We start from the raw sequence: 144,179 nt of genomic DNA on the forward strand, positions 1-144,179 counted from the left end.
ATAAAATTTTAACAAAATTTTCTTTAGACATAAAATTTTGACAAAATTTTCTATAGAAATAAAATTATTTTAACACAAAATAAAATTTTCACAAAATTTTCGATAGGAATAAGATTTTCTATAGAAATAAAAATTTGACAAAATTTTTTTTAGAAATAAAATTTGACAAAATTTTCTATATAAATAAAATTTTGACAAAGTTTTCTATAGAAATAAAATGTTCAAAAATTTTCTATAGAAATAAAATTTTGACAAAATTTCCTATCAAAATAAGATTTGACAAAATTTCCTATAAAAATAAAATTGGACAAAATTTCCTATAAAAATAAAATTTAACAAAATTTTCTATAGAAATAAAAATGTGCCAAATTTTCTCCAGAAATAAAATTTTGACAAAATTTTCTACAGAAAAAAAAATCACAAAATTTGCTATAGAAATAATAATTTGACAAAATTTACTATAAAAATAAAATTTGACGAAATTTCCTATAAGAATAAAATTTTACAAAATTTTCTATAGAAATAAAATTTTGACAAAGTTTTCTATAGAAATAAAATTTTGACAAAATTTTCTATAGAAATAAAATTTTCTATAGAAATAAAATTTTCTATAGAAATAAAATTTTAAAAAATTTCCTATAAAAATAAAATTTAACAAAATTTTCTATAGGAATTAAAATGTGCAAAATTTTCTCCAGAAATAAAATTTTGACAAAATTTTCTCCAGAAATAAAATTTTGACAAAATTTTCTACAGAAAATAAATTAACAAAATTTTCTATAGAAATAATATTTTGACAAAATTTGCTATAAAAATAAAATTTGACGAAATTTCCTATAAGAATAAAATTTGACAAAATTTTCTCTAGAAATAAAAGTTTGACAATTATTTGCTATAGAAATAAAATTTGGACAAAGTTTTCTCTAGGAATAAAATTTTCTATAGAAATAAAAATTTGACAAAAATTTCAATAGAAATAAAATTTAACAAAATTTTCTATAGAAATAAAATTTTGACAAAGTTTTCTATAGAAATAAAATTTTAATAAAATTTCCTATGAAAATGAAATTTTGACAACATTTCCTATAGAAATGAAATTTTGACAAAATTTTCTATAGAAATAAAATTTTAACAAAATTTCCTATAAAAATAAAATTGGACAAAATTTCCTATAAAAATAAAATTTAACAAAATTTTCTATAGAAATAAAAATGTGCCAAATTTTCTCCAGAAATAAAATTTTGACAAAATTTTCTACAGAAAAAAAAAATTAACAAAATTTTCTATAGAAATATTTTGACAAAATTTGCTATAAAAATAAAATTTGACAAATATCCTATAAGAATAAAATTTTACAAAATTTTCTATAGAAATAAAATTGTGACAAAATTTTCAATAGGAATAGCAGTAGCGATTTTACAAGGAAAAGGTGGATATTGTGGGCAGTTTTGCCCAAATCGGAAAAACATATTTTTGGGAGCTATATCTAAATCTAAACCGATGTAAACCAAATTTGGCGTGCATATCCAGAACGTTAATTCTACTCCATGTGCAGAGTTTTAAGCAAATCGTAGTAAAACTTTGGAATCTATGGTTATACGAGTGTAAATCGGGCAAAAGATATACAGTCACGCACTTAAGTATTGGCATACCAAACCAATTTGTTTAAAAAACACATGTTAAAAGTGGTATGAAGCTATCTAAAATTAAAAAAACAATATTTTAATTTGGATTGTAACTGCATTAAGATTCTAGATTATATTTTAAAAATTTTTGTTCCTTTAATATTTAAATTATAAAAAAAAAAAAATAATAAAAAAAACGCATTTTTGTGGGAATTAATGTATTGGCACAGATAGTTATGTTAGTTAGTTTTTTGTTTGATAACAGCATCAAGTAGTCTAGGCAATGAATAGACTAGTTTTGTTTTAGTTGTACCTATATTTCCCCATTCTTCCATCAACACTGTGCCAAATTTCATCGAAACCGGTTAATAATAGTGGCTTGAATACTGCGAACAGCAAATACATGGCCAGGCGGGCACTAAGGGCTAAATCGACTCAGGGGGTTGTTCTGAGACGATCGGTATATATATTTGGTGGAGCTTAAAATCAATATATCTGGTAGGCACATTTTTTCGCAGATACGCTGACCACTATGTGGTTTAGTGTGTTGTGCCAATACTTATGTGTGGCACCGTATATGGGAGCTATATTTAAATCTGAACCGATTGCAACCAAATTTGGCACACTATTGGTTGCACTCCTTGAGCTCTGACTTTCAAACTAAATATAAACCGATTTATTTCAAAGTCAATAGGGTTCTATTCTGACCCAAATTAGGTACATGTGTGAAATTGATTGGACCCAAACTGTGACCTAGAATTTGATTACAAAAATCTGTTCACAAACAGACGGACGGGCGGACATGGCCAGATCGACTCAGGGGCCAGCCCTGAGCAATATTATCAAAGACACCATATGCCCATCTCGCCTCCTTCTGAATGTTGCAAACATATATACTTTTCCACAATGTGGCGCAGCATATAAATCTAAAGAATTTTTTGTTTGCACAGTTTATTATATTTTCAAATACTTGAAGCAGAATATGTTTGGGAGTATATGTTACACATGTAGCCTTATACGAAAAGCAGGTCAATTCTGAAGTATATAAATCATATTGGTAAGAATTTTCAACAAATTTCTTTCCTGTTCGCAAAAACTGTCAACACAATTCATCAATGCTAAGGGCTCTAACATATTGGCCCAACAAAATATTGACTTCCTATATATGCTACTTTATGTAACTCTTAGTTCATTTCTTTACCTATTGAATTCATTGTGAAAAGGTTTGTCATGCAATTTAAGGTAGCAGAGAGAACACACAAAAAAATAAAACAGAAAACTTTACAAAACAAGAGGAAGAAAATACCATACACAGTGATGGCGATGGCAATGATGACGATGATGATAGTGGTGTCGTTGTCGACTTGCATGCAATGCACATAAAAATAAAAATAACAATAAAATCAAATAACAAATTACATGCAACACTGGTCACACGATCAACATCAAAGGAAGCCACATCACATACAAATGAGGATCACCAACAAGTAAACAAAAATCAAAAAACAACAAAAAAACCAACAGCAGTAGCAGCAACAACAACAGCAATGGTTGTTAACTAATCCAGATTCGTGCATTTTAATTCATCTACAAAATGCACTCTCAAATATGGAAGAGGCGCTCGGCTCATTCCACCCAAAAGTTCAATAGTGTGAGAACACGTTCTGCACTTGTCGATGATATGCAAGGTGTGGTGTGTGTGTGTGTGTGTGGTGTGTGCGTGATATTAACCACACCATGGTCCATTTAAATAAATGGGGAAGCAATGTAAATTAAAGACAAACAAAAAATCTGAATATTATAACCATAATCATTTAATTATACATACTTGGTAGGTAATATTTAATTTTTAGTAAAAAATTTATCAATTGGGCTTACAACTGCAATACCTACATGGACGACAAAGAGCCTTTTTCATTTAAATAAATGGAGAAGCAATGTGAATAGAAACACACAAAAATCTGAATATTATAACCATAATCATTTAATTATACATAGTGGGTAATATTAAATTTTTAGTAAGAAATTTATCAATGGGCCTTATAACTGCAATTCATTCATAGACGACAAAGAGCGTTTTTCATACACACATAGAAGAAATATGATCACCTCATATATGTTGCAAGAGCATAATGTCACCTATTCACGAGGAGCCTGGAACATAATTTCGAGAAAATAAAATGGTTGCGCAAACGTGTTATATGTTCCTCGTGTGAAAGTAACATTATGCTTTTGAAAAATATTTGAGATGATCATATTCCTTCTGTTACGGTCCTATGTTCCTCCTAGGAATTTCCGTCGTTGGAAAAATGTTCGTGAATTTTTTTTCTGTGTTGTATCCTTGTGGAAAGATGTCCATAGTCTGCGGTGGAAATGTTAGTCTGCTAATACTGTCTGCACGACATTTTTCCGATAATATTCAGAATTAACCCTTTCACTACCGAAATAAACCTGATGTTAGAAACTTTAATTTTTCATCTGTTTTTACTAGTACTAACAGCATGTAGAACAAAAATTTTAATTTTGAGAACCTACCACAATTACTTCACGACCTATATGGGCTTGTTCTAAAACCTTGATTCTTGAATTGTGACCTAATGGCCTTACGAAAATAAGCTCTATTTGGCTTATAATATCTTTCAAAGTGTGAGAAAAAATACAAAAAAGATCCCGAAAAAGTATCAGCTATAGTTTTTGTATGAATGTCCATTTACTAGAAACATAGAGAAGAAAAATTGTCTCAAAATTTCATATTTCTCGTTTATTGTTAAAGAAGTTTATAAAAATGTATTTTAGTGCTCACCAATATAGAAAATATTTATAGCTTATTTAGATTAAAGCCTCTACTTTAAAATAACATCAAGAAATAAATCGAAACTAAGTGGAAAAATATAATTTGTCTTTTTCGAATGTCCTTCTAAGTGGACATCGGTAGTGAAAGGGTTAATTTACGAATTCATTCAATACCAGCGGGGAACGAAAATTGGTCGTAAGGGCGGCCAAACTATTACCAACGTCGGCGCTTGAGTTTTGGTGGCCTTTCGAAGGTGAGAATTTTCAGCTCTCCTCGTAGGCAAGTAAGTAAGCCTAATAATTTTGTTTATTCACAAAATGCTCAATATGGAATAGTTTCTCATCGGTTTCCAAATTCGGTAACTGACCAAAGAACTCCTTGGCTCTTTCGAGAATAAGGTTTTCTATGCATCGGCAATCTCTTGCACTATGTTATTTGGAACATTAATGACTTAAGCGGAGCTCATTTTTCAATCCGTTTTCGCTATATGTTGAGCTCACGCACAAGCTTTCTAAAAGATGTTGGAGTCACTTGTGACTATTTTCTATAGAAATACAATTTTGACAACATTTTCTTTAGGAATACAATTTTTGACAAAATTTTCTATAGAAATAAAATTTTCATAGAAATAAAATTTTGACAAAATTTTCTACACTCTTAGAAAAATATGTTTTTCATATGTTCCGATATAAACAAAATGTGTTTCGGGCACAATTTTAAAACACAATATATTTAAGTGCAAACATGTAATGTTCCTAAACTAACACTAAATGTTTGGGATATCTATGTTAATATGTTAGAATATATTATGTTTGCGCATGAATGTTTCATAAAAATCATATGTGTGAATGCAAACAAATTTAAATTTACAAATTTCGACTAAACATATATATGTTGTGATATTTTATTCAAAGCGACAGATAGAGTACAGAGAAAGAAATAGAGATGGAAACCGGGAGAGTTGACAACAGATATCAACATAACACAGCGAAAGAATCAAAAGAGAACAATTTCTGTGAAACCGCTTGTATGTTGTTTCGGAAAACTGTTTTATGATAAGGCCAAACATTTGATATGCTTAAGTCTAAATATTATTTAATTTGAATAAAGAGAATGGGCATTCGGAACCAAGAGAATAGACATTTGAAAAACAAACAGCATTGTTTTCGCCTTGAGAGCAGCATTTTATGTTACGTATGTGTGGACATGTGTTTTGTTTAACATTTTGGCATTATGGGCACAATTTTTTTCTTGGTTCGTTAAAAGAAATCAGGGGTCTTCATAAAAATACCGAAAGGGCACTATACTCTTTTTTGAGGTGGGACAGTAAACTGAAATAAGGAGGAAATATTGAAAAATTACCCAGTAAAATGTATAAAAACAAAGTTTAGTTCCTCTATTAATAAGTAGTCCACGAGGAGTTGACGGACACCTTCAAATATAAAAGCGGACATTAAGTTCGAGTTTTGCAGCTAAAACAATTTAAAAAGATTATTTTCTTTAAAATGAATTATTAAAGAAAAATAAAAGGCATTTTAGAGCGATGGTGTTAAATGCTAGTAAAAAACTGTTCACGCCTAAATAAATTTATGTTTATATTATAAAATTATTTATGTATGTTTTTACTCGACGCCACGTCCTTCTCTTGTTAGAGTTTTTGAATTCCTTCCAAATTTTAAAGTTTTGTACCAAAAACAGTTTTTTGTTACAAAATTGTTATTTTGCAATAAAAAAATATTTTATTCAAAAATTAGTCAATTTCGTTTATATCAAGCACTGTTACTGACTATAAATCTTTAATAACCCACATTTCGAAGTTTCATTATAAAAATTTAATATAGTATAAATATAAATGTGTAAATTAAAAAAAAAAAGTGTTCGGTCGGAGCAGGGATTGAACCCACTACCCTTTGCATGCAAGGCAGACATGCTAACCACTGCTCCACGTGGCAAACAAATGTATGTTTCTGTTAAATAATGTTATGTTTGCATGGGCTCGTGGGCGCTGCAAACTATGCTATATAAATGTAACTTATAACGATAATTATCTGCTGGTGACTATAACAGCTACGTAGCCCAGTGGATAGTGTGTTGGCTTACAAACTGTATGGTCCTCGGTTCGATTCTCCGTGCAGGCGAAAGGTAAATTTTAAAAAATTTATAAAAGTGAATAAGTTCTTCAACATTATTTGTATTACAGAAAAAGGTGCCAAGAACTAAAATATTTCGTGTAAGTGAAAATTACGAATATGTTAGGGAATGAGCACAATCGTCTTTGGGAAAAATTCTTCCAAGCATATAATATTTTTGGACATATTAATGTTTCGGCAGTATCCAATAATATATGTGCTTCCTGCAAAATATGTTTGGAACATATGTTAAAGAAGCGATTTTTTTTGAGGGTGTATAGATATAAAATTTTGACAAAATTTTCTATAGAAATAAAATTTTGACAATATTTTCTATAGATATAAAATTTTGACAAATTTTCTATAGAAATAAAATTTTAACAAATTTTTCTATAGTAATACAATTTTGACAAAATTTTATATAGAAATAACATTTTGACAAAATTTTCTATAGATATAAAATTATAACAAAATGTTCTATAGAAATAAAATGTTGACAAACTTTTCTATAGAAAAAAAAATTGGACAGAATATTCTATAGGAATAAACTTTTAACAAAATTTTCTATAGAAATAAAATTTTGACAAAATTTTCTATAGAAATAACATTTTGACAAAATTTTCTATAGAAATAGAATGTTGACAAAATTTTCTATATAAACAAAATTTTGACAAAATTTTCTATAGAAATAAAATTTTGACAACATTTTCTATAGAAATAAAATTTTGACAAAATTTTTATAGAAATAAGATGTTCATAGAAATAAAATTCTGAAAAAAATTTCTATAGAAATAAAAGTTTGACAAAATTTTTTATAGCAATAAAATTTTGACAAAATATTCTATAGAAATAAAAGTTTGACAAAATTTTCTATAGATATAAAATTTTTACAAATTTTCTATAGATATAAAATTTAACAAAATTTTCTATAGAAATAAAATGTTGACAAAATTTTCTATAGAAATAAAATGTTGACAAAATTTTCTATAGAAATAAAATTTTGACAAAATTGTCTATAGAAATAACATTTTTTTCGTTTTGTTTGTTATTGTTGGTTTCTCTTCAATCGTTATTGTTTTTGATCTCAGCTTAAAGCCATGCATTGACTAAACTACAAGTGTAGCTTAACCAACAGAGGAAAAGTATGCTTGTCAAATTTTCTATAGAAAAAAAAAAAATTGGACAGAATATTTTATAGGAATAAACTTTTAACAAAATTTTCTATAGAAATAAAATTTTAACAAAATTTTCTATAGAAGTAAAATTTTTACAAAATTTTCTATAGAAATAAAATTTTTACAAAATTTTCTATAGAAATAGAATTTCGACAAAATTTTCAATAGAAATAAAATTTTGACAAAATTTTCTATAGAAATAAAATGTTGGTAAAATTTTCTATAGAAATAGAATTTTGACAAAATTTTCTATAGAAATAGAATTTTGACAAAATTTTCTATAGAAATAAAATTTTGACAAAATTTTCTATAGAAGTAAAATTTTGACAACATTTTCTATAGAAATAAAATGTTGGTAAAATTGACAAAATTTTCTATAGAAATAGAATTTTGCCAAAAGTTTCTATAAAAATAAAATTTTGACAAAATTTTTTATAGAAATAAAATTTTTGACTTTAAACTTCGGTGTTTTTAAATTTCGTAGACGTTTGGTAACATTTGGCACATTTAAAAGGGAAAACTTTCTGATTAGCCCTTGCTGCAATCGATGACACATGGCCTGGCAGATCAGCATTTTCGTTTATATGAGGAAACCAAAAATTGGGAAGATTTGCAGATGGAGTCAAAAGACGATTCGATTTTTCATATATTGACAGAAAGATGGGAAAAACTAGTGTCTAGCGATGGACAATACGTCCTTTGATGAGTCTATTTTCCAAATAAATTATAAAACATTTAAAAAATCTCTTCATTTACGCTCCCACTAATTTTCTAATAGAATAAGGTATTATTTTAGCCAATTTACACATTAAATACAATAATATAATGTAAAAACCTTATTTTAGCTATTCAATTAACCATAATGAGAATCACATATCGTACATTTTATTACAACTCATGGATATTGGTTTTGGTTTGGTATGATATCTCCATCTCTATAATAGCATGACAGACGACATATGGTCAAAATTCGAATATGAAACCATGACCAAAAGCAAACTAATTGATCATAAATCATAAATGAATTTCCAAAATAAAATAAAAGAAATCATAATAATCGACCTGATGAAGCACCGCCGCCGCTACAAGAGCAGCAACAATAACAGAGAACAAAAACTATATTCAGACTTGATTCACAGCCAACCAACGAACCAATCAGGCTGTCAGTGAGCCAAATTTGGTCAAACAACCAACAAAATGTTGGACAAGACCATTAGAAGTTCATTAGCCATTTTATGAGCAATTTATAGTCACCAACTATGGCAACAATGTAATAATAATTATAAAAAAACTAAAAAAATGAGATAAGAAAGAAACAGAAAAAACCTAGTCTGAGAAGAATACGAGTGTCATAAGAATGATGATGATGATGGTGATGAAGACGAAGACGAAGAACATTCAAAGAAAAAATACGAGTGAACAGCATTGCACTATGGGCTGGAATATTTTATATGTTATTGATGTTACAAAAAGCACACAGACTTCTATTTGACTTCATAATTCCTTTGATATATGATGTACTCGAAAACTTCTTGATTACAAATAAAACTTTTGACAAAATTTTCTATAGAAATAAAATTTTTACAAAATGTTTGTTGAAAATGGATTGCAACTAAATGAATAAAATGTTGACAGAATTTTCTATAGAAAAATTGACAAAATTTACTATAGAAATAAAATGTTGACAACATTTTCTATAGAAATAAAATTTTGACAAAATTTTCTATAGAAATAAAATTAAAAAAAAAAAGTTTATTTCTACAGACAATAGAAATAAATTTTTTTATAGAAATAAAATTTTGACAAAATTTCCCATAGAAATAAAATTTTGACAAAACTTTCTATTGAAATAAAATTTGACAAAATTTTCTATAGTAATAAAATTTTGACAAAATTTTCTATAGAAATAAAATTTTGACAAAATTTTCTATAGAAATAAATTTTTGACGAAATTTTCTATAGTATTAAAATTTTGACAAAATTTTCTATAGTATTAAAATGTTGACAAAATTTTTTATAGAAATAAAATTTTTGACTAAATTTCCTATAGAAATAAAGTTTTGACAATTTCTATAGAAATAAAATTTTGACAAAATTTTTTATAGCAATATAGTTTTGACAAAATTTTCTACAGAAATTAAGTTTTGACAAAATTTTCTATAGAAAAAAAATTTTGAAAAATTTTCTATAGAAATAAAATTTTGACAGAATTTTCTATAGAAATAAAATTTTGACAAAATTTTCTATAGAAATAAAATTTTGACAAAATTTTCTCTAGAATTAAAATTTTGACAAAGTTTTCTATAGAAATAAAATTTTGACAAAATTTTCTGTAGAAATAAAATTTTGACAAAATTTTCTATAGTATTAAAATGTTGACAAAATTTTTTATAGAAATAAAATTTTTGACTAAATTTCCTATAGAAATAAAGTTTTGACAATTTCTATAGAAATAAAATTTTGACAAAATTTTTTATAGCAATATAATTTTGACAAAATTTTCTACAGAAATTAAGTTTTGACAAAATTTTCTATAGAAAAAAATTTTGAAAAATTTTCTATAGAAATAAAATTTTGACAGAATTTTCTATAGAAATAAAATTTTGACAAAATTTTCTATAGAAATAAAATTTTGACAAAATTTTCTGTAGAAATAAAATTTTGACAAAATTTTCTATGGAAATAAAATTTTGACAAAATTTTCTATAGAAATAAAATTTTGACAACATAGAAATAAAAAATTGACAAAATTTTCCATAGAAATAAAAAATTGACAAAATTTTCTATGGAAATAAAAATTTGTCAAAATTTTCTATAGAAATAAAATTTTGACAAAATTTTCTATAGAAATAAAATTGTGACAAAGTATTCTATAAAATTTTGACAAAATTTTCTATAGAAATAAAATTTTGATAAAATTTTCTGTAGAAATAAAATTTTCACAACATTTTCTACAGAAATAAAATTTTGACACAATTTTCTATAGAAATAAAAATTTGACAAAATTTTCTGCACAAATAAAATTTTCTTTTTGTTATTTCAACTTAAAACCATGCATTGACCAGGGTTGCCAGTATTTTTCAGGCTCTTGTCCCCAAATTATGATGTTTTCCTCCCCAAAAATCTCCAATTTAAACTTAGATTCTTCACAAAAATCCCCAATACATTTTTGACAAGTTTTTTTGAAAAAAAAAAAATACATAAAGCAAAGTGCTCTGCTGTAGAAAATCAGTAATACTTTAAAAATTTAAATTTTGTCAAATCCAGCAAGCTGCAATAAGATCAAGATTTCGAACCACAACATCTGGAGACTGATGATCGTTTTCCAAATGCTGGAGATATGAAAATGGGAGTTTGGTCGCCTTGTATTTATGAACGTAAATTTACTTCTAAATATTCAAGTGGTAAAATTGGGTGGTAACACGTTGCCAAAATTGGTAGAATTCTACCAGAAATAGTAGATTTTTTATTGTTTGGTAGATTTGTAGAATTTTTGTTGTTTTGGTAGATTTTGCAAAGAGGTATTTCATAAATTTACTATAGAAATAAACTTCTGACAAAATTTTCTATATAGAAATAAAATTTTAAGAAAATTTTCTACATAGAAATAAAATTTTCATAAAATTTTTTATAGAAATAAAATTTTGACAAAATTTTCTATGGAAGTAAAATTTTGATAAAATTTTTTATAGAAATAAAAATTTGATAAAATTTTCTATAGAAATAGATTTTTGGCAAAATTTTCTATAGAAGTAAATTTTTGAGAAAATTTCCTAAAAAAATTAAAATTTTCGATAGAAATAAAATTTTGACAAAATTTTTGATAGAAATACAATTTTGAAAAATTTTTCAATAGAAATACATTTTTCACAAAATTTTCGATAGAAATACAATTTTGACAAAATTTTCGATAGAAATACAATTTTGAGAAAATTTTCTATAGAAATTAAATTTCGAGAACATTTTCTATAGAAATAACATTTTGTTAAAAAGATTAAATCGATTTCTCGAAAAAATCCCCACAAATTTATGGAAATTTCCCAACAATTTCCCAAGTCCCCAACTCAGAAATTTCGTCCCCACTCACGAAAAAATATACCCAATTTGGGGAAAAATCTCCAATACTGGCAACACTGGCATTGACTAAACTACAAGTTAGCTTAACCAACAGAGGAAAATAATGTTTGTCAAATTTATTTGGGCAAAGCCCTATAGACTGCAAGATGGTTGGATGGACGCACGTTTCGTAATTACCACATTCCTCATCAGCATCCTCTACTTGCAGCAAAACTATCAACCAATTATCAGAAAAAAACCAAAGTGAACCACACCTTCCGAAAAAGGTTTTTGATAGCCGGCCTTTGCCGAAATAAATTTGTTCAAACATATCTCTTTTCCTTTGCCACTGTCAAATCATCGATTTGAGTGCAGTTGGCTGGGTTTATTTTGAGCGTGCTTCCTCTACTATAGGGCTTTGCCCAAATAAATTTGACAAACGCTCTTTTCCTCTGTTTGTTAATCTACACTTGTAGTTTAGTCAATGCATGGTTTTAAGCTGAAATCAAAAACAACAAAATGATTGAAGAATAAACCAACAATAACAAAACAAAACGAAATAAGATTTTGACAAAATTTTCTATAGAAATAAAATTTTAACAAAATTTTGACAAAATTATCCATAGAAATAAAATTTTGACAAAATTTTCTATAGAAATAAAATTTTGACAAAATTTTCTATAGAAATAAAATTTTGACAAAATTTAGTTTTTTGGTAAAAAAAAAGGTTTTTTGGTAAAATTTTCTTCAAAATTTGGTAGATTATTTTTGACTCGAGTGGCAACCGTGGTTATGATTTCACTTGAAAATCTAATATAACAAATTATTTTTTTTTTTCATTATATCTTTGAGCATAATTTTTTCTTAACTTTAAGCAATATTTGCCTTACTTCCAAGATATGAGGGATGGACGTAAATTTCATAGATACGTGTCCTAATTTAACAAAAAATAAAACTATTTGTTAATCAAAGATTATGAACTTCTCTTTAATTACACTACACCGAAAGAATTCTCTTCGTTAATTTTACGAAGAATTCTTCATTAACTATTCTTCCTGAATTCTTCATTAAAATAACGAAATTTTCATTCATTTTCGTAAATTTTACGAAGAACATTTTACGAATATACGAAACTTCTACGAAACATTCTACATTAACTTTTCTTCGTAGAAAGTTCGTACTTTTAACGAAACTTTCTTCACATTTCATGAATTTTGTGAAGAAGTTTTTACGAATATTTTACGAAACATTCTGCGTGAAAATTTCTTCATAAAAAGTACGAAACATTTTCTTTGAAATAACGAAGAAGTTTCATTGAAGTTGTAAAATTTCCGTTCGCGGCATTAAATTGTCTTTTATAATGTGCTTGAGTGTATTCCTTTATTCTATTTTTTTATGCAAGTCTATGCTACTTCTCATTTGGGTGATAGCGCGCTATGAATAAAAGTGAAGCAATAAAATTAAAAATTATTCAAAAACTTAAGATGTAAAGAAGTGATGTCATTTTTCACACTTGCAACTACAACCAAATGCACTTTCGACTATAATTTTTTTTTTAAAGTTCGAACATTTTTCAGAAAAAAGTACGAATTTTTTTCATAAAAAGTACGAAAATTTTTCATAAAAACTACGAAAATTTTTCATAAAAAGTACGAAACATTTTCATAAAAAGAACGAAATTGTTTCATAAAAAGTACGAAGATTTTTCATAAAAAGTACGAAGATTCTTCATAAAAAGTACGAATTTTTTTCTTACAAACTACGAAAATTTTGGAAGAACTTTTCTTCGTAAAAAGTACGAAATATTTCGTACTTTTAATGAAAAGTTTCTTTGGTTGTAAAACAATGACAAATTTCGTACTTTTAACGAAAATTTTCGTTCTTTTTACGAAGAAAATTCTTTCGGTGTAGCCAACAGACGTTTTGTGAATTGGTTCTAGCATAATTTTTCTCATTGAGTTTGACCTACTAAACACGAAAATGAGTTATTTTCAAGTTCAAAAATTTGTATCTCGAAAAACCAATCGACAGAAAATTTTTTAAAACTCATTTTCATGTTTAGTAGGTCAAAATCAATGGGAAAAAGTATGCTAGAAACAAATAACAGAGAAAATTTTATTATTTGTGACCTAGTGTTATAATATCTTTATGCAACCTAAATTTTAGTATGTGTCCTACAATTTAGGTTGCATAATTTTTAATTTTTTTCAGTGTACTATTACGTTTGAATTTCATCACGAATTGTCTTCTCTTTAAATAAACTCAGAAGCTAATGCTTTTGGGAGTTTGTTAATAATATAATGAGATGTCAATCAAACAAATATCATATAGCATTCATTGATAGTTTACTTGGTAAAACATCTTGCAGCTAATCTGCATAGTCATATTCAGAAAATGAAAATTTTCCAAATTATCCCACTGTGTTTCACACAGGTATTTGAGGAATGACTTAGAATGGGGAAGACATTTAAAGGCAAAGGGTAGAGAACGTTTTGATGAATAGAAGAAGAATTCTTTTCTTTAAATAGACAAGATGAGTTTGAATCGATCTCTACGATTAAAGAGAATAAAATTCCTATTTGCAAAATTTGAGACAAGAGAACACACATTTTATAATCTCATTTAAATGTTCTAAATGCCCACTACTCTCTCTCAAGAGCCTCTCACCTATGAAGCTAATGTGGAAAAAAACTTAAGAGTAAAATAAAACGGAAACAAGCTTAACTCTTTTATGATGTTGGCTTGCTGGCTTCGTGGTTTGCTGGTTGGTTGGGTGTGTTTTAGACCGCCTTGGATTCAGCCAAGACGGGAAACAACAATAAAAACAAGAAAACAAAAACACACAATCAGTGGATCGTGCAGCGCAGACAATCTGGGTCACAATTTGCCATTGAACCGGTGACGTCACATGGGGCCAATGACCGTAGTCAAGCAGCCCAACAGCACTGGCGCAGCAGCAGCATCAACCGTAGCCGCAAACCGCAGCAGAAAAGTAAACAATGATCGCATCACTAGCCATGATCATGATAGTGTACCAAAACGACCAAGAAGTACTACTACTATACTTTAACCAAGTAACGATGCATGAATGTAACAACAGCGAACATTTGGCTTAAATAAACGCGGACAAGAAACCAACTCTCTACCAATACACGAAGAGGAGACCTTTGTGATCTGTTTGTTGGTGTTGCCAATAAAAAAAGAAAAATAAATAAAAAAATAATTTAATTTATTTAATATAATTAAAGATTTTATTTAAATTTGCTTTAGTTAAATTTAAGTTTGATTCAGAAATGCATTTGAATGGATTTTGAGTTGGGTTTAAATTAAATATCAATTCAATTTTGATTAAAGTTAGTAATTTAAGTCTTTGGGGCTTAAATTATTTTACACTTTTATTTAATTCATATAATGACAAGTTTGATTTAATTTCATACATAATTCCATTCATACTTAAATTTTAATTAATTTGAATTTAATGGGAATTCAACTTGACTTGCATTTGAATTGAATTTGAAATCATTTTGAATTGAATTTGTCTTGGGATCATATTTAATTATGATTAAATTTGTTTTCTATTTAACTTAATTTAATGTTGTACGATTTAATTTAGTAAAATTCTTTCGATTTATTTAAATATTTTCACACTTTATCAGCTAGATAACTTCTTTCTAGTGTGCAGGTGATATAGGACCTTTTGATTACAAACCAGCCGAGTACCAAGGAGATCATTTTACACAGCAAATGAATCATTATGAAATAAAAATAAGAAGTGTGCAGAAAAAATAATTTAATTCATATAATACTTAATTAAATTTCCTTTACATAAATATGAATTGCAATTGAATTCAATTTGAACTTAATTTGTATCGAATTTGAATAGGTTTTAGATTGGGATTATATTTAATATTTAATTTTGTTTCATTTCAATTTAATCTTATGTTTTATAATTTTTTTTGAGTGTACTTATTACATTAAATTATTTTACAATTTTTAGCTTGATAACTCTTTTCTAGTGTAAAGGTATACACAAAAAAAATATTTTTTGTCTTCAATTAATTGATCCAATTAATTTTTATTTCAAGTGTCTTCAATCACAGAAATGATAGTATCAATTAAAAAATTAATTGAAAGCCAATTAACAAATTTATTGATCCAATTAAAAAATTAATTGATATTATTAATTTTTGTTTCAATTAAAAAATTTGTTGAATCAATTAAATTTTTTGAATTGAATGTTCTTTTAAACTCAATTAAGATTTTAATTAGAAACATTTGCGTGAATTTTTTTTTCTGTGTAATGTTGGATATTTAATGACAAACAAGCAGAGTAACGAGGTGATCATTTTCAAGTGATCATTTTCAAGGGGAAATTAATTTAATTTACACAGAAAAAAATTTCACGAATATTTTTCCAATTAAAATCTTAATTGAGTTTTAAAAAATGTTCAATTAAAAATTTAAGTGGATCAACACATTTTTTAATTGAAATAAAAATCAATCACACAAATTAATCGTATCAATTAATTTTTTAATTGGATCAATTAATATTTTAATTGACTGCCAATTAATTTTTTAATTGATACTATCATTTCTGTGATTGAAGACATTTCAATTAAAAAAATTAATTGGATCAATTAATTTCGTGATTGAATCAGAAAAAATTTTGTTTGTGTGTATAATGACAAACGTAGTTTAATTATACCCTCCACCATAGGATGGGGGTATATTAACTTTGTCATTCCGTTTGTAACACATCGAAATATTGCTCTAAGACCCCATAAAGTATATATATTCTGGGTCGTGGCGAAATTCTGAGTCGATCTGAGCATGTCCGTCCGTCCGTCTGTTGAAATCACGCTAACTTCCGAACGAAACAAGTTATCGACTTGAAACTTGGCACAAGTAGTTGTTATTGATGTAGGTCGGAAGGTATTGCAAATGGACCATATCGGTCCACTTTTAGCCCCCATACAAACAGACCCCCAAATTTGGCTTGCGATTGCTCTAAGAGAAGCAAATTTCATCCGATCCGGCTGAAATTTGGTACATGGTGTTAATATATGGTCTCTAACAACAATGCAAAAATTGGTCCATATCGGTCCACTTTTACGTATAGTCCCCCATATAAACGGACCCCCAAATTTGGCTTGCGACTGCTCTAAAAGAAGCAAATTTAATCCAATCAGGCTGAAATTTGGTACATGGTGTTAGTATATGGTCTTTAACAACCATGCAAAAATTGGTCCATATCAGTCCACTTTTACGTATAGCCCCCATATAAACCGACCCCCAAATTTGGCTTGCGATTGCTCCAAGAATTTGGTCCATATCGGTCCACCTTCAACGTATAGCCCCCATATAAACGGACCCCCAAATTTGGCTTGCGATTGCTCTAAGAGAAGCAAATTTCATCCGATCCGGCCGAAATTTGGTACATGGTGTTAGTATATGGTCTCTAACAACCATGCAAAAATTGGTCCGTATCGGTCCACTTTTACGTATAGCCCCCATATAAACGGACCCCCAAATTTGGCTTGAGATTGCTCTAAGAGAAGCAAATTTCGTTCGATCCGGCTGAAATTTTGGTACATGGTGTTAGTCTATGGTCTCTAACAACCATGCGAAAATTTGTCCATATCGGTCCACTTTTACGTATAGCCCCCATATAAACGGACCCCCAAATTTGGCTTGCGATTGCTCTAAGAGAAGCAAATTTCATCCGATCCGGCTGAAACTTGGTACATGGTGTTAATATATGGTCTCTAACAACCATGCAAAAATTGGTCCATATCGGTCCATAATTATATATAGCCCCCATATAAACCGATCCCCAGATTTGAACTCCGGAGCCTCTTAGAGGAGCAAAATTCATCCGATCTGGTTGAAATTTGGTACGTGGTGTTAGTATATGGTCTCTAACAACCATGCAAAAATTGGTCCATATCGGTTCATAATTATATATAGCCCCCATATAAACCGATCCCCAGATTTGAACTCCGGAGTTACTTGGACGAGCAAAATTCATCCGATCCGGTTGAAATTTGCAACGTGGTGTTAATATATGGCCGCTAATAACCATGCCAAAATTGGTCCATATCGGTCTATAGTTATATATAGCCGATCCCCAATCACACAAAAATTGGTCCATATCGGTTCATAATCATGCTTGCCACTCGAGCAAAAATAATCTAGCAAAATTTGTCGAAATTTTATTCCTATAGAAAATTTTGTCAAATTTTATTTCTATAGAAAAATTTGGTAAAATTTTATTTCTGTAGAAAATGTTGTCAAAATTTTAGTTCTATAGAGAATGTTGTCAAAATTTTAAATCTTTTGAAAATTTAGTAAAAATTTTATTTCTATAGAAAATTTTGTCAAACTTAATTATATACGTATTTAATCGGACATTTTAGGTTTAATATATACCACGTATGGACTACGTGGTATATATTACGGTATTAGGAAGTTTTAAGATACCTTGTCATCGGCAAAAGTTACCGCAACCCAAGTAAATTGATTGTGGATGACAGTCTTCAGTAGAATCTATCTAATCTAATATTATATTATTTAGTTTAAAGTATTTGCCTTGAAAAATAAAATAATTTTCCTTACATAAATTTCATTTGAACTTGAGTTCAATTTGAATTCAATATGTATTGAATTTGAATCAATTTCTTATTTATTGGTTTTAATTTAATCTAATTTTATAAATATTATTTAATTTCGTGTATTTCACTTGAAGAATACAATAAAAAAGGGAAATTGATAATAAAAAAGTTCAGAGAAATTAATTTAAATTATATAATGACGAACTTGATTTAATTTGTTTTACATAAATTTCAATTGCATTTGACTTCAATTTGTATCGAATTTGAAATCAATTTGATTTGAATTTGGATTTGTAGTACAGTAAACATTTAATTTGGCATCATTTATATTAATTTAATCTTGTTATATTTTTTTATTATTAGCTAAAACTAAATATATTTTTTTTTTATTTCAATTTTATTTCTTTTGAATTGAATTTGATATGATTTTGAATTGAATTTGTATCCGATTTGAAATCAATTTGAATTGTAATTTAATATTTATTTAATTTGGTTTCATTTTAATTTTAAATTAATTTAATCTAATGGTAAATTATTTAATTTGTTGTACCTGGCAACTCTTTTCTAGTGTGAAGGTGATGTTGAAACTTATGTTTACAAACCAGCCGAGTAACGAGGGGATCATTTTACATAGGAATGGATGGATGGATGGATTGGGATGGTTAGTAGTTTGCCAGAGTATGGAGTAGCGATTTATTTCTGGTTTCTAGAGGCCAACCGATCATCTGGTTGGGTCGTGTTGTTCTCAGGTTTGTTGTGATTTTTCAGTTTGTTGGATGGATTCTGGGGCTGCCGCAACGCTGCCACTCTCCTCAACTAGTGTAGTGCTGCGACAGTTGTTTCTGTTGGCATTTTCATATTCCAAAGTTGCACCTAATTTTTTTGCTTGCCTTATTTTGATGCCGTAGGCTTTGACTGCTGCATCGTGTGCCAGTGCTGCTGCTATGCAGTTTGGCTTTGAATGAATCTTGCTGCTGATGCTTGATTTGGGTTTGGTGTAGCTAGTGTGGTTCAACGAATAGGAAGAAGTTTGTTATGGATTTCCTTGTTGTCATTGTAGATGGGTTTGTAGTTGTTGTTGTTGTTGTAGTCTAACCAAAGGTCGCATTTTTCTATTCAGCTTGATTGCAGGCATGCTTGTTTTGATTTTACAGAGATTCCAGTAAAATTTGTCTTGCCATATTTTTTTTTATATGTGATGAAAAATTCACATATCTTTTGATGGGAAATGAGAATGATGCGAGTATACGTATGGGGATAATTATTGAATTCTATAGAAGAAGTTTTTGAATATTGGTTATGTTATATGAGCATTTATTTTGAGTGTCATTACCCTACGGGAAATGGATCAACCCCAGGACCAGTACAGGACTAGTCCCTGGTGTGTATGGACCAGTCCCAGTTCTGGTCAAAACGTATAGAAGGCACCACTCACTTTAATATCGGTTTTGTCATTGACGGGACAAATTTACTATTAAGGACATATCTTGGACTCATTCCAAAGGACACGTCCTGGGACAACTTAGTAGGATTATCCCATAGACAGATCCCCATGAACTAGTCTGGGACAAATTATCCAGTACAAAGGAAAAATATTTGGAATACATCTTACAATAGATTATTCCGATAATCATCCAATAAGATTTTAATATCAAGAGTGTATAGAAATCAATTAATTAATTTAAATCACATAATGACGAATTTGATTTATTTTTTTTTACATAAATTTCAATTGATTTTGATTTCAATTTGAACTGAATTTGTATCGAATTTGAAATCACTTTGGTTTGAATTTAGATTGGTAGTAAATTAAAAATTTAATTTGGGTTCATTTATTTCAATTTAATCTTATGTTATATTTTGAAAAGACGGGGAATTAAATAAAATAATTTATCAATGAGGGGGAAAAACAAATAAAAACGAAATCAAATGTTGGTTTGAAAAAAATAAATTCAAATTGAATTTATTTGGCGGGGGTAATAGTACCTTCGGGTATATAAATGAGAGAGTAAGTGAGAGCAACTTTCGTTCAATTATATGTCATTTTTTCAAACATCGTTATAAAGTGCAGGGGTGTATTTTGCAATTCATAAAAACTTAAATCTAACAGGGTGTCAACCTGAACATCCCGCTCCCTTGCAGGAATCCAACATAGGGGCAAGCAGGAGCTAGGGGACAAAACAAGATTTCATTTTATAATTCAGAAAATATACAAATACAACAAGTAAGGAAAGTCTAAAGTCGGGCAGGGTCGACTATATTTATTATACCCTGCCCCACTTTGTAGATCTAAATTTTCGATACCATATCACATTCGTCAAATGTGTTGGGGGCTATATATAAATACATATATTTAAATATCACTCGATCTGGACAGAATTTGATAGACTTCTCCAAAATCTATAGACACAAAATTTAAGTCGGCTAATGCACTAGGGTGGAACACAATGTTAGTAAAAAATATGGGAAACATTTAAATCTGAAGCAATTTTAAGGAAACTTCGCAAAAGTTTGTTTATGATTTATCGCTCGATATATATGTATTAGAAGTTTAGGAAAATTAGAGTCATTTTTACAACTTTTCGACCAAGCAGTGGCGATTTTACAAGGAAAATGTTGGTATTTTGACAATTTTTGTCGAAATCAGAAAAACATATATATGGGAGCTATATCTAAATCTGAACCGATTTCAACCAAATTTAGCACGCATAGCTACAATGCTAATTCTACTCTCTGTGCAAAATTTCAACTAAATCGGAGTTAAAAATTGGCCTCTGTGGTCATATGAGTGTAAATTGGGCGAAAGCTAAATATGGGAGCTATATCTAAATCTGAACCGATTTCAACCAAATTTGGCACGCAAAGCTACAATGCTAATTCTACTACCTGTGCAAAATTTCAACTAAATCGGAGCAAAAAATTGGCCTCTGTGGTCATATGAGTGTAAATCGGGCGAACAATATATATTGGAGCTATATCTAAATCTGAACCGATTTCAATAAAATTTGACACACTTGACTACACTACTAATTGTACTTCTAGTGCAAAATTTCAACCAAATTGGGGTAAAACTCTGGCTTCTGGGACCGTATTAGTCCATATCGGGCGAAAGATATATATGGGAGCTATATCTAACTCTGAACCGATTTCACCGACCTAGACTTTGATTACAAAAATGTGTTCACGGACAGACGGACATGGCTATATTGACTCAGGAGCCCACCCTGAGCATTTTTGCCAAAGACACCATGAGTCTATCTCGTCTCCTTCTGGGTGCTGTTCCACAGTGTGGCGTATAAAGGGTATAAAAACTATAAACATTAATTTAATAATGGAGGTGCTGGTCGAATTGTAACCACGGGTGCATCGTCCACTGTCATTTCGTTGCGAATCTCTGGAGTTTGCGATGTCCTATGGGATCCATTATTGCGGCGACGTCTACTTCTGCCTCAAGGCGTCCGTTGGTGAGACGACGGGATGGGCCAGACATGTCTGGAACTACGAAAAATGAAATGGGGACAGCACACACACCCAAAGAAAACAAGATGTTATTAATTTTGTACATCAACAGGTAACAGTACGAGCTTGACAACGGGTCTTCTAACAGTACAATTTACAACCCTGATGTCAACAACTCGCACCTTGTTGTCGGGACCTAAGTAGATCTTTTCGATTCTACCTACTTTCCACTCTGGTGGAGGCAAATTATCCTTCCTGATTACTACCCGGTCACGAAGTGTAAAATATCTTTGCTGAAATTTCCACTTATTTCGCTTATGGAGTTCAACGAGATATTCCTCTTGCCACAATTTGGCGAAAGAATGATAAAGGACCTTAAGTTTCTGCCATCTATTCACATAACTTAACGACTCAAATGACGTGTCGGGCTCCGGTGGGGAGAGAAGGGCAGAACCTATAAGGAAGTGTCCTGGGGTTATAGGGACCAAATCGGACGAATTGTCGCTCATAGGACTAAGGGGCCTAGAATTAAGGCATACCTCGATTCTGGCTAACATCGTTCTGAACTCTTCAAAAGTGAACTTTTGAAAGTGAGACATCTTCTTAACTTTTAACTCCTGCCTCCCAAAGACCACCCATAACAGGTTGGCTGATAAGTACCCGGTCTAACAAAGAAAAACACATTTGTTTTGTCAAAATTCGTTTTTATTATTCAACATAGTTCCCTTCAGGAGCGATACAAGGATTATAACGACCTTTCAATTTTTTGATACAATTTTGGTAGTACTCCTTCGGTTTCAGTTTCAGGCCTCAGTTTCGGCGATCACCTCTTCATTGCAGCCAAATGTTTTCCCTGCGAGCATCCTTTGAGGTCTGAGAACAAAAAAATCGCTGGGGGCCAGATCTGGAGAATACGGTGGGTGGGGAAGCAATTCGAAGCCCAATTCATGAATTTTTGCCATCGTTCTCAATGACTTGTGGCACGGTGCGTTGTCTTGGTGGAACAACACTTTTTTCTTCTTCATATGGGGCCGTTTTGCCGCGATTTCGACCTTCAAACGCTCCAATAACGCCATATAATAGTCACTGTTGATGGTTTTTCCCTTCTAAAGATAATCGATAAAAATTATTCCATGCGCATCCCAAAAAACGGAGGTCATTACTTTGCCAGCGGACTTTTGAGTCTTTCCACGCTTCGGAGACGGTTCACCGGTCGCTGTTCACTCAGCCGACTGTCGATTGGACTCAGGAGTGTAGTGATGGAGCCATGTTTCATCCATTGTCACATATCGACGGAAAAACTCGGGTGTATTACGAGTTAACAGCTGCAAACATCGCTCAGAATCATCAACACGTTGTTGTATTTGGTCAAATGTGAGCTCGCGCGGCACCCATTTTGCACAGAGCTTCCGCATATCTAAATATTGATGCATGATATTACCAACACGTTCCTTTGATATCTTTAAGGCCTCTGCTATCTCGATCAACTTCATTTTACGGTCATTCACAATTGTTTTGTGGATTTTTTTGATGTTTTCGTCGGTAACCACCTCTTTCGGGCGTCCACTGCGTTCACCATCCTCGGTGCTCATTTCACCACGCTTGAATTTTGCATACCAATCAATTATTGTTGATTTCCCTGGGGCAGAGTTCGGAAACTCATTATCAAGCCAAGTTTTTGCTTCCACCATATTTTTCCTCTTCAGAAAAAAGTATTTTATCAAAACACGAAATTCCTTTTTTCCATTTTTTCACAATAACAAAAGTTGCTTCACAAAAGACGCTCTATCTCACAAACTAATTGACTTACAGACGTCAAATTTTGACACGAATCATTTGAAGGTTGGTACTATATAAAAATTATATGCATTTAATACTAGCGACTCCATCTATGAGTCAGACCGGGGACTTATCAGCCAACCTGTTATGTGGGGCACCAGGGGGAATAAATTTCCATTCCAATACTTGGAAGGTATTAAGCGAAGTAAGATTTTGCTCCACTTCAGCAAGAAATCGGGCTTGGTCTCTACCAAGAACATTAGAAGCTCCTACAAAAGATGTCCCATTATCAGAAAACATCCTAGAAAGACAGCCTCTTCGGCAGAAAATCGAGTGAACGCAGCAATAAAACAATCAGTCGACATATCATATGTCGCTTCCAAATGAATTTCCTTAGTCGCAAAGCAGACAAACACAAGCACATATCCTTTAGTGATACGGCAACCTCTACCTATGTAGGTCTTAATATCAAAGGGGCCTGTAAAGTCGACTCCACTGTATGAAAAATGACGAGACAATGTAGTTCTCTCAGGGGGAAGAGGGCCATAATTTGGTCGACAGTTTTCTTTCGAAACAATACGCATGTACGGCAATTATGGATGATTGTCCTGATGAGATTCTTCAGTCTGGGCACCCAAAATTCTAATCTCATTAATCTCAACATTAATGAATTTTCACCATGTACATTATTCTTGTGAATATACTCCAGGTACAATTTGATAAACCGGACATCATAGGGTAGAATTTTGGGAAATCTCTCGTCATAGGTGATTACTATTTGCATGGGCAAATAGTAATCGGTCTCTCTTATTCTTATATGGCTTCTGGGGTCATATAAGTCCATATCGTGCGAAATATATATATATGGGAGCTATATCTAAATCTGAACCGATTTCTTCCAAAATCAATAGGGTTCTATTCTGAGCCAAAACATATACTTGTGTCAAATTTGAAGTCGATTGGACTAAAACTGCGACCTAGACTTTGATTACAAAAATGTGTTCACGGAAAGACGGGCAGACGGACATGGCTATATCGACTCAGGAGCCCACCCTGAGCATTTTTGCCAAAGACACCATGAGTCTATCTCGTCTCCTTCTGGGTGCTGTTCCACAGTGTGGCGCAGGGTATAAAAACTATAAACATTAATTTAATAATGGAGGTGCTGGTCGAATTGTAACCACGGGTGCATCGTCCACTGTCATTTCGTTGCGAATCTCTGGAGTTTGCGATGTCCTATGGGATCCATTATTGCGGCGACGTCTACTTCTGCCTCAAGGCGTCCGTTGGTGAGACGACGGGATGGGTCAGACATGTCTGGAACTACGAAAAATAAAATGGGGCAGCACATACACCCAAAGAAAACAATATGTCATTAATTTTGTACATCAACAGGTAACAGTACGAGCTTGGCAACGGGCCTTCTAACAGTACAATTTACAACCCTGATGTCAACAACTCGCACCTTGTTGTCGGGACCTAAGTAGATCTTTTCGATTCTACCTACTTTCCACTCTGGTGGAGGCAAATTATCCTTCCTGATTACTACCCGGTCACGAAGTGTAAAATATCTTTGCTGAAATTTCCACTTATTTCGCTTATGGAGTTCAACGAGATATTCCTCTTGCCACCATTTGGCGAAAGAATGATAAAGGACCTTAAGTTTCTGCCATCTATTCACATAACTTAACGACTCAAATGACGTGTCGGGCTCCGGTGGGGAGAGAAGGGCAGAACCTATAAGGAAGTGTCCTGGGGTTATAGGGACCAAATCGGACGGATTGTCGCTCATAGGACTAAGGGGCCTAGAATTAAGGCATACCTCGATTCTGGCTAACATCGTTCTGAACTCTTCAAAAGTGAACTTTTGAAAGTGAGACATCTTCTTAACTTTTAACTCCTGCCTCCCAAAGACCACCCATAACAGGTTGGCTGATTAGTCCCCGGTCTAACAACGAATAACACATTTGTTTTGTCAAAATTCGTTTTTATTATTCAACATAGTTCCCTTCAAGAGCGATACAAGGATTATAACGACCTTTCAATTTTTTGATACAATTTTGGTAGTACTCCTTCGGTTTCAGTTTCAGTTTCAGGCCTCAGTTTCGGCGATCACCTCTTCATTGCAGCCAAATTTTTTCCCTGCGAGCATCCTTTGAGGTCTGAGAACAAGAAAAATCGCTGGGGGCCAGATCTGGAGAATACGGTGGGTGGGGAAGCAATTCGAAGCCCAATTCATGAATTTTTGCCATCGTTCTCAATGACTTGTGGCACGGTGCGTTGTCTTGGTGGAACAACACTTTTTTTCTTCTTCATATCGGGCCGTTTTGCCACGATTTCGACCTTCAAACGCTCCAATAACGCCATATAATAGTCACTGTTGATGGTTTTTCCCTTCTAAAGATAATCGATAAAAATTATTCCATGCGCATCCCAAAAAACGGTGGTCATTACTTTGCCAGCGGACTTTTGAGTCTTTCCACGCTTCGGAGACGGTTCACCGGTCGCTGTTCACTCAGCCGACTGTCGATTGGACTCAGGAGTGTAGTGATGGAGCCATGTTTCATCCACTGTTACATATCGACGGAAAAACTCGGGTGTATTACGAGTTAACAGCTGCAAACATCGCTCAGAATCATCAACACGTTGTTGTATTTGGTCAAATGTGAGCTCGCGCGGCACCCATTTTGCACAGAGCTTCCGCATATCCAAATATTGATGCATGATATGACCAACACGTTCCTTTGATATCTTTAAGGCCTCTGCTATCTCGATCAACTTAATTTTACGGTCATTCACAATTGTTTTGTGGATTTTTTTGATGTTTTCGTCGGTAACCACCTCTTTCGGGCGTCCACTGCGTTCACCGTCCTCGGTGCTCATTTCACCACGCTTGAATTTTGCATACCAATTAATTATTGTTGATTTCCCTGGGGCAGAGTTCGGAAACTCATTATCAAGCCCAGTTTTTGCTTCCACCATATTTTTCCCCTTCAGAAAAAAGTATTTTATCAAAACACGAAATTCCTTTTTTCCATTTTTTCACAATAACAAAAGTTGCTTCACAAAAGACGCTCTATCTCACAAACTAATTGACTTACAGACGTCAAATTTTGACACGAATCATTTGAAGGTTGGTACTATATAAAAATTATATGCATTTAATACTAGCGACTCCATCTATGAGTCAGACCGGGGACTTATCAGCCAACCTGTTATGTGGGGCACCAGGGGGAATAAATTTCCATTCCAATACTTGGAAGGTATTAAGCGAAGTAAGATTTTGCTCCACTTCAGCAAGAAATCGGGCTTGGTCTCTACCAAGAACATTAGAAGCTCCTACAAAAGATGTCCCATTATCAGAAAACATCCTAGAAAGACAGCCTCTTCGGCAGAAAATCGAGTGAACGCAGCAATAAAACAATCAGTCGACATATCATATGTCGCTTCCAAATGAATTTCCTTAGTCGCAAAGCAGACAAACACAAGCACATATCCTTTAGTGATACGGCAACCTCTACCTATGTAGGTCTTAATATCAAAGGGGCCTGTAAAGTCGACTCCACTGTATGAAAAATGACGAGACAATGTAGTTCTCTCAGGGGGAAGAGGGCCATAATTTGGTCGACAGTTTTCTTTCGAAACAATACGCATGTACGGCAATTATGGATGATTGTCCTGATGAGATTCTTCAGTCTGGGCACCCAAAATTCTAATCTCATTAATCTCAACATTAATGAATTTTCACCATGTACATTATTCTTGTGAATATACTCCAGGTACAATTTGATAAACCGGACATCATAGGGTAGAATTTTGGGAAATCTCTCGTCATAGGTGAGAGTAGGGGAACGCGCAAGTTCTCTCAGGGGGAAGAGCGGCCATAATTTGATCGACAGTTTTCTTCCGAAACAATACGCATGCACGGCAATTATGGATGATTGTCCCGATGAGATTCTTCAGTCTGGGCACCCAAATTTCTAATCTCATTAATCTCAACATTAATGAATTTTTACCATGTACTTTATTCTTGTGAACATACTCCAGGTACAATTTGATAAACCGGGCATCATAGGGTAGAATTTTGGGGAATCTCTGGTCATAGGTGAGAGTAGGGGAACGTGCAAGTTCACTCAGGGGGAAGAGCGGCCATAATTTGATCGACAGTTTTCTTCCGAAACAATACGCATGCACGGCAATTATGGATGATTGTCCCGATGAGATTCTTCAGTCTGGGCACCCAAATTTCTAATCTCATTAATCTCAACATTAATGAATTTTTACCATGTACTTTATTCTTGTGAACATACTCCAGGTACAATTTGATAAACCAGGCATCATAGGGTAGAATTTTGGGGAATCTCTCGTCATAGGTGAGAGAGAACGGATTGAATTTCAACAAAGGACTCTTTCGAGATAACTGCGCATTGTTCTTCAGCGCCAAATTGTCAGGAAAATGACGACGCTGGCAGAGGACAACAAGACGGCCTTTAACAAAGTTGATGGAACAGGGTGATCCAAATTGAAGGATGAATGCGTCCATTATAAGCTAAAACTTAATATAATTTTCTTTATTTAAATTGGACGCCATTTGAATTGTAAATTATATAAAAATTGAAAAATTGCGACAAACTGCAACAATGTTAAAAGTCCTATAATAGGTCCGTTAGTTGCAATTTGCATCAATTTTCCGTAGGGTAGTTACTTTTGAAGAGATAGTTAACCATAGAATTCTTTACTTAAATGAATGCAATATCACATTATGGGTATGTGTAGGTGTGAACTAAAAAACCTTATAGAAATGTATCAAATATAGACTACACATTACTCAATGCCCCATCGTGATCTCGAAAAGTCACTTTGTATATCAAGACTGATAAGAAATTTATATTTGAATAGATAGCAATTTATGTATTCTTTTGTTTTTGGTATTAATGAAGATTGATGCATTTTTAAAAAAACGTCACACTTCTAATTAAATGAAACGGCCAATAAAAATTTTTAAATGCTGCAGTAGAATATCTTCAGTTCTAATATACGTAAGCCGAAATAGCTCAGTTGGGAGAGCGTTAGACTGAAGATCTAAAGGTCCCCGGTTCAATCCCGGGTTTCGGCAGAATACATTTTTCATCTACGGACTTAAAGAGAAAAGTAATTACTATATGATACAAAAAGTAGACAAAGTTATAAGACAAATTTTCATTAAAAATAATATCTTTAAAAATGCTCAAACAAATAATGCATTTAGAAGAGAACTTAAATTGTCGCAAAATTGTTAGTATGAAGGCATTTTACATAGAGACAATTTTATGGTTGCAGTAAACTTTCGCATGGTTACTACAAATAGTAAATATTGGCAAAAATATTTCCGGTGACATCAGTTGTACTGTTAAACAATAGATGGCGGTGGCGTAGAGCTGAACTTTATTCAAATGTTCAAAAATAGCAAATTTTTTATGGACAAACTGAAAGACTAGATAGGTGTATTAGGAGACATATGGATTCAGAATTCATGCACTTTGACAAAGAACAACTTCATTATTGATAAAAACTGTTAAATATTTTGAAATTAATTTAATATTTGCCGTCCTTATATATTTACGTAAGCCGAAATAGCTCAGTTGGGAGAGCGTTAGACTGAAGATCTAAAGGTCCCCGGTTCAATCCCGGGTTTCGGCAAAGTATATTTTTGGATAACGAGATGAGAGTGTTGGTAGGGGCTGATTTCACTGACAGATTTAGAGTGATATACGCAAATAAAGACAAACAACAATTTTGAGAATATCGATTAATTAGTGCCAATGACGATCGTTATATAATAAAGTGTTTACTGCGAACAAATTATTTTGGAGCGAAAAAAGTGTATGTTGTGCCTGCTAGCACTTGTGTAGGAATCAACTAGCTAGAAAAATGCTAATTTTGAATTAAGGGAGGCTATGAAAATTTTTTCGATGACTGAAAAAATAAAATTTGAAAAAGAAAAAGAAATTTGGGAGTGATAGAAAAAAAGGATAGACATTTGAAGATTGGATTAAATTTTTTTCTTGTGAGAAAGAAGAAAAACATAATTTGAAAAAAAAAAGACAATGGAATTTATTTTTTTTTGAATGGTGAATAAAAGATAATAATTAGAAATTGAAGCAAACGAGTCGATTTTAATGCTGAAACGAAATTATTTGGAATTGAAATATATATTACGAATTGGAACCGACGAGAATACATTTTGGAATACAAACAACTTAGAAAATCATGTTTGGATTATATATCCTGAAATTTTAATTTATCTGCTATTGGAACGCCATAATCCAGTTATAGTGCCAAATTGGCAAGTCGGACAGAAGCGACCTTTGTGTGCTTGGAGTTGGTGAAAACGGAAAATTTACATACAACGAAATATTGGTTTGCTTGAGTTATGTCTGATTTTAATTAGAAGAGAAAATTGCGAAGACGACAAAAATTTATATTCATCAGTCGAAGGCTATGTATATTGCGATATCAAATTTTTGACAAAACGAAGACGCCATGCTATTTCTAATTTTCGGAACTATTCAAGGATTCATATATAGAATCATACTTTAAGGATACACAAGACACATAACTATTTGTGTTAGCTTTAATATTTGATAGAGTGGAAATTTTAGCCTCATGGATCAAGATACGACAACAGGCCTGCGGTCATCTTCAACGATCTAATAGGTGAGTTTTAATTTTAATTTCTGAAAATCAAAATTTCCACTCCACATAATTATTAATATTCATTTTAATATTTGGTTTTTCCAAAATAAAATATATCATTCCTTTCGTGTTTGTGTAAATACTTAAAACTTAATTTTTCTTCATAAAATTTAATGGATGTAAAATTAATTATTTGCTTTTGTTAATACTTAATGGAATTAATATATTAATTATCAACAATACTTAAAAAAAAAAACTAATATTTATAAAATTAAATTTCAATAGATAATAAAGGGTGATTTGTTAAGAGCTTGATAACTTTTTTTTTTAAAAAAAACGCATAAAATTTGCAAAATCTCATCGGTTCTTTATTTGAAACGTTAGATTGGTCCATGACATTTACTTTTTGAAGATAATTTCATTTAAATGTTGACCGCGGCTGCGTCTTAGGTGGTCCATTCGGAAAGTCCAATTTTGGGCAACTTTTTCGAGCATTTCGGCCGGAATAGCCCGAATTTCTTCGGAAATGTTGTCTTCCAAAGCTGGAATAGTTGCTGGCTTATTTCTGTAGACTTTAGACTTGACGTAGCCCCACAAAAAATAGTCTAAAGGCGTCAAATCGCATGATCTTGGTGGCCAACTTACCGGTCCATTTCTTGAGATGAATTGTTCTCCGAAGTTTTCCCTCAAAATGGCCATAGAATCGCGAGCTGTGTGGCATGTAGCGCCATCTTGTTGAAACCACATGTCAACCAAGTTCAGTTCTTCCATTTTTGGCAACAAAAAGTTTGTTAGCATCGAACGATAGCGATCGCCATTCACCGTAACGTTGCGTCCAACAGCATCTTTGAAAAAATACGGTCCAATGATTCCACCAGCGTACAAACCACACCAAACAGTGCATTTTTCGGGATGCATGGGCAGTTCTTGAACGGCTTCTGGTTGCTCTTCACTCCAAATGCGGCAATTTTGCTTATTTACGTAGCCATTCAACCAGAAATGAGCCTCATCGCTGAACAAAATTTGTCGATAAAAAAGCGGATTTTCTGCCAACTTTTCTAGGGCCCATTCACTGAAAATTCGACGTTGTGGCTCGTTAGTAAGTCTATTCATGATGAAATGTCAAAGCATACTGAGCATCTTTCTCTTTGACACCATGTCTGAAATCCCACGTGATCTGTCAAATACTAATGCATGAAAATCCTAACCTCAAAAGAATCACCCTTTATATATGCTTTATGGGGTTTGAGACCAATATTTCGATGTGCTATGCACGGAATGACAAAGTTAGAATACCCCCTATCCTACACGGATGAAAAAGACTGTTTTTCATATGTTTGGCTATAAACATTATATGTTTGGAACATAAATTTTTAAACACAATATTTTTGAGTGCAAGCATATAATGTTCATAAACTAGCATAACATGTTTGGGACATATATGTTAATATGTTGGAACATATTATGTTTGGGACATAAAATGTTTGTTAATATAATATGCTTGGATGCAAACATATATTAATTTAGAAATAGCCTATAAACATATATGTGTTTAGTAGCTTGGAGCGCTATTTAACAGGGAGCGATATTGAATTAAGTTGGTGGTTGTTGCTTGTTATTACAAAATTAACATTTTATTTTTCCTTGGGCAATTGATCAGCTACTTCTTTGATCCTTACAAACTGTGTGGTCCGCTGTTCGAATCCCCGTCCGGCAAAAGGTAAAATTAAAATAAAAAAAAAATCATACAATTGAATAATTTCTTCTACAATGTTTGTATTACAGAAAAAGGTGCTAAGAACTAAAAAATCTCGTGGAAGTGAGAAAGATGTGGGGGAATATACAATTGGGCAGAAACAAAATTTTGAGCATTCAGGTCGAAAACCTATGTTGTTAGCACCTATATTACCTGTTTATTTTCATAATTCATTATGATTGTAAATATATAAATAAATAAAGAAAATTTTGAGCACAATATTGTTTGGGAGAATTTTTTTAAGCATATAATATTTTTGGGTGCAAAATGCTTCCAAACATATTATATGTTCACATAATAACATATTGTTTTTTGGAAGACAACATTATTGAATTTGGATCCAAAAATACAAAATGTTTGGAAATTGACTACCCAAACATATATTGTTTAGACCAATATGCTTTCAAACATATTATATATTGGAAGAGATCAAACATATAAATGTTTGGGTAATAGCCAAAAATGTATATGCTTGAAGCAAAATATGTTTGGGAGTATAGGTTACAGAAGCGATTTTTTGTGAGCGTGTATGGTGGAGTGTATAAAAAGTGGCTACTGCGAACAAATTAGTTTGGAAAACGATAAATTCGATGTGCTATACACGGAATGACAAAGTTAGAATACCCCCATCCTATGGTGGAGTGTATAAAAAGTGTCTACTGCAATTTTTTTGCAAAGCGATAAAAATGATACTGCTATTTAGACAAGAAAAATATTTACGGTTCATTAAAGGACCTCGTAATTTATTAACTCTCTTTCAAGTTACCATGCAGTTTGGCAATAAATGTTATCGTGACATAAGTTGCACTAACAACCACCAGATGGCGCTGCTGGTAACTAGCTCTTCTAACGAATAAGAAACCTTTTCGAAATATTATATTTTAAAAATTAATTCTAGAACTGATAACAAACACATATTTGGAGAAATAACGATTTAGGATTTTATTGAAACACATGCATTATGATGCATTCTGACAAAGACCATTTTTTTCTATTTATTAAAATTGGCAAATATTTTGAAGTTTGATTAACATCTATAGTTTTAATCTACGGAAGCCGAAATAGCTCAGTTGGGAGAGCGTTAGACTGAAGATCTAAAGGTCCCCGGTTCAATCCCGGGTTTCGGCAGTATATCTTTTAGATCTTGATGTCTGAAAACGAAACTAATTATAATTTTAGTCTCTTACGCCCGGTATAAAGTTCGTAATTCAGGTGAAATCTGTGAAAGTCTAAGATTTTCACGGTTACTTTTGCTTAATCTTCTTCTATATACAATAAAATTCGAAGTATGTTTGTTTGTATGTTCCGGGTAAGCTCGCCCGACTTTTTGAAAATTGGAACAAAATTATCCGATTTGCTTGAAATTTTCAGGTTAAAGTGGGCGTCTAATCAACAAAAGACTACTTTATTTTTCGATATTTGGTCGGGGAGGAGGACCTCCGCTTTGCCCGACTTTTTTTTTTAAAGTACAGTGAAAACAAAACTAAACTCCCCCGACTGAAATTTTACGGAAAAAATGGGTGAGATTATGAAATTTATATCAGGTTCCTAATTTTTTAATATTTGGTGGGGGAAAAATAAAAGGGCATAGGGAGATATCCGCTTCTTCTTAAGTACATACAGGGAAACAATTAAACTTTTCCAATTTACTTGAAATTTACAAAGGGGAGAGGTTATTAAATTAATATTGCATACCTGATTTTGTGATATTTGGACGGGAAGAGAGGCCTTCCTTGCCCTGCTTTTTGAAAATTGGGCTTATAATTTGCTTGAGATTTTCTGAGACGTTTCCACAAAATACGCTACATCACTTTTGAATATTTGGTCGGGGAACCTCCTCTAAAACTGAAAAAACTAAAATTCTTAAGTTTTCTTGAAATTTACAAAGGCCGTGGGGGAAGATTATGAAATATGGTGTACCTTTTGTTTGGGTATTTGTGCGGGGAGGGAACTTTCTCCTTTCCCCACACTTGAAGGAAAGTTTCTAGTTTTTTTTTTTGGAATTTTCGGGGAATCGACATCCCTTTAAAAAAAAAATAGAGCAAAATTTAACCTTCTCCGATCTACATGAAATTTACAGGGAACGTGGGGGGAGATGATTAAATTTCTACAGGGTACATGATTTTTTGATATCTGGTTGGGGAAGGGGAATAGTGAAATAAACGTTGTCGATTTACTTGGAATTTATAGGGACCGTTGGGTAGTTTGTGAAATTAATATAGGGTTCGTGATTTTCCGATATCTGGTCGGGGCGGGGCGAAGGTGGGAAAAGGGTTCCTTTTGTCCGATTTGTTGAAAATTGAATGTAGAATGTTGGCCGTAAATGCGAACTCGGTACAAAATTTTATGATTTTTGCACAGGCTTCAGCCAGACTTTTTAAGTTACTAGCGTAACCCGACCCGCTTCGCTGAGCCAGCCCTCCAAAGCATATTTGGTAAGACGGACCGTTATACATATGCATATTCGCCGTATTTCTGTATATACACGCTCACAAAAAATCGCTTCTGTAACATATACTCCCAAACATATTTTGCTTCAAGCATATACATTTTTGGGTATTGCCCAAACATTTATATGTTTGATCTCTACCAATATATAATATGTTTGAAAGCATATTGGTCTAAACAATATATGTTTGGGTAGTCTAAGTTCCAAACATTTTGTATTTTTGCATCTAAATTCAATAATGTTGTCTTCCAAAAAACAATATGTTATTATGTGAACATATAATATGTTTGGAAGCATTTTGCACCCAAAAATATTATATGCTTAAAAAAAATTCTCCCAAACAATATTGTGCTCAAAATTTTATTTATTTATTTATATATTTACAATCATAATGAATTATGAAAATAAACAGGTAATATAGGTGCTAACAACATAGGTTTTCGACCTGAATGCTCAAAATTTTGTTTCTGCCCAATTGTATATTCCCCCACATCTTTCTCACTTCCACGAGATTTTTTAGTTCTTAGCACCTTTTTCTGTGATACAAACATTGTAGAAGAAATTATTCAATTGTATGATTTTTTTATATTTTAATTTTACCTTTTGCCGGACGGGGATTCGAACAGCGGACCACACAGTTTGTAAGGATCAAAGAAGTAGCTGATCAATTGCCCAAGGAAAAATAAAATGTTAATTTTGTAGTAACAAGCAACAAACACCAACTTAATTCAATATCGCTCCCTGTTAAATAGCGCTCCGAGCTACTAAACACATATATGTTTATAGGCTATTTCTAAATTAATATATGTTTGCATCCAAGCATATTATATTTACAAACATTTTATGTCCCAAACATAATATGTTCTAACATATTAACATATATGTCCCAAACATGTTATGCTAGTTTATGAACATTATATGCTTGCACTCAAAAATATTGTGTTTAAAAATTTGTGTTCCAAACATATAATGTTTATAGCCAAACATATGAAAAACAGTCTTTTTCATCCGTGTAAACGAAAAAGCAATTTGTCCGAATTCAAATCTCTTTGTTTTCAGCTCGAAGAATATGGCTGGCTAAGTTAACGTAAAATGTTCCTACAAATATGCTTCGGAAGCCGCAGCGAAGCGGGCCGGGTTAAGCTAGTTCGTTTATAAATAAGGAATGTCTAAAGTCGGGTGGGGCCCATTATATCATACCCTTCAGGACTTTGTAGAGCAACAGTTTTGATACCATCTCAAGTCCTTTAAATTTGTTGGGAACTATATAATTTAAATCTCAACTGATTTATACAAAATTTTGCACTTTTCTAAAAAATCTCTAAAATTTTAAACGTCTGAACTTTGCACGTTCAGATGAGCTTAGGTTAGATATAGTGGCAGCACGATATTTCCAGCCTCACTTGGATTATTCAATCCATTGTGATACCACAGTGGTGAACTTCTCTTTTATTTCTGAGTGTTGCCCGATTCCATGTTTGAATGTGGAACGCGTTGAAACACTTAAAATGTCACCAGCATTACTGAGAGGGGATAATCCATCACTGTAAAACTTTTTGGTGTTCGGTCGAAACTGGCGTTGAACTCACGATTCTATGTATATATTGCACCAATATGTGGTCAGATGAGATAAACATCGATCGAATTTTCTCAGATGGATGGCAGTGGACATGGATAACAGGTTGGCTGATAAGTCCCCGGTTTAACAAAGAAAAACACATTTTTTTTGTCAAAATTCGTTTTTATTATTCAACATAGTTCCCTTCAAGAGCGATACAACGATTATAACGACCTTCCAATTTTTTGATACCATTTTGGTAGTACTCCTTCGGTTTTGCCTCAAAATAGGCCTCAGTTTCGGCGATCACCTCTTCATTGCAGCCAAATTTTTTCCCTGCGAGCATCCTTTTGAGGTCTGAGAACAAGAAAAAGTCGCTGGGGGCCAGATCTGGAGAATACGGTGGGTTGGGAAGCAATTTGAAGCCCAATTCATGAATTTTTTCCATCGTTCTCAATGACTTGTGGCACGGTGCGTTGTCTTGGTGGAACAACACTTTTCTCTTCTTCATATGGGGCCGTTTTGCCGCGATTTCGACCTTCAAACGCTCCAATAACGCCATATAATAGTCACTGTTGATGGTTTTTCCCTTCTCAAGATAATCGATAAAAATTATTCCATGGGCATTCCAAAAAACAGAGGCCAGTACTTTGCCATCGGACTTTTGAGTCTTTCCACGCTTCGGAGACGGTTCACCGGTCGCTGTCCACTCAGTCGACTATCGATTGGACTCAGGAGTGTAGTGATGGAGCCATGTTTCATCCATTGTCACATATCGACGGAAAAACTCGGGTGTATTACGAGTTAACAGCTGCAAACACCGCTCAGAATCATCAACTCGTTGTTGTTTTTGGTCAAATGTGAGCTCGCGCGTCACCCATTTTGCACAGAGCTTCCGCATATCCAAATATTGATGAGTGATATGACCAACACGTTCCTTTGATATCTTTATCATCTCGATCAACTTCATTTTACGGTCATTCAATATCATTTTGTGGAGTTTTTTGATGTTTTCGTCGGTAACCACCTCTTTCGGGCGTCCACTGCGTTCACCGTCCTCCGTGCTCATTTCACCACGCTTGAATTTTGCATAACAATCAATTATTGTTAATTTCCCTGGGGCAGAATCTGGAAACTCATTATCAAGCCAAGTTTTTGCTTCCAGCGTATTTTTTACCTTCAGAAAACAGTATTTTATTAAAACACGAAATTGCTTTTCTTCCATTTTTTCACAATAACAAAAGTTGCTTCACAAAAGACGGTCTATCTCACAAACTAATTGACAGACGTCAAATTTTGACAAGAATCATTTGAAGGTGGGTACTATATAAAAATAATATGCATTTAATACTAGCGACGCCATCTATGTGTCAGACCGGGGACTTATCAGCCAACCTGTTAGATAAAAGCGTTGGAGTTAAAGAGCGAAATATTTGACAAACATTAAAGTTTGGTGGCGACTCATTGATGGCTTGAGGTTGTTTTCATGGAAAATAGCTTGGAGTACTTTTTTGACTAAGAGGTAAAATTTGTGCTGCGGACTATAACACCATTCATGGAGAGTCATATCTTCCATGTCTAGACATATTCGGCTTGGAACCAGGACAAAACGATACCTTTTCTGCAGGATAACGATCCTAAGCATATTGCGAAAAACACTAAGAAATAGAAATCGAAGATTCACCTCCTCAATCAACGGTTTTCAACCCAATCGACCATCTTTGATCCGTTGTAAAAAAAAATCTTTTCTAAAAAGGATTCGCCTAAGATCGTTGATGAACTTTTGGAAAATTTTTATTCAGAAGTGCTACATAATCTCTTAAAAAGTATGACAAATAGAGTAAAAGAAATCACGCGGTTCTCACACAAAATACTGAGGGAAGACAGAATTAGCTGATAGTTTGCATATTTTGCGAGGCTCACAAACCATTCGAATGTATGAACTTTTAAGAATATCGGTATGTCACCTATATCTAAATCTGAAACTTTTTTCCTAAATCAATAGAGAGTGTCATTGGGTCGAAGTTAGAACCTATGCCAACTTTGACGATCGCACTTAAATTGTACTCCACATTATGAGATTTGCTCGATACTTTGTGAAAACTAGGAAAATGTAATGTCCTGATATGTTATTTACGAACACTGAAAAAAATTGTAAACCCTTTTTCCACACTGAAAAAACAGTGAACCCACCAGGAAGATAATTTTTGGTTAATTGTAGAAAATTTTGAATATTTTTAGAAAATTTTAACTAAACAGTATTACAAGCGCTGACATGTCGCCGATATCACAAAAATAAGTAAATATTTTTCGACAAATGCAAGAAAATTTATTAGGCATAATTAATTTTTTTTCACTTGTCAAAGAAAATTTTGTAGTTTGAAGGAAAAACTTGGAGTTAAAAAATGCAAGAATGTCTTTAGTGATATACGAAGTTCATGATGAACGCATTTTTGGTAAAATTTACAAATTTAAAGAAATAATGAACTTTTTTGTGGGAAGCGCGAATTTAGTAAATCTTTTTGCTTAATTTGAGTATAATTTTTTCCCGTTTTTTAGTTCATTTAACTAACGTACGCAAAAAATTATTAGAGTAAATGAAACTTTCTCCAAACATAATAATTCCATGAACTAAAATAAATTTAAATTGGCTTTAGTGAAATAGAGAGTTCACTTTTTTTTGAGTGCATTGTAAAATGACCTAAACTGAAAAGGCATGGCCATTTTAGCCCTTATTTGGGTATCGCAAACTAAATTTATTGCAATTAAATGTTTATTCTTTGTAGGTCTTCAGCACTGGTAAGAAGTGACTGTTTGGAAAAAAAAAACAAGTATATACAGCAGTAAGTTCGGCCGTTCTTAACCCATTTACGCCGGCTCCCTTATTAGTGGGAGAAAAATGTTGAAACAAAAATTGAGCCCCCTACCTCTACCCCTTGTTCGTGCAGGGGTTGGTGCGTTTTCGCACCCGTCGGCGTTAGTGAGTACAATTTTAGTACTAGAAAATGTTTTAATAAATTAATAGCATTGTAAAGGAAAATACATGAATTAAGTTGAAGTTTTAATAAAATTACTCAAAAATTAAATGATAATATTAAAAAATAGTGAAGTAATGCATGTTCCAAAGGTTGCACGTTATTTATAGTTTCCGGCATGATAGTCTGAGAATCATTTTGGATACACTTGGCACAGTAGTAAATGGTATGCGAGGCACAGTGGCGACAGCGAATGCGTTTTTCTCTTTCTCAATGTTGTGGCCAACATTATCCAGTTTTAATCGTTTTTGAGCTGGTGTGTCTTGAGTTTTTGTACCACGATGATATGCCACTGTCTCAATTTGCAGCAACGAACCAGTCACAATGTTGTCCCATCTTCTTGAATTCCTTCTTGGAGCCATCCTTATTTGTCGTTGCGTTTTGGCGCTGGAAACTACGAATGGCGCAAAACAGCTTCCAAGCATTGATCATTGCAGCATCAAGACCATTTGTGAGTAATGGCCAATACCATTTTTTACCACGGAGGGAAATCCTGTAGTTGTTCGTTGCGTTGTCGAAAAGGTCAACGCCTCCCATTCGTTTGTTATACTGCTGAATGATGTCTGGTTGCTCAACCATTGCACGTTCGACGTGCATTTCGACGGAACCACAAATTTCGGGCATACTTGCTAAGGCACTATCAGTTTTGTTAGGTCCAGGATCATCACAGAACATTTGGTCGTCCGGGACATCTTCGGTATCTGTCATGGTGTCCACATCATTCGGAGGCAAAACGGTTATATCAATGGCCAAAGCGTTCGACAACTGTTTTCGTGGCTCGCTTTCATTTTTATAATTTTTTTTTTATAATTTTTTTAAATTTTTAATGGATTCTAACGCTTGTCGGAAACGTTTGACCTCAAATATTTTCAAAAATTCAACATTTTTTCGTATTGGATTTAGCATTTTTGTCGACAAAATTTAAATGATTTGCATCACTTTATGAATTCTTATTCTGTTTTTAACCTATTTGAAACAAAAAAAGTTAAAATTATCCATTAAAAGTATGAAAAAACCAAGTTATAAAAAATTGAATTAAAAGAACTTCCTGGGTAGTTTAAGTAAAGAACAGCATTGGGAGTGCATCTTCTGGAAGTGCTTTTAAAGTTGTGCCTTTGGAAGAACTTACACATTTTTTTGCTGGGTATGTAATCTCTTTAGATAATTTTTAAGCGAAATAATGCATTAAAGAGATCGTGACAGAGAGCAGACGGTGTGACAGCTATTTTGATTGGGAGCGCTTCATTAGTGTTCGCACATATGGTTAACCGAACATAATTTTCTTAGTGCCAGAGCGCCCATTAGTGCCGACGGGTGCGAAAACGCACAACACGTATATATGCAAAAACGTTTATATGTACAATTTTCAAAATTTTATGAGTTAAATATAGGGCAGAGGGCTACCGATCCATACCAATATATATTTAAAAAATATTTTTTTTTCTATATGTTTTCTTTGTATAATAGGGTTATTTTTTGCGTGTGGGAAAACCTGTACATGGCGATGCGTTTATCATAATGTAGGTGACGTCTGATGAAAAAACAGCCCAAGTCAAATAAATAGACCCATCCATCTACTATCTATACCAAGAAACAGAAAAGCGATATCGAATATGAGACCTTTTCTATGCATGCTCAAAAACACCTCTATTTTTGGTGCGTTTTCGCACCCGTCGGCGTTAATGGGTTAAATACCCACCAAGAATCAAATATTAGGATTTCTTTTGAAATTTCAGGGGGGTTTGAGGACAGATTAAGCAGAGCAGTTCAACCAGTACACTTCACGAAGATAAATTTAAAGATTTTACCTATGAAGACTATATCAGATTTTGGATTTATAAGAATCATTTTTGTTTGAGTTTTAGAGGAATCATTAACATCTCTTGTAAGTGTGCAAGAAAATTATAAAATAATGTCTTCATTTGAAATCTTAAATCTGTAGTTTTTCACCCGAGAAGTAAAATTTGGAAATTTTGCATTGTGTTTCAAGCAATTTTCATAATACCCTCAAGAAGTGAAATCAGTCCATATGGAGGCATTAACAAATATACCGATAAAAACTTAATCCGATACACGTTTTTGTGAGCCTTAAATACCAGAATATTTACAATTTCAGGCAAATCGGATAAAAACTACGGTTTCTACAAATCTAAAGAGTTAAATAGGAAGATCGTTCTTATGGGAGCTATACTAAAATATGGACCGATACTCCCCGTTTTTGGCACACCTCTTTATGGCCCGAAAATACTTCTAGATTTTCAATGTCAGACAAATTGGATAAAAACTACGGTTTCTATAAGCCCAAGAAGTAAAATCGGGAGATCGGTCTATATGGGGGCTATACCAAAACATGGACCGATACTCAACCCTTTCGGCACACCTCTTTATGGCCCGAAAATACCACTAGATTCTCAATTTCAGGCAAATTGGATAAAAACTACGGTTTCTATAAGCCAAAGAAGTAAAATCGGGAGATCGGTCTATATGGGGGCTATACCAAAACATGGACCGATACTCAACATTTTCGGCACACCTCTTTATGGTCCTAAAATACATCTAGATTTCCAATTTCAGGCAAATTGGATAAAAACTACGGATTCTATAAGCCCAAGAAGTAAAATCGAGAGATCGGTCTATATGGGGGCTATACCAAAACATGGACCGATACTCAACATTTTCGGCACACCTCTTTATGGTCCTCAAAAAAAACCTCTAGATTTCCAATTTCAGGCAAATTTGATAAAAACTACGGTTTCTATAAGCCCAAGAAGTAAAATCGGGAGATCGGTCTATATGGGGGCTATACCAAAACATGGACCGATACTCAACATTTTCGGCACACCTTTTTATGGCCCGAAAATACCACTAGATTTTCAATTTCAGGCAAATTGGATAAAAACTACGGTTTCTATAAGCCCAAGAAGTAAAATCGGGAGATCGGTCTATATGGGGGCTATACCAAAACATGGACCGATAGTCAACATTTTCGGCACACCTCTTTATGGCCCGAAAATACCTCTAGATTTTCAATTTCAGGCAAATTGGATAAATACTACGGTTGCTACGATTTATATAAGCCCAAAAAGTAAAATCGGGAGATCGGTCTATATGGGGGCTATACCAAAACATGGACCGATAATCACAATTTTTGGCACATCTCTTTAAGGTCCTAAAATACCTCTAGATTTCCAATTTCAGGCAAATTGAATAAAAACTACGGTTTCTATAAGCCCAAGAAGTAAAATCGAGAGATCGGTCTATATGGGGCTATACCAAAACATGGACCGATACTCAACATTTTCGGCACACCTCTTTATGGTCATAAAATTCCTCAAGATTTCAAATTTCAGGCAAATTGGATAAACACTACGATTTCTATAAGCCCAAGACCCCAAATCGGGAGGTGGACCGATATAGCCGATCTTCGAACTTGACCTGCCTGCAGACAAAAGAGGAGTTTGTGCAAAATTTCAGCACGATTGCTTTATTATTGAAGACTGTAGCGTGATTACAACAGACAGACGGACAAGGTTATATGGTCTTAGAATTTCTCCCTGATCTAGAATATAACATATATACTTTATATAGTCGGAAATCGATATTTCGATGTGTTACAAACGGAATGACAAACTTATTATACCCCCGTCACCATTCTATGGTGGTGGGTATAAAAATGCATTTACATTTGTGTAGCTATTCTAAATTTAGTTAATTTTTGATGCAAAGTAAATTGTCTATATATGGTCAAAGGTCAAATTTATTATCTCATAAAAGAACCTAATAATCGAAATTGGATCCAAAATCTATTGCCTTAATACATATAAGCCGAAATAGCTCAGTTGGGAGAGCGTTAGACTGAAGATCTAAAGGTCCCCGGTTCAATCCCGGGTTTCGGCATAATTTATTTTGGTCTCAATCAATGCTGAAGGAAATGCTCCCATTCATAAAGAAAAAGAAGGCATATGGGTTCCAAAGAGATAAATTGCATTCAATCAATTATCCTTTTTTCCGCATCCAAATGACCAGCAGTTGAATATGGTCAGGAGAAATAAATGTTTAGCACCTTTTTCAGCTTAGCCACAAACAATGAAAGGCCACTTTTGTATTTCGTTAGGATTTTAGGCGTGTGCTCAAGCGTTTTTGATATGCTTGCAAATAACATAAATGTCTTGGCCAATTGCATTTACCTGCTGTATTATTTCCAGCAATTGATGCACTCACTCACTGGTTCATTCATTGATTCTTTAACTACAGCCGGTAGGTAGCCGGTAGCATATAAGTGCTTCTAGGACTAGGACAATGAATCACATACACGCACCCAAACCGAAAGCAAAAAATCGGTTTAATAGGACAAATGTATGTGAACGCATTCGAGCACATCACTCACTCACTTACTTACTTGCGAAAGGTATGCAGTTTAGGCATTGTTCCCGTGGCCGGTGCTAGAGGTGGACAAAACAATGAGCAGCGTATCAAGGTGGCCAATAGGTATGGCCAACAGAACAATGATTAAATGATGTCTTCGTTTTTTGGACGTGTGCTACTTTTTCTAGGTATTTTTCCAATCATCATTGCAGGCAGACCAAATGGAAGCGCATTAACATAATCGTCCACATGAATAAATGCTAAGGTCTTAATTCAGGAAATTGATTGGGGTGCACAATACCATCACAAATACTATCCATAAGGGAGTAGTTGTTGGAAACGAAACTAGAGTCTTTTGTCATATCTCTCATATGCTGTATTTAAGAATTATAAAATGCTCTATAAGAATTATAATAAAGGTAAGAACTGGATTTTGGAAGTGCAAAACCTAAAGTAGTGGAGAGAAAAATAGCAAATTTTACCGGAATGAAAATAACTTTCACTGAGGTATCATACATTGAAAAAAAAAATATTTACGTGATACCAAAAATTACGCAACCTAAATTTTAGGATGTGAAATTTACAAAATATTAAGGACAAATTTCTTTAAAATAATGAAATTTTAATTAAAATAAAGTTTGTAGTTTTTGCTTCAAAAATATTTTTTTTTATTGAATTTAGGACACAAATTTTGGAAATTTGCGTCCGTCCGTTAAGGTCGTATGTCTTTGAACTAATTTTTCTTAAAATAAACAAACACATTTTTGTCTTAAATAAATCGTCCTGAAATTAACTGAAATTTTGGATCTTTACATTTAAGATAAAAACGCTTCAAAAATATATGCTTATTTTGGGGATATAGCATTTTTAGATTAAAATTTTTTTTTCGGAAGTAAGAAAACATTTTTTACTTTGAAGTAATCGTTATTATTTGGATTTTTAAACTGTCATTTGTTTGTACGTGAATAGTTTTATTAATATACCGGGAAAAAAGTATGAAAATTTGATAATTGAAATCTTTATTTTATTTAATAATAATTTTATAATTTTATTTTTATTGATCCTAGATTTAAAGTCACATAGGCCAATGTCTCTATTTTAATGAAACCGCATCTTTGGCTCAGGATCAATACCAAAATCCTTAACCAGGGCTGTGGAGTCGGTGTCGGAGATTTTGCTGGAGTCGGAGTCGTAAAAATTTTTCTGCACTCCGCAGTCGGAGCCTAACCAAAATTCTAAAACACATTATATTTTTGTAACTAAACATATAACAGGTTGGGTGATAAGTCCCCGGTCTGACACATAGATGGCGTCGGTGGAAGCAAATACTTGGCTTGATAATGAGTTTCCAGACTCTGCCCTAGGGAAATCAACAATAATTGATTGGTATGCAAAATTCAAGCGTGGTGAAATGAGCACGGAGGACGGTGAAAGCAGTGGATGCCCGAAAGAGGTGGTTACCGACGAAAACATCAAAAAATCCACAAAATGATTTTGAACAACCGTAAAATGAAGTAGATCGAGATAGCAGAGGCCTTAAAGATATCAAGGGAACGTGTTGGTCATATCATTTATCAATATTTGGATTTGCGGAGGCTCTATGCAAAATGGGTGCCGCTCGAGCTCACATTTGACCAAAAACAACAACGTGTTGATGATTCTGAGTGGTGTTTGCAGCTGTTAACTCGTAATACACCCGAGTTTTTCCGTCGATATGTTACAATGGATGAAACATGGCTCCATCACTACACTCCTGAGTCCAATCGACAGTCGGCTGAGTGGACAGCGACCGGTGAACCGTCTCCGAAGCGTGGAAAGACTCAAAAGACCGCTGGCAAAGTAATGGCCTCTGTTTTTTGGGATGCGCATGGAATAATTTTTATCGATTATCTTGAGAAGGAAAAAACCATCAACAGTGACTATTATATGGCGTTATTGGAGCGTTTGAAGGTCGAAATCGCGGCAAAACAGCCCCATATGAAGAAGAAAAAAGTATTGTTCCACCAAGACAACGCACCGTGCCACAATTCATTGAGAACGATGGCAAAAATTCATGCATTGGGCTTCGAATTGCTTCCCCAGAAGCATCTACATTCATTCGATTTGACTAAATTGTGAATCGCAGGCTTACTTTGGGGGCACAAAATCAAATTAGTACATTTTTATAGATATTAGCTGTTTTTAAGGGATATTTATACACCCGTCATACCCATAGTATGACGGGTGTATAAATATCCCTTAAAGTGTAAATGCGTCGAATTTTGATTTAATGAATTAGTTTGCACCAACAAGGGAAAGTTACCACTTCCATAAAAAGGGGGAAAGTTATTTAACATACATATCGACTTTAACGAAATGGACCAACATGATAATTAACAAGTATATACGGCCGTAAGTTCGGCCAGGCCGAATCTTATGTACCCTCCACCATGGATTGCGTAGAAACTTCTACGAAAGACTGTCATCCACAATCGAATTACTTGGGTTGTGGTATCTTAAAACTTCTTAACATCGTTTTCTAAATTGTGACTTAGTCCATACGTGGTATATATTAGACAAAAAAAGGTATGTATAGGTAAGTCTACAAATAATTATGAATCGGTATGGACTTTTTGCCCGGTACGTAGAGAGCCAGAATTGAAATATGGGGGTCGCTTATATGGGGGCTATATACAATAATGAACTTAATATGGACCAATTTTTGTGTGATTGGGGATCGATTTATACGAGGGCTATATATAACTATAGACCGATATGGATCTAGTTAGGCATGGTTGTTAACGGCCATATACTAGCACAATGTACTAAATTTCAACTGACTCGGATGAATTTTTCTCCTCCAAGAGTCTCCAAAACCAAATCTCGGGATCGGTTTATATGGGGGCTATATATGATTATGGACTGATATGTACCACTTTTGGCATGTTTGTTTAATATCATATTATATTACCACCACGTACCAAATTTCAACCAGATCGGATGAATTTTTCTTCTCCAAAAGGAACCGGAGGACAAATCTGGGGATCGGTTTATATGAGGGTTATATAATTATGTTATGGACTGATATGAACCAATTCCTGTATGGTTGTTGGATACCATATACTTACATCACGTACGAAATTTCAACCGAATCGGAAGAATTTTGCTCTTCCAAGGGGCTCCGGAGGTCAAATCTGGGGCTCGGTTTATATGGGCCTATATATAATTATGGACCAATATCGACCAATTTTTGCATGGGTGTTTGATGCCATATATTAACACCACGTACCAAATTTCAATTGAATCAGATGAATTTTGATCTTCCAAGAGGCACCGGAGGTCAAATCTGGTGATTGGTTTATATGGGGGCTATATATAATTATGGACCTATGTCGACCAATTTTTGCACGGTCATTAGGGACCCTATACTAATATCATGTATCAAATTTCAGCCGGATCGGATAAAATTTGCTTCTCTTAGAGGTTCCGCAAGCCAAATTTGGGGGTCCGTTTATATGAAGGCTATACGTAAAAGTGGACCGATATGGCCCATTTGCAATACCATCCGACCTACATCAATAACAACTATTTGTGCCAAATTTCAAGTCGATAGCTTGTTTCGTTCGGAAGTTAGCGTGATTTCAACAGACGGACGGACGGACGGACATGCTCAGATCGACTCAGAATGTCACCACGAACCAGAATATATATAAAGGGTGATTTGTTAAGAGCTTGATAACTTTTTTTTTAAAAAAACGCATAAAATTTGCAAAATCTCATCGGTTCTTTATTTGAAACGTTAGATTGGTCCATGACATTTACTTTTTGAAGATAATTTCATTTAAATGTTGACCGCGGCTGCGTCTTAGGTGGTCCATTCGGAAAGTCCAATTTTGGGCAACTTTTTCGAGCATTTCGGCCGGAATAGCCCGAATTTCTTCGGAAATGTTGTCTTCCAAAGCTGGAATAGTTGCTGGCTTATTTCTGTATACTTTAGACTTGACGTAGCCCCACAAAAAATAGTCTAAAGGCGTCAAATCGCATGATCTTGGTGGCCAACTTACCGGTCCATTTCTTGAGATGAATTGTTCTCCGAAGTTTTCCCTCAAAATGGCCATAGAATCGCGAGCTGTGTCGCATGTAGCGCCATCTTGTTGAAACCACATGTCAACCAAGTTCAGTTCTTCCATTTTTGGCAACAAAAAGTTTGTTAGCATCGAACGATAGCGATCGCCATTCACCGTAACGTTGCGTCCAACAGCATCTTTGAAAAAATACGGTCCAATGATTCCACCAGCGTACAAACCACACCAAACAGTGCATTTTTCGGGATGCATGGGCAGTTCTTGAACGGCTTCTGGTTGCTCTTCACTCCAAATGCGGCAATTTTGCTTATTTACGTAGCCATTCAACCAGAAATGAGCCTCATCGCTGAACAAAATTTGTCGATAAAAAAGCGGATTTTCTGCCACTGATTTTGGTAATAAAATTCAATGATTTGCAAGCGTTGCTCGTTAGTAAGTCTATTCATGATGAAATGTCAAAGCATACTGAGCATCTTTCTCTTTGACACCATGTCTGAAATCCCACGTGATCTGTCAAATACTAATGCATGAAAATCCTAACCTCAAAAGATTCACCCTTTACTTTATGGGGTCTTAGAGCAATATTTCGATGTGTTACAAACGGAATGACAAAGTTAATATACTCTCCATCCTATGGTGGAGGGTATAAAAAAATATGGAATAGATAGAAAATTTTGTCAAAGTTTAATTCCATAGAAAATGTTGTCAAAATTTTAGTTCTATAGAAACCTAAAAATTTTAAATTTTATTCCTATAGAAAATGTTGGCAAATTTTATTTCTATAGAAAATTGTTACAAAATTTTATTTCTATAGCAAATTTTGTCAATCTTTTTTTCTATAGAAAATTTTGTCAAAAATTTATTTGTATAGAAAATTTTGTCAAAATTTTATTTCTATAGAAAATTTTGTAAAAATTTTATTTCTATAGAAAATTTTTGTCAAAATTTTATTTCTATAGAAAATTTTGTCAAAATTTTATTTCTATAGAAAATTTTGTCAAAATTTTATTTTTATTGAAATTTTTTTTCAAAATTTGATTTCTATAGAAAATTTTTTCAAAATTTGATTTCTATAGGAAATTTTGTCAACATTTTAGTTCAATACACTCAAAAAAAAAAGGTTTACTTGGATCCAAAGATTTTGACCTTCCTTTATGGATTTTGGTATTGATTCCGAGCCATTTGTTTTGTGACCTATTTGGCTTTAAATCTATGATCTATAAAATTAAAATTAGGATCTAGATCTCATTTATCATTTATATTTTTCCGGTATATTAATAAAGAAAGAAAGAAACATACACACAAATGCCAGTTTAAAAATCCAATTTAGGACGGATACTTCAAAGTAAAAAATATTTTCTTGATTCCAAAAAAACTTTAAACCAATGATGCTAAATCCTCAAAATAAGTCTTAGCCTATATTTGAAGCGTCTTTATCTTAAATCTAGGTTAGGTTAGGTGGCAGCCCAAAATATCAGGCTCACTTAGACTATTCAGTCCATTGTGATACCACATTGGTGAACTTCTCTCTTATCGCTGAGTGCTGCCCGATTCCATGTTAAGCTCAATGATAAGGGACCTCCTTTTTATAGCCGAGTCCGAACGGCGTTCCACATTGCAGTGAAACCTCTTAGATAAGCTTTGAAACCCTCAGAAATATAACCAGCATTACTGAGATGGGATAATCCACCGCTGAAAAACTTTTTGGTGTTCAGTCGAAGCAGGAATCGAACTCACGTGTATGCAAGGCGGGCATGCTAACCATTGCACCACGGTGGAATCTAAAGATTCAATATTTCAGTTAATTTAAGGACGATTTCTTTAGATCAAAAATGTGTTTCTTTAATTTGCCTTAGACATGCAACTTTAACGAAGGGACGAAAATTTCCAAAATATGTGTCCTAAATTTAATGAAGAAAAAAAATTAAGCAAAGATTATAAACTTTCTTTTAATTAAAATTTCATCATTTTAAAGAAATTTGTCCTTAACAGAGAATGAAGCCGCCGAGTCGCGCCGCCAATTTTAGCCGCCGCCGACCAGTTTTTGCCAGTCGAAGCCGCCGCCGAATATGTCGACTCATCTCGACTCAAAATTAGCCGCCAATTAATCATAAATATTGATTTAAATCAGAAAAATTTATTAAAAATTTTTGCATTTTTTGTCAAAATGTTTAACTTTCCACCCAAAATAAGTCAGTATTAAGTTGTTATAATAATTTTGCAAAATTTTAGCTCAGAAAATTTAAATGAAATGTAAATGCGATTGTAAGATTGGTTGTACAACTAATCTCATTACCATTCGGATAACTTCAAATTGATGTTATAATGGATAATTGTCTTCCGCCGAATAGACAAATTTATACTGGCTTAGTCGTCAAGCCGCTGCCGGCGGAGGCATAAAATTAGTGTCAGCCGCCGCCGACAAAAATGGCCCGGCTTCATACTCTGGTCCGTAATAGTGTGTAAATTGTGAATCCTAAAATTGAGTTTGCGTAATCTTTAATATCACGTAAATATTTTTTTTCAGTGTCGAAACCTATAGAAAATTTTGTCATAATTTTATTTCTATAGAAAATGTTAACATTTTATTCTAAAGAAAATTGAAGTAACTCTTAGTTGGAGAGGAATATTTTAAAAATTCTACCAAATAATGAAGAATTCTACCAATCTACCATTTTTGGTAGAATTCTACTAACTGTGGCAACCATGATTCTGAGTCGATCTAGCAATGTCCGTCTGTCTGTGAACACCTTTTTTGCTCAAAATAGAACCCTATTGAGTTTGGAAGAAATCGGTTGAGATTTAGATATATGTTAGCTCCCATATACCTATACGAGTATATATTTCGTCCGATTTACACTCAAATGAGCCCAAAGACCAAAATTTTACTCCGATTGTGTACAGGGAGCAGAATTAACATCCTTACTACGCAAATGTGGTCAAAATCGGTTCAGATTTATATAAATTTTCCCAGCCTATAGACTCAGATCAAAATTTCTCTCCGATTTACTTGAAATGAGAATAACAGTTTGGCTGATAAGTCCCCGGTCTAACAAAGAAAAACACATTTTTTGCCAAAATTCGTTTTTATTATTCAACATAGTTCCCTTCAAGAGCGATACAACGATTTTAACGACCTTCCAATTTTTTGATACCATTTTGGTAGTACTCCTTCGGTATTGCCTCAAAATAGGCCTCAGTTTCGGCGATCACCTCTTCATTACAGCCAATTTTTTTCCCTGTGAGCATCCTTTTGAGGTCTGAGAACAAGAAAATGTCGCTGGGGGCCAGATCTGAAGAATACGGTGGGGCGGGAAGCAATTCGAAGCCCAATGCATGAATTTTTGCCATCGTTCTCAATGACTTGTGGCACGGTGCGTTTATTTGGTGGAACAATATTTTTTTCTTCTTCATATGGGGCCGTTTTGCCGCGATTTCGACCTTCAAACGCTCCAATAACGCCATATAATAGTCACTGTTGATGGTGTTTCCCTTCTCAAGATAATCGATAAAAATTATTCCATGCGCATCCCAAAAAAGAAAGGCCATTACTTTGCCAGGGGACTTTTGAGTCTTTCCACGCTTCGGAGACGGTTCACCGGTCGCTGTCCACTCAGCCGACTGTCGATTGGACTCAGGAGTGTAGTGATGGAGCCATGCTTCATCCATTGTCACATATCGACGGAAAAACTCGGGTGTATTACGAGTTAACAGCTGCAAACATCGCTCAGAATCTTCACCACGTTGTTGTGTTTGGTCAAATGTGAGCTCGCGCGGCACCCTTTTTTGCACAGAGCTTCCGCATATCCAAATATTGATGAATGATATGACCAACACGTTCCTTTGATTTCTTTAAGGCCTCTGCTATTTCGATCAACTTCATTTTATGGTCATTCAAAATCATTTTGTGGATTTTTTGATGTTTTCGTCGGTAACCACCTCTTTCGGGCGTCCACTGCGTTCACGGTCCTCCGTGCTCATTTCACCACGCTTGAATTTTGCATACCAATCAATTATTGTTGATTTCCCCGGGGCTGAGTCTGGAAACTTATTATCAAGCCAAGTTTTTGCTTCCACCGTATTTTGTCCCTTCAGAAAACAGTATTTTATCAAAACTCGAAATTCATTTTTTTCCATTTTTTTCACAACAACAAAAGTTGCTTCACAACAGACGCTCTATCTCACAAACTAATTGACTTACAGACGTCAAATTTTGACACGAATCATTTAAAGGGTGGTACTATATAAAAATAATATGCATTTAATACTAGCGACGCCATCTATGTGTCAGACCGGGGAATTATCAGCCAACTTGTTAATTAAGATTTGAGAAATGTATGCCAAATTGGCTCAGATTTGTACAAAGTCCCATACACTGAAAAAATTATTGTCGTGAGGTCAAAGATTTCATGTCTTTAAAATACGAATACAAAGTTTGCTTAGCATAGAAGACGCATTTCTCTAATATAAAGTTATTTTCCTTGTCCAAAAGTCGATAAACTTTTCAATGAAGTCGTATTGTCCTTATAATTAAGTGATTTGGCTTAAAAATGGGTATCTTAACATGAAAGAAAAAATGTATAGGCTAAGGTCAACTTGACTTTAATAATTCAGAAAATTTCTTTAAATTTAATGAAATTGTCTTTAAATTTGTTGTCTTTTTGCATCTTGACTACAAAGCAAAAAATCGTTCAAATATAGGACATGTTTTTCAAAACTTTATTTTAAAGAAGTTTTTTACTTCAAACATAGCATAATTTCTACTGGAAGTCGAGTCCTAATTTGGAAAATAAAGTTGCCGTTAACTCGTTTTTAAAGGACTTTGATAGCATATGAAGAAAAAAAGCTGAGAAAGCGAAAAATTAAATTTTGCTTCCTAGAAGCAAGTACATAAAACCTAACTTTAAAAGAGAATTGTATCTTAAAAGTATCCTTACTTGTAGTCTCCGCTTCTTTGGCTCGGAATCAATACCAAATTTTTTAAAGTAAAGACAAAATCTTTGGAACCGAGTATGCTTTTTTTCAGTGTACATAATATAAAAAGGCTCCGCCCCAGGGAATTAGTCTATTTAAATTTTAATTCTAGGGTTTTTGTTCAACTCGATTCAGATTTCAATATATGTATACGGGGACATAAAGCTTTGTATACAGCAACCAACAAATTTGAAGGATTTGATATGGTATCGTATGATATGGTGGTTCAGGTCCAGGTATAAAATGTGTTTTTATAAATAACTATATATGCAGAAGATTTTTGGTATCTGTTCATATTATGACGGGGCCTCTATGTAAGTTAATGTCATAATTTAATTTATGGACAATAGTAGCCAATTGGTCTAAATTTCTTTTAGACTTCTAAAATTCTAACGTTTGTCGGTATGCAACTGGCATCAAATATGAAATTGAGAGCTAGAAATAAGATAATTTATATCGGTCCATTTTTTGTGGAGGGTATATCTTATAATTACAAATGAAAGTTATTAAAATGGGATTTACTTATACTACCCGGGATTGTGGCTAATGATAAATGTTGTAGTCGGAGTCGAGCAAAATTGGCTCGACTCCATAGCCCTGCCTTAAACGAATGTCAAAATCTTTGGATCCAAGTAAACTTTTTTTCTTGAGTGTAAAAAATGATTCCTAGATTCTATGCAATCGAAGTATTGACAAAAAAATTTCATTGCGACGTGGAAAATTCCGAAAAAAAACATAATAAAAATTAATTACAAGCAAATATTTTTTTGGAATGAAAATAAGTTAAAATTAGCGTTAGTTTTTCGGTGTGTGTGCTCTTTCTTAGTCCCCTACTGTTCTTCTGTCATAGATCACCAGTCACAATGGAATACACCTTTTGATTGCTTGATTGGTATAAATCTCTATGCTCCCCCACCATCCATTCTCCAATGCATTAACAATCGTCCAGTGGCTACATATGATTGACTAGTTTTGTTTTTTCTTTGTTGGCGGTCATTTATGATCTGGCTCTATGGCTTTGTTGTCTCGTTCCTGCAGTATGATAGTTTAAGCCCTATTAATATTGGCCATGTGTTTCATGTCATCCCTGATTAATATTGCACGGAGATTATAACAAACTGACAGTAGTCCAGATTTTGTCCATTGACACGTGATGTGCATGTTGACAGACACATAGGCAGACGGACAAAAGGAGCTGACGATTTCGATGTCAGACATGTACAAAATTGACATATTGTATTCGTAAATTAAATGAATTAGGATGGCAAGGGAATCCGGACATTTCTGAATGTACAAAAAGCTAGAGTATTTTATAGCCGAAATAGCTCAGTTGGGAGAGCGTTAGACTGAAGATCTAAAGGTCCCCGGTTCAATCCCGGGTTTCGGCAATACAGTGACTTTTTACAATTGAAGAGTCGAAAAGAAGGAAGAATAATTTGAAAAACAATTGTATTCGAAAATTATGTAGAATAGTGGCAACTAATTGATAGTAAAAGCTCTTGATCTTTCCTAGAAACTGAATATTCAATCAAATAGAAAAATATTTGAGATGCTTTAGTCCATCATGTATCCATGCGATACTAGGAGGATCCATGCGATACTACCCAGCAAAAACTCCTATTACCAGGTATAAGTAAAAGTATGCCTGCGCCAAATGGGTAACAACTTCTTCGTATATATATCAGCAGAAAACTTTTACATGGGCATGACATTGGAGGAAAGTACATCGGTGCAAGCATACCAGCTGTCGAAAAATAAGTACTTCGTCACAAACATACCAACTCTCCAAAAATAATTATATAACAGGTTGGCTGATAAGTCCCCAGTCTGACACATAGACGACATCGCTAGTATTAAATGCATATTATTTTTATATAGTACATACCAAAATGATTCGTGTCAAAATTTGACGTCTGTAAGTCAATTAGTTTGTGAGATAGAGCGTCTTTTGGGAAGCAACTTTTGTTATTGTGAAAAAAATGAAAAAAAAGGAATTTCGTGTTTTGATAAAATACTGTTTTCTGAAGGGCAAAAATACGGTGGAAGCAAAAACTTGGCTTGATAATGAGTTTCCGGACTCTGTCCTAGGGAAATCAACAATAACATAATTGATTGGTATGCAAAATTCAAGCGTGGTGAAATGAAATGAAAGCAGTGGACGCCCGAAAGAGATGGTTACCGACGAAAACATCAAAAAAATCCACAAAATGATTTTGAATGACCGTAAAATGAAGTTGATCGAGATAGCAGAGGCCTTAAATATATCAAAGGAACGTGTTGGTTATATCATTCATCAATATTTGGATATGCGGAAGCTTTGTGCAAAATGGGTGCCGCGCGAGCTCACATTTGACCAAAAACAACAACGTGTTGATGATTCTGAGCGGTGTTTGTAGCTGTTAACTCGTAATACACCCGAGTTTTTCCGTCGATATGTGACAATGGATGAAACATAGCTCCATCATTACACTCCTGAGTCCAATCGACAGTCGGCTGAGTGGACGGCGACCGGTGAACCGTCTCCGAAGCGTGGAAAGACTCAAAAGTCCGCTGGTAAATTAATGGCCTCTGTTTTTTGGGATGCGCATGGAATAATTTTTATCGATTATCTTAAAAAGGGAAAAACCATTCAACAGTGACTATTATATGGCATTATTGGAGCGTTTGAAGGTCGAAATCGCGGCAAAACGGCCCCATATGAAGAAGAAAAATGTGTTGTTCCACCAAGACAACGCACCGTGCCACAAGTCATTGAGAACGATGGCAAAAATTCATGAATTGGGTTTCGAATTGCTTCCCCACCCACCGTATTCTCGAGATCTGGCCCCCAGCGACTTTTTCTTGTTCCTCGAAAGGATGCTCGCAGGGAAAAAATTTGGATGCAATTAAGAGGTGATCGCCGAAACTGAGGCCTATTTTGAGGCAAAACCGAAGGAGTACTACCAAAATGGTATCAAAAAATTGGAAGGTCGTTATAATCGTTGTATCGCTCTTGAAGGGAACTATGTTGAATAATAAAAACGAATTTTGAAAAAAAATGTGTCTTTCTTTGTTAAACCGGGGACTTATTAGCCAACCTGTTAACTACCCCTTTCCAGAGAATGAAGCCGACCCATTTTTGTCGGCGGCGGCTGACACAAAATTTTTGCCTCCGGCGGCGGCGGCTTGACGGCTAAGCCGATAAAAAATTGTCTTTTCGGCGGCGCAATATTAGTTATTATAAAATCAATTTTATGTTTTCCGAATTGTAATGAGATTAGTTGTACAACCAATCTTACAATCAAATTTACATTTCATTAAAATTTTTGGAGCTAAATTTTTGTAAAACTATTATAGCAACTTGATACTAAATGATTGAAGGTGGAAAGTTCAAAATTTTGGCAAAAACTATAATAAATATTATTAAATTTTTCTGATATAAATCAATATTTTAGATTAATTGGCGGCTAAATTTGAGTCGAGATGAGTCGACGTATTCGGCGGCGGCGTCGACTGCTAAAAACAGGTCGGCGACGGCTAAAATCGGAGGCGCGACACGGCGGCTTCATTCACTGCCCCTTTCTCTCCCTCCGTTTATATTTATGGTACAATGTGTACTTTGAAAATCTCTATGACGCCAGGATGAATCGATTTCAGACCTGTTGTTTTGTAATCCAACACACTATACCCTACTCCACGGTATGGATTTATTCATGATGTAATTTTACTTTATAAATGATGTACTATAAAACTTAAGAAAACAAGGGTATTTTTATTGGCATTATAAATTAATATATTGCAATTTTTTCTGAAATCTAATTTTCGCTACTATTAACGCTGCCCACAATCGCTGTAGAGGTTATCCTATTTAAAAACAAGTATATACGGCCGTAAGATCGGCCAGGCCGAAGCTTATGTACCCTCCACCATGGATTGCGTAGAAACTTCTACTGAAGACTGTCCTCCACAATCGAATTACTTGGGTTGCGTAACACCTGCCGATGGCAAGGTATCTTAAAACTCCTAACACCGCAATATATACCACATAGTCCATACGTGGTATATATTAAACTAAAAAAGGCCGATTAAATACGTATATAATTAATTAATGGAAGTAAAATTTGGAAAAATTTTTCTATAGAAATAAAATTTGGAAAAAATTTTCTATAGAAATAAAATTTGGAAAAAAAATTCTATAGAAATACAATTTTGACAAAATTTTCTATAGAAATAAAATTTTGACAAAATTTTCTATAGAAATAACATTTTGACAATGTTTTCTATAAAAATAAAATTTTGGTAGATTATTTTTGGCTCGAGTAGCAACTATGATTATGAACCGATATGGACCAATTTTTGTGTGATTGGGGATAACTATAGACCGATATGGACCAATTATGGCATGGTTATAAGCGGCCTTATACTAACACCACGTTGCAAATTTCAATCGGATCGGAGAGATCAAATCTGGGGATCGATTTATATGGGGGCTATATATAATTGTGGACCGATATGAACCAATTCTGGCATGTTTGTTGAGACAATATACTAACACCACGTACCAAATTTCAACCGGATCGGATGAATTTTGCTCCTCTAAGAGGCTCCGGAGGTCAAAACTGGGGATCGCCTTATATGGGGGCTATATATAATTATGGACCGATATGGACCAATTTTGGCATGGTTGTTAGAGACAATATACTAACACCACGTTCCAAATTTCAATCGGATCGGACGACTTTTGCTCCTCTAAGAGGCTCCGGAGGTCAAATCTGGGGATCGGTTTGTATGGGGGCTATATATAATTATGGGCCGATGTGGACCAATTTTTGCATGGTCATTAGAGAACATATACCAACACGATGTACCAAATTTCAGACGGATAGGATGAAATTTGCTTCTCTTAGAGGCTCCGCAAGCCAAATCTGGGGATCGGTTTATATGGGGGCTATATATAATTATGGACCGATATGGACCAATTTTTGCATGGTTTTTAAAGACCATATACTAACACCATGTACCAAATTTCAGCCGGATCGGATGAAATTTGCTTATCTTAGAGGCTCCGAAAGCCAAATCGGGGGATCGGTTTATATGGGGGCTATATATAATTATGGACCGATGTGGACCAATTTTTGCATGGTTGTTAGAGACCATATACTAATACCATGTACCAAATTTCAGCCGGATCGGATGAAATTTGCTTCTCTTAGAGGCTCCGAAAGCCAAATCGGGGGATCGGTATATATGGGGGCTATATATAATTATGGACCGATGTGGACCAATTTTTGCGTGGTTGTTAGAGATCATATGCTGACACCATGTACCAAAAATCAGCTGGATCGGATGAAATTTGCTTCTCTTAGAGTCCCCGCAAGCCAAATTTGGGGGCTTTACGTAAAAGTGGACCGATATGGCCCATGTGCAATACCATCCGACCTACATCAATAACAACTACTTGTGCCAAGTTTCAAGTCGATAGCTTGTTTCGTTCGGAAGTTAGCGTGATTTCAACAGACGGGCGGACGGACATGCTCAGCTCGACTCAGAATTTCACCACGACCCAGAATATATGGGGTCTTAGAGCAATATTTCGATGTGTTACAAACGGAATGACAAATACCCCCATCCTATGGTGGAGGGTATAAAAATGTCAAAAAAATCAAATTTTCAACAAAAATTTAATTAATTAATATTTAATACGAATAAAAAACACAACAAAAAAAAAAATAATTATAAAATAGAGTCTTAGCAGGTTTCGAACCCGGACTTCAAGCTATGATTTTAATTACTGGTACTAAGAAAGGGAATCACTTTTGGTCTACACAGGTAAGTTATTATTTTTAAATCCCAGGTAATACTACAAGTAGTAGGTTTTTGATTACCATTATTACTGGAAGAACCACTAGGGCTTACCCAGTTTTTGCTGGGTAGGGGAATAATTAGGTTAAAGTGGCAGACCGATTAAGTTTCAGGCTTACTTAGACTATTCAGTTCATTGATATATTTAATTTAAAACATTATGTTTATTATCCTTTACCAGGAAGTTAAGAATAAATCCATTGTAAGAATCTGCCGAAATAGCTCAGTTGGGAGAGCGTTAGACTGAAGATCTAAAGGTCCCCGGTTCAATCCCGGGTTTCGGCATAGCTAGTACTTTTTAAAACGATAGATTAAAAATGATATAAACACTGAATTAGGAAAAGTCCAATTGAATACATTAAGCCACTCTATAAATTGTGATCTGAATCGTGTTTGACTTAAAAATAATAGAGCATTATAGAAATTGGCAGCAGATACTACCATATTTTGACCACTTGCAGTAACTAAGTTTGTTCTTTTTTTTAATTAATATAAAAAATTTATACAAAGATAAATGCATCGTAGAACTAACATAATATAAATATTATTCTGTTTTCAATACGATTACAAAAATTATTAATTTTTCAGTATATATATTTTTTTAATTTTTCCAATAAATAAAGTTAGTACAAACAAGTAAGTAAAGTAGAAAATCGGGCGGGGCCGACTATATCATACCCTAAACCACCCTTACTGAATTAGTAATCATAAGCATTTGTGGGGTAATATTGATATAGGTCTGGGAGATAAGCCGCAGTTGCATATTTAAGAAAATTAAGGGGTACATGTTTATGGGTGCTTTGTCTCAATCTGAATATAGCTCATAGTCAGTGTTGCCAGGGAAAATCTTCGGTTTGCCCTACTTTCCCATACATTCCCAAACAATTTTCCCTACAATATTTTCGTTAAATTTAAACAAATTTTACAAAACAAAAATGGTTCTTAGAACTTTATTATCTTAAAATATGAAAATGAAACTTATATAACCTAGAAAATAAATTTGTGTAACACCACGGTTGCCACAGTTGGTAGAATTCTACCAAAAATAGTATTTTTGTTTTTTTTTTGCTAAATCTCTATAGAAATATAATTTTGGAAAAAGTTTCTATAAACAATTTTTTTGAGGAATTTTTCTGTAGAAATAAAATTTTGATAATAAATTCTATAGAAATAAAATTTTGAGTAAAATTCCATAGAAATAAAATTTTGAGAAAAAAATTCCATAGAAATACAATTTTGAGAAAATTTTTTATAGAAATAATATTTTGAAAAAAAATCTACAGAAATACAATTTTGACAAAATTTTCTATCGAAATAAAATGTTGATAAAATTTTCTACAGGAATAAAGTTTTAACAAAAATTTCTATAGAAATATTTGTGTGGTAGATTTGTGGTAATCTTCAAATTTTGTTAATTTTTTTTTGGCACGAGTGGTAACTGTTGTTACCACATATTGTTAAAGATCAAGCCTTGCCGGCATCTAATTTCCTCCTCTAGAGCCACCAAACATAAAAATTATTACAAATTGTGTTGAGTGGAAATGTCCCTACATTGTGGCCCTACACGGATGAAAAAGACTGTTTTTCATATGTTTGGCTATAAACATTATATGTTTGGAACACAAATTTTTAAACACAATATTTTTGAGTGCAAGCATATAATGTTCATAAACTAGCATAACATGTTTGGGACATATATGTTAATATGTTAGAACATATTATGTTTGGGACATGAAATGTTTGTAAATATAATATGCTTGGATGCAAACATATATTAATTTAGAAATAGCCTATAAACATATATGTGTTTAGTAGCTTGGAGCGCTATTTAACAGGGAGCGATATTGCATTAAGTTGGTGGTTGTTGCTTGTTATTACAAAATTAACATTTTATTTTTCCTTGGGCAATTGATCAGCTACTTCTTTGATCCTTACAAACTGTGTGGTCCGCTGTTCGAATCCCCGTCCGGCAAAAGGTAAAATTAAAATAAAAAAATCATACAATTGAATAATTTCTTCTACAATGTTTGTATTACAGAAAAAGGTGCTAAGAACTAAAAAATCTCGTGGAAGTGAGAAAGATGTCGGGGAATATACAATTGGGCAGAAACAAAATTTTGAGCATTCAGGTCGAAAACCTATGTTGTTAGCACCTATATTACCTGTTTATTTTCATAATTCATTATGATTGTAAATATATAAATAAATAAATAAAATTTTGAGCACAATATTGTTTGGGAGAATTTTTTTTAAGCATATACTATTTTTGGGTGCAAAATGCTTCCAAACATATTATATGGTCACATAATAACATATTGTTTTTTGGAAGACAACATTATTGAATTTGGATGCAAAAATACAAAATGTTTGGAACTTAGACTACCCAAACATATATTGTTTAGACCAATATGCTTTCAAACATATTATATATTGGTAGAGATCAAACATATAAATGTTTGGGCAATACCCAAAAATGTATATGCTTGAAGCAAAATATGTTTGGGAGTATATGTTACAGAAGCGATTTTTTGTGAGGGTGTACGACCTACAAGACGCTAAATATTAGAAAAAAACCTACATATAGGGAATTTCCCCTACTTCTAGAAACACTGGCTGTAGTTGATATTGCACCTACGGTTTGGTATGCCACTAATATTGAGCCCATTATTAAAAAAGAGAAAATCGCTCAATTAGTGTGGGTAATAAATCCAAATTTGTAAAAATCGAGCAATATTCTTATGTAAGAGCTACAAGTACGTATAAATACGATCGGCTAGTACATCAAAATTTGAAATTTGAATAACATTGGTATTATGGCCAAATTTGGGAAAATCGAGCGATGCATATATATGGAAGCTATATGTAAATCTGAACCAATTTACATAATATTTTGCGGGTTTGTTTAATATCACAAAAGGTTACCTTGTGCAAAATTTGAGTAAGATCAGTTACGAAATGAGGTCTCTATGGTCAAACGTAAGGTTATTAGGGACAAATTTTTAAAAATCGGGCTATACATATATATGGGAGCTATATCTCAATCTGAACCGATTTCGATGAAATTTTGCACATACAGTTAGTGCTATAGAAGATTACATATGGAATACTTTGAGTACTATCGATTGATAAATAAGGATTTTATAGCCAAATTTAGAAAAATCGGGCGGTACATATATATGGGAGCTATAGCTAAATCTTAACCGATTTCGATGATATTTTGCAGACTTGAAGGGCGATGAAAAAGATTATTTTTTGCCAAATTTGGTGACGAGCCGTTTATAAAAAAGCGCAACGTATCCCCATTTGTCGAAATCGGGCGATACATATATATGGGAGCTATATCTAAATTTGATCCGATTTCTTCCAAATTCAATAACGTTCGTCCTTGTGCTCAAAAAGCTCCCTGTAGCAAATTTCATCAAAATCGGTTGATAATTGCGGCCGGAATCCTGCGAACAATAAATACATGGACAGACGGACGGACTGACGGACACCAAGCGCTAGATCGACTCAGGAGGTGATTCTGAGATGATAAAAATTGGCATCAAAGATTAGAATAAACAAGTATATACGGCCGTAAGTTCGGCCAGGCCGAAGCTTATGTACCCTCCACCATGGATTACGTAGAAACTTCTACTGAAGACTGTCATCCACAATCGAATTACTTGGGTTGCGGTAACTTTTGCCGATGACAAGGTATCTTAAAACTTCCTAATACCGTAATATATACCACGTAGTCCATACGTGGTATATATTAAACTTAAAATGGCCGATTAAATACGTATATAATTAAGTTTGACAAAATTTTCTATAGAAATAAAATTTTGACAACATTTTCTATAGAAGTAAAATTTTAACAAAATTTTCTATAGAAATAACATTTTGACAAAATTGGTCTGTTGGTTAAGCTACACTTGTAGTTTAGTCAATGCATGGCTTTAAGCTGAGATCAAAAACAACAATAACGATTGAAGAGAAGCCACACACAAAAAAATAACTGCAAATAAATATTAACAACTTTATTTGTATGTAAAATCTGCTGATGCTCAACAAATTTGTCTATTGAATATGAGGCATTTGTTGTTGAAATGTGTTTGTAGATGCTTGACAGAGGAAATAATAGAAATATTCAGAATTTTCAACAAATTGTTTTGTTGCGAAAATAGTTGACTGCTATCGATATGAAAACAAAAACAACAAGTATATACGGCCGTAAGTTCGGCCAGGCCGAATCTTATGTACCCTCCACCATGGATTGCGTAGGAACTTGTACTAAAGGCTGTCATCCACAATCGAATTACTTGGGTTGCGATAACACTTGCCGCAAGGTATCGTAGCCACCGTGGTGCAATGGTTAGCATGCCCGCCTTTCATGCACAAGGTCGTGGGTTCGATTCCTGCTTCGACCGAACACCAAAAAGTTTTTCAGCGGTGGATTATCCCACCTCAGTAATGCTGGTGACATTTCTGAGGGTTTCAAAACTTCTCTAAGTGGTTTCACTGCATTGTGGAACGCCGTTCGGACTCGGCTATAAAAAGGAGGTCCCTTGTCATTGAGCTTAACATGAAATCGGGCAGCACTCAGTGATAAGAGAGAAGTTCACCAATGTGGTATCACAATGGACTGAATAGTCTAAGTGAGCCTGATACATCGGGCTGCCACCTAACCTAACCTAACCTAAGGTATCGTAAAACTTTTTAACACTGTCTTCTAAATTGTAAGTTAGCCCATACGGGGTATATATTAAACAAAAAAAGGCCGATTAAATACGTATATAATCGAGTTTGACAAAATTTTCTATAGAAATAAAATTTTGACAAAATTTTCTATAGAAATAAAATTTTGACAAAATTTTCTATAGAAATGAAACCTTGACAAAATTTTCTATAGAAATAAAATTTTGACAAAATTTTCTATAGAAATAAAAATTTGACAAAATTTTATATAGAAATAAAAACTTGACAAAATTTTCTATAGAAATAAAATGTTGACAAAATTTTCTATGGAAGTAAAATGTTGACAAAAATTTCTATAGAAATAAAATGTTGACAAAATTTTGTATAGAAATAAAATTTTGTATAGAAATAAAATGTTGACAAAATTTTCTACAGAAATAAATTTTTTACAAAATTTTCTATAGAAATAATATTTTGACAAACATTTATATAGAAATAAACTTTTGACAAATCTTTCTATAGAAATGAAATTTTAACAAAACTTTCTATAGTAATAAAATTTGACAAAATTTTCTATGGAAATAAAGTTTTGCTAGATTACAAAATTGTCTATAGAAATAAAATTTTGACAAAATTTTCTATGGAAATAAAATTTTGACAAACATTTGTATAGAAATAAACTTTTGACAAAACTTTCTATAGAAATGAAATTTTGACAAAACTTTCTATAGTAATAAAATTTGACAAAATTTTCTATGGAAATAAAGTTTTGGTAGATTATTTTTGGCGATATGGACCAATTTTTGTGTAATAAGTCATCGGCTATATATAACTAAAGACCGATATGGACCAATTTTTACATGGCTGTATCGGATGACTTTTGCTCCTCCAAGAGGTTCCGGACGTCAAATCTGGGAACTATATATAATTATGGACCGATATGGACCAATTTTTTCATGGTTGTTAGAGACCATATACTAAGACCACGTACTAAATTTCAACCGGATCGGATGAATTTTGCTCCTCCAAGAGGCTCCTGTGGTCAAATCTGGGGATCGGTTTATATGGGAGCTATATATAATTATGGACCGATATGGACCAATTTTTGCATGGTTGTTAGAGACCATATACTAACATCAGGTACCAAATTTCAATCGGATCGGATGAATTTTGCCCCTCCAGGAGGCTCCGGAGGTCAAATCTGGGGATCGGTTTATATGGGGGCTATATATAATTATAGACCGATATGGACCAATTTTTGCATGGCTGTTAGAGACCATATACTAACATCAGGTACCAAATTTCAATCGGATCGGATGAATTTTGCCCCTCCAAGAGGCTCCGGAGGTCAAATCTGGGGATCGGTTTATATGGGGGCTATATATAATTATGGACCGATATGGACCAATTTTTGCATGGTAGTTAGAGACCGTATACTAAGACCACGTACCAAATTTCAACCGGATCGGATGAATTTTGCTGCTCCGGGAGGCTCCCCAAGCCAAATTTGGGGATCGGTTTATATGGGGGCTATACGTAAACGTGGTCCGATATGGCCCATTTGCAATACCATCCGACCTACATCAATAACAACTACTTGTGCCAAGTTTCAAGTCGATAGCTTGTTTCGTTCGGAAGTTAGCGTGATTTCCACAGACGGACGGACAGCCGGACAGACGGACGGACGGACAGACGGACAGACGGACGGACATGCTTAGATCGACTCAGAATTTCACCACGACCCAGAATATATATACTTTATGGGGTCTTAGAGCAATATTTCGATGTGTTACAAACGGAATGACAAAGTTAATATACCCCCATCCTATGGTGGAGGGTATAAAAATACAACACTGGTTACGCGCACATCGCTGAGAACATGTACGAAAGCTAAAAGAAGTATGCGAAGAATACCGTTAGAACAAAATGAGTATGAGCACATGCTCGTGTATGATAGCAAGCAAAGAGCTCATTAATCAGAGAATAGTTTCTTAAATGTGTTTGTTGTATGAGATAATTAATAAAACCATATTAATATCGGGATTAGAGTTATTACAATTCTAATTAACTAGAATATATATCACTGGGCAAAAAGTTGTCAAAATGCTTGCTAGACCCTGGACTACTTAAATTTAAAATCGACACAAAAAAGTTACATTTTCCCCGTCCAAAAATAGCATTTTGGTCATATTCCTTCTCTGTATGTACTTAACAAAATTTCTCCAAAATTGTTCCAGCAATTTTGCAATTTTGGTGCAATAATTCTGTCAATTTCAATTTAATTTTTGTCAATACACCAATAAATTTGTTACAGGTCATTGATAAACTCCAACAAACCACATACAAATTTTTTCGTTCAAATTCAAAAATATTTGTTGAGGATTAAACGTAACGTTCAACAACAAATATTTTGTACTGTTGGAAGCTCAACAAATTACTTACAAATTATGTTATTGAGAACACAAATTATTTGTTGCCTTCTGATGGTAACGATTGCTAACAACTTTTTTGTAATAATGGTTATTAAAAGTACAAATTAGTTTGTTGCAGGAAAATTAACAAATTTTGTTATTGGTTTTCCAAAAAAAGTTATTGGTTCTCAAACTTATTTTTATCTGTGCAATAATAACAAACAAAACGAATGAAGATAGAGGAAGCACGCTCAAAAACAAACCCAGCCAACTAAATACAAATCGATGATTTGACTTTGGCAAAGGAAAAGAGATATGCTTGTAAATTTGTTTAGGCAGTAGTCGACTATTAAACCCTTTTTCGGAAGGTTCAAGTGTATTTCACTTTGGGTTGAGTGAATTACCCGAATTTATTCTGATAATTGGTTGATAGTTTTGCTGCAAGTAGAGGATGCTGATGAGGAATGTGGTAATTCCGAAATAGCGGTACATCCAACCATCTTGCAGTCTATAGGGCTTTGCCCAAATAAATTTGACAAACATACTTTTCCTCTGTTGGTTAAGCTACACTTGTAGTTTAGTCAATGCATGGCTTTAAGCTGAGATCAAAAACAACAATAAAAATTTTCTATAGAAATAAAATTTTTACAAAATTTTCAAAGGATTTAAAATTTTGACAACATTCTCTATAGAATTAAAATTTTGACAAAATTTTCTACAGAAATAAAATGTTGCCAAAATTTTCTATAGAACTAAAATTTGACAAAATTTTCTATTGGAATAAAATTTCGACAAAATTTTCTATAGAAATAAAATTTTGACAAAATTTTCTATAGAAATAAAATTTTGCTAGATTATTTTTGCTCGAGTGGCAAGCATGATTATGAACGATTTATATGGGGGCTATATATAATTATGGACCGATATTGACCAATTTTTGCATGGTTGTTAGAGACCATATACTAATACCTGTACCAAATTTCAGCCGGATCGGAAGAAATTTGCTTCTCTTAGAGCAATCGCAAGCCAAATTTGGGGGTCCGTTTATATGGGGGCTATACGTAAAAGTGGACCGATATGGACCAATTTTTGCATGGTTGTTAGAGACCATATACTAACACCATGTACCAAATTTCCGGATCGGATGAAATTTGCTTCTCTTAGAGGGTGTGCAAGCCAAATTTTGGGGGTCCGTTTATATGGGGGCTACACGTCAAAGTGGACCGATATGGACCAATATTTGCATGGTTGTTAGAAACCATATACTGACACCATGTACCAAATTTCAGTCAGATCGGATGAAATTTGCTTCTCTTAGAGCAATCGCAAGCCAAATTTGGGGGTCCGTTTATATGGGGGCTATACGTAAAAGTGAACCGATATGGCCCATTTGCAGTACCATCCGACCTACATCAATAACAACTACTTGTGCCAGGTTTCAAGTCGATAGCTTGTTTCGTTCGGAAGTTAGCGTGATTTCAACAGACGGACGAACGGACAGACGGACATGCTCAGATCGACTCAGAATTTCACCACGACCCAGAATATATATACTTTATGGGGTCTTAGAGCAATATTTCGATGTGTTACAAACGGAATGACAAAGTTAATATACCCCCATCCTATGATGGAGGGTATAAAAATGTATACAAAGATAAACGCAATGTAGAATTAATATAAATATTAGTCGGTTTTCAATACGATTACAAAAATTATTAATTTTTCAGTATTTATATTTTTTTTAATTTTCCAATAAATAAAGTTAATAAAAATTAGTTTTCAATATTCAGAAAGAAAAATTGTTATCCAATATTTAAACTCCTTCCATTTATTTTTGTATACAATCCACTACAAAGTTAAGAATCTGCCGAAATAGCTCAGTTGGGAGAGCGTTAGACTGAAGATCTAAAGGCCCCCGGTTCAATCCCGGGTTTCGGCAATACAGCGACTTTTTAAAATTGAAAAGTCGGAAAGAAGGGCAGGAATAACTTGAAACACAATTGCATTAGCAAGTTATGTAGAATGGTCATAAATAACTGACCGTAAAGGATTTGATCTTTCGAAAAAAAAACTGAACACTCAACGAATTAGTAAAAATATTTGAGATTCTCCGCCTTACTTATGTTATATGCCCATATTAGGCCATAAATAAACCCTTGGATAGTAGGAGGAGCTAACTGACAATAAAAGTAAATATTTAACTTAAAACATTCTATATAATACCCTTTACCAATGGCGTATAATACCATTGAAAGAATCTGCCGAAATAGCTCAGTTGGGAGAGCGTTAGACTGAAGATCTAAAGGTCCCCGGTTCAATCCCGGGTTTCGGCATAAATAGTACTTTTTAAAACGATAGATTAAAAATGATATAAACACTGAATTAGGAAAAGTCCAATTGAATACATTAAGCCACTCAATAAATTGTGATCTGAATCGTGTTTGACTCAAAAATAATATAAGATGATAGAAATTGGCATCACCACCATACTGTTGACCATTTGCGGTATTAGATTTTTTTTTTTAAATTTAAAAAAAAAAATTATACAAAGATAAACGCAATGTAGAATTAATATAAATATTAGTCTGTTTTCAATACGATTACAAAAATTATTAATTTTTCAGTATTTATATACTTTTTTTAATTTTCCAATAAATAAAGTTAATAAAAATTAGTTTTCAATATTTAGAAAGAGAAATTGTTATCCAATATTTAAATTCCTTCCATTAATTTTTGTATACAATCCACTACAAAGTTAAGAATCTGCCGAAATAGCTCAGTTGGGAGAGCGTTAGACTGAAGATCTAAAGGTCCCCGGTTCAATCCCGGGTTTCGGCAATACAGCGACTTTTTAAAAGAAGAAGAGTCCGAAAATAGGTGGAATAATTTGAAACACAATTGCATTAGCAAGTTATGTAGAATGGTCGTAAATAACTGACCGTAAAGGATTTGATCTTTCGAGAAAAAAACAAATAGAAAAAGATTTTAGATTCTCCGCCTTACTTATATGCCCATATTAGACTATAAATAAACCCTTGGATACTAGCAGGAGCTAACTGACAATAAAAGTAAATATTTAACTTAAAACATTCTATGTAATATCCTTTACCAATGGCGTATAATATCATTGAAAGAATCTGCCGAAATAGCTCAGTTGGGAGAGCGTTAGACTGAAGATCTAAAGGTCCCCGGTTCAATCCCGGGTTTCGGCAAGATAGTACTTTTTAGAATAAAGCTTCTAAAGGTCCCCGGTTCAATCCCGGGTTTCGGCAAGATAATACTTTTTAAAACAAAGCCTCAAATAAACTAAAAACTGCATTGGTTTCGGAAAATCCAATTAAATTATATGGTTTGAATTCGACTTAAAAAAATTAGCAGCATATCGTTGACCAAACTTATCGTACCCAAGTTTATTTATTTTTTTTTCTTCAAAAACTAATATAAACAAGTATATACGGCCGCAAGTTCGGCCAGGCCGAATCTTATGTACCCACCACCATGGATTGCGTAGAAACTTCTACGAAAGACTGTCATCCACAATCGAATTACTTGGGTTGTGGTATCTTAAAACTTCTTATTCCTGCATGGTTGTTGGATACCATATACTAACATCACGTACCAAATTTCAACCGAATGGGAAGTATTTTGCTCTTCCAAGGGGCTCTGGAGGCCAAATCTGGGGATCGGTTTATATGGGGCCTATATATAATTATGGACCGATATCGACCAATTTTTGCATGGGAGTTTGAGGCCATATATTAACACCACGTACCAAATTTACACTGAATCAGATGAATTTTGGTCTTCCAAGAGGTTCCGGAGGTCAAATCTGGTGATCGGTTTATATGGGGGCTATATATAATTATGAGCCGATGTGGACCAATTTTTGCATGGTTGTTAGAGACCATCTACTAACATCACGTACCAAATTTCAGCCATATCGGATGAAATTTGCTTCTCTTAGAGGCCTCGCAAGCCAAATCGGGGGATCGGTTTATATGGGGGCTATATATAATTATGGACCGATGTGGACCAATTTTTGCATGATTGTTAGAGACCATATACCAACACCATGTACCAAATTTCAGCCGGATCGGATGAAATTTGCTTCTCTTAGGGGCCTCGCAAGCCAAATCGGGGGATCGGTTTATATGGGGGCTATATATAATTATGGACCGATGTGGACCAATTTTTGCATGGTTGTTAGAGACCATATACTAACACCATGTACCAAATTTCAGCCGGATCGGTTGAAATTTGCTTCTCTTAGGGGCCACGCAAACCAAATCGGGGGATCGGTTTATATGGGGGCTATATATATTTTTTTGCGTGGTTGTTAGAGACCATATACTAACACCATGTACCAAATTTCAGCCGGATCGGATGAAATTTGCTTCTCTTAGAGGCCTCGCAAGCCAAATTTTTGGGTCCGTTTATATGGGGGCTATACGTAAAAGTGGACCGATATGGCCCATTTGCAATACCATCCGACCTACATCAATAACAACTACTTGTGCCAAGTTTCAAGCCGATAGCTTGTTTCGTTCGGAAGTTAGCGTGATTTCAACAGACGGACGGACGGACGGACGGACGGACATGCTCAGAATTTCACCACGACCCAGAATATATATACTTTATGGGGTCTTAGAGCAATATTTCGATGTGTTACAAACGGAATGACAAAGTTAATATACCCCCCATCCTATGGTGGTGGGTATAAAAATTATGTATATTCACATCGTAGAATTAATAAAAATTTTAGAGTGATTTCAGTAGTATTTCAAAAACAAATTATTTTTAATTTTTTTATTTGTCAAATAATTGAAGTCAACAGAAATTAATTTGTAATATTTAGAAAGAGAATAACAATCATTTATTTTTTTGTTATGGCTAAACACAAAAATTGTTACCCTAAATTTATTTTTATATACCATTCGCTATAGCGCTAAGAATGTGCCGAAATAGCTCAGTTGGGAGAGCGTTAGACTGAAGATCTAAAGGTCCCCGGTTCAATCCCGGGTTTCGGCAATACAACACTTTTTAACAGTAAAGAATCCGAAAGAAGGAGGACAAATTTGAAAAACAACTTAATTATAAAGTCATGTAGTGCGGTAAATAACTGATCGTAAAGAGCTTGTTCTTTGGGAAAAACGCCTTCACCGAAATAGGGAAATATTTGAGATGCTCCTCGTACTGTATGTATGTCCATATTACGACATAATATATCCATGCAATACTAGGAGGATCTCTAACTCGCACTAAAAGTGAATATTCAATTTAAAACATTACATTTATTATCCCTTAACAAGGGGAGTACGATAAATACCATGATAAGAGTCTGCCGAAATAGCTCAGTTGGGAGAGCGTTAGACTGAAGATCTAAAGGTCCCCGGTTCAATCCCGGGTTTCGGCAAGTTAACACTTTTTAAAATGTTGCTTCCGATAGACTACAAAATACACTGGATTAGAAAAAAATTGTATGCATTAAAGTCTCGCTTTACAAAATTTGATACATATCGTTTGACTCACTAACAAAAGAAAATATGAAAAACTAGAATCAAATATACTATATAGTATTTGACCACATGTTGTATCAGGATTTTTTTAAAATTAAAATAAATAAATTATATACGTCACATATAAATGCATCGTAAAACTCATATAAATTTTTATTATTATTTTTTTTAATACGATTACACCATTTTATGATTTATTTATTTTTTAATTTGTGGCATAACTAAAATCAATAGCTATAAGTAATGAATATAATTTCTTTTGTTGTCTGTTTTAAAAATATAAATTTTTATCCAATTGCCAAATTCTATAGATTGTCTTTTGTATACAATTAACTACAGTGTTAAGAATCTGCCGAAATAGCTCAGTTGGGAGAGCGTTAGACTGAAGATCTAAAGGTCCCCGGTTCAATCCCGGGTTTCGGCATAGTATTTTGGTTATTGGTATTGTTATTATTATTATTATTATTTTTTTTTTTTTGGAAAAGTAGAAGTTTTGTTTAAATTGCTTTTGTTAATGTGACCAAAAGTCCCAAGAAATACTTATGATAATTTTATATTTTAATATTAGCATTTTTAACATTGTCATCGAAGCGCCGAAATAGCTCAGTTGGGAGAGCGTTAGACTGAAGATCTAAAGGTCCCCGGTTCAATCCCGGGTTTCGGCATAATATTTTGGATATTTTATAATTTTTTTTAATTGCAAATAAAAGTTTTATTTCAACTGTATTGGACTAAAACCATAAATTAAATTTATTTATTTTTTTTTTATTAAAAAAAAAAAAAAATATGTGTGATAATTTGTAAAATAATATTATTTTTTTATCTTTAACGTTGTCTGTGCAACGCCGAAATAGCTCAGTTGGGAGAGCGTTAGACTGAAGATCTAAAGGTCCCCGGTTCAATCCCGGGTTTCGGCAATGTAATATTTTTATTTAATATTATTTAATTAAAATTTTTGGTTCTTTAACAATATATTTATATATTTATATAAGCTAGCTTTAGTGGCTAGTGTTTATTTTTTTTATTTATTTTAATTTTTTAATTATAATAAATAATTAAATAAATAATTAAAAATAAGTTCTCTTATTTTATTTATAATATAAGAATAATTTTTCGCATTTAAGGATCTATTTCAAACTTTATCGCGGGTATATAATATTGACCAAAGTAAAGCTGGCGATAAATTAAACTTATTTTTTATGGAAAAACATTTATTGGGTTAACTTTATTATTTTTTCGAAATTTTCTTCAGTCCAATGAAATATTCTTATATCAAAACTAAACATTATTACCAATTCAAGAAAATTCATTAGGCATAATTAATTCATTAAAAAATTTTTTAGTTTGAAGGTGAAATTTGTAAATCTTTATGCTTCATTTGTGTACAATTTTTCCATCTTTTATTTCATTTAAGTAACGTACACAAATATTATTAGATTAAAAGAAACTTCCTCCAAACATAATAATTCCATGAACTAAAATTAAGTTAAATTACCTTTACCCCCATTTTCATGAAGCTCCGTTAGTGCTACGTTAGCAAACGAACTTTTAAACCGTACTATAGACATACCTGTCATCCCGCCAATATATTCTATATATCATTTAGGCACCTAACTGCTAATAAATTTTCAGTTAAAGTTAACCGGAGAGAAGATATTTCCATTTTACTTTCTATTAACTGGAAGTTAAAGTCTAACGGAGCTACATGAAAATGGCCGTTAGTGAAATAGAGGGTTTATTTGTTTTTTTTTTGAGTGTAGACTCTCTTATTAGCCTGATACATCGGGCTGCCACATAACCTAACCTAACCTAACTCTTCACACTAGGCCTAAATTATTATGATTTAAGAAAGTTTCTTCACAAATTAATTAAAAATATTTTCTAAATTCATGTCTCCTACAAAATAGTTCAAAATTTCATAAAATTTGTAAATTTCACCAATAATACGCCCATCATGAACTTCGTATGGTACTAAAGACATTTTTGCAATTTTTAACTCTAATTTATTCCTCAAATCTTCGAAATTTTCTTTTACAAGTGAAAAAAAAAAAATAATTATGTGTAATAAATTTTCTTGAATTTACTTAGTTTTTTAAAAATCGGCACGACATCTGCGTTTGTAATACAGTTTAGTTAATATTTATCTAATTTTCTAAAATTAAACAAAACTTTCCTTTTTTATTATTTTAAAGTGTATAAATTATTTCGTTATAGATTGGCTTTTAGGCTATGTTAGAAATTGCTAACCTACACTCAAAAAAAAATTGAACTCTCTATTTCACTAAAGCCAATTTAACTTTATTTTAGTTCATGGAATTATTATGTTTGGAGAAAGTTTTCTTTACTCTAATACCGTTAGTTAAATGAACTAAAATACGGGAAAAAATTATACACAAATTAAGCATAAAGGTTTACTAAATTCGTATTGCTCATAAAATAGTTCATTATTTCTTAAAATTTTTTAAATTTTACTAAAAATGCGTCCAATCATGAACTTCGTATGTCACTAAAGACATTCTTGCAATTTTTAACTCCAATTTTTTCCTTCAAACTACAAAATTTTCTTCAACAAGTGAAAAAATTTTTTTTTATGTCTAATAATTTTTCTTCAATTTGTAGAAAAATATTTACTTATTTTTGTCGTATCGGCGTGTTGCAAGCGTTTGTAACAGGTTGGCTGATAAGTTCCCGGTCTGACACATAGATGGCGCCGCTAGTATTAAATGCATATTATTTTTATATAGTACCAACCTTCGAATGATTCGTGTCAAAATTTGACGTCTGTAAGTCAATTAGTTTGTGAGATAGAGCGTCTTTTGTGAAGCAACTTTTGTTATTGTGAAAAAAAATGGAAAAAAAGGAATTTCGTGTTTTGATAAAACACTGTTTTCTGAAGGGAAAAAATACGGTGGAAGCAAAAACTTGGCTTGATAATGAGTTTCCGGACTCTGCCCCAGGGAAATCAACAATAATTGATTGGCATGCACAATTCAAGCGTGGTGAAATGAGCACGGAGGACGGTGAACGCAGTGGACGCCCGAAAGAGGTGGTTACCGACGAAAACATCAAAAAAATCCACAAAATGATTTTGAATGACCGTAAAATGAAGTTGGTCGAGATAGCAGAGGCCTTAAAGATATCAATGGAACGTGTTGGTCATATCATTCATCAATATTTGGATATGCGGAAGCTTTGTGCAAAATGGGTGCAGCGCGTGCTCACATTTGACCAAAAACAACAACGTGTTGATGATTCTGAGCGGTGTTTGCAGCTGTTAACTCGTAATACACCCGAGTTTTTCCGTCGATATGTGACAATGGATGAAACACTCCTGAGTCCAATCGACAGTCGGCTGAGTGAACAGCGACCGGTGAACCGTCTCCGAAGCGTGGCAAGACTCGAAAGTCCGCTGTTTTGTCTCAGTTTTTTGGGGTGCACATGGAATAATTTTTATCGATTATCTTGAGAAGGGAAAAACCATCAACAGTAACTATTTTATGGCGTTATTGGAGCGTCGTTTGAAGGTTGAAATCACGGCAAAACGGCCCCATATGAAGATGAAAAAAGACAACGCACCGCAAAAATTCATGAATTGGGCTTCGAGTTGCTTCCCCACACGGTTGAAAAAGACTGTTTTTCATATGTTTGGCTATAAACATTATATGTTTGGAACACAAATTTTTAAACACAATATTTTTGAGTGCAAGCATATAATATTCATAAACTAGCATAACATGTTTGGGATATATATGTTAATATGTTAGAACATATTATGTTTGGGACATAAAATGTTTGTAAATATAATATGCCTGAATGCAAACATATATTAATTTAGAAATAGCCTATAAACATATAGGTGTTTAGTAGCTTGGAGCGCTATTTAACAGGGAGCGATATTGAATTAAGTTGGTGGTTGTTGCTTGTTATTACAAAATTAACATTTTATTTTTCCTTGGGCAATTGATCAGCTACTTCTTTGATCCTTACAAACTGTGTGGCCCGCTGTTCGAATCCCCGTCCGGCAAAAGGTAAAATTAAAATAAAACAAAAATCATAAAATTGAATAATTTCTTCTACAATGTTTGTATTACAGAAAAAGGTGCTAAGAACTAAAAAATCTCGTGGAAGTGAGAAAGATGTCGGGGAATATACAATTGGGCAGAAACAAAATTTTGAACATTCAGGTCGAAAACCTATGTTGTTAGCACCTATATTACCTGTTTATTTTCATAATTCATTATGATTGTAAATATGTAAATAACTAAATAAAATTTTGAGCACAATATTGTTTGGGAGAATTTTTTTTTAGCATATAATATTTTTGGCTGCAAAATGCTTCCAAACATATTATATGTTCACATAATAACATATTGTTTTTTGGAAGACAACATTATTGAATTTGGATGCAAAAATACAAAATGTTTGGAACTTAGACTACCCAAACATATATTGTTTAGACCAATATGCTTTCAAACATATTATATATTGGAAGAGATCAAACATATAAATGTTTGGGCAATACCCAAAAATGTATATGCTTGAAGCAAAATATGTTTGGGAGTATATGTTACAGAAGCGATTTTTTGTGAGCGTGCACCCACCGTATTCTCCAGATCTGGCCCCCAGCGACTTTTTCTTGTTCTCAGACCTCAAAAGGATACTCGCAGGGAAACAATTTGGCTGCAATGAAGAGGTGATCGCCTAAACTGAGGCCTATTTTGAGGCAAAACCGAAGGAGTACTACCAAAATGGTATCAAAAAATTGGAAGGTCGTTATAATCGTTGTATCGCTCTTGAAGGGAACTATGTTGAATAATAAAAACGAATTTTGACAAAAAAAAAAGTGTTTTTCGTTGTTAGACCGGGGACTTATCAGCCAACCTGTTAGGATTTGTTTTTTGGTTTGCCAGAAGAGTATTTAAATCTCAACTTAAACCTAAACTTTATGCGGTCTGAGCTCAATACTTCGATGCGTTTCGCACGGAATGACAAAGTTAGTAAACTCCTGATGGATGGAACGGTAATTCGTAGCCCGATTCGACCCATTTCGTCTTACTTTAAAATGTTGCAAAAAATATCTCTTAATTTGAAAAGTGGGTCCGTTTTTTTCATCGAATCTTGCCAATAAATCTGCATAGTACAGGCCAGTAACAGATTCACGTTATTGGCGGCAGTCGATCTGCACCTCACCCTGTGAATCCGCGAAAAAGGTGGCCATCAATTTTCATTACCTTTTTACAGCACGGATGAAGTTCACAAATTTAACTTTTCCTTGGTCTCCAAAGTGCATGAGTTGATCTATGTTGGTAGATCGACAGTAATGATATGGCAACCACAAATATTTGCTGATTTATTTTTCTCCACTATTAAAATAACCAAAAAATCCTCTATCTTGTATGTTAGACAGAAAGACAATTTGCCGATACGAGACCGTGGAGTGGGGGTTGCCGACGCTCTTCAATTGCAATGCACGATTTACATTTCAAAATACTTTTCTCAGTAAAATTTAACACCAAAATAACCCTCTTGGATAATGCCTAAATATGAAGATTATAGTTATTAAGAAATATTTTCGTAAATTTTATGAAGAAATTGTAATGCTGAATGTTATGTAACATTTAAAACAAAATTGTAAAAAATTCTCCACAACAATAATGAATTGTGCAGAAAGTTTCGTTAAAAGTACAATTTTTTTTACGAAGAAAAGTTGTAGATTATTTAAAAGTTTTTTTTTGTAAAATTTTCGAATATCAATGAAAATTTCGTTGTTGTAATGAAGAAGAACTTTTCTTCAAAAAGTAAAAAAAAATATGTTTAACAATTTTCTTGAATTTGTTAAAAAAATATGCGCTCTCATATTTCTCCAGATAGGTAAATTTTATTATATAACTTACTTTATAGGTATATAATTTAATTCATGAATTACTTAATTATTTTTTTAATTTTAATCTAATGTATTTTCGGCTTGGTATATCTTCACGCAATAACCATGCAAAATCATTTAACTCATACAGTTCCGAGTATATGTATCATGAGCCATATATAATTAATGCAGATCCACGCTAATGTTTATTTCAACAACAATGAATGAATGAACATTTGTGAGAATGTGGTTTTATATACATACGAAGTCCACAAACACACATAGTTTTATTTTTTTTATTTTTAAACCACAAGACAACAGAGAGCGTTGAGAGCTCTGACTGAATGATAATCTTATCACAGCAACGATTAAGCAAACGAGATGTCTATTTTTGTTTTAAACAATGAGTAAATGTTTACGACTGTGGCATGTATGCTTGTGTGTGGTATTCATACCGGTGTGTATTTAACACACCGCCACCATGTGCGCCGAAATAGCTCAGTTGGGAGAGCGTTAGACTGAAGATCTAAAGGTCCCCGGTTCAATCCCGGGTTTCGGCAGATTTGTTTTTTTTTTTATTTATTTATTATTATTTTTTTAATATCGGGAAATTTATTTAAACGTGTTTTGTTTATAAATTAAATATAATACTTTCACAAAAAATGATAATATTAATAAAATAAACACATTGTTAAATTAGCAAATGAGATAGCATTAAATTCAGAGGGATTTAACTAATTTGTAAATAATTTTAATAGCATGATAAACAAAAATATGTGAGACTCATAAGGTTTTATTTAATTTTATGGGATTTATATAATTTTTAATTAATTAAACCCAAAAAAGTGAACCTATCATGAAAGAAAATGTAGGTTTTATTTTTGAAAAGTTTAACTATAATAATTTTTTAATTGCAATATACTACAAATAAGTTAATACTTTTTGTCAAATTTAAGAAAATTTCATATGTTGAAGGGAAAAATTGGATTTAAAGCTTGTTAAAATGTCTTTAGCGCAGTACGAAGTTCAAGAGAGGTATAATTTTAGTAAAATTTACTTATAACCCTTCTGTGCGTGATGTGGTCCCGCTGGACCTTTTTGATTTTTATTCCTACATAACTTTATCTTTTGCATGATTTGCAGCGTGATGGTTTATGACTTCTTGTATTAAAGTGTTTTAAGTTGAAAACTGTAAATTTTTATGTGATTGAATCGTTAAATTGGTTTTTATAGTTATTTTAAAAAGTTTAGTGCGATTCTGCGTGATGAGGTCCAATGGGACATACCACTAATTGCATTAGTGATTTCAGCGCAGTTTTAAAAGCAGCGTAAAGATATTGCGATTTTTGTATTTGGAACAATTAATAACAATAACAAAATACCGTTATTTAGAAGAATTTGTTATTTTTGAAGTTTCCATGGATTTCGTTGCTTCGTAGTACATAATTTTATGTCTTTCGAGGATATATCCACTGTAGCGAAAATACAAGTTTTTAGCGAGCGAAAATACAATTTTCTGTGGAAATAAAATTTCGACAAAATTTTATGTTGAAAAAAAATTTAGACAAAATTTTCTATGGAGATAAAATTCTGACAACATTTCTTATAGCAATAAACTTTTGACAACATTTTCTATAGAAATAAAATTTTGACAACATTTCCTATAGCAATAAACTTTTGACAAGATTTTCTATAAAAATAGAATTCTGAGAAAATTATCTATAGAAATAAAATTTTCTACAGAACAAAAAAAAAAAAAACAGAAACAAAAAATTTTAAATAAAATTGTGACAAAATTTTATGTAGAAATAAAATTTTGACAAAACTTTTTGTAGAAATAAAAGTTCCACAAATTTTTCTATAGAAATACAATTTTGAAATAAACTTTTTTTCTTTTTGTTTGTTATTTTTGGTTTCTCTTCAATCATTATTGTTGTTTTTGATCTCAGCTTAAAACCATGCATTGACTAAACTACAAGTGTAGCTTAACCAACAGAGGAAAAGTATGCTGGTCAAATTTATTTGGGCAACGCCCTATAGACTGCAAGATGGTTGGATGGACGCACGTTTCGAAATTACCACATTCCTCATCAGCATCCTCTACTTGCAGCAAAACTATCAACCAATTATCAGAATAAATTCGGGTAATTCACTCAACTCAAAGTGAACTACACTTGAACCTTCCGAAAAATTTTTGAGAAAGTTTTTTCTCAGAAATAACATTTTGACAAAATTTCTGTCGAAATAAAATTTTGAAAAAATTTGCTACAGAAATAAAATTTTGGCAAAATTTTCTAAAGAAATAAAATTTTGGGAAACTTTTTTATAGAAATAAAATTTTGACAAATTTGTCTATATAAATAAACTATTGATAAAACTCTTTATAGAAATAACTTTTTGACAACATTTTCTATAGAAATAACTTATTGACAACATTTTCTATAGAAATACAATTTTGACAAAATTTTCTATAGAAAAAAATTTTGAGAAAATTTTCTATAGATATACAATTTTGAGAACATTTTCTATAGAAATATCATTTTGACAACATTTTCTACAGAAATACAATTTTGTGAAAATTTTCTATAAAAATAAAATTCGGAGAAAATTTTGTATTGAAATAAAATTTTGAGAACATTTTCATGAAATCCCTACTTTTGAGAAAATTTTCTATAGAAATACAATTTTGAAAAAATTGGCAACCGTGATACGGAATAATACTAAAGACTTTTATTTATAAGTTTCTCTATACCGAAACAAAAAGAGTTCGTGAGATTTACAGAAATTTGCTATTATAAACACATTTCGGAAAATCTACAACAAAATCGGAAAATTGCTGGAAACCATAAAATCCTCAAATCAAAACTGTCATCCCCATTTATGGAAAGAAATTACAAATTTGGGGAAAGTTCTCAAAAGTCTACTTTTCAACTAATCACTAATCAATTGTAGTCGAGATCAACTTTTTCACTAAAATACGCCTTTTGGTTTGTTTGAAAATCAACTCAACTCCACTAATCGATTGCTGATGTTGGACGAAGTCGACTAATCGAAGTTTACAACCACATTAATCCTAATGTTAAAAGCTTAGCGAAAATTGTAATTTTGAGTGGCTACCCGAATTTGTTAAAAAGCTATGAGTTTGTTCTGAAAACTTAATTCTTGAAGTGTTTATTGGATATATATTTGAAAAATTTGTTGATACGTTACATTTTCGGAATTTATGTGAAACAGAAATGAACCAAATTTTACATCAAAAACTTAAGTTAGAATAGATCTCATAAACTAATAAGATTTGTGTATATTTCGATTTGCCCCTTACCTATGATTGTCTTGTCCAAAGATTGGCGAAAGTTAGATAATTCTTCCTCATCCATTTCTCGTATTACAATTTAAATTCCATAGAGACTCTTAACTTTTACTTTTATCACAATTAAAAAAAAAAAACATCCGGCTTTTTTTTACCAGCAAAAAAAATCTGAATCCCCAGCAAGCTGACATTTAAAAGTACAAAGAGTCCATTAACATGTCCTCCCATATTGTGTTAAGGGTCTACCGCAACCGCATATTCAGGGGGTCACATTAAAAAAGCGACCCTCTTAAGAAATAAATAAAAAAATACCACATGCCTTCACAGCATTTGAAAGCAAAAGGAAAGGAAGTCCTTTTAAAAAAATCATGCATATGCGCAAAAAAATGAGGCACCCACAGGATCTGTTTATGAATGATGATGATCAACCACACAAACAAAAAATAATATCTACAGCACCAAAAAGAAAACAAAAAACATGGGTCATAAAAAGGGAAAACATTTCCGCGATAATATCAACATATGCATGCATAAAAAGTTAAACCTCAAAAAAACTAAACGCTCAACAAAAGAGGACCTATGCCCAAATAAAAAAAAAAAAAAAACACGAAACCCTTAGTGCTGACTGGAAGATCACAGATCCTTTCACTTTCAGCAGCCTGTATGCCACGAGCTCTTCTTTCACTTTTGCTGATGAGAGATACTCCTCCTTCTTCTACTGCAGCTATCAGATGTTGCACAAGATGTTCTCAATAATGTTTCACAAAACGAAACAAATTAAGGGTGCTTCTCAAGAAGCTGGCCGCGCATGCGCGCACTCTTACTCTAGGCGAATAGCAATCGCACAAGGAATAACGACTCGCCTTTGGGCCTTTTCACAATTTCACTTTCATTCATAAAAAAACAAGAAACGATAAACGTCTGTTGGTAGTCTTAACTCGAAGATCATGGATGGACTCATCGTCATCATCACAAAAGATTAGAAACCTGATGTGGTACAAGAAAAAAAATCATTGCCGTCCTTTACCTTTCACCGGGAGAGCGGAAGAAAGGCGAGTCGCCTCATTTTTTATAGCCTCAATCAAAAAATTCTGGTCTATTCATTTTTAATAGCAGCGTGTGCTAGAGTGGATTAAAAATAAAGTGGAAATTATTCATCCATCATTTGGTGTTTTTTCTTCACCATTCAAATGTTGAAAAAATGAGGTAGCAATAAAGAATGTATTTTTTTAATGGTTCAAAGCTGTCATGTGGCATTTGGATCGTGCTATGGTTATTTTTTTTTTGTATTATTTTCTTTAGATTTTTAGCAATAAGCACGAGCTGAAAAAAAAAACATTTGGTGGAGTACCAAAAAAATTTGTGAATGCTTCGTAATAAATTCTGGGTATCGTTTATTTGCAAATCTTATTGTGTCCATGTGTGATAATAAGAGCTATACTTGCTTAAGAAATTTCTTCTCGGTAGGAATCATTTTTTATCATTATCGATATTTTATATATAACAAGCATATACAGGAGTAAGTTCGGCCGGGCCGAATATTAAATACCCACCACTATGAATCAAATATAATAGTTTCCTTTGAAAATTTCAGGGGGGTTTGATGACAGATATTTTCCCAAGCAGATCAGTTCAACCAGTATGCTTCCCATTGATAAATGTAAAGATTTTACCTTCCTTTTTTCGACGATGAAAAAAGTTTTTTTTCATAAAGATCAAAACATTTTAGGTTGTGACCATTTTATTTTAACTGGAAGAAAAACATTTTTGACGAATACCATAACATTTTAGATCGTGGCCATTTTCTTTTGATTCAAACAAAATTATTTGTATCAATATAATAACATTTTAGATGAGGACAATTTGATTTTTCTTAGAACCATGTTCACTGAGCCAACATGGTTGCAGGTGAAAATGTTACATGGTCGCTGCAAAAATAGCTCCTATCATATTATTTTGCTCTTCGAATATGATTGTGACAATCATGTTTCTTCTCTGCGTAGATATAGAGCTAAATGCAAGGGACGAAATATGCCCACAGTTAAGTTAGGATTTTAATATATTGAACTAAAGCAAAAGAAAATTTTCGTACGATTCCCAAAAATATAATGAATGAACTACAGTCCATTCTTACTATTCGTTCATTCGTACAATTTTTGGGAATCGTACGAAAATTTTCTTCTGCTTTAGTTCATATTGAACTTATATGTACGGTCATTGAACTTTATACCCATGTTTAGTTCATAAAATGTTTGAGATATACTTAAAACAGAAAAATTTCATTGGGATGTGGACATTTTCGCAAAAAAATAAAATTTAACTTCAAACAAAAATTTTTTTCCAATGAAAATAAGTTAAATTTAGCGTTCGTTTAATTACGGAAATTTTTTTCGGTGTATAAAGCTAAATATATTGTATCGAAATTAAATTAAATTGTATCGAATCAAAATAAATTAATTTTATAAATTAATTAAACAAACGAGTGGTTAATTATAATGTGCCAATTTTTCATACTTACCGGTGTAATTGTTTGAAAAATACCTAAAAAACAATAGGAAAATAAAAATTATTAACATGTTTAATACGTTATTGCTAAATTTTCTAAATTTTTCTATTTTTATACCCTCCACCATAGGATGGGGGTATATTAACATTGTCATTCCGTTTGTAAAACATCGAAATATTGCTCTAAGACCCCGTAAAGTATATATATTCTGGGTCGTGGTGAAATTCTGAGTCGATCTGAGCATGTCCGTCCGTCCGTCTCTTGAAATCACGCTAACTTCCGAACGAAACAAGCTATCGACTTGAAACTTGGCACAAGTAGTTGTTATTGATGTAGGTCGGATGGTATTACAAATGGGCCATATCGGCCCACTTTTACGTATAGCCCCCATATAAACGGACCCCCAAATCCGGCTGAAATTTGGTACATGGTGTTAGTATATGGTCTCTAACAACCATGCAAAAATTGACCCACATCGGTCCATAATTATATATAGCCCCCATATAAACCGATTGCCAGATTTGACCTCCGGAGCCTCTAAGAGAAGCAAATTTCATCCTATCCGGCTGAAATTTGGTACATGGTGTTAGTATATGGTCTCTAATGACCATGCAAAAATTGGTCCACATCGGTGCATAATTATATATAAACCGATTGCCAGATTTGACCTCCGGAGCCTCTTGGAAGACCAAAATTCATCTGATTCAGTCTATATTTGGTACGTGGTGTTAATATATGGCGTCAAACACCCATGCAAAAATTGGTCGAAACCGGTCCATAATTATGTATAACCCCCATATAAACCGATCCCCAGATTTGAACTCCGGGGCCCCTTGGAAGAGCAAAATTCATCGGATTCGGTTGAATTTTGGTACGTGATGTTAGTATATGGTATCCAACAACCATGCATGAATTGGTTCATATCAGTCCATAATTATATATAGCCCCCATATAAACCGATCCCACATTTGACCTCCGGTGCCTTGTGGAGAAGCAAAATTCATCCGATCTGGGTGAAATTTGGTACGTGGTGGTAGTATATGATATTTAACAACCATGCCAAAAGAGGTCCATATCAGTCCATAATCATATATAGCCCACATATAAACCGATCCCGAGATTTGGTTTTGGAGCCTCTTGGAGGAGTAAATTTCCTCCCGAGTCAGTTGGAATTTGGTACATTGTGCTAGTATATGGCCGTTAACAACCATGCCTAACTAGGTCCATACCGGTCTATAGTTATATATAGCCCTCAGATAAATCGATCCCCAATCACACAAAAATTGGTCCATATCAAGTTCATAATTGTATATAGCCCCATATAAGTGAACCCATATTTCATTTTGGCTCCCTACGTACCGTGCAAAAGTCCATATCGATTCGTAATTATGAATATCGATTCGTAATATAATGTAGGCTTACATACCTTTTTGTCTAATATATACCACGTGTGGACTAACTCACAATTTCGAAAACGATTTAAGATACCACAATCCAAGTAATTCGATTGTGGATGACAGAACTATTTGTTTGCAGGCAGGTCAAGTTCGACTATATCGGTCAAAGTTTTGATATAGTCCCCATATAAACCGACCTCCCGATTTGGGGTCTTGGGCTTATAAAAACTGTAAATTTTATCGAATTTGCCTGAAATTGAAAATCTAGAGGTATTTTAGGACCATCAAAAAGTATGCCGAAAACGGTGCCTATCGGCCCATGTTTTGGTATAGCCCCCATATGGACCGATTTCCCGATTTTGCCTCTTGGGCGTCTAGAAAGTGTATTTTCTATCCGATTTGCCTGAAATTGGAAATCTAGAGATATTCTAGGACCATAAAGAGATGTGCCGAAAATGGGGTGTATCGGTCCATGTTTTGACATAGCCCCCATATAGACCGATCTCCCGATTTTACATCTAGGACCATAAAGAGATGTGCCGAAAATGGGGTGTATCGGTCCATGTTTTGACATAGCCCCCATATAGACCGATCTCCCGATTTTACATCTTGGGCTCTAGAATCCGTAGTTTTTACCCAATTTGCCTGAAATTGGAAATCTAGAGGTATTCTAGGAAAATAAAGAGATGTGCCGATTATATTGAGTATAGGTACAGTTTTTGATATAGCCCCCTTATAAACCGGCCCTCCGATTTGGGGTCTAGATTCTAGAACTACAATTAAATGTGCTGAATACTGTGTGTTCTTCCATGTTTTTGTATAGCCCCTATTACACCGAACTTCCGATTTAACTTCTAGGGTTTCTAGAAATTGTAGTTTTTATCCGGTTTGCCACAAATTGAAAATATACTGGCATTTTAGACCCATAACAAAATGTATATTTTTTAGTTTTATCGGTCCATTTGGTAAGGCCTCCAAATAGACCGATTTTACTTATTGAGGGTATAGAAAGCGCACTGATCATGAAAATTGCGTGAAACTGAATGAAAAATTTCCAGATTTTACTTCTCGTAGTTACTTAAGTAATTGGGATGAAAATCTACAGATTTTAGATTTCAAATCAAGTCGTTATTTCATAATTTTCTTGCACACTTACAAGAGATGTTTATGATTCCTCTAAAACTCAAACAAAAATGATTCTTATAAATTCAGAATCTGATCTAGTCTTCTTAGGTAAAATCTTTACATTTACCAGTGGGAAGCGTACTGGTTGAATTGATCTGCTTGGGAAAATATCTATCATCAAACCCCCCTGAAATTTTCAAAGGAAACTATTATATTTGATTCATGTTTGTGGGTATGTAAGATTCGGCCCGACCGACCTTACTACTGTACATACTTGTTTTGTGTATGTGAGGATATCCCCCATTAAAACAAATATAAACTGCTGAAAATAGGTCGATTGGAATCTCAAATACAGGATCGCATACAAAAAAGACACCTCTTCGCAAAAAATTATATGAATCAGTGGACCTATAAGAATATGGTTTCTATAGATGTAAGAAGTTGATTTTATCGAGCCTTTGCCCTCAGCAGCCATAAATTTAAAGTAAATCATTTCAGGTGACTTTAAAGACCAGTCCAGATGCTAGGTTTCTAGAAATTAAATTTAAAGATGCAAGATCCTATTTTTATTCCAACCGATATACAGGACCAATAATCAGTGTTGCCAGTATTGGGGATTTTCCCCCAATTGGGGATATATATTCGTGAATAGGGACGACATTTTTAAGTTCGGAACTTGGGGATTTGGTGGGGAATTTCTAAAAATTTGGGGATTTTTTCGAGAAAATGTTTTAAACTTAAAAAAATATTTCTATACAAAGTTCTGTGAAAATTTTACTTCTACACGAAATTTTGTCAAAATTTTATTTCTACAGAAAATTTTGTCAAATTTTAATTTCTATAGAAAATTTTGTCAAAATTTTATTTCTACAGAAAATTTTGTCAAATTTTCATTTCTATCGAAAATTTTGTCAAAATTTTATTTCTACAGAAAACTTTGTCAAAATTTCATTTCTATAAAAAATTTTGTCAAAATTTTATTTCTACAGAAAATTTTGTCAAATTTTCATTTCTATAGAAAATTTTGTCAAAATTTTCATTTCTATAGAAAATTTTGTCAAAATTTTATTTATACAGAAAATTTTGTCAAATTTTCATTTCTATCGAAAATTTTGTCAACATTACAAACTATACAAAATTTAGTCAAAATTTTATTTCTACAGGAAATTTTGTGAAATTTTTTTTCTACAGAAAATTTTGTTAAAATTTTATTTCTATAGAAAATTTTGTCAAAATTTTATTTCTACAGAAAATTTTGTAAAATTTTCATTTCGATAGAAAATTTTGTCAAAATTTTTTTTTTCTACAGAAATTTTGTCCAAATTTTATTTCTATAGAACATTTTGTAAAAATTTTATTTCTACAGAAAATTTTGTCAAATGTTCATTTCTGTAGACAATTTTGTCAAAATTTAATTTCTATAGAAAATTTTGTCAAATTTTCATTTCTATAAAAATTTTGTCAAAATATTATTTCTATAGAAAATTTTGTCAAATTTTCATTTTTATAAAAATTTTGTCAAAGTTTTATTTTTACAGGAAATTTTGTCAAATTTTTTTCTACAGAAAATTTTGTCCAAATTTTATTTCTATAGAAAATTTTGTCAAAATTTTATTTTTACAGAAAAATGTTCAAATTTTCATTTCTATAGAAAATTTTGTCAAAATTTCATTTCTATGGAAAATTTTGTCAAAGTTTTATTTCTATGGAAAATTTTGTCAAAATTTTATTTCTATATAGAAAATTTTGTCCAATTTTCATTTCTATAGAAAATTTTGTCAAAATTTTATTTCTACAGGAAATTTTGTCAAAATTTAATTTCTACAGGAAATTTTTGTCAAAATTTTATCTCTACCGAAAATTTTTCAAATTTTCATTTCTATAGAAAATTTTGTCAAAATTTCATTTCTATGGAAAATTTTGTCAAAATTTTCATTTCTGTAGAAAATTTTGTCAAAATTTTATTTCTACAGAAAATTTTGTCAAAATTTCATTTCTATGAAAAATTTTGTCAAAATTTTATTTCTATGGAAAATTTTGTCACCATTTTATTTCTATAGAAAACTTTGTCAAAATTTTATTTTTACAGAAAATTTTGTCCAATTTTCATTTCTATAGAAAATGTTGTCAAAAATTTAATTTCTATAGGAAATTTTGTCAAAATTTAATTTCTATAAAAAAATTTGTCAAAATTTTATTTTACAGGAAATTTTTGTCAAAATTTAGTCAAAATTTTATTTCTACAGGAAATTTTGTGATTTTTTTTTCTACAGAAAATTTTGTTAAAATTTTATTTCTATAGAAAATTTTTGTCAAAATTTTTTTTCTACAGGAAATTTTGTCCAAATTTTATTTCTATAGAACATTTTGTAAAAATTTTATTTCTACAGAAAATTTTGTCAAATGTTCATTTCTGTAGACAATTTTGTCAAAATTTAATTTCTATAGAAAATTTTGTCAAATTTTCATTTCTATAAAAATTTTGTCAAAATATTATTTCTATAGAAAATTTTGTCAAATTTTCATTTCTATAAAGATTTTGTCAAAGTTTTATTTTTACAGGAAATTTTGTCAATTTTTTTTTCTACAGAAAATTTTGTGCAAATTTTATTTCTATAGAAAATATTGTCAAAATTTTATTTTTACAGAAAAATTTTCATTTCTATAGAAAATTTTGTCAAAATTTCATTTCTATGGAAAATTTTGTCAAAGTTTTATTTCTATGGAAAATTTTGTCAAAATTTTATTTCTATATAGAAAATTTTGTCAAAATTTTATTTCTATAGAAAATTTTGTCAAAATGTTATTTCTATAGAAAATTTTGTCAAAATTTTATTTCTATGGAAAATTTTGTCAAAATTTTATTTCTATAGAAAATTTTGTCAAAATTTTATTTCTACAGAAAATTTTTTCCAATTTTCATTTCTATAGAAAATTTTGTCAAAATTTTATTTCTACAGGAAATTTTGTCAAAATTTAATTTCTACAGGAAATTTTTGTCAAAATTTTATCTTTACCGAAAATTTTTCAAATTTTCATTTCTATAGAAAATTTTGTCAAAATTTCATTTCTATGGAAAATTTTGTCAAAATTTTCATTTCTGTAGAAAATTTTGTCAAAATTTTATTTCTATAGAAAAATTTGTCAAATTTTTTTTCTATAGAAAACTTTCTCAAAATTTTATTTCTATATAGAACATTTTGTCACAATTTATTTTTTCTATATTGAAAATTTTCTAAAATTTTTTTCTATATTCATTCATAAATACAAGGAACGCTGAACTCCCATTTTCATATCTCCAGCATTTGGAAGACGATCACCAGTCTCTTGGTGTTGTGGTTCGAAATATTGATTTTAGTGCAGCTTGCTGGATTATTATTATGACTGATTTTCTACAGCAGAGCCTTTTGCTTTATTTTTTTTTAAATGCATTGGGGATTTTTGTGTGGTATTTAAATTTGGCGACGAAAACATCATAACTTGGGGACAAGAGCCAGAAAAGTACGAGCAACACTGCCAATAATCATAGTCTACTTGGCAGAACTATATTTCCTTACATGCATCTTCGAGTGCGTAACCTATTCCATCTTTGAGATTGGAAAAGCGACTGAACAGTTTTTTTTCTAGTATAGGGATAATCCACACACATCTATTTCACCACACACACAGATACTCTCGGATTGGAACTAAGAAAGAGAAGAGTATGTGGGATGAATGCAATGCCTTGTCCCATATGTGGACGCGCGCACAATACTTTTGCTTTCAATTGAGTTGTAGATACACCGACCGGTAGATAGGAGGCACACATATGGTGAATACACGGAAGTTGCCGATGAGCATAAACAAAATGGGGTTGGGATTTGTATAATGTGGATACAATATAGCTGGTGGCAATCAATCGAGCGACCGAAGAAAGAAGCCCCATGTGTGAACTATACACCACAACACGCATATCAACTATGGTGAGGTATTCCCCCATGCCATAAGACTGCCGACTCTGCTGACACCCATCATTGTCTACGTGAACAGAGTGTGAGTGTGGCATTAGAAAAGGTTCGTTGTGAGAGTGATAGTTTTACGATAGTTGAAGTGACTCTGTGGAAATTTCTGTTCGCCCGATACTTAGTTATGGTAATATATTAGTTCTGAAACACTATTTCTGTTAGTTATAGTTTTAGTTACTCTCTCACTTGAGCCCCAATAAAATATGAAATGCTTTTGTTGTATGTGTCAATGTAATATTCCATAGGTAGGGGAGCTTTGAATAAAAAGGCGTTCTCCTTAGCATGTGAAATCGCAATAGTATGAAAGTCGAGTCATATATTTAGGTGTACTTTTTGCTGTTGTGTTCAAGGCAGGGATGATACATGATGTTAATGAAGAAATACTAAAAACATATAAAAAATGTACATTTCGAAAGAAAATTCGAAATTATTTCTATACAAAATTTTGTCAAAATTTTATTTCTATAGAAAATTTTGTCAAAATATAATTTCTATAGAAAATTTTGTCAAAATTTTATTTCTATAAAATTTTTTTTCAACAATTTATTTCTATAGAAAATTTTGCCAACAATTTATTTCTATAGAAAATTTTGCCAACAATTTATTTCTATAAGAAATTGTGTCAAAATTCTATTTCCATAGAAAATTTTGTCCGATTTTTATTCTATAGGAAATTTTGTCAAAATTTTATTTTTATAGGAAAAATTTTATTCTTATAGAAAATTTTGTCAACAATTTATTTCTATACAAAATTTTATTTCTATAGAAAATTTTGTCAAAATTATTTTTCTCATATTTTTATTTCTATTGAAAACTTTGTTTCTATAGAAAATTTTGTCAAAATGTTATTTCTATAGAAAAATTTTTGACAATTTTATTTCTATAGAAAATTTTGTCAAGAATTTATGTCTATATTATACCCCCCACCATAGGATGGGTGTCATTCCGTTTGTAACACATCTAAATATTGCTCTAAGACCCCATAAAGTATATATATTCTGGGTCGTGATGAAATTCTGTCTGTTGAAATCACGCTAACTTCCGAACGAAAAAAGCTATCGACTTAAAACTTGGCACAAGTAGTTGTTATTGATGTAGGTCGGATGGTATTGCAAATGGTCCACTTTTACGTATAGCCCCGGTCCACTTTTACGTATAGCCCCCATATAAACGGACCCCAAATTTGGCCTGTGAGGCCTCTAAGAGAAGCAAATTTCATCCGATCCGGCTGAAATTTGGTACATGGTGTTAGTATATGGTCTCTAACAACCATGCAAAAATTGGTCCACATCGGCCCATAATTATATATAGCCCCCATATAAACCGATCACCAGATTTGACCTCCGGAGCCTCTTGGAAGACCAAAATTCCTCCGATCTGGTTGAAATTTGGTACGTGGTATTAATATATGGCCTCAAACTCCCATGCAAAAATTTGTCGAAATCGGTCCATAATTATATATTGGCCCCATATAAACCGATCCCCAGATTTGACCTCCAGAGTAGAGGTGTGCACGTGACACAAAATTGTCGTGACTCTCGAAAATTTTCGTGATTTGTGCGTGAGTCGTGAGTCACGCTCATGACAACAGCGTGAGTGTGTGTGAGCGTGATTAACAAACCAAAATGTCGTGCGTGAGCGTGAGTCACGAAAATAATATCTTCGTGAGTGTGCGTGAGTAACGAATTAAACTCACGAAAATATTCCTGCTCACCAACATAAAACGTTTAAGAGTTAAATTCAATTACAATTTTAGTGACACCTGGGATGTTAAGAGTTTAATAACACTCTCAATTTTAATAATGCTCATGTTTTCAGAAACATCGGTAAGATAAATTAATCATAAAATTATTGGTGAGTCACGATATTTTTCGTGAGTCACGGTATTTTTCGTGAGTCACGACTTTTCGTGCGTGAGTATGCATGAGTACAAATTTTCTTTTCGTGAGTGTGCGTGAGCGTGAGTCCTATCAAAAAATATCGTGTGTGAGTGTGCATGAGTATGATTTTTCAGTCGTGAGTGTGCGTGAGTAAACTATTACTCACGTGCACACCTCTACTCCAGAGCCCCTTGGAAGTGCAAAATTCTTCCCATTCGTTTGAAATTTGGTACGTGATGTTAGTATATGGTATCCAACAACCATGCAGGAATTGGCCTATCAGCCCATAATTATATATAGCTCCCATATAAACCGATTTATTTTGCGTACTAACCTGGTAGTTTGCAATAAGGGAGATGCACCAACCTTTGTCACCAAGAACAGACAAGAGGTTTTGGACGTCACGTTGACCTCTCCGGAACTGAATGATAAGATATCTGAGTGGCAAGTTTTGAGGGAACATAGCTTCTCAGATGATATCTACATCAGTTTCAGATTGGCTGTTCGTACTTCAAAGACCATATTTCCGCCAAATGTTAGGAAAGCTGATTGGAATAGGTATAGGGAATCGTTCAATTTGATGGTACCGGAAATGCCGGAGACAAATATGAGTACTGTGCAAGATATCGAACACGCAGTGGAGCGGATTAATAAGGCCTTCAACATTTCACTGAAAGCTGCTTGCCCTAGAGAAAAGCCAAGGGGAAAAAATCGGCCGCCATGGTGGACTACGGGGTTAAGTAATATGAGGAAATCCTGCAGGAAGCTCTTTAACAAAGCAAAGTCCACAAGAGCTCCGGAGGATTGGGACACTTACAAGATGAATCTGAGAGCATATAAACGAGAACTGAGAAGGTCTCAACAAAACTCTTGGGATGATTACTGTAGCAGCATTGAGAATACGTCAGAGGCTTCCAGACTACGGAGGGTACTAGCATCCACTAACACCGCTCCAGGTTTTATTAAAACATCGGAGGGCAATTGGACAACGTGCAGTGAGGAGACGTTGGAGGTACTTTTGGATACACACTTCCCTGGAAATCAGACGGTTGAACCATGTTCCGGCGGTGTAACAGAGGCTCAGCGATCATTTCCTATCGAGGAAATTGTGTCGGAATCTAGAATAAAATGGGCTTTAAATAGCTTTGGACCATTGAAATCCCCCGGACCTGATGGAATTACTCCGGCGGAGTTACAGGCAGTGGCTGAAAGAATTATCCCCTGGTTGACGTTGATATATAAACGATGTGTAAACTTAGCACATATTCCAGAAAAGTGGAGGGAAACAAAAGTCGTCTTCATACCTAAAGCAGGAAAAGCCTCTCACTCGAGTGCGAAGGATTTCCGACCAATCAGCTTATCCTCATTCCTACTTAAGACTCTGGAGAGGATGATAGACATGTATCTTAGAACTAGCGTGGATTCAAGATTGCTCTCGAAACGACAGCATACATACTCGAAGGGCAGGTCTACTGAGACCGCATTGCATGAACTGGTCAGCTTTATTGAAAGCTCACTATCTGTCAAAGAATAAACAATCGTGGCGTTTCTAGACATCGAAGGGGCGTTCAATAATGTCCATCCGAGCTCGATATTAAATGGACTGACAACTCTGAATGTTGATCCAGGTATACTTAGGCTATTAGACGAACTTCTAAGGAAGAAACGCATTTCAGCCACACTAGGACAAGCAAACATACAAAGGTATGTGAACAGAGGCACTCCTCAAGGAGGAGTTCTATCACATCTTCTTTGGAATGTTGCTATAAACAACCTTCTGGTTTCCCTAGAAAAAGAAAGGATAAAAGTGGTGGCATACGCAGATGATGTGGCGCTAGCAGTCAGGAGAAAATTCCCATCCACAATCAGAGATATTATACAGAGAGCTCTCCGGATGACTGAGAAATGGGCGAAAGATAATGGTCTTAGTGTAAATCCAGCAAAGACAGAACTAGTCATGTACTGCAAAGATCGCAAAACTCCCACGGTTAGGCCCATTTCCTTGGGGGGTATTGAAATTCCCTTTGGTGAGTGTGCAAAATACCTTGGCGTTATTTTGGACAGGAAGCTGAATTTTAGGCTTAATATTGAAGAGAGGGCGAGAAAAGCCACGGTAGCTTTGTACTCCTGCAAAAAGGCAATAAGGAAAAAGTGGGGACTAAAACCAAAAATTGTGCATTGGCTATACACGCCAGTAGTTAGACCTATAATGCTATATGGTGTTGTAGTCTGGTGGCCGGCACTTCAGAAACCGACTTGTTTAGATAAAGTTCAGCGTATGGCGAGCTTATGTATCTCAGGCGCATTTAGTAAGACAAGAACAGACTCCCTTAATGTCATGCTACATCTATTGCCTTTAGACATTTTGGCCAAACAGTCAGCTGCAACAACGGCTGTGCGGTTGCGCGAGCTATCGCTGTGGTCGGAAAAAATGTACGGTCATAGTTCGGTCCTCAAAGTAATGCCAGATGTGCCTAACGTAGTGGATTACACCCTGGCAAAACCACTTTTCGACAAAAAGTTTGAAACTCTAATTCGCAACAGTGAGGCGTGGTGTACACAGACCCCGGGGAATAAAAGATATATAGATTTCTATACTGATGGCTCCAAATTGAATGGACAAGTGGGGTTCGGAGTATATTCTAAAGATCTGGAAATTCGAATAGCGAAAAGATAACCTAATCACTGTAGTGTTTTTCAGGCTGAAATATTGGCAATAAGAGAGGTTGTGAATTGGCTGAGAAGTAATGTTCCAACAAATATTGGCATTAATATATACTCACACAGTCAACCTGCAATAAAATCCTTGGACTCTGTGTTCCTTAACTCGAAAACGGCCATAGACTGCCGCAAACCTCTCAACGAGATGGCTGAGCAGTACAATATTCACCTAATATGGGTGCCTGGCCATAGGAACATACCGGGGAACTGCGAAGCAGATGTGTTAGCAAGGCTAGGAACTACCTTACATATTCCAGGGGAACTAGAATCTGTTGGTATTCCTCTGGCCACCTGCAAGCTCTTACTGCGTGAGAGGGCTGTTAAGATGGCCAATGTTCGATGGGAAAATTGCAAGGGTTGTAGCGACACCAAGCAAATATGGCCCCATTTAAACTTAAACCGCACACTAGATATGCTAGTGTTCTCAAGACGTCAGATAGCACTAGGCGAATTTGCAAAAACTATAGGTGCGAAGTATAATGACTATTGTATGAGCTGTCATGATGTGGAGGAAAAGGAATCAATTAAACACCTCTTGTGTGCACAGAAAAAAAGTGTCTCGTAAATTTAAGAAGATTTTTACAATAATTTATTACAAGAATTTTCCAGAATTTTAGTTCATTTTTCGTATCTTCAACGAAAATTAACTACTCGAAATGAAATTTTACAAATTCTAAGTAGCAATCGTTTAGTTCATGGCCTACAAAATACGATGGAAATTTCCTTAAAAAATTTCTTAACTGGTAGTTAAAAATTCGTTTGTTATGCTATAAAACTACTTGTGAAGTGTAAAGTATTTTCTAAATAATAAGTGCAATTTACTATAAGATTTTTTTGTATGAGAAAATATTTTTTTGACGAAAAATGAACTTGAAAGTGGATAGCAATTTCTTACTGACAATTCCTATAGTTAATAATTGTTGGTAAAAATTACCCAATGAAATATTTTTAGTTCACATGTAATTAAATTTATAGACATTTTCGTCAAAAATGGTAGATAACATTTCATGAAAATTTTGCAAATTTTAAGTTAAACGTTTCATCGTTCATAAACTGGTGTGCCTTTACAAATATTATTCTCAGAGTAAATTGTCAGCAGATGCGATGAACTAATGCATAGTACAGAGATCTTTATCGGCATAGTGGAATGTGATTAATGTAAAGATGATGTTACTTGAGTTTTGTTGTGTATACATGAGCGTGGGGTTGTTTTTATTTTGGTTCATTTAGTGGTTTGTGTGTGTGTTTGTTATTCTTGGATGGTTTATTGGCTGGATGAGGTGTTGTTTTCAATAAAGGCACATGTGTTTTTGTTGTTGTAGGAATGTTTTGGCTTTGCTTGGTTTTGTTTGGCATGCTTCAGTTGTATAGTTGGCGTTGGCGTGGGCTGTTGCATCTTTTAATATGCAACAAGGGAATATAAAGGCATGGAATATTTTGGATTTTTGAGACATATATTGGTGTTTATTAAACATTTTAAATGAAAGTTATTAATATTTTATCGGTAGTTTCGAGAAAAGTTATTAAGAATATTTTGGAAAATATGTTGAAATTACAAGTGTATTGAAATTTTTATTATTCAATGTAAAAAATTAATATTCAATTCCAGATGAATTTGGACAATTTTTGTTATATCTCAGCGTATAGTTTAGCCATAAATTGGTAAGTATTGTTTTTTTAATATGGCTTTCTTTTAAAAATAATATTTTGTATGTATATTATTATTTGTTAATTATTTTTTTTTTTTTTGGAAACCAGTTTAATGTTTTTCTTTGTTGTAAAAGCAATATTTAATTTCAGAGCAATTCCAGATGGGTTCGAAAATAGAGAATTGGTAAGTTTTCTTTTAAAATTTGGCTTTCTTTCAACTAGAATATTTACGTTTTTATGACCTTTTTATCATCAAAATTATAGGTTTTTAATACCTTATTTTAGTATTTCTTTAATCAATTTTTTGGAAACCAATGTAATATTTCAATGTAAAAAAACAAATATTTAATTTCAGAATAACCCCTTAAAAATTTGAAAAAAATGTTGGTACTCCTTTGCTTGTAATTTAATAGTGAATTGGTAAGGATTCTTTAACTTTCTTTTAACCAGAATATTTGTGTTTTTTATGCATAATATTATTTTTTTCATTCGATTTTTTGGAAACCTATTTAATAATTTTATTTAATGTAAAAAATAAATATTTAATTTCAGAATAGCCCAAATAAATTTGGACAACTTTTTATATTTCCCCTCAGCGTACAATTTAATAGAGAATTGGTAAGTTTTATATTAAAACTCTGGCTTTCTTTCAACTAGAATATTTATTTTATTATATCCTTCACATCGATAACAACACAGTTTTATGAGTTTATATAGAATACTTCATTATTTCCTAATTGTTTCAGGTACCAATTTTATGAGATACGTTTTCCAAAGAAAAGTTGAATTCCTTACACCATTCGATAAATGAAGAATTAAAATTATATTTCATTACATGGTGTTAATTTTTAACAATTTTCATTATTGTTTCCATTTTTTTCCAGCAAGATATGTGAAAAAATTACCTACGATGAATAAAAAAAAGGATAAGTCAAAATGTCCAAACAGCGGGTTCAAATGAACTACTCTCTGTTCCACGTGGTCATAATTTTTATTCACAAAAACATTGTATTAAGAACTTTCATCATAAGTTTTTATAATAAAATACTTTTGCTTAAAGAAAGTTTAATTTTAATGTATGAAAATTTTCATAATAGTAAAACGGTTTGTTGTTCCTTTAATTATTTAATTGCTCTGTACTGTGGAATGATTGATTTAAAAATAGTTTAGTCGTCGACATTTTAAAGAGACTGTTAACCAATTTTTATTATCGGGTTTCCCACAAAATAAGCAAGTAAAACAAAATAATACTGACTTTTTAACTTGGTAGGGGTATATAAATTTTATGGTGTTGTAAAAATGAACTAAACTACAATGTTATAGATGAACTAAAACTTAAGAGAATTATAAACTAGACAAGTTGAAAAAAATCATGGTCAATATTACTACAGTTTAGTTCATTTTGCAATGGAAAAGGGTTCACTATTTTTTCAGTGTGAGTGTCCTGCTTTTTGTGTAAGGCGTAAGCGAATTTTAGGAGCATATAGCTTTAGATTACTGGCTGACCTGGAAAACGTTAACTTAAGCAGTTTGTTAATGTTTTTGGAGCAATCTGGTTGGTTCCACAAAAGTAAATAATCGAGAAGGTTCAGTGGTTAAGACTAGAAGTGTCCATATGTAATAGGTACTTTTAGTTAAATGTGGTATCACAATGGACTGAATAGTCTAAGTGAGCCTGAAATTTAATCGGGCTGCCACTAACCTAACCTAACCTAAACCGATCCCCAGATTTGACCTCCGGTGCCTTTTGGAGAAGCAAATATCATCCGATCTGCTTGAAATTTGGTACGTGGTGATCGTATATGATATTTAACAACCATGCCAAAAGTAGTCCATATCAGTCCATAATCATATATATCACCCATATAAACCCATCCCGAGATTTGGTTTTGGAGCCTCTTGGAGGAGCAAATTTCATCCGAGTGAGTTGAAATTTGGTACATTGTGCTAGTATCTGGTCGTTAACAACCATGCCTAACTAGGTCCATATCGGTCTATAGTTATAAATATCCCTCGGATAGATCGATTTCCAATCACACAAAAATTGGTCCATATCAAGTTCATAATTGTATATAGCCCCCATATAAGTGACCCCCATATTTCAATTCTGGCTCTCCACGTACCGTGCAAAAAGTCCATATCGATTCGTAATTATTTGTAGACTTAACTATACATAACTTCTTTGTCTATTATATACCACGTATGGACTAACTCACAATTTAGAAAACGATGTTAAGAAGTTTTAAGATACCACAACCCAAGTAGTTCGATTGTGGATGACAGTTTTTCGTAGAAGTTTCTACGCAACCCATGTTGAAGGGTACATAAGATTCGGCCTGGCCGAACTTACGGCCGTATATACTTGTTTATTTCTGCAACTGCCACCAAACGCCAATAAATGGTTTCAACAAGATGGTGCAACAGCTCATACAGCCCGTGCAACGATGGACTTATTAAGACAACAATTTTCAAATCGGATAATTTCTAAAAACGGCGATTTGAGATGGCCACCACGATCGCCAGATTTGAGTGCACAGGATTTTTTCTTGTGGGGCTATCTCAAAGACAAAGTTTATGTGAATAAGCCCCAAACCTTGCAGCTACTAAAGGACAACATTCAAGAAGATCGTATACCACAAGAAACACTCAACAAAGCTATGGAAAATGTCATAAAAAGAGCACATTTTTGCGTTAGAGAAAACGGTTCTCATTTAACTAATATTATTTTTCATAATTAATGTCAAAAAATAACATAAAATAAACTATCTTTTTATCATAAATTTTTTTTGTTTTTTTTTTAATTCCATTCAATAGTTATTTAAAAAACAAATCATATAGTTACTTTAGCCGCACCCTGTATTTCATCGCTTCAATAAGGCTTGCAGATGAATATTTACTTTTTTTTCAATGCAATCTAAGATCGATTATTCGAATAAAAGTTAAAAAATTATATGCCATGACATCTCTTTTACAAAGTAATAGTAATAATATCATACATTATATGACCCCATATAAGCACATAACAACGGGGATTATATTCATTTCAAATAAAAGTTGTAAAGGACATTGACATTAATGGCAAATGGCTTATACCATTCACTCACTCACAAATGAGAGAGAGGAAGAAAATAAACGCTTTCAGCATTTTCTGTTGACCATGTAATTATTTGCAAACCATAGTGATAATCCTGAACTCCCATTACCTTCAAACTATGACTGACATCAAGTAAGATGGGGGAAAATGTGGTGTACGCCATGTGAAGGAATTACCTTTTAATAAAAGGTAATTTTGCCATACATAGGTGGTATATTTGGCCAAAGGACTTTACCATGTTGGAAGAAATTCTTAACGGGTTAGAATATGGCCCACCTATATCTCACCTGTATTTCTTGCTGGGCGTGATAATGACATTGAAAGAAAATTTTATTTATATGTCTCACAAATTTTAGTTTAAGATAAAGGTGCGACGATAAAGACTGCATAATTTACCTGTATCGAACAGGCCACCAGCAAGTAATAGGGAGTGATAATCCCAACTTTTCACAAAATCATGGGGAATTTATATTAAAATGGGAAAAAGTTTGTCAGACAAGCAGATATAAAGATAAAAATATATATACACAAAACGAAAAAAAAAAAACAAAAACGAATATAAAAAATCACAATAAATTATATTCTTTTCACCCTATTCTCTTGGCGTTCACCCACATGCATATGAGTGTGTGTGTGTAAGTCGGTCTATGAACACAAAACAACCCCCATTATCATCTGATGGGGGTTACAAAATCTCCTCCCGGTCCCCATCTCTTCAATTTGTGTTTTCTTCTCCATTCAATTTAATTGTCTAATGTCTAGCTATTTAGATTCTATGACATTTACTACCTCTTTTGCACCTATTGTTGGCCAACGAGGACCTAGAAAAAGTGTTCCATTGTGGGGAAGCGTTAGAAATTTCTAATCACATACTTCGTGATAGGAATTTTGTTATTAGAAATTATCAGGAGATCAGAATTTGCCAGCAGATGTGCTGTGGCATTAGAACATTTGACCAAACACAGGAGCCAAGGCAGACGACATCCACCCACCTATCATATGGAGACAATGGCGAATGGAATAGAGAGAAGTGTTCATGCTGTGTGTATTCCGTAATAATATGGCGTCTGTGTTGATATAGGGGTGAATTTTTTTTTGCATTGGAATTGATGTTCATATATGTGAGAACTTTTTTGTTTTCTATAATGGAACAATTAAAAAGTAAATGTTTACAGAAGGTTAAGAGGACTTCAGCATATAAGAACGAAGATTTTGGTGTGATTTATTCCAAAACAATGGAAATGGGATTAAAATCAGGCAAGGCTCGTTTTACCAAGCCTACTGAAATTTGATTTTAATATGGGTACTAGATTGGATTGAGATAGATCAGGAATGATGTGTCGAAAACTATGAAGAAAATCTTACTCAGTTTCAAGGACTTTGTCTTTAAGTTAATGGTTTGGTATTGATTCTGAGCCAAGGATACCTTTAGGGTAAAATTTTATTTCTGTAGAAAATTTTGTCAAAATTTCATTTCTATAGAAATTTTTGTCAAAATTTTATTTCTATCGAAAATTTTGCCAAGATTTTATTTTTATAGAAAATTTTGTCAAAATTTTATTTCTATAGAAAATTTTTGCAAAATTTTATTTTTACGGAAAATTTTGTCAAAATTTTATTTCTATAGAAAATTTTTGCAAAATTTTATTTTTATAGAAAATTTTGTCAAAATTTTACTGCTATAGAACATATTGTCAACATTTTATTTCGATAGAAAATTTTGTCAAAATTTTATTTCTATAGAAAATTTTTGCAATATTTTATTTTTATGGAAAATTTTGTCAAAATTTTATTTCTATAGAAAATTTTTGCAAAATTTTATTTTTATAGAAAATTTTGTCAAAATTTGACTGCTATAGAACATATTGTCAACATTTTATTTCGATAAAAAATTTTGTTAACATTTTTATCTATAGAAAATTTTGTCAAAATTCTATTTCTATAGAAAATTTTGTCAAAATTTTATTTCTTCGGAAAATTTTGTCAAAAAAGTAAATATTTCAAAATTTTATTTCTATAAAAAATTTTGTGAAGATTTTATTTCTATAGAAAATTTTGTCAAGATTTTATTTCTATAGACATTTTTATAGAAAATGTTGTGAAAATTTTATTTCTATAGAACATTTTGTCAAAATTTTATTTCTATAGAAAATTTTGTCAAAATTTTATTTCTATAGAAAATGGTGTCAAAATTTTATTTCCATAGAAAATTTTGTCAAAATATTATTTCCATAGAAACTTTTTGCTACATTTCATTCGTTTTGCTTTGTTATTGTTGGTTTTTTTCTTTAATCATTGTTGTTGTTTTTGCACTTGAACCTACCGAAAAAAGGTTTAACATGATAGCCGGCTTATGCCTAAATAAATTCGTACAAACATATCTCTTTTCCTTTGCCACCGTCAAATCATCGATTTGAGTGCAGTTGGCTGGGTTTATTTTGAGCGTTCTTCCTCTTTTTTTCATCCGATTTGTTTTGTTATTGTTGGCTTTGTCTTTAATCATTGTTGTTGTTTTTTTGATTTCAGATTAAAACCATGCATTGCCTAAACAACAAGGGTAGCTTAACAAACAGAGGAAAATAATGTTTGTCAAATTTATTTGAGGAATGTGGTAATTCCGAAACGTGCGTCCATCCAACCATGTTTGCAGTCTATAGGGCTTTGCCCAAATAAATTTGACAAACATTATTTTCCTCTGTTGGTTAAGCTACGCTTGTAGTTTAGTCAATGAATGGTTTTAAGTTGAAATAAAAAAAAAAACAACAACAAACTTTTATTTCTATAGAAAATGTTGTCAACATTTTATTTGTTAGAAAATTTGGTTAAAATTTTATTTCTATAGAAAATTTTGTGAAAATTTTATTTCAACAGAAAATTTTGTCAAAATTTTATTTCTATAGAAAATTTTGTCAACATTTTATTTCTATAGAAAATTTTGTCAAAATTTTATTTGTATAGAAAATTTTATCAAAAATTTATTTGTATACAAAATTGTGTCAAAATTTTATTTCTATAGAAAATTTTGTCAAAATTTTATTTCTATAGAAAATTTTGTCAACATTTTATTTCTACAGAAAATTTTGTCAAAATTTTATTTCTATAGAAAATTTTGTCAAAATTTTATTTCTATAGAACATTTTGTCCAAATTTTTTTTCTATAGAAAATTTTGTCAAAATTTTATTTCTATCGAAAATTTTGTCAAAATTTTATTTCTATCGAAAATTTTGTCAAAATTTTATTTCTATCGAAAATTTTTGCAAAATTTTATTTCTATAGAAAATTTTTGCAAATTTTTATTTCTATTGAAAATTTTTGCAAAATTTTATTTCTATAAAAAATTTTTGCAAAATTTTATTTCTATAGAAAATTTTTGCAAAATTTTATTTCTTCAGAAAATTTTGTGAAAATTTTATTTTGTATAGAAAATTTTGTCAAAATTTTATTTCAATAGAAAATTTTGTCAAAATTTTATTTCAATAGAAAATTTTGTCAAAATTTGATTTCTGCAGAAAATTTTGTCAAAATTTTAGTTCTCTAGAAAATTTTGTCAAAATTTTATTCCTATAGAAAATTTTGTCAAAATTTTATTTCTATAGAAAATTTGATCAAAAATTTATTTCTATAGAACATTGTGTCAAAATTTTATTTCTATTGAAGATTTTATCAAATTTTTTTCTATAGATACTTTTGTCAAAAATGTATTTCTATAGAAAATTTTGTGAAAATTTTATTTATATAGAAAATTTTATCAAAAATTTATTTGTATAGAAAATTTTGTCAAAATTTTTTTCTATAGAAACTTTTGTCAAAAATTTATTTCTATAGAAAATTTTGTGAAAATTTTATTTATATAGAAAATTTTGCCAAAAATTTATTTCTATAGAAAATTTTGTCAAAATTTTATTTCTATAGCAAATTTTGCCAAAATTTTATTTCTATAGAAAATATTGTCAAAATTTTATTTTTGTAGAGAATTTGGTCAAAATTTTATTTTTATAGAAAATTTGGTCATAAATTTATTTCTATAGAACATTGTGTCAAAATTTTATTTCTATTGAAGATTTTATCAAATTTTATTTCTATAGAAAATTTTTGAAAAATTTTATTTCTATAGAAAATTTTGTCAAAGTTTTATATCTATAGAACATTTTGTCAAAAATTTATTTGTATAAAAAATTTTGTCAAAGTTTTATTTCTATAGAAAATTTTGTCGAATTTTATTTATATAGAAAATTTTGCCAAAATTTTATTTCTATAGAAAATTTTGTCAAGATTTCATTTCTATAGAAAATTTTGTCAAGATTTTATTTCTATAGAAAATTTTGTCAAGATTTTATTTCTATAAAAATTTTGCCAAAATTTTATTTCTATAGAAAATTTTGTAAAGACACTCACGACGGAAAAATCTTACTCATGCACACTCACGCAGGATAGTGTTTGGTAGGATTTACCCTCACGCACACTCATGAAAAGAAAATTTGTTCTCACCCACACTCACGCACGAAATGTCGTGACTCACGAAAAATGTCGTGAATCACGAATAATTTTATGACTAATTTACCTTAGGGACGTGTTTGAAAACATGAGCATGATTAAAATCGAGATCGTTATTCAACTCTTAACATCCCAGGTGTCACTAAAATTGTTAATGGGTTCATCTCGTAAGCGTTTTATGTCAGTGGGGGGATTTTTTTTCGTGTGCGTATTTTTCCGAAATTCATTACTCCCGCGCACTCACGAAGAAATTATTTTCGTGACTCACGTTTAACCACGACTTTTGGTTTGTTAATTACGCTCACGTACACTCACTCCGTGTCCATCAGCGTGACTCACGACTCTCGCGTGTGTCACGAAATTTTTCGTGCGATTCCCAAAAATAGTAAGTATGGTTAAAATGATTTGGAGCCAATGATTTTGTTCTTTAGTTATAGTTAATTTTTTCTTCTTGAGGGGGCATACAATTTGACTGGTTTAACAACGCTTTGTGGAAATCTCAAAATGTGGAATATAATTTAGTTCAATTTTCGTACGACGTAATCTGGAGCCGAAATAGGATATGATAAACTTTGACACCTATATTTCCGCTTTGAGAAGATGGTCGGATAATAGATTTTTTCTTAGCTTTAAAACCAAAATTTTGATGAATAGAATTATTTGAGGTTTGTCTTCGTAATTTAGCGATAAGGAAACAGATTTTTGTTTATAAGCCGAAATAGCTCAGTTGGGAGAGCGTTAGACTGAAGATCTAAAGGTCCCCGGTTCAATCCCGGGTTTCGGCAAAACTATTTTGATGTTTTTATATAAAAAATATGTATATTCTATTTAAAAGACTCGTCGTACCATGTAAAGAATTTTTTTTAAAGATCATCACTATGTTCCAATCAAATTATTGGGCCAATGTACCCACCCAAACATATTGGCTATGGTAAGTTTTGAAAAAGTTACCCCTACTATTTGATATAATCGGGAGCGTAGAAATATCAGGCAGATAAGTCCAACATGACACCAAAATATTTTCTTTGTCCATTTTGAGGGTTGTTAGTTTATCAAATTTCCATGTGGGAGGGGGTGGTGCAAAACCAGCCACCAAATCCGATATCTAAATACCCCACAACAATGGGTGTGAAAACAAATTTTTTGAGATTTTTTTTTGGAGAATACCGACATTAGGCCAACAGCAACAGAGATTGAGTGAATATAGGAACTTCAGGCGAAATCACGAAATGAAATAAATGAACCACATTCCATTGGAGGAGTGGAGGTTAGAAGAAAATTCAATTTGTTTTTTCAAAGGAAATGTCTACAAACTTGAATTTCATAATAAAAATACATTCTATGTAGACAGGGCCATTGCTTAGTCTATTATCTACTATACGCATAGAGCTTTGAAAATAGGAAAATAAATGACTCAACATCAACATACAAAACAGTTTTCCACTGGGACAACAGAATTCATAATAGGATGTTAATATTTCTTATAGTAGCAAGGAAATATGTCCTCCATATCGTTATAGTGATGCCATTGTATAATGACACCTTTTCCACATTTCTTGATATTGTTTGAGTTCCAGCCACATTATTACCCACAATCCCACTTTTTGCCCCATACGTTTGATTTTCATTTTCCATTGTAGGTGGGTAGTTTTGTGTTTTTTTTTTTTTTGTTATATCAATGTTTTCTTTGGCTTTATAAGTGTCTGTGGCTGTTTTGTTGTTGCATTTTCTTTTGTTTTTTTTGGTATATCACCATCCTGGCAGGATGTGTATCTATCTACTATATAGCTTATATGGAATTGTAAACATTTTCATTTCCGCTTTTACTTTCACTTTTTTCTGATTATCTGTTAAACGGAAATTCGTTAGTTCCGCAAATGAATTCCATTGTCTAAAGGCATTTCCTTTGGATGAGAAAAAAACAATATCTTGCAGAAAAGTCATTGAGGAAATTCCAGGATTTTTTTTTGTGTGGGAGTGAATGAATGTACTGCTACAATGCTCTAGAAGTTTTTTTGTATGAAACCATTGATTTCATTTCCAAACTACTTCCAAAAGCTGTAGTTTAGATCCCCAACTTTTAACTAAAAAGAAGAGACATTTTTGATCAAGAACTGTACATGGGCTTGTAGTAAGACCAGATCGTTTGCATAGCGAAAAATTTGTTTCTAAAATTTTACATTAATTTGCATTAATTTAAATGAATGATCCCTTCAATTAGCGAAAAATTGTTGGGTGTTTAAATACCTTTAAATTGTAAATTTGTCGTATTAAAGTTTTTTGCTTGCACCAGCAAGGGAAAATTGATATTTCTACAATTGACTTTGATAGTATGAAATAACACAAAAATTAAAATTTTTAGAGATAGTGAATTATAGAAACAATTTTTTAATAGAAAATTTTTGCAATTTTTTTTAAAATATTTGCAATTTTTTAAATTTAAAAATTGTTTAAACATTTTATTTCTTTAAGGAATTTTCTCAAAATTTTATTTCTATAGAAAATTTTGTCAAAGTTTTAAAATTTTATCAAAATTTATTTCTATAGAAAATTTTCTCAAAATTATATTTCTATAGAAAATTTTCTCAAAATTATATTTCTATAGAAAATTTTCTCAAATTCATTAAAAATTTTATTCCTCTAGTAAATTTTTGCTAAATTTTATTTTTATAGAAAATATTCCCAATTTTTATTCTTCTAGAATATTTTCCCAATATTTTATTTCTATAGAAAATTTTATCCAAATTTTATTTCTACAAAAAATTTTGTCAAAGACTTATTCCTATTGAAAATCTTGACAAAATTTTATTTCTATAGAAAATTTTGTCAAAATTTTATTTCTATAGAAAATGTTTCAAAATTTTATTTCTATAGAAAATTTTCTCAATATTTTAATTCTATAGAAAAATTTCTCGATAAAAAAATATAGAAAATTTTCTCAAAATTATATTTCTATAAAAATTTTTCTCCAATCCATTCAATATTTTTTCAAAATCTTATTCCTCTAGCAATTTTTTTTCAAAATTTTATTTCTATAGAAAATATTCCCAATTTTTATTCTTCTAGAGTATTTTCCCAATATTTTATTTCTATAGAATATTTTATCAAAATTTTATTTTTTTAAATGTTATTCCTCTAGAACATTTGTCCAAATTCTATTCCTCTAGAAAATTTTCTCAATATTTTAATTCTATAGAAAAATTTCTCGAGCTTTTATCTCTAGGAAATTTTCTCAAAATTTTATTTCCAAAGAAAAATTTCTCAAAATTTTATTTCCAAAGAAAAATTTCTCAAAATTTTATTTCCAAAGAAAAATTTCTCAAAATTTGTATTTTTATAGAAAATTTTGTCAGAATTTTATTTCTATAGAAAATTTTGTCAAAATTTTATTTCTATAGAAAATTTTGTCAAAATTCTATTTCTATTGAAAAATTTCTCGAATTCATTCAACATTTTTTCAAAATGTTATTCCTCTAGTAAATTTTCTCAGAAAATATTCCTAACTTCTATAGAAAATATTCCCAATTTTTGTTCTTCTAGAATATTTTCTCAATATTTGATTCCTATAGAAAATTTTCTCAACATTTTATTTCTATAGAAAATTTTATCAAAATTTTATTTCTATAGAATTTTTTTTCAAAATTTTATTTCTATAGAAAATTTTTCCAAATTTATATTTCTAAAGAAAATTTTCTCAAAATTATATTTCTACACAAAAATTTCCAAAATTCTTTCAACTTTTTTTCAAAATGTTATTCCTCTAGTAAATTTTCTCAAAATTTTATTTCTATAGAAAATATTCCCAATTTTTATCCTTCTAGAATATTTTCTCAATAATTTATTTTTATAGAAAATTTTATCAAAATTTTATAAATCTTATTTAATGTTATTCCTCTAGAAAATTTTCTCAAAATTTAAAATTTAGAAAATTTTCTCGAACTTTTATCTCTATTGAAAATTTTCTCAAAATTTTAATTCTATAGAAAATTTTCTCGAACTTTTATCTCTATAGAAAATTTTCTAAAAATTTTATTTCTATAAAAAATTTTCTCAAAATGTTATTTCTATAAAAAAATGTTTCAAAATTTTATTTCTATAGAAAATGTTGTAAAAATTTTATTTCTATAGAAATTTTTGTCAAAATTTTATTCCTTTAGAAAATTTTGTCAAAATTTTATTTCTATAGAAAATTTTGTCAAAATTTTATTTCGATAGAAAATTGTCTCAAAATTAAAGTTCTATCGAAATTTTTCTCAAAATTTTATTCATTTGTAAAAATATTATTCCTCTAGAAAATATTGCAACAACTTCTCGAGATTTTTTTTATTAAGAATAAAATAAGGAATGCAGTTGCAATCTTTCCAGCGCCAGAATTTTTATTAAACATTTTGCTTGTTTTTTTTTTAATGTACTGTAATTGGTTTTTAATTTTTTATTGATGTTCTAGTTTGTGGCAACTAATTCACTACGAGGTATGAATAGAAAATAAAGTACAATATTATTGTAATTTTTATACCCACCACCATGGAATGGTGATGGGGGTATAATAAGTTTGTCATTCCGTGTGTAACACATCGAAATATCGATTTCCGACTATATAAAGTATATATATATTCTTGATCATGGAGAAATTCTAAGACGATATAAGCATTTCCGTCTGTCTGTTGTAATCACGCTACAGCCTTCAATAATGGCGCTATCGTCCTAAAACTTGGCACAGATTCGTTTTTGTTTGCAGGCCGGTCAAGTTCGAAGATGGGCTATATCGGTCCAAGTTTTGATATAGTCCCCATATAAACCGATTTCCCGATTTGGGGTCTTGGGCTTATAAAAACCGTAGTTTTTATCCAATTTGCCTGAAATTGAAAAATCTAGAGGTACTTGAGGACCATAAAAAGGTGTGCCGAAAATGGTGCCCATAGGTCCATGTTTTGGTATAGCCCCCATATAGACCGATCTCCCGATTTTGTTTCTTAGGCTTCAAGAAACTGTATTTAATATCCGATTTGCCTGAAATTGAAAATCTAGAAGTATTTTGGGACCATAAAGAAGTGTATCGAAAATATTCCGTATCGGTCCATGTTTTGGTATAGCCCCCATATAGGCCGATCTCGCGATTTTGCTTCTTGGGCGTCTAGAAACTGTATATTTTATCCGATTTGCCTGAATTTGAAAATCTAGAGGTATTTTAGGTCCATAAAGAGGTGTGTCGAAAGTGGTCCGTATCGGTCCATGTTTCGGTATAGCCGCCATATAGACCTATCTCCCGATTTTATTTCTGGGGCTTCTATAAACTGTATTTATTACCCGATTTGCCTGAAATTGGAAATCTAGAGGTATTTTGGGACCACAAATAGGTGTACCGAAATTGAGGTGCATCGGTCCATTTTTTGTTATAACCCCCATATAGACCGATCTCCCGATTTTATTTCTTGGCCGTCTAGAGGCTATATTTTCTAGCCGATGTACTTGAAATTGAAAATCTAAAGGTATTTTAGGACCATAAAGTGGTGTGTGGAAAATGGTCCGTATCGGTCCATGTTTTGGTATAACCGCCATATAGACCTATCTCCCGATTTTATTTCTGGGGCTTCTATAAACTGTATTTATTACCCGATTTGCCTGAAATTGGAAATCTAGAGGTATTTTGGGACCACAAATAGGTGTGCCGAAATTGAGTTGCATCGGTCCATTTTTTGTTATAACCCCCATATAGACCGATCTTCCGATTTTACTTCTTGGCCGTCTAGAGACTATATTTTCTAGCCGATGTGCTTGAAATTGAAAATCTAGAGGTATTTTAAGATCACAAATAGGTGTGTCGCAAATGGTGCCTATCGTTCCATGTTTGGTATAGACCCCATATAGACCTATCTCCCGACTTTATTTCTGGGGCTTCTAGAATCCGTAATTTTATCCAATTTGCCGGAAATTAGAAATCTTGGGCCATAAAGAGGTGTGTCGCAAAATGTCCGTATCGGTCCATGGTTTGGTATAGCCCCTATATAGACTGATCTCCCGATTTTACTTCTTGCGCTTCTAGAATTCGTAGTTTTCACCCAATTCGTCTGAAAGTGGAATTCTAGAGGTATTTGAGGAACATTAAGAGGTGGCCCCCATATAGACCTAACTCCCGAATTTATTTCTAGGACTTCTGGAATCCAGCTGACCACAAATAGGTCAGCCGAATATGGTGTGTATCGACCCATGTTTTGGTATAGCCTCCACATAGACCGATCTCCAGATTTAACCCATTGGGCTTCTAGAAACCGTAGTTTTGTCCGATTTGCACTGGAATTTTGGACCCTCAAAACTCTGTATCGCATTTATTTTTACCGGTCCGTTTGGTAAGGCATCGATATAGACCGATATCTCTTGTTGAGGGCACACCGACAGAAAAACTATTTTCCTAAGGAATGAAATTTTAGACAATGATGATGAAAATTGCTTGAAACTGAAAGTAAAATTTCCACATTTTACTCAACGTATTCATTAAAATAATGGCGGAAAAAATCTACAGATTTAAGATTTCAAATCAAGGCGTTTTTTCATCATATACACGATATGTTAATGATTACTCTAAAACTCAAATAAAATTGGTTCTCATAAATCCAGAATCTGATCTAGTCTTCATAGGTAGAATCTGGTTGAACCGATTTGCTTGGGAGAAAATTTGTCATCAAACCCCCTAAAATTCTATATATTATCAAGAAACCCGCTACGACGAAGAGTTTTCAAAGTAAACTATTATATTTGATTCATGGTGGTGGGTATTTAAGAATCGGCCCGGCCGAACTTAGTGCTGTATATACTTGTTTCTGGTTTATTGTATTTTATTACTCAAAAGCACAATATGCCGGAAATAATATGAAATTTTAGAATCGGTTTAGATTTGTTCAATTTGGTAACTATTGGCATGGATTATGGCCTTAAACCGGTGGACAAAGCCATCACACATTATTTGAATGCGGCGCTACGGTATTTTGACTCATTCCCGGCTAAACGTGGTCTTTGAGATGGTCGATACTTTGGTATGGTTTAGTACTAACCTTACTCTCTAAAATTCCCCAGGTCCAATGTAATGAGATCCGGAGATTTTCGTGGCCATTGTGTGGTACAAATGAGGCGAGGAACCTCATTTTTAAATCAGTTTTGGTTTACCTTTTTTAATGGCATCTTTGGCAAATCAACCCGAATATTTTGTTTGGTCACAAACAAAATCAATTTGGAATGACTTCTCATCGGAGAAACTGAAATTCGAAGCAACTCCTTGGCTCTGTTTAGTACATCTTCTGTTGTGCATCAGTGAGCCCCGGCACTTTTTTGAACTTCAATAGCTTTAATCCAATCTCATTTTATGCATCCGTTCTCGCGATATGATCTGTCCATCAGCAAATTTTATACCACTGCAATGCACTGCGTCGTGGATTTTGATCAAATCTAGCCCTATTTATGTATCATTTCTAGTATTGTTACCGTTTTTTCGTCCTACCAGGTTGGCTCATAAGTCCCCGGTCTAAGAAAAACACATTTTTTTTGTCAAAATTCGTTTTTATTATTCAACATAGTTCCCTTCAAGAGCGATACAATGATTATAACGACCTTCCAATTTTTTGATACCATTTTGGTAGTACTCCTTCGGTTTTGCTTCAAAATAGGCCTCAGTATCGGCGATCACCTCTTCATTGCAGCCAAATTTTTTCCCTGCGAGCATCCTTTTGAGGTCTGAGAAAAAGAAAAAGTCGCTGGGGGCCAGATCTGGAGAATACGGTGGGTGGGGAAGCAATTCGAAGACCAATTCATGAATTTTTGCCATCGTTCTCAATGACTTGTGGCACGGTGCGTTGTCTTGGTGGAACAACACTTTTTTCTTCTTCATATAAGGGCCGTTTTGCCGCCATTTCGACCTTCAAACGCTCCAATAACGCCATATAATAGTCAGTTGATGGGTTTTCCCTTCTCAAGATAATCGATAAAAATTATTCCCTGTGCACCCCAAAAAACAGAGGCAAAGTGCCAGCGGACTTTTGAGTCTTTCCACGCTTCGGAGACGGTTCACCGGTCGCTGTCCACTCAGCCGACTGTCGATTGGACTCAAGAGTGTAGTGATGGAGCCATGTTTCATCCATTGTCACATATCGACGGAAAAACTCGGATGTATTACGAGTTAACAGCTGCAAACACCGCTGAGAATCTTCAACACGTTGTTGTTTATGGTCAAATGTGAGCTCGCGCGGCACCCATTTTGCACAGAGCTTCCGCATATCCAAATATTGATGAATGATATGACCAACACGTTCCTTTGATATCTCTAAGGCCTCTGCTATCTCGATCAACTTCATTTTACGGTCATTCAAAATCATTTTGTGGAATTTTTAGATGTTTTCGTCGGTTACCACCTCTTTCGGGCGTCTACTGCGTTCACCGTCCTCCGTGCTCATTTCACCACGCTTGAATTTTGCATACCAATCAATTAATGTTGATGTTGAAAATAATATGCATTTAATACTAGCGACGTCATCTATATGTCAGACCGGGGACTTATCAGCCAACCTGTTACACTTAGTGGTTCTTGATCAGGTGTGCGGGGGTAATCCAGCAACGCGACCACCAACTTAAAAGCTAATGAAATACCAGGTGATTAAAACTAATACCCTTTGTTTGAAACCCCTTTTATTTAACTCGTTTTCTTTTCGTTATCATGACATTCAGTAACAGTGATGTGTGTTGAATTACGAATAAAAATTATGAACCCGAATCCTTTGAACTCAATTCATAAGAGTAACAGGATTGAAGAGATATAAGGGCAATGTTTTCGAAATAGAATTTGTAGTAGTTACACAAATGCCGACATATAGAGTGACAAAATTGCCACTCAAACATGTTAGTCATGCCATACCACCTCAATTGTAGAGGTTTACGACAAAGTTCTGTTTTACTCGACTAAATGATAATGTCGATAGTTAAGCTTTATCTCGAATGTCATTTTTTCGAAAGACAATAAATAAATGAAAATTGCATATGGCAGTGCTTTTGATGTAAAGTGTGGTAAATACCAGGATCAAAGGATTTTCCCAATGGTTGACCATATTTGGCGTTAAAATTCACACCTCCTTGTATACACACCATTCGAACTCCGAGATATATTATGTACCCAATTTTGGGTGGTTTTTCATTGTAAAGCAAACAACCACACGAATATAGAATATTAAGGGTGAGTGGTGAGTTAAACTATGGTGTTTCTTTGAATTGGAGAAAGGCGGAGAGGGTGTTAATGTTCCATTAACACGCAATGTTATTGCGTTTCGGTGTCCTTTTGCTGTTGAAGTTGCTTGAAGAACATGTGTACTGTACTGCAGATATTGTCAAGTCACGTAAGTGAATCTTGTCAACAACGGCTTCTTTGAAATCATTTCGTGAAACTACTAGGCTAAAAGAATTGGCAAATAGTATTCCGCTTTCTGGTTCAGAAAAGTTGTTAGTCACATACATATGTAGAGACAAAGTAGAAAAAGGCGGAGTTGGCTAATGTATACCCTGAGGCAACCCTACAGAATGGATGGTATTCGTCCCACCTGAAAATATGGCAGGGTCGAATTTTTAATATCACTCACCATGGATCGCAGTCAAGAAAATTTTTCTTGTAACCAAAGAGATGTATGGATGTGTAATAAGAAAAAAACCCATTAATATGGGGTTACTCATGAATTGGATGTACAGTAATATCAACCGGTAAGCCAACGTACTGGCCAACAGACGTATCTAAAACTCCCGACTGATTGACTTTTTATACCCTCCACCATAGGATGGGGGGTATATTAACTTTGCCTTTCCGTTCGTAACACATCGAAATATTGCTCTAAGACCCCATAAAGTATATATATTCTGGGTCGTGGTGAAATTCTGAGTCGATCTAAGCATGTCCATCTGTCCGTCCGTTTGTTGAAATCACGCTAACTTCAGAACGAAACAAGCTATCGACTTGAAACTTGGCACAAGTAGTTGTTATCGATGTAGGTCGGATGGTATTGCAAATGGGCTATACCGGACCACTTTTGCGTATAGCCCCCATATAAACGGACCCAAAGATTTGGCTTGCGGCTTGCCTCTAAGAGAAGCATATTTCATCCGATCTGGCTGAAATTTGGTACATGGTGTTAGTATATGGTCTCTAACACACATGCAAAAATTGGTCCATATCGGCCCATAATTATATATAGCCCCCATATAAACCGATTGCTAGATTTGACCTCCGGAGGCTCTTGGAGGAGCAAATTCATCCGATCCGGTTGAAATTTGATACGTGGTGTTAGTATATAGTTTCTAACAACCATGCAAAAATTGGTCCATATCGGTCCATAATTATATGAAGCCCCCATATAAACCGATCCCCAGATTTGACCTCCGGAGCCTCTTGGAGGAGCAAAATTCATCCGATCAGGTTGAAATTTGGTACATGGTGTTAGTATATGGTCTCTAACAAACAAGCAAAAATTGGTCCATATCGACCCACACTTATATATAGCCCCCATATAAACCGATCCCCAGATTTGACGGAGCCGGAGCCTCTTAGAGTAGCAAAATTCATCCGATCCGGTTGAAATTTGATACGTGGTGTTAGTATATGGTCTCTAACAAACATGGAAAAATTGGTCCATATCGGACCATAATTATATATAGCCCCCATATAAACCGATCCCCAGATTTGACCTCCGGAGCCTCTTGGAGGAGCAAAATTCATCCGATCCGGTTGAAATTTGGAACATGGTGTTAGTATATGGTCTCTAACATTCGATCCGGTTCAAATTTGGAACGTGGTGTTAGTATATGGCCGCTAACAACCATACCAAAAATGGTCCATTTTGGTCTATAGTTACACTAAAAAAATATTGTCGTGAGGTCAAAGATTTCATGTCTTTAAAATACGAATACAAATTTTGCTTAGCATAGAAGACGCATTTCTCTAAAATAAAGTTATTTTCCTTTTCCAAAAGTCGATAAACTTTTCAATGAAGTCGTATTGTCCTTATAATTAAGTGATTTGACTTAAAAATGTGTATCTTAACATGAAAGAAAAAATGTATAGGCTAAGGTCAACTTGACTTTAATAATTCAGAAAAATTCTTTAAATTTAATGAAATTGTCTTTAAATTTGTTGTCTTTTTGCATCTTGACTACAAAGCAAAAAATCGTTTAAATATACGACATGTTTTTCACAACTTTATTTTAAAGAAGTTTTTTACTTCAAACATAGCATAATTTCTACTGGAAGTCGAGTCTTAATTTGGAAAATAAAGTTGCCGTTAACTCGTTTTTAAAGGTCTTTGACAGCATATGAAGAAAAAAAGCTGAGAAAGCGAAAACTTAAAATTTGCTTCCTAGAAGCAAGTACACAAAAACTAAATTTAAAAGAGAATTGTGTCTTAAAAGTATCCTTACTTGTATTCTCCGCTTCTTTGGCTCGGAATCAATACCAAATTTTTTAAAGTAAAGACAAAATCTTTGGAACCGAGTATGTTTTTTTTGTGTATATATAGCCGATCCCCAATCACAGATAAGTTGGCCCATATCGGTTCATAATCATGGTTGACACTCGAGTCAAAAATAATCTACCAAAATTTAATTTCTATAGAAAATTTTGTCAAAATTTAATTTCTATAGGAAATTTTGTTAAAATTTTATTTCTATAGAAAATTTTGTCAAAATTTTATTTCTATAGAAAATTTTGGCAACATTTTATTTTGAGAGAAAATTTTGTCAAAATTTTATTTCGATAGAAAATTTTGTCAAAATTTTATTTCTATGGAAAATTTTGCCAAAATTTTATTTCTATAGAAAATTGTGCCGAAATTTGATTTCTATAGAAAATTTTGGCAAAATTTTATTCTAAAGAAAATTTTGGCAAATTTTTATTTCTATAGGAAATTTTGCTAAATTTTATTTCTTTAGAAAATTTTGTCAAAATTTTATTTCTATAAAAAATTTTGTCAAAATTTAGTTCTATAGAAAATTTTGTCAAAATTTTATTTCTGTAGAACATTTTGCAAAAAATTTATTGCTACAGAAATTGTTGTCAAAAATTTTGCCAAAATTTTATTTCTACATAAAATTTTGCCAAAATTTTATTTCTATAGAAAATTTTGCCAAAATTTTATTTCTATAGAAAATTTTGCCAAAATTTTATTTCTATAGAAAATTTTGCCAAAATTTTATTTCTATAGAAAATTTCGCCAAAATTTTATTTATATAGAAAATTTTGCCAAAATTTTATTTCTATGGAAAATTTTGCCGACATTTTATTATAAAGAAAATGTTGGCAAATTTTTATTTCTATAGAAAATTTTGCCGAAATTTTATTTCTATAGAAAATTATTAGAGGGGAATATTTTGCAAAATCCACCAAAACATCAAGAATTCTATCAAACATTAAAAAATCTACCATTGATAAAAGTCGATGATACTTCCGAAATTTTTTTTGTTTATGAACAATACAAAAATAACAAATATAGCGATTTAGTTTGTTGCATTAAACATTTGTCACTATGGCGATAGTCGCCTCGAATAATATTTGTGCCCAGCGAATGATGAATAATTTTTTTTTGAGTGTATAGTTCGTGTTTAGTGTAGAGTTAGTGTTTCAAGTTGTTTCCTTTTTATAATTTTTCCCCGTGGGTTAGTACTTCTTTCAAAGATATAACGATAACGTAAACTATTTTGGAAGGTCTGCTCTCCTGTTCGAATCATAGAACTTCAAAGCAATATGCGCTTTATAAATTTGCAAATTAAATAAAACCCCAATCTAATTATAACTTACATTCTGAAATATTCCAAACAAAAGGATGATACTGTTATCCTGTTAACTAGACAGAGAAACTTCAAAGAATGCGCCGACGCTTATATATGATGTGCTGAAAAAAAAAAAATAAATAAATACATAACAATTTATCTAAATATAATAAAAATGTAAAATCAAATATTTGAGTTTTATATAAAATGTAAATATAAATATTTTTACTACCAAACTAACTAAACAGTTTCAGCCGAAGGCAAAGAAACGTCTGGATTTTCCTTTGATCCTATTCTACAGATACCACCAGTTCAAAGCTTTTAAAAAATAGAGAGACTCATTCATGTATATCGCGGAATGGCAAACCCCAAAAATCTATAGTATATAGTAAGGAATTGTTACAATGTCCCTAAAATATACTCCTCTCTCCCACTATGTTTTTTCCACCACCTCACATTTCACTTTAGTTAACCAATTTCAAATGAGGTCACATGCTATCGTTTCTCACATCCTCATACTACCAGTGAAGTTTCAAAGGATCCTCATTTGCATTTTTATGGCTTTGTTTGAAGTTTCTCCGAAGACCCGATTTTCATTTCCATGGCAACGTGGTAATCACTGCTGTCTTCCTAGCAAATGTTTGACAATTCAACTATGGGTGGGGCTCAATGAACATGGAAGCACAAAACACGGATTGTCTTTGAAATATCTGCAAGTTCCATGCAATGACGACATACCACCCCATACATAGGGTGATTGTGTTGTTATGAAAGTTTGCTATGTTTTGAGTATGAAATTGAATGTCGGAAAGTTTTCAGACATAATGGACATTTTCTTTAACCTTTAGTTCTTTTTTATGGCACATAAGCCAATTAAAATGCAAATGTGACTTCTTTGAAATATTTCGTGTTTCTACTAGGATAGAAGAAATCAAAGGACGTTCTCTCTTTGTTGTTTCTCTGTTTTGGGAGATATTAAAGAAAAAACATGACAATGTTCTATATCAATATTAAGCTGTTTTATTGGGCAGAACAAGATATGAGTGAATTCACAAGAATACAAAAGTGGAAATATCCCAATTTTGAAAAAATAGAAAGGTAAAAAACACGATTTTTGTAAATTTTGAAAAAGTCGACTTTTTGATTCCAATTACAATCCATATATGATGAATGCATATATAGAGATAAAATTGTTACAAAATTTTCTATAGAAATAAAATTTGGACAAAATTTTCTATAGAAATAAAATTTTGACAAAGTTTTCTATAGAAGTAAAATTTCGACATAATTTTCTATAGAGTTAAAATTTTGACAAAATTTTCTATAGAGATAAAATTTTGACAAAATTTTCTATAGAGATAAAATTTTGACAAAATTTTCTATAGAGACAAAATTTTGACAAAATTTTCTATAGAGATAAAATTTTGACAAAATTTTCTATAGAGATAAAATTTTGACAAAATTTTCTATAGAGATAAAATTTTGGCAAAATTTTCTATAGAAATAAAATTAGTCCCATTAATATAATATTTTAACAAAATTTTCTATTGAGATAATTTCTATAGAAGTATAATTCGACAAAATTTTCTATAGAGTTAAAATTTTGACAACATTTTCTATAGAGATAAAATTTTGACAAAATTTTCTATAGAGATAAAATTTTGACAAAATTTTCTATAGAGAAAAAATTTTGACAAAATTTCCATAGAAATAAAATTTTGACAAAATTTTCTATTGAGATGAAATATTGGCAAAATTATATTACATGTTAGCCTGGTACCGAAACAGGCAATTGACGTCCAAATGCATTATATCTAATTATACAAAATTTTCTATAGAAATAAAATTAAGTCCAAATTTTCCATTAATATAATATTTTGACAAAATTTTCTATTGAGATAATATTTTTAAAAAATTTTCTATAGAAATAAAATTTTGAAAAAAATTTTCTATTGAGGTACAATTTTGACAATTTTTTTCTATTGAGATAAAGTTTTGACAAAATTTTCTATCGAGATGAAATTTTAACAAAATTTTCTATAGAAATAAAATTTTGACAAAATTTTCTAAAGAAATAAAATGTTGAAAAATTTTCTATTGAGATGAAATTTTGGCAAAAATTTCTATTGAGATGAAATTTTGGCAAAATTTTCTATAGAAATAAAATTTTGACAAAATTTTCTATAGAAATAAAATTTTGACCAAATTTTCTATAGAAATAAAATGTTGACAAAATTTTCTATAGAAATAAAATTTTGACAAAATTTTCTATTGAAATAAAAGTTTGACAAAATTTTCTATAGAAATAAAATTTTGACAAAATTTTCTATAGAAATACAATTTTGACAAAATTTTCTATAGAAATAAAATTTTGTCAAACCACAGTTGTGATGAAGGCTGCAAATCTAGCTACGTAATTAAATTTTGACAAAATTTTCTATAGAAATAAAATGTTGACAAAATTTTCTGTAGCAATAAAATTTTGACAAAAATTTTCTATAGAAATAAAATTTTGATAAAATTTTCTACAGAAATAAAATTTTGACAAAATTTTCTATAGAAATAAAATGTTGACAAAATTATCTATAGAAATAAAATTTTGACAAAATTTTCTATAGAAATAAAATTTTGACAAAATTTTCTATAGGAATAAAATTTTGACAAAATTTTCTATAGGAATAAAATTTTTCAAAAATTTCTACAGAGATAAAATTTTGACAAAATTTTCTATAGAGATAAAATGTTCACAAAATTTTCTATAGAAATAAAATTTTGACAAAAAATTCTATTGAGATAAATGGACACAAAAATCTCCTAATGTCAATCCATTGGACTTTTGCCCTTGGGACATATTGGAGCGTACGGTTGGAGTTGAAATTACAAAAGTGTCGATCATTTCAAGAGGGCGAGTGAGGGAACAGGGAATGGACCAAAATGTCGCAGAGCTACTTTCATAGAGCGTGCAATGGCTTTGTCGGCCGTTTTAAGGCCATAATTCGTGATTCTAAAATTTCTAAAATTTAATGATATTTTCGTCATTTGTGAAAAAAAACTTGACAAATCACTTTTTCACTTGACATGTATTAAAAAACTTGACAATAAAGCATGTCTGCCAACCCTATTTATACCGCACAATGACCACAAAAATCTCGGGGTCCCAGTCACTGTTGCCACTCGAACCAAAAAATAATCTACCAAAACTTGGAAAAAATTCTACCAAAAAACTACCAAACAATATTCTAAAGAAAATTTTGGCAAATTTTTATTTCTATAGAAAAATTTTGCAAAATTTTATTTCTATAGAAAATTTTGTCAAAATTTTATTTCTATAGAAAATTTTGGCAAAATTTTATTTCTATAGAAAATTTTGACAAAATGTTATTTCTATAGAAAATTTTGCCGAAATTTTATTTCTAGTTTAACATAATATTTTTACAAAATTTTTTATTGAGTTAAAGTTTTGACAAAAGTTTCTATTGAGATAAAATTTTTGACAAACTTTTCTATGAAGATAAAATTTTGCCAACATTGTGTATAGTGAAAAAGTTTTGACAAATGTTTCTATAGGGATCAAATATTGACAAATTTTTCCATAGGGATATAATTTTGACAATATTCAATAGGGACAAATTTTTCTATTATTTATTAGAAATAAAAGTTTGACCAAGTTTTCTAAAGAAATTAAATTTTGACCAAAATTTCTCCAGATCCGTTGGACTTTTGTGCATGCGGCATTTTAGAAAGTAAGATTGGCACTAAAATATACCAAGATGACGATCATCTCAAGACTTTGCTATGCCGGGAATGGACCCTATACTGCAGAGGCACTTTCTCATTTTTCTTTCAATTTTGTCTTTCCGACATTTTCATTAAAGTGCGATTTTGGTCACTATATGAAGTCGGTTTATCGATTGTAACCAAAATTCGCTAACTCCATGTTTACAAACATCAAAAGCCGACTAGATTAAATTTTTTAAGTCATTTTTGAAGATTATGAAAAATTGATTTCCATTTTCTTTTGACAATAACTCCATTAACCGCAAGTACAGTTTGTATCTCCAGTTTCTCTCTAACTAAGAAGTATTTCAATCTTCAATAGAAATAAAATACAATTTTCTACAGAGATACAATTCTGAGAAAATTTTCTATAGAAGTACAATTTTGACAAAATTTTCAATAAAAATAAAATTTTCTGTAGGAATAAAATTTTGACAAAATTTTCTATAGAAATAAAATTTTGACGAAATTTTCTATAGAAATAGAATTTTGACGAAGTAAATAATAAAGTTCTGAAGAAATTTTCTATAGAAATAACATTTTCACAAAATTTTCTATAGAAATAAAAATTTGACAAATTTTTCTATTGAAATAACATTTTGACAAAATTTTCTAAAGAAATAAAATTTTGACAAAATTTTCTATAGAAATAACATCTTGACGAAATTTTCTATAGAAATAAAAATTTGACAAAATTGTCTACAGAAATAAAATTTTGACAAAATATTCTATAGAAATAAAAATTTGACAAAATTTTCTAGAGAAATAAAATTTTGACAAAAATTTCTATAGAAATTAAATTTTGACAAAATTTTCTAGAGAAATAAAATTTTGACAAAAATTTCTATAGAAATTAAATTTTGACAAAATTTTTTACAGAAATAAAATGTTTGACAAAATTTTCTGTAAAAATAAAATTTTGAAAAAAAATTCTAAAAAATAAAAATTTGACAAAATTTTCTATAGAAATGAAAATTTGACAAAATTTTCTATGGAAATAAAAATTTGACAAAATTTTCTATAGAAATAAAATTTTAACAAAATTTTCAATAGAAATAAAATTTTGACAAAATTTTCTATAGAACTAAAATTTTGACAAAATTTTCTAAAGAAATAAAAAATTGAAAAATTTTCTATAGAAATAAAAATTTGACAAAATTGGGGGACTATTTGTAAACCTTGTTAATACGGAAGTATTTACAGCAACGTTATCTACAAGAATTTCTATTTGACTCAAAAAATATCACTTGCAATAAATGTGGCACACTAATTTTATTAAAGTGACAGAGAGATTTAATAAAAAAATCAAATTAAATACATTTTACAAGTTTTTTTTTTAAAGATTATTTAAAATAAAATTAAATCTTAACCCAACAATTATTTTATCTCCATTTCATCGAAAAATTATCCTTGTTATTAAACCGCTAATAATTATTACAAAAAAAATTCTGTGCCTTATTTACAGATGGCACGATTGGCCGCTTGGTAACAATATGGCTTGAGAAGGATAAAAAGCTCTCAGAATTATATTATTGGACACATTAGTTCGATTTTATGTTAAGGCACTGACCACATGCATAAGTTTAAAGGGAACCAGGATTAAAATTTGCAAACCCTATTTCGCCACAAAAAGGAATTAATTAAAGAGTGGCACGACTTGGAAAAAAGGTGACACAAAAATGGCAAAAGTTGTAACGCTTAAAAAAGTGGCAAATGTGCGACTAAAGTGACATAATGGGCAACGGAGTGTTTACTAATGAAATAACACCTTAGCTTCATTATAAAACTACACACCAAATATCATTTGCTTTTGTTTACCCATTTCCCTTATTTCTTGGAGGTTTATTTCATGGAATCGATTTTACCATGGAATATCTCGTATTTTTCCTCTAAATATTAAAACCACAAAAAATGTAGTGTCATTTCCTCCACGAGCATAGTTTCATATGTCAGACCACAAACAGGGTAAACAAAGTCATTTAAATGCAAATTTGGTTTCTTTGAAATATCAGATGCCACTACCAGGACAGTAGAATTGAAAGAAAGTTCTTTGTAGCTCAAACAAATAGCAGAGGAAAATTAATATTTTTTCTGGTTTGTATATATGTGTGTGTGCAGTGAAATTGCTCACATATGTACCCCATAAAAGTTTGCCCGTTTGGAAAACCCGGTCATATCGGTTTTTCCAAAAGGACAAACGTAGTGTAAATGGGTACCCACCCATACTCTCTTGCAAAACAAACACACGCACACCTACATTCAAACGTGGCATAACGCCATAACATATTTTTGTCCTTGATACACTCAAGTGCCATTTATCTTGTCAAAGCCGGTGTCTTTGATGTCAATGTGGGTAAATAACAGGGCAGGATGAAAGCTCACAAGAGTTTGGCGCTTATTTGGGGAAAATGTTTGGTTTTTTTTGTCAAAACCAAAATATGGTGTGAAAATGGACGCCATGGACACAGATATACATATATCTATGGTATACATATATTACAATGGACTAAATAGTCTAAGTGATACATATATAGGATTATATACATTACACTGAAAATAAAATATTGTCGAGACCACAAAGATTTCATGTCTTTGTAATACAATGAACAAAATATGCATTTCATTGGTACAAGGTGCGTAAACTTTTTGGTGAAGTTCTTTTGTCCTTAAAGTTAAGTGATTCGGGTTAAATATGGCCATCTTTACATAAAAGAATATTCTGTTGAATCTAGGTCACCTTGCCCTAAAAAAAAAAAGAAAAAGAAAATTTCAATTCTTCAATATTATTGAAATAACCCTGAATTTAGAATTTTTTTGTAACTTGACTTGAAACACAAATTTAGTAAATCCATATCCATAATTAGTCCGATACTGAAATATGCATCAATAGACTGGTGGGCACCAGGAGCAACAAATGAAGCAACGCACTTTTAAGGAGGGTGAGTGACATTCAATTTTTGCCACTGACGGTGCCAGATTGACAGCTAATATTGTCCCTCAAATATCCATTAAAATATTAAACTAAAAGTATTTGAACCGCTATGAGACCACGGTTGCCACAGTTGGTAGAATTCTAACAAAAAATGGTAGAGTTTTTACTGTTTGGTTGAATTCTTGAAATTATTATAGATTTTGCAAAATATTCCTCTCCAACTAAGAAGTATTTTAATCTTCTATAAAAATAAAATTATAAGACAATTTTCCAACTAAGAAGTATTTCAATCTTCTATAAAAATAAAATTGTAGACATTTTAATAGAAATAAAATTTTGACAAAATTTTCTACAGAAATAAAATGTTGACAAAATTTTCTACAGAAATAAAATTTTGACAACATTTTCTGTAAAAATGTAATTTTGACGAAATTTTCTATAAAATAAAATTTTGACAAAATTTTCTGTCGAAATAATTTGACAAAATTTTCTATGGACAAAATTAACAAAATTTAACAAAATTTTCTATAGAAATAAAATTTTGACAAAATTTACTAGAGAAATAAAATGTTGACAAAGTTTCCTATAGAAATAAAATTTTGACATAAATTTCTATAGAAATAAAAATTTGACAAAATTTTCTACAGAAATAAAATTTTAACAAATTTTTTTTATAAAATTTTAACATTTTCTATAGATATAATTTTGACAAAATTTTCTATAGAAATAACATTTTGACAAGATTTTCTCATGAAATAAAATTATGACAAAATTTTCTATAGAAATACAATTTTGACAACATATTCTATAGAGTTTTGAGAAAATTTTCTATAGAAATAAACTTTTTAGAAAATTTCCCGCAGAAATAAAATTCTGACAAAATTTTCTATAGAAATAAAAATTTAACATCATTTTCCATAGAGATAAAAATTTTACAAAATTTTCTATAGAAATAAAAGTTTGACAAAATTTTCTATAGAAATAAAAATTTGACAAAATTTTCTATAGAAATAATATTTTGTAAAATTTTCTATAGAAATAAAATTTTGACAACATTTTCTATAGAAACAAAATTTTCAATACAAATAAATTGTTTGACAAAATTTTTTATAAAAATATAATTTTAACATTTTCTATAGAAATAAAATTGTGACAAAATTTTCTATAGAAATAAAATTGTGACAAAATTTTCTATAGAAATAAAATTTTGACCAAATTTTCTATAGAAATAAAATTTTGACAAAATTTTGTACTGAAATAAAATTTTGACAAAATTTTCTACTGAAAAAAAATTTTGACAAAATTTTCTAGATAAATAAAAATTTGACAAAATTTTCTATAGAAATAAAATGTTGACAAAATTTTCTATAGAAATACAATTTTGACAACATTTTCTATATAAATAAAATTTTGACAAATGTTTCTATAGAAATAAAATGTTGACAAAATTTTCAATAGAACTGAATTGTTTGACAAAATTTTCAATAGAACTGAATTGTTTGACAACATTTTCTATAGAAATAAAATTTTGCCAACATTTTCTATAGAAATATAATTTTGACAACATTTTCTATAGAAATAAAATTTTGACAAAAATTTCTATAGAAATAAAAGTTTGACAAAAATTTCTATAGAAATTAAATTTTGAAAAATTTTTTAACAAAACTTTCTACAAATAAAAATTTGTCAAAATTTTCTATAGAAATAAAATTTTGACATTTTTTGTAGAGAAATAACATTTTGAAAAAATTTTCTATAGAAATACAATTTTGACAAAAACTTCTATAGAAATAAAATTTTCATAAAAATTTTTTTAGAAGTACAATTTTGACAAAATTTTGTACTGAAATAAAATTTTGACAAAATTTTCTACTGAAAAAAAATTTTGACAAAATTTTCTACAGAAATAAAATTTTCACAAAATTTTCTATATAAATAGAAATTTGACAAAATTTTCTATAGAAATAAAATGTTGGCAAAATTTTCTATAGAAATACAATTTTGACAACATTTTCAATAGAACTGAATTGTTTGACAACATTTTCTATAGAAATAAAATTTGCCAACATTTTCTATAGAAATAAAATTTTGACAAAAATTTCTATAGAAATAAAAGTTTGCAAAAATTTCTATAGAAATTAATTTTTGAAAAATTTACTATCGAAATAAAATTTTGACAAAATTTTCTAGAGAAATAAACTGTTAACAAAATTTTCTATAAATAAAATTTTGACAAAATTTTCTATAGAAATAAAATTTTGACATTTTTTATTGAGAAATAACATTTTGAAAAAATTTTCTATAGAAATAACATTTTGACAAAATTTTCAATATAAATAAAATTTTAACAAAATTTTCTATAGAAATAAAATTTTGACAAAATTTTCTATAGAAATACAATTTTGACAAAATTTGCTATAGAAATATAAATTTGACAAAATTTTCTATAGAAATAAAAATTTGACAAAATTTTCTATAGAAATAAAAATTTGACAAAATTTCTATAGAAATAAAATTTTGACAACATTTGCTATATAAAAATAAAATTTTGACAAAATTTTCTATATAAATAAAATTTTGACAAAATTTTCTATTGAAATTAAATTTTGACAAAATTTTCTATAGAAATAAAATTTTGACAAATTTTCTTGAGAAATAAAATTTTGACAAAATTTTCTAAGAAATAAAATGTTTGACAAATTTTCTGTAAATAAAAAAAAAATTCTGTAAAAATTTCGTTAGAAATAAAATTTTGACAAAAATTTCTATAGAAATAAAATTTTAACAAAAATTTCTATAGAAATAAAATTTTGACAAATTTTCTATAGAAATAAAATGTTTGACAAAATTCTTTATAGAAATAAAATTTTGACAAAAATTTGTTCATTCTTCCTATAAAACAGTTTACTTTTTTCTGTCTTTGTGGATGCGATTTATTCAAGTCTAAATGCTGAAGAGCTCTAACTATAAGTAGGTTAGGTTGTTAGGTTAGGTTATGTGGCAGCCCGATGTATCAGGCTCACTTAGACTATTCAGTCCATTGTGATACCACAGTGGTGAACTTCTCTCTTAGCACTGAGTGCTGCCCGATTCCATGTTAAGCTCAATGACAAGGGATCTGCTTTTTATAGCCGAGTCCGAACGGCGTTCCACATTGCAGTGAAACCACTTAGAGAAGCTTTGAAACCCTCAGAAATGTCACCTGCATTACTGAGGTGGGATCCCACGAACCCGCGACCTTGTGTATGCAAGGCGGGCATGCTAACCATTGCACCACGGTGGCTCCCTATAAGTAGCAATCGCTTTACCACGATTGCATTTTATCACGAATACCTTTATTTCTGATTGCAATGCTTTTGTGAGCTTGTAAACAATAAAATGAACTGTCGCTGGAATAAATGTGTCAAATGTCAGATGAGCGAGTATGGAAACGATATCAATCTCAAGTTTGTATGTTAACAATTGCTCCATTGCTAGCTCTATTTTTCACAATTTTTTAGTGTACCTACTGAGGGTGAGTTTTGTATATGAGTTCTAAAGCCAAAAGTGACTTCCAATGAATTTCGTGACTCAAACGCATTTGTTGTTGACTTAATTGACGTTGAAAGTAATTTATTGTCATGGCTGCAAGACTATAACGTTTGGCTGGACACTGGTGCGTATACATATGCGGATATATCCATATCTGTATACACATACACACAAACACACACACCCATTTGATAGCATTCAGAAAGAGTTCGTTTTGCAACTATTGAAAGTTGCTTCGCTCCTATTATTTTTGAAGGTTCAGATCAAAGGAACCGCTGTAGTAATTAATGAGCTTTTGTTGTTGAGTAGTAAAGGACATAAGTACAAGGATATAAACCACACCACACCCAGGTCAGTCTCCAACAAAAGATAGATTGTGCTGAAAGCTATTTTCACGTAGTATGAGAATTTTCATTATAAGTGTCTGAATTAAAGTTTTCTTGAGTGTTTTTCTGACGTGTATGTTTGCAGTTGTGCATTATGGCCAAACTGTCTTCGAACTCAATAGGAACAGGAACTATTTGGCACTCGATGTTGCTGAAATTTCTTGTAACCTGATAGAAATCATGTCTGACATCAAACGTGCCACAAATGATGCTTATGTGACGACTATTTCCGTTTCCGTTGGTTACATGAGCATATACACAAACAAGTCCCTCTATAAATGGAATGAGTTTAAGGGTAAATGCCCAAAATTTAGAAAAAAAAATAATAGAGACGGGGCTTTTCATTGGAAAAGCCCAACAAAACTTGAAAGGAATCGTTCAAATTATCAATTAAAGAGATCTTAGAAAAAACATAGTAAATAAATGTAACCGTGAAAAAATTGATGTGTGAAACATGAACATGAAACATGAAGTAGCTGTCTTCACCAAATGTGGTGAAATTTAAACAGGTTGGCTGATAAGTCCCCGGTCTGACACAGGGAAATCAACAATAATTTATTGGTATGCAAAATTTAAGCGTGGTGAAATGAGCACGGAGGACGGTGAGCGCAGTGCACGCCCGAAAGAGGTGGTTACCGACGAAAACATCAAAAAAATCGACAAAATAATTTTGAATGACCGTAAAATGAAGTTGATCGAGATAGCAGAGGCCTTAAAGATATCAAAGGAACGTGTTGGTCATATCATTCATCAATATTTGGATATGCGGAAGCTCTGTGCAAAATGGGTGCCGCGCGAGCTCACACTTGCCCAAAAACAACAACGTGTTGATGATTCTGAGCGGAGTTTGCAGCTGTTAACTCGTAATACACCCGAGTTTTTCCGTCTATATGTTACAATGGATGAAACATGGCTCCATCACTACACTCCTGAGTCCAATCGACAGTCGGCTGAGTGGGCAGCGACCGGTGAACCGTCTCCGAAGCGTGGAAAGACTCAAAAGTCCGCTGGCAAAGTAATGGCCTCTGTTTTTTGGGATGCGCATGGAATAATTTTTATCGATTATCTTGAGAAGGGAAAAACCATCAACAGTGACTATTAATGGCGTTGTCATTGAGCACAACATGGAATCGGGCAGCACTCAGTGATAAAGAGAGAAGTTCACCAATATGGTATCACAATGGACTGAATAGTCTAAGTGAGCCTGATACATCGGGCTGCCACCTAACCTAACCTAACTATTATATGGCGTTATTGGAGCGTTTGAAGGTCGAAATCGCGGCAAAACGGCCCCATATGAAGAAGAAAAATGTGCTGTTCCACCAAGACAACGCACAGTGCCACAAGTCATTGAGAACGATGGCAAAAATTCATGAATTGGTCTTCGAATTGCTTCCCCACCCACCGTATTCTCCAGATCTGGCCCCCAGCGACTTTTTCTTGTTCTCAGACCTCAAAAGGAAGCTCGTAGGGAAAAAATTTGGCTGCAATGAAGAGGTGATCGCCGAAACTGAGGCCTATTTTGAGGCAAAACCGAAGGAGTACTACCAAAATGGTATCAAAAAATTGGAAGGTCGTTATAATCGTTGTATCGCTCTTGAAGGGAACTATGTTGAATAATAAAAACGAATTTTGACAAAAAATGTGTTTTTCTTTATTAGACTGGGGACATAACAGCCAACCTGTTATTGCTCAGAAGTGATATATAATCTTGAGTATAGCATTGTTGGCGTGAAGGAAAACAGCACTACCTTTCATGCATCTATACTGTAGGAATTGGTTGCATTAACGTAAACGAACGATCAAAAACTAGTTTGAGTACTTGTTTACGTTATTGCCACCGATTCATGCAGTGCAGCGGTGCCAACTCCGACGATTTATCGTCATTTTGACGATTTTTGGTGCTAAATTTGGCATGTGACGATTTGACGACGATTTCATGTAATGTAGTTATAAGTTGACGATTTTTGAAATTACGCGACTCAAGTGTTTCCCTTTCACGTTTTTATGACGATTTGACGATTTTTCACAGCAACGTAGTTATAATTTGACGATTTTTCATAATGTAAACAAGTTTTTTAAACACTAAAAAGTAACACTGACTCGAACTTGGGTTTGGCGGTTTTTCTAATGAATATTATCCACCACTGTTTCTGACACTTGTCAAAAGTGGAAAAACAGAGAAAGTGAAAACAACCAAAAAAGTGGTCAAGGAGCTGCAATTACAAAAATTGTTTATTTAATGTTTCAATATGGATAAATTCATTGTAAAAAAAGGTAAGTAGAGATAATTTTCTTAATCATAAGTAGTCAAATGTAAAGTAAAATGTTTTTTCAGGTACTATATCCAGTGAAACAATGAAATCCAAAGAGGACCGTGGCGCCGTTGAGAAGCCAAAGAGGACTCCCAAAGAAGAATGGGTCCGGGACCCGGATTATAAAAGCTGGTTAATCCTGGAGGATGGAACATTTTCGTGCACATTGTGTGGAAAGAAACTAAAAGTATCATCTGGTAAAAATGATCTTCAAAAACATAAGATGTCCAAAAAACATTCTGATGCGGAAGCCGCAACTATTTCCAATCAACCCAGTATAAGATCTGTTTTTTCTGGAGAAGACAACGAAACCAAAAAGATAGAAATTATGTTGTCGTTTTTTCTTGTGGAACACAACATATCGTTCAAAACTATGGATCATTTGTCTAAAGTGCTTAAAGCTTCTGTAACAGATTCTCATTCGGTAAACAATATTTCAATAGGTCGTACTAAAGCAACTGCAATTGTCAAAAATGTCATAGGCGAGCAACAGCAACAATCTCTTTCAAAGTTACTTAATTCGAACTACTTTTCGTTATGTATTGACGGTGCAACAGATATAACAAAGAAAAAAGTCCTCTATTTAGTAGTGAGAGTATGCATAAATTTCGAAATTCTCGATTTATTTTTTGGATTGTTAGATGTGGAAAATGGAGATGCAGAATCGTTATTCAATGCTGTGAAGGACTATTTTGCAGAGAAAAAAGTGGATTATAAAAAACGTATAATTGGATTTGGCGCTGATGGAGAAGCAACTATGACCGGAAAAAGAAACTCTGTTGCAAGCAGATTCAAAAAGGAAATTCCTCATTTATTTGTCATCAAATGCGTCTGCCACTCCTTGGCATTGTGCAGCTCAAAAGCTGCTTTAAGACTTCCATCTTCAGTTGAAACTTTAACGAGACAAATTTACAACTACATAGCGGAGAGTCCCAAGAGAATTAATACTTTTGCAGAAATACAAACATTACTGGAATTCAAACCTAGGAAAATCCTTCATCCAGCACAGACAAGATGGCTTTCTCTGGAAATGGTAGTAAATAGAATACTTGATCTTTACGAACCGCTTAAAATCTATTTCGCATTTACCGCTAACGTGGATCACAGCAAAAGAAGTCCAAAGAAATTTAAATGATACTCATGAGATGTACTTTTGTTTTTTAAAGTATGTTCTTAAAATTATTAACAACGTCAAAAAACTTTTTCAATGTGAAACATCACAAATTCAAAATTTATACACGGAATTGCATCGACTTCTAAATACCATCTTGAGAAATTTCGTGAAGGATGATTATATTGAAGACTTCCATGTGGATCTATTGGAAGATGAAAACATTTTCTTGCCAAGAACAGATATTTACCTTGGAATATATTTCAACGAAAAATATATTACAAGTAATATAACAAAGGACCAATACATTGAAATTGTTGAAAGTTGCAAAATGTATTACATAGAGCTGGTGAAACAAATTTTGATGCGATTTGATATTAATGATTTCTCTCTCAAGAATTTATGTGTTCTTCAGCCAGATGTATTTTTGAAGCAAACTACGGAAAATTCTTTTTTAATTTTAGCGGAATATTTTCCAAATATTTTAGACAAAAATAATAAACAAGACCTTGATGATGAAGTTCGTGAGTTATCAAAAATGAAACTTCATACAAATTCTACAATGACCTATTGGAAAAATGTTTCAGATATAAAACGCGGAAATGGCAATCAGGCGTTTCCAATACTTTCAAAATTTGTATCAAGCTTGCTCTGTCTGCCACATTCGTCTTCCAATGTAGAACGAATTTTTAGTGCAGTAAATTTGAATAAAACAAAAATTCGAAATTCGCTTGAAACTGCAACTTTACAGGGTATTCTATTGTCCAAAGACTATTTAAAGCTTAATCATTCTGAATGTTATGAAGTTACTGTCAAGAATGATTTGTTCCAAAAATTTAATCGGAACATGTATTCCTTTAAACTTTTTTAATCAGAACATATTTTCTCTTTAAATGTTCTAGACATATCTTAAAAATAAATCTATGTTTAAAAAAAAATGGAAACATGTCTGAATTAGAAATATAATATATACCATTCCTGTATTATTTTAGTATAATGTAATTGTAATGAATTCAAATGCCTTTTGTTATGTTTTTATTGAATAAAACGTATACTTTCCCTTTATAGTTGTTTTTCGCCTGTTTTTAAGGTGACGATTTTTTGACGAATTTTATGAGACAACTTGACGATTTTGACGAAAAATATTTTAAAAATTGACGATTTTCAGCTCAAAACAGTTGGCACCACTGATGCAATGTGGATGCACTGCCTACTTTATTGTATACCAAAAAGCGCAACTAAATTCTTACTGCTGAAGTATTTTGTGCTGGGTACGTAGCAGGATTAAATTATAATAAATTGGGACTATTTGAATCAAATTTTTCCTGCATTGTAGTCTGGAAAATTCTGAATTTAATACAATTTGCGATCAACATGTTACATGTTCTCCGTGAAAAAGTAACATTATTGAGGTGATCATACTTCCTCTCCGTGTGTAGGTTCAAGGTCTTCTCTTTCTAAAAATACGCTCCACATACACCATCATCCATTGTTCCTATTCGTCAGAGATGTGGCCTCAAATCTATATTGACTCTTATGATTCCCACGGTCCTTACTCTTCTCTGGTATCTGCTCTATAACTTTTTATATTGATGCTAAGAAGACCGCCATGCAAAGGCAATTTTAGCTCCCCAATAAGCTAGAAAAACTTTTCAACTACATTGGATTTTGTTTTGCGATAGATACTACATACTGACCTAACTCAAAATGTTTCACGTAGTTATACGAAATTACGAAACATAAAAGGAATATTTGTGCTTTTGTTCTTTCAGCCTGTTACATTCGTAGTTTAAATTCAAAAAGAGACACTCTTTCAAACTTTGTACGTGAGAACTCCCTTTGAACTCAATCAGAAAGACATGTGAAATGAAATAAAACTTATTTTCACACATTTGAATACATATACAGAAATTATGTATTTTTATGTACACACAAAAAATATCGCTCAAAAATTATAATATTTTTGTGTGTATAATAATAGTTGTGTTTCCAAGTCCTTTGATAGAATAGAAATGTGAATATTTTAAGATAAAACCTAGTGATTATAACACCTAATGAATATGAGATTAGGTAAAATGTATTTACAAATAAATTAATATTATCTATTCTGAATAAAACTTCCATATAGATTTATGTAAAAAGTTAAATGAAATGAAATGAAAAAGAGGTTGATTATCAACATTTAGTCAACAAGTATTTCAATGGACTATAACATGGTATTTTCAAGAACACCCCAACTGACTCACTAACATTTTGTTTAAGAGAGCTATCTCTCACCACAAACTTCCTGTTTATTTCTTATCACCTGTTACACATAGAGTTTTTCTCAAACGAATCTCATTAGCATTTAAAGTGGTTTTCTCACAAACGTGGTTCTCACAAACTTTTATAACAAGAGAATTGATTGTTGTACTCTTCATTCATTTATACTTTTAGCTACTAACAATTTTACTGAAGGATGTTATTGGGAAGTTCTTAAATCCTGGTTCTTGGAAAACTCTGAGTTGAATGAAACGCGTTTGAAGACATATTGATGAGATTTGAACGTATATCTGTCTCTCAAGACATTTCTCAAAAGAAGGTGGGAATAGCAATTCCAAAGGAAGGATTTTACTCAGAAAACCAGTGCTAGTATACACTCACATTAGTTTGAAATCATAATAAAGTTTATTCGAGTTTCGTTCAACTAACTACAAAAACTCATTTTCAATAGAAATAACATTTTGGTAAAAGTTTCTATAGAAATAAAATTTTGAAAAATTGTTTATAGAAATAAGACTTCGATAAAATTTTCTATGCAACTACAAAAAAAAAACTTTCTATAGAAATAAAATTTTGATAAAACTTTCTGTACTAATAAAATTTTGACAAAATTTTCAAAAGAAATAAAATTTTGCCAAAATTTTCTTTATAAATAATATTTTGACAAAATTCTCTTAGAAATAAAATTTTGGCAAAATTTTTTAAAGAAATAACATTTTGGCAAAATTTTCTATAGAAATAAAATTTTCACAAAATTGTCTATAGAAATAAAACTATGACAACATTTTCTATAGAAATAAAATGTTGACAAAATTTCCTATAGAAATAAAATTTTGAATTACAATTTTGACAACATTTTCGAAAGAAATAAAATTTTCTGTAGTAATAAAATTTGAACAAAATTTTCTATAGAAATAAAATTTTGACAAAATTTTCTATAGAACTAAAATTTTAATAAAATTTTCTATAGAAATAAAATTTTGACAAAATTTTCTATAGAAATAAAATTTTGACAAAATTTTCTATAGAAATAAAATTTTGACAAAATTTTTTATAGAAATAAAATTTTGAAAAAAAATTCTATAGAATAAAAATTTTAACAAAATTTTCTATAGAAATTACATTTTGACAAAATTTTCTATAGAAATAAAATTTTGACAAAATTTTCTATGGAAATAAAATTTTGACAAAATGTTCTATAGAAATAAAATTTTGACAAAATTTTCTATAGAAATAAAATTTTGACAAAATTTTCTAAAGAAATAAAATTTTGACAAAATTTTCTAAAGAAATAAAATTTTGACAAAATTTTCTATAGAAATAAAATTTTGACAAAATTTTCTACAGAAATAAAATGTTGACAAAATTTTCTATAGAAATAAAATTTTGACAAAATTTTCTAAAGAAATAAAATTTTGACAAAATATTCTATAGAAATAAAATTTTGACAAAATTTTTTATAGAAATAAAATTTTGACAAAATTATCTATAGAAATAAAATTTTGACAAAATTTTCTATTGAAATAAAATGTTGACAACAAATTTTCTATAGAAATAAAATTTTGACAAAATTTTCTATAGAAATAAAATGTTGACAAAATTTCCTATAGAAATAAAAGTTTGAATTACAATTTTGACAACATTTTCGAAAGAAATAAAATTTTCTGTAGTAATAAAATTTGAACAAAATTTTCTATAGAAATAAAATTTTGACAAAATTTTCTATAGAACTAAAATTTTAATAAAATTTTCTATAGAAATAAAATTTTGACAAAATTTTCTATAGAAATATAATTTTGACAAAATTTTCTAGAGAAATAAAATTTTGACAAAATTTTCTATAGAAATAAAATTTTGACAAAATTTTTTATAGAAATAAAATTTTGAAAAAATTTCTATAGAATAAAAATTTTAACAAAATTTTCTATAGAAATTACATTTTGACAAAATTTTCTATAGAAATAAAATTTTGACAAAATTTTCTATGGAAATAAAATTTTGACAAAATGTTCTATAGAAATAAAATTTTGACAAAATTTTCTATAGAAATAAAATTTTGACAAAATTTGATACAGAAATAAAATTTTCACACAATTTTCTATAGAAATAAAATTTTTACAAAATTTTCTATAGTAATAAAATTTTGACAAAATTTTCTATAGAAATAAAATTTTAACACAATTTTCTATAGAAATAAAATTTTGACAAAATTTTCTGGAGAAATAAAATTTTGACAAAATTTTCTATAGAAATAAAATTTTAATAAAATTTTCTATAGAAATAAAATTTTGACAAAATTTTCTATAGAACTAAAATTTTAATAAAATTTTCTATAGAAATAAAATTTTGACAAAATTTTCTATAGAAATATAATTTTGACAAAATTTTCTATAGAAATAAAATTTTGACAAAATTTTTTATAGAAATAAAATTTTGACAAAATTTTTTATAGAAATAAAATTTTGAAAAAATTTTCTATAGAATAAAAATTTTAACAAAATTTTCTATAGAAATTACATTTTGACAAAATTTTCTATAGAAATAAAATTTAGACAAAATTTTCTATGGAAATAAAATTTTGACAAAATGTTCTATAGAAATAAAATTTTGACAAAATTTTCTATAGAAATAAAATTTTGACAAAATTTGATACAGAAATAAAATTTTCACACAATTTTCTATAGAAATAAAATTTTTACAAAATTTTCTATAGTAATAAAATTTTGACAAAATTTTCTATAGAAATAAAATTTTAACACAATTTTCTATAGAAATAAAATTTTGACAAAATTTTCTAGAGAAATAAAATTTTGACAAAATTTTCTATAGAAATAAAATTTTAATAAAATTTTCTATAGAAATAAAAATTTGACAAAATTTTCTATAGAAATAAAATTTTCACAAAATTTTCTATAGAAATAAAATTTTGACAAAATTTTCTATAGAAATAAAATGTTGACAAAATTTTCTATATAAATAAAATTTTGACAAAATTTTCTATAGAAATAAAATTTTGACAAAATTTTCTATAGAAATAAAATTTTGACAAAATTTGATACAGAAATAAAATTTTCACACAATTTTCTATAGAAATAAAATTTTTACAAAATTTTCTATAGTAATAAAATTTTGACAAAATTTTCTATAGAAATAAAATTTTAACACAATTTTCTATAGAAATAAAATTTTGATAAAATTTTCTAGAGAAATAAAATTTTGACAAAATTTTCTATAGAAATAAAATTTTAATAAAATTCTCTATAGAAATAAAAATTTGACAAAATTTTCTATAGAAATAAAATTTTCACAAAATTTTCTATAGAAATAAAATTTTGACAAAATTTTCTATAGAAATAAAATGTTGACAAAATTTTCTATATAAATAAAATTTTGACAAAATTTTCTATAGAAATAAAATTTTGACAACATTTTCTATAGAAATAAAAGTTTGACAAAATTTTCTATAGAAATAAAATTTTGACAAAATTGTCTTTACAAATAAAAGTTTGACAAAATTTTCTGTAGTAATAAAATTTTGTCAAAATTTTCTATAGAAATAAAATTTCGAAAAAATTTTCTATAGAAATAAAATTTCATCAAAAATTTCTATAGAAATAAAATTTTGACAAAATTTTCAATAAATAAAATAAAATTTTGAAAAAATTTTCTATAGAAATAAAATGTTGCAATTTGTTTTGTTTAGTTTTTTTTTTGTAAAATTTTCTCCCAATGTTATTAGATTATTTTTGCCTCGAGTGGCAACCGTGATAATAAAAATTATAATAAGTTAGCGAGTAGAGGCTATTGGTCAAACAATATTCTTTGAGATAAGCTTACAAGGTTCGAATTCCATCAAGTCTGTAGAACTGTTGTAGAATGAGTACTCCTTACCATTTTTCGAGAAAAAAGTTTATTATTATGAAATATGTTTATTTGTTTTTAGTAAAGTATCTATTTTCGGTTAATAACTCAGCAAAGTTATATTGTGTACCCTTTGGTGACATATAACCCATTAAACACATTCACATTTCTCTGAAATGGACACACATTCCAGAGGTCCATGGAAATAGAGCAACGCCATACTTCAACTACAAAACATGACCAAATAACATTACTTGCGTGAAAAATGCATAGCCTTGTGCGAGTACTCTTGGTTCCTGTTACCCATTGAAACATCAAAGGATTGCAAGCGGTTTTCATTATTGCCCAATTAATTATGATAATTGTTGTGGCATTTTGTAGTCCTTTATTAAAAGCAATCCCTTTTGGTAATCCTTTGTCTGTTCGCGTTTGCCCTAATGAACAAAAAATATTTTTTGTAAATATTCTTTTTATGCGTTACACATTTATGATGCTATTGCCTGCTCGACAGAGCCATTGCAAAACTCTTTACTCCCACACAAATGGGATACATTTTTCGTCCTCCGCATGTGGTTATAGTAACGGTGGCCCAGAAAGCCATGACAACCATATAACAACAATGCACTATTTTGCATTTAAGTTGCCTTTATAGCCTTGCTTCTATTCTCTCATATCCTGGTAAATTATATGGTAAGTTTTGTGGAATGGGTTAATTTTGTGGTGATTTATGAAATACAAATGGATGGACTGGACTGGTAGCAGATAATATGATATACGAAAATATGCATATGAGTTTGCAGTGACATTTAAATTGGAGAATCATTTGGAATATTTTTTTTCTATTCTATACAAACCAAAAACAAAATTCTTTCCTCCGAAACGAAATTTTAGACCAATGATTTTTTTCTCTTTTGTCCTGTTAAAGTTTTCTCTTTGAGGGGAAACAAATTTTTATTTAAGGTACCAGTTGTCACGTTTGTCCCAAATAAACTTCATTAGTTTAGAAATTGCCTATAAACATATATAGAAAGAGAGACCAAGAGAATATGCAGCATGTAAACAAATGGAAGTAACAAATGTACCCCTTAAAAATATATACTAACAAACAAAAAAAAAAGAAAAAAAAAAGTTTTTTCTACCAGTGTATGCCTACACTGAAAAAAATATTGTCGTGATTTTCATGTGCTTAAAATACGAATGCGTTTTTTGCTTAGCATAGAAGACGAATTTCTCTGATATAAAATATTTTTCCTTGTCCAAAAGACGATGAACTTTTCTATAATGTTGTTTTTTTCTTATAATTAAGTAATTCGACTTAAAAATGGGTATCTTAAAATGGGTATCTAAAAAGCATTTAAAAATAGGAGATGCTTTTTAACATTTTATTTTTTATTATTTATTTATTTTATATTATAAACAATTTTGCTTGAATTTGAAAATTTATCGAGACTCGAAAAAAATCGAGTCTGAATTTGAAAATTTAAATTGTCGTTAACACGTTTTTAAAGGACTTTGATAGCACATGAAGAAAAAAGTTTAAAAAACGAATGAATTTAGATTTGTTTACTACACGCAGAGAAGGAATATGATCACCCCAAACCATGTTCCAAGAGCAAAATGTTACTTTTTCACGGAAAACATGAAGCCTGTTTGTCGAAACCATTCACTTTTCTCGGAAATTATATTTCTGATTTCGGAAAGCATGTTATGCTTGACGAGAAAATAATATTTTTGCAACAAAAATGCCGGGCGTGCCTTTTTTCAGTGTAAGGTGAAACATAATATGTTTGTACAATATAAACAATATTTTGTGTGGACCTATCCTGAAAATAGATATGCTTGAAGCAGAATGTGTTTGGAGAATATGTTACAGAAGCGATTTTTGTTTGAGGGTACAGTAGTTGCTATTGATGTAGGTAGGACGATATTGTAAATGGGCCACATCGGATCACCTTTAGGTATAGCCCCCATTTAAACTAACTCCCAGATTTACGGAAGAGCAAATTTCCGAACGGCGTTTTACATTGCATTGAAACCACTTAGAGAAGCTTTGAAATACTCAGAAATGTCACCAGTACCTTATTCAAAAGATTTGCTAAAATTAAATAACTCAAATTATTTTAATACCAAAATTGACATTGACTTAGTTAGAATGTGTAGAAACATGTACTAATTATAATAGAATTATAGTATAGTACAGAACAAGTAAGGAAAGTCTAAAGTCGGACGGGGACGACTATATTATACCCTGCACCTCTTAGTAATTTTACCTGTCGATTCAATCTTAAATTCTTCAATATCAATTCTACTCCCAGAGAAAAATTACACGTAAATTTAAAGTGTGCATAAATGGGAGCTATATATAAATGTGAATAGCTTTTAATCAAATTTAATTTAATTTAATTTAATTTAATCTTTGTACAACAATTGAATCAAATCAAAGCGAAACTCTAGCCGCTTGGAACAATTAAGAGCATGTCGGGCGAAGGCTATTTGCGAAAGTTATATCTAAATCCGAAGTCATTTCTTCCACAATTAAGAAATCCGAAATACATATTTATGCCAATTTAAAGACGATTTAAATTCTATTTGACCTGTTACCTAGACTTTCACTCAAAAAATAAGTTCACAGACAGACAGACGGACGGACTTGGCTAGATCAACTCTGGGGCATGGTTGCCACGTGAACTACATATAATCTACCAAAATTTGGAGAAAATTTTACCACAAAACTACCGAACAAAAAAATCTTATTTTGCTAAATTGTATTGCTATACAAAATTTTATTTCTATTGAAAATTTTGTCAAAATTGTATTTCTTTAGAAAATTTTGTCAAAATTGTATTTCTTTAGAAAATTTTGTCAACATGTTATTTCTATAGAAAATTTTGTCAAGGTTTTATTTCTATAAGCAATTTTGTCAACATTTGATTTCTAACAGGTTGGCTGATATGTCCCCCGTTTTAACACATAGATGGCGTCGCTAGTATTAAATGCATATTATTTTTATATAGTACCAACCTTCAAATGATTCGTGTCAAAATTTGACGTCTGTAAGTCAATTAGTTTGTGAGATAGAGCGTCTTTTGTGAAGCAACTTTGGTATTGTGAAAAAATGGAAAAAAGGAATTTCGTGTTTTGATAAAATACTGTTTTCTGAAGGAAAAAAATACGGTGGAAGCAAAAACTTGGCTTGATAATGAGTTTCCGGACTCTGCCCCAGGGAAATCAACCATAATTGATTGGTATGCAAAATTCAAGCGTGGTGAAATGAGCACGGAGGACGGTGAACGCAGTGGACGCCCGAAAGAGGTGGTTACCGACGAAAACATCAAAAAAATCCACAAAATGATTTTGAATGACCGTAAAATGAAGTTGACCGAGATAGCAAAGGCCTTAAAGATATCAAAGGAACTTGTTGGTCATATCATTCATCAATATTTGAATATGCGGAAGCTCTGAGCAAAATGGGTGCCGCGCGAGCTCACATTTGACCAAAAACAACAACGTGTTGATGATTCTGAGCGGTGTTTGCAGCTTTTAACTCGTAATACACCCGAGTTCTTCCGTCGATATGTGACAATGGATGAAACATGGCTTCTTCACTACACTCCTGAGTATGAGTGGACAGCGACCGGTGAACCGTCTCCGAAGCGTGGAAAGATTCAAAAGTCCGCTGGCAAAGTAATGGCCTCTGTTTTTTGGGATGCGCATGGAATAATTTTTATCGATTATCTTGAGAAGGGAAAAACCATCAACAGTGACTATTATATGGCATTATTGGAGCATTTGAAGGTCGAAATCGCGGCAAAGCGGCCCCATATGAAGTAGAAAAAAGTGTTGTTCCACCAAGATAACGCACTGTCCACAAGTCATTGAGAACGATGGCAAAAATTCATGAATTGGGCTTCGATTTCTTCGCCGCCCACCGTATTCTCCAGATCTGGCCCCAGCTACTTTTTCTTGTTCTCAGACCTCAAAAGGATGCTCGCAGGGAAAAAATATGGCTGCAATGAAGTGGTGATCGCCGAAACTGAGGCCTATTTTGAGGCAAAACAGAAGGAGTACTACCAAAATGGTATCAAGAAATTGGAAGGTCGTTATAATCGTTTTATCGCTCTTGGAGGGAACTATGTTGAATAATAAAAACGAATTTTGACAAAAAAATGTGTTTTTCTTTGTTAGACCGGGGACTTATCAGCCAATATTTTATTAAAAAATTTGTCAAAATTTTATTTCTATACAAAAATTTTGTCAAAATGTTATTTCTATAGAAAATTTTGTCAAAATGTTATTTCTATAGATAAATTTGTCAAAATTTTATTTATATAGAGAATTCTGTCCAAATGTTATTTCTATAGGAAATTTTGTCAAAATTTTATTTCTATAGAAGATTTAATCAAAATTTTATTTCTATTGAAAATTTTGTCAAAATTTTATTTTTTGTCAAAATTTAACGTTTATATAAAATTTTGTAAAAATTTTATTTATATAAAATTTTGTAAAAATTTTATGTTTATATAAAATTTTGTGTATATAAAATTTTGGCAAACTTTTATTTTTATAAAAAATTTTGTCAAAATTTTATTTCTATAAATTTTGTCAAAATTTTATTTCTATAGAAAATTTTGTCAACATTTAATAATAATAATAATTTGATAATTTTAATAATAATTTTGTCCAATTTTTACTTCTGTAGAAAATGTTGGCAGAATTTTATTTTTATAAAAATGTTTGCCAAAATTTTATTTCTATATTAAATTAGCCATATTTTGTTTATATAGGCAATTTTGACAAAACGTTATTTCTATAGAAAATTTAATCAAAATTTTATTTCTTTAGAAAAATTTGTCAAAATTTTATCAACATTTTCTTTTTATAAATTTTGTCAACATTTTATTTTTATATGAAATTTTGGCAAAATTTCATTTTTATGTTTTATTTTTTTATAGATTTTTATTTTTTGTTTCAAAATTTTATTTCTGTAGAAAATTTTGTCAAGGATTTATTTCTATAAACAATTTTGTCAAAATTTCATTTCTATTGAAAATTATGTCAAAATTTTATTTCTATAGAAAATTTTGTCAAAATTTTATTTCTATAGAAAATTTTGTCAAGATTTTATTTCTATAGAAAATTTTGTCAAAATTTTAATTCTATGGAAAATTTTGTCAAAATTTTATTTCTATAGAAAATTTTGTCAAAATTTTATTTTTATAGAACAATTTGTCAAAACTTTATTTTTATACAAAATTCTGTCAAAATTTTATTTTTTTGGAAAATGTAATCAAAATTTTATTTTCATAGAAAATGTAAAGAAAATTTTATTAAAATTTTAGTTCTATAGAAAATTTTGTCAAAATTTTATTTCTATAGAAAATTTTGTTCAAATTTTATTACTACAGAAATTTTTATTTCTTTCGAAAATGTTGTCAAAATTGTAATTCAAAATTTTATTTCTATAGGAAATTTTGTCAAAATTTTATTTCTATAGAAAATTTTGTCAAAATTTTATTTCTATAGAAAATTTTGTCAAAATTTTATTTCTATAGAAAATTTTGTCAAAATTTTATTTCTATAGAAAATTTTGTCAACATTTTATTTCTATAGAAATTTTTTCAAAATTTTTATTTCTATAGACATTTTTATCAAAATTTTATTTCTTTAGAAATTTTTATCAAAATTTTCTATAAAAGATTTTGCCAAAAAATTTAGTCTTATAGAAAGTTTTGCCAAAATTTTATTTCGTTTTGTTTTGTTATTGTTGGTTTATTCTTTAATCGTTATTGTTGTTTTTGATTTCTGCTTAAAACCATGCTTTGACTAAACTACAAGTGTAGCTTAACCAATAGAAGAAAATAATGTTTGTCAAATTTATTTATTTTATTTCGATAGAAAATAGATAATTTTGTTCTATAGAAAAATTGGGAAGTTTTGTTATATAGAAAAATTGGGAAGGGGAATATTTTGCAAAATCTACCAAAACATCAAGAATTCTATCAATCTACCAAACAGTAAAAATTCTATCAGTTTTGCGAGAATTCTACCAACTGTGGCGAGCGCGCTCAGGGGCTGGCCCTGAGCACTATTACCAAAAACGCCATGTGTCGATCTACTCTCCCGCTAGGTGTTGCAAACAAATGCACGAACCTATAATACCCTGTTCAGGGTATTATAGGTTCGTGCTGGTCAGGGCATGAAAATAAGCACATGCAGAGACAACTATCTAATAAACCATTGAAAAAAAAAATAATTTTCTATTTATATGAAATAATTACTTTTGTTTTGTTTCTAACCGAAATATAGAATTTATTTTAATATTATTTACATTGTCAAATTTTCAACGATTTTTATTATGCCGATTATGACTATATTTTCTGAAAAAAAAGACAATTTTTCTTGAAAATCTATTGGCTGCATCACTTGTTTATCCGTGTAATATCTAGAAGTAAATAGTAAATAAATGTTTGATTTTCCAGTATCTGTTATCTGCGTCTCTTATAAAAGGTTTTTAAGTTCAAATAAATCAGGATAACAGCACATTGGAAACTTAATAAAAGCTCGTAAGCAACAATACCCACAAACACAAAATCAGTTACACATGATCTTGACCTTAAAATAACTTTATGCTTCCTGTAACATACGCCCACACACACACACATACTCGTACTATCAAAAATAGGTCATGGTCCATATTGGTTTGGTGGTCGGAGTATTTGTAAAAGAAATTTCACTTCCGTTCCATTTTTCGAGGCCTTCGCTATTCAAACTCTGGCTGTCATATCCAATTTGGACATTTAATGGTCTATCAAAATGTCATTAAAATGTCAAGTCATCAATCTTTTCTTGTTTTCGATTAGGATCACAGAAATCTTAAGCAGCAGCTCCCCAAAAACTCCACTCCAAAATATAGGCGCATAAAGGAGAACATTTTCAACGTTTATACTTCCCGATAGAGAATCCAGTAACAAGGATATTTACTGCGACTCTGGTTACTGAGGGAATCCTTGTAAAGGGCCAATGTAAAGGGCGAATGGGAAAAAAATGCGTGTTACAGACCCAATATGGAGTTGGGCGTGAATGAAGTTGGATTTCAAACCCGAAAATAATAGAAAAGTACATGAGGACTAAGGGACCGTTTTATCTACATAATAACAATCCTGAGGATATTAGATAGATGCCCTTGACAACACCTCATCAAAATATAACGAACGTCACACAATTTCCATTTTCAGCAAAAACTATTGGGAGACCAAAATTCCAGGAAGAAGGATTTGGCTGTAGCCTTTTGTTTTGAAGCATTTTGCAAAAGCCCCCAATAAAACAAACATTGAGTGGAGTTTGAGTGAGTACCATTATTATGATACGCTCTCATGAGCATGGAGAAACAAAACATTTACTACACACACACACACACACTGTGAGACACATAATAAGCTCTTGAATCTCAAGCACCCTATACACAAAAAAACTCGCATTCTTGTTGATCTCTCATTTATGTTCGCCCATTCAAAAGATATTCGCTGAGAAATTTTTTAAACTAAACTCACTCGTGATTAGAAAATGGAAAAATGCAACAACGATGACGACCACGATTACGCATCATACCAAACGAGTGATTAGAAATTACAATGTGGCTTTCAAGAGGTAATAAAAGTGTCTGCTGCTATAATTTATGTGGTCTATAAGGAGCTGGGAAGAAGAAGATGACGACGACGTGTCAACAAAATGGCTATAAATTTCCTATTTTAATGGGAAAACAGTCAACTCACGACGTTGATTTTCATTAGGAACCCAGAATTTGTAGCAAGTAAAATTTGCTGGATGTTAACTAAGAGGATTTGTGTATGTTGGATATGGGGTGTGGGGTACTGGGGGTTTGTTATGTTTGTGTTGTAGTACGAAACAAATCTAGGACATGCGCACTTGGACAAAAGTTCTACATGAAGAGGGGACTTTGAAGGAATTATGTTTTTTTTTCATAGTGGGTGTGAATATTCTGTATCCTTATAGTTGAGCGGCAGCCAAAGAGGCGAAGTAAAATGTGCTAACTTTATTTTACGAGTACACATACACCATGACCAACAACAAATGTGAACGAGTGCACTCTACATACGGAGATTTGGGGGGACAATTGATGCTAACATAAATTAACAACAAGTAAGGAAAGTCTAAAGTCGGGCGGGGCCGACTATATTATACCCTGCACCACTTTGTGGATCTA

At 31.8% G+C, this 144,179-nt stretch overlaps 3 protein-coding genes, 1 long non-coding RNA gene and 17 other non-coding genes across 21 annotated transcripts; 19 read left to right on the forward strand and 2 right to left on the reverse strand.

Annotated features, from left to right (window-relative positions):
* Positions 1 to 23,738: 23,738 nt before the first annotated feature.
* On the reverse strand, positions 23,739 to 24,212 carry LOC142234314 (uncharacterized). Its single transcript, XM_075305418.1, has 2 exons — positions 23,940 to 24,212; positions 23,739 to 23,897 (listed from the first exon to the last, which is right to left on the reverse strand). Exons 1-2 carry the CDS (start codon positions 24,210 to 24,212, stop codon positions 23,739 to 23,741), a joined length of 432 nt encoding a protein of 143 aa, XP_075161533.1.
* A 2,596-nt stretch (positions 24,213 to 26,808) lies between these two features.
* LOC142234325 (uncharacterized) lies at positions 26,809 to 27,282 on the reverse strand. The gene is made up of 2 exons (XM_075305428.1): positions 27,010 to 27,282; positions 26,809 to 26,967 (listed from the first exon to the last, which is right to left on the reverse strand). The coding sequence occupies exons 1-2, from the start codon at positions 27,280 to 27,282 to the stop codon at positions 26,809 to 26,811; spliced, it is 432 nt and encodes a 143-aa protein (XP_075161543.1).
* Positions 27,283 to 28,671: 1,389 nt separating this feature from the next.
* Positions 28,672 to 28,744, forward strand: TRNAF-GAA (transfer RNA phenylalanine (anticodon GAA)). Its single transcript has one exon. It is a non-coding gene; the product is annotated as a tRNA-Phe (tRNA).
* A 490-nt stretch (positions 28,745 to 29,234) lies between these two features.
* On the forward strand, positions 29,235 to 29,307 carry TRNAF-GAA (transfer RNA phenylalanine (anticodon GAA)). Its single transcript has one exon. It is a non-coding gene; the product is annotated as a tRNA-Phe (tRNA).
* A 3,807-nt stretch (positions 29,308 to 33,114) lies between these two features.
* On the forward strand, positions 33,115 to 33,187 carry TRNAF-GAA (transfer RNA phenylalanine (anticodon GAA)). The gene has a single exon. It is a non-coding gene; the product is annotated as a tRNA-Phe (tRNA).
* Positions 33,188 to 42,925: 9,738 nt separating this feature from the next.
* Positions 42,926 to 42,998, forward strand: TRNAF-GAA (transfer RNA phenylalanine (anticodon GAA)). The gene has a single exon. It is a non-coding gene; the product is annotated as a tRNA-Phe (tRNA).
* A 10,821-nt stretch (positions 42,999 to 53,819) lies between these two features.
* Positions 53,820 to 53,892, forward strand: TRNAF-GAA (transfer RNA phenylalanine (anticodon GAA)). Its single transcript has one exon. It is a non-coding gene; the product is annotated as a tRNA-Phe (tRNA).
* A 4,665-nt stretch (positions 53,893 to 58,557) lies between these two features.
* On the forward strand, positions 58,558 to 58,630 carry TRNAF-GAA (transfer RNA phenylalanine (anticodon GAA)). Its single transcript has one exon. It is a non-coding gene; the product is annotated as a tRNA-Phe (tRNA).
* An 8,669-nt stretch (positions 58,631 to 67,299) lies between these two features.
* Positions 67,300 to 67,372, forward strand: TRNAF-GAA (transfer RNA phenylalanine (anticodon GAA)). The gene has a single exon. It is a non-coding gene; the product is annotated as a tRNA-Phe (tRNA).
* A 321-nt stretch (positions 67,373 to 67,693) lies between these two features.
* On the forward strand, positions 67,694 to 67,766 carry TRNAF-GAA (transfer RNA phenylalanine (anticodon GAA)). Its single transcript has one exon. It is a non-coding gene; the product is annotated as a tRNA-Phe (tRNA).
* Positions 67,767 to 68,198: 432 nt separating this feature from the next.
* On the forward strand, positions 68,199 to 68,271 carry TRNAF-GAA (transfer RNA phenylalanine (anticodon GAA)). The gene has a single exon. It is a non-coding gene; the product is annotated as a tRNA-Phe (tRNA).
* A 301-nt stretch (positions 68,272 to 68,572) lies between these two features.
* On the forward strand, positions 68,573 to 68,645 carry TRNAF-GAA (transfer RNA phenylalanine (anticodon GAA)). The gene has a single exon. It is a non-coding gene; the product is annotated as a tRNA-Phe (tRNA).
* A 1,743-nt stretch (positions 68,646 to 70,388) lies between these two features.
* Positions 70,389 to 70,461, forward strand: TRNAF-GAA (transfer RNA phenylalanine (anticodon GAA)). The gene has a single exon. It is a non-coding gene; the product is annotated as a tRNA-Phe (tRNA).
* Positions 70,462 to 70,773: 312 nt separating this feature from the next.
* TRNAF-GAA (transfer RNA phenylalanine (anticodon GAA)) lies at positions 70,774 to 70,846 on the forward strand. Its single transcript has one exon. It is a non-coding gene; the product is annotated as a tRNA-Phe (tRNA).
* Positions 70,847 to 71,300: 454 nt separating this feature from the next.
* TRNAF-GAA (transfer RNA phenylalanine (anticodon GAA)) lies at positions 71,301 to 71,373 on the forward strand. Its single transcript has one exon. It is a non-coding gene; the product is annotated as a tRNA-Phe (tRNA).
* A 168-nt stretch (positions 71,374 to 71,541) lies between these two features.
* TRNAF-GAA (transfer RNA phenylalanine (anticodon GAA)) lies at positions 71,542 to 71,614 on the forward strand. Its single transcript has one exon. It is a non-coding gene; the product is annotated as a tRNA-Phe (tRNA).
* Positions 71,615 to 71,793: 179 nt separating this feature from the next.
* TRNAF-GAA (transfer RNA phenylalanine (anticodon GAA)) lies at positions 71,794 to 71,866 on the forward strand. Its single transcript has one exon. It is a non-coding gene; the product is annotated as a tRNA-Phe (tRNA).
* Positions 71,867 to 77,299: 5,433 nt separating this feature from the next.
* TRNAF-GAA (transfer RNA phenylalanine (anticodon GAA)) lies at positions 77,300 to 77,372 on the forward strand. The gene has a single exon. It is a non-coding gene; the product is annotated as a tRNA-Phe (tRNA).
* An 18,382-nt stretch (positions 77,373 to 95,754) lies between these two features.
* LOC142243001 (uncharacterized) lies at positions 95,755 to 96,211 on the forward strand. The gene is made up of 3 exons (XR_012724290.1): positions 95,755 to 95,825; positions 95,958 to 96,023; positions 96,152 to 96,211. It is a non-coding gene; the product is annotated as an uncharacterized LOC142243001 (long non-coding RNA).
* A 7,495-nt stretch (positions 96,212 to 103,706) lies between these two features.
* On the forward strand, positions 103,707 to 103,779 carry TRNAF-GAA (transfer RNA phenylalanine (anticodon GAA)). The gene has a single exon. It is a non-coding gene; the product is annotated as a tRNA-Phe (tRNA).
* A 22,807-nt stretch (positions 103,780 to 126,586) lies between these two features.
* LOC142234330 (E3 SUMO-protein ligase KIAA1586-like) lies at positions 126,587 to 129,856 on the forward strand. Its single transcript, XM_075305440.1, has 2 exons — positions 126,587 to 126,701; positions 128,745 to 129,856. The coding sequence occupies exons 1-2, from the start codon at positions 126,587 to 126,589 to the stop codon at positions 129,854 to 129,856; spliced, it is 1,227 nt and encodes a 408-aa protein (XP_075161555.1).
* Positions 129,857 to 144,179: the final 14,323 nt, after the last annotated feature.

This window comes from Haematobia irritans, chromosome 1, assembly GCF_050003625.1.
Source record: "Haematobia irritans isolate KBUSLIRL chromosome 1, ASM5000362v1, whole genome shotgun sequence".
In the NCBI taxonomy this organism is placed as follows: domain Eukaryota; kingdom Metazoa; phylum Arthropoda; class Insecta; order Diptera; family Muscidae; genus Haematobia; species Haematobia irritans.

Excerpts from the sequence above, each read along its gene's own strand:
- LOC142234314 (XM_075305418.1), bottom strand. The coding sequence starts at position 24,212 with ATGCGTATTGTTTCGAAAGAAAACTGTCGACCAAATTATGGCCCTCTT. Across the intron at positions 23,898-23,939 it reads GATTTTCTGCCGAAGAGGCT|GAGCTTCTAATGTTCTTGGT; the intron begins GTCTTTCTAGGA and ends CATCTTTTGTAG.
- LOC142234325 (XM_075305428.1), bottom strand. The coding sequence starts at position 27,282 with ATGCGTATTGTTTCGAAAGAAAACTGTCGACCAAATTATGGCCCTCTT. Across the intron at positions 26,968-27,009 it reads GATTTTCTGCCGAAGAGGCT|GAGCTTCTAATGTTCTTGGT; the intron begins GTCTTTCTAGGA and ends CATCTTTTGTAG.
- LOC142234330 (XM_075305440.1), top strand. The coding sequence starts at position 126,587 with ATGTCTGACATCAAACGTGCCACAAATGATGCTTATGTGACGACTATT. Across the intron at positions 126,702-128,744 it reads TAAATGGAATGAGTTTAAGG|GTACTATATCCAGTGAAACA; the intron begins GTAAATGCCCAA and ends ATGTTTTTTCAG.